Genomic DNA, 143,255 nt, shown 5'->3' with positions numbered 1-143,255 from the left:
TATTTAAGATGAGGTTGAGAAAGAGTGAGGTGGGCAGTTCCGGCTTTGGTTAATTCAGACACTCGATGGTGCCATCAAGGACCCAGGCTCTCAGTTTTTTCTTTCTGCCATCCTCAGGGAGTTGGCTTTGGTCCTCGGGCATGTCCCTTCATGCCTGCAAGATCACTGCTGCAGCTCCAAGTTGTAAGCAGTGTCCTGCGCACTGCTCAGCGGGCTCAGAGCACTCTAGGCATAGTCCAGAGGAGGGAAGCAAGAAATCTCTTTTTGGTGTAGCTTTTTATGAGCAACAGACAGCTTTTCCAGAAGCCCTGGCAAAGTCTCAGCATTCTTGTCAGATCTACATCACGGGGCCCCTCCTTACCCACCACTGGCGGGTCGGCTCAGACTAAGTACTTTCTGCTCCCTGGGCTGGAGAGGGGCCCACACTGCCCTGTGCAACCTGATGCCCCCATTACCCATCCCTCTGCTGTCAAAGAAGGAGCAGAGGGATGGGTAATGGGTATGCAACCTCTGGGGTCAGCCTTTGGCCTCAAAGTGCCCTGATGAGGCAGGGTCTGTGACTGTGCTCATTTCATAGATGCCAAAAGTTGCTTAGAGAAGCCCAAAGTCACAGTCACAGACAGTCCAGAAGCAACTCTTGATCTTTGACTAGATTTCCTGCTCTCTCCTGACTGCATAGAGCCTCTCTGGGGCGGGGACAGGGGCAAGAAGCAAGGTCCCCACTCTGTTACTCAGGGGCAGGACTCACAAAACAGAGAGGGTTACATAAGAAAGGAGAAGAAACTACTACTGTTTTAATGAAACTATGCCTGCCCTCCTTTGCACCCATGCCCCGCCCATCACAAGCATATCCCACCCTCCTTGTACCCGTCGCCTGCCGTCCTGGTAGCTGTGCCTCACCCACCTTGGCTCCATGCCCCACCTGCCCTCCCTGGAATCCTTCCCTGCTCTGGCTGCAGCAAACAGGACAGTGTAAACTATCCACTGATACATTAACATCTGACCAAGCAGTCATTAACAGAGTCACAATCAGTTTTTCTAGAATGATTGCTACTGCACAAGGACTTAATGGAATCGCATGGTCATTTTTCATTTCATAAAAGATGGGAGGTAGCAAATGGAAGGAAAAAGCACCTTCCACCAGCACAGGGCCGCTCCAGTCACCCCTCCTGTGGTGATGGGAGTGCATGGTATTCTAACTGGTTAACCACCCAGCAAAATAGAGACTGAGGCTTATTAGGCAAAGGAAGCATGATGAATATTTTATTTCAACAGTGGAAATTGGGAGAAGAGGGGAGGCAGGGAGAGTCTTGCAGCAACAGCTGGATAAGGTTGGTCAGGAGGGGCTAGGTTCTGGTATTTGGGCAAGGGGAGGGGGCAGTGAGGACCCCAGCATGTAGGGAGAGCAGAGTTAGGGAGCTATAAACAACAGGAATTGTACTCTCAACTTACAGCAATAATGGGGTTTCCTTTATTGAAGCGTCCCAGATGGTAAGACATAAAGCAAGTAGGGAACAGCACACTATTTCTGTGCCCTCAGGGAAACCCCCTCAAGGGGCGCTTTCCTCCCCAGAAGGGAGTCTGGCCTGGCTGGGGTGGCCCCTTTCTCAGGGGGAGGAGGGACAGCTGGGCCTGCAGAGAGCTGGGGTGCCGGTGGGGGACACACCGGCTGTGACTAGCCAGTCTCCGGCCAGCCAGTCTCCCGTCCTTGCAGCCTGGAGGAAAGCCATGACTCTGAGGCCCTACAGAGAGCAGCCCTCAGCAGCAGCTTGTGGAGGCTGATTCTGGACACTGAGTTTCCTCACAGGTGGCCGAAGGAGCCCATTTCTCAAGGGCTCAGAGAGGCTGTCAGCAAGTCCCCGGGGAAAGGGAAGCTGGTCTGGTCAGCTCCGGCTAACACTGTTAACTCTCCAAGTAGCCCCAACCCCCCGCTGAGGACCTGGTATTCTTTCTAGGCCTCAGGGAGCTGGAATCATTCACCAGAGTTGTGGGAGAAGGAGCTGGAATTTAAATCCGGAGCAGTCTGACTCCAGCTCCAGGGCTCTGGGGCCTCTCTTAACCTCAGTCTGTATATTTATCATCAGGCAGAAGCTATGTTGCTTAGGTCAGGAAAGTTGGAGGCCTCAATATCCCCTCACAGCTACTACCTCCAAAGAGGCCTTTTGATCCCTTGGGGAAGAGCAAGGGGGTGATGAGGACCTTGGGAGAGGGGGTTGCAGAGAGGAAAGAAGAGGCAGAAAGGAGGCCAGGGTCTGAGGATGTTCTGTTGGCCCTCTTCACACCTCAGGCTGGGCGAGCATTGTTGTGCGTGGGTGCTGAGGAGGTGGAGGCTGGAGAGTGGTATCCCCAGTCTGCTTTAATTCTTACCACCTGGCACACATACGCAGTCGGAGCGGTAGTTGCCCTAGTCCACACACTGTTATCCCATCACCTCTTGGGCAATTGCCCAGTCGGTGCTCCTCAGGAAACTGTGAGGCTGGGGAGCGCCCCACCACCCTCTCTGACGTGAAGTGGAGGGCTCAGGGCTGCAAGCCGGGAGCCCTGGTCCCATCCTTCTGTCCGTGGGGAGAAAATAGTTCTCTCTGGCAGGATAGTCTACGGCTCCTAGTGCAGATTCGCGAGTCAAGAACCCGAGTTTGAACCTGAATTCTACCATTTACGAGCTGTGTCACCTTGTTCACCTCTCCGAACCTTTGTTTTTTCATCTGTAAAATGAGACTGATAATATTTCTCACTTCAAAGGGAAGTTGTAAGGATTAAACAAGATCATTGACTCAACAGCTACGTTTATTGAGTCCCTGCGATGTATCAGACACGTTGCCCAAAGCTTTGGGTGGAGCGCTGAGCAAGCAGACAGGGAGCTTGTGATGTGGTGTGTGAGTGGACAAGGTGTAAAATAAAACAAAATATGATGGAAAAAAATGGCTTAATAATAGTTCTTACCATCCACCTTTGAGTGGTGGCTGTGCTTAGTTAATATTAATTTATTAAACCATTGCTATGTATCAGTATTTATTATTTACTTATGGACTACTATGAGAGTTAAATGATATTTGATACACAAATACATAATATAATCATATATATATGTATAATTTCCATTAACCCTCAGAAAAACTTTATGTAGTAGGTATTTTTCCCCATTTCTCAAGTAAGAAAACTAAGGCTCGAAGAGGCCGTGTGACTTGCCCAAGGTCACACAACATGTAAAGGGTTGAACGGGGACCTCAGCCCATGTCATTATGCCCAGAGCCTGTGTTCTTATCTGTAGGGCCACTACCTCCTCTTAGCTCAGAGGCCATGGCGTATGTGAAAGGGCTCTCTGCAAAATACACAGCCCTGAACAAGTGTCAGGGATTATCGTAGCTCTGTTTCCTATATCACATCTGGTCCCTTGAACATCAGGCAGATGAGCCCAGGATGGGAGCCAGGGAGACAAGCCCCATGGGGATTCCAGAGGAGGAATTATCTTCTCTTGCCAGGTGGGGACACTTGACGCACAGAGGCAGCATCCTCCTGGTGGGTGCTTCTTTGGGATGTCGTGGAGCCACTCAGCCCCAGAGGGAAACTAGCCCCAGAGAGCTCATATTCCCCCAGGACGGCCTTTAACTGGCCACTCCATCATGTCCAGGTCAGTGCCACCCTCGAGAATTGTCTAAGCCCTGGATCTGCCCTTGGGGAGGAGGCGTGGGCTTTAGTGACAGACACACCTGGTTTTGAATCCTCGCTCAGTGTTTCCCAGCTGTGTGCCCTCAGGCAAGCCATCTAACCTCTCTGAGACTCAGCTTCCTCTTCTGCAAAGGTGAAGGGAAAGTCCTGTAGATGGTAGGAAATAAAGAAAAGTGACTCTGGTGGGCGGGTGCCACCAGACAGAAGTAGTGCCTTGTCATTGTCTATGTGGTGTGCATGCTTGAAGGAAGGAGGGAAGGCACTGAATTCAGCCAATTAGGAGAATTTATCATAAAAATTTAATTCTTCAATAAAATAGTGCAAAGTGAAACAGATGAAGCATTTTTTTACACGATAAATTAATGATCTATAGTTGTAGCCATAATAATAGTAATAGCGACCAATTATAGAATACAGAAGGTCAAATCTGGGTCAGGAGCTGCACACACGGTGCCCAGCTCCCCGCTCTGAGATGCAACTTGCCACATTTTGCAGCCAGGAGGCGGGTTCAGCGAGGTCAGTGGCTCGCCCACCATCCCACAGACACCATGTAACCAAGCTACAGCTTATCACTCCCATGTCCTTTTCTCTCCAACATGCAGGCCTGTTCAAATACACTTAGAGCAAAATGTAAAGAAAAAGATACAGAGAACAAGAACTATCACTCATTTTCTTTAACTCTCTCCAGTCCCGGTTTACACGGAATTTGATCTTTCCTCTACAGATCTGTTTCCTCGCACCAGTTCTGCATCCAGTCCAGGAAAGGCTTGTGAGCCCAGTGTACCCTCTGGCCCCTCCCGCAGCCCCTGGAGAAGGGTAACAAGAGCCCCTGCAAGTTCTTCTCCCACATTTTGGTATAACCTGAAATCAACAGCACAGGCTTCATGTCTTCCTCTCCAGACAGTCCCTGTCCTCAGACAGTTCTGCCCTCAGAGAACCCTTCAGAAACTCTCCACTTTCCTATCGTCCTCATGACTCCTCTACAGGGTTCAAAATAGACAAGACACTTCAGTCTGGGGGTATCTGAGTTCATGGATACTGGAGCCAGGCTCCCAGGTTCAATTTCCGAGCTGGTACTTACTGTGTGGCCTTGGGAGAGTTACCCTACCTCTCTGTGCTTTTGCTTCCTTATCTATAAAATAAAGTTGATAATAATAGCACCTACCTTCTAGAATTTTTCTGGGATTAAACAAATGCAAAGTACTTGGAATGATACTTAGCACTTAGTTAGTGCTTAATAGTCTCTAATTATTTTCTATACCTTAAATGTTTATTTTTTGCCCTTTGGCATAATAGTTCCCTCCCCATAATAAAGGTGAGGGACTAGATAGATACATTTTTACAAAGCTAGGCTCTTTAAAAGCATCAGGTTGTATAAGTGCCCAGTAAATCCCAGGATTTCTGAGCACCCAAATCACTTTTTCACTTGGTTGATTTATAATACTTTCTCTTTTTTTTAAACCTTAATTCAATTAGAAGCAAATTATATTTTGATTGCCCTCGACAATGTGGTTCTTAAAGAAAACAAAACTTGTTTTTTTTCTATATATATTTAAATGGACAGAACCATTTTACAAGTCACCCAATCATTGGCCCCTAGCAACAGTCTCCCAGGTTTGCCCTTCTGTGTGGTACCCGCATTCTCCTAGACCCTGGTGCTCCCATGTCCTGAATTTAGCTAACCCCCAATCCTATTTATTTTCCTTTAAAGACCCCTCATCCCAGGCCTCATTCTTGGTTCCTGTCCAGGCTTCCCCTCACTCTCGAACTGTGACAACCCCTTCCTGGCCTCCCTCTTCCCAAACGACCCCACATAATAAGACTTTCCTTTCTGGGGAGCAGTTCTCCCTGTAGAAACCTTGGAGGCCCCTCTGCCTGCCCCACCACATTTTTGACCCTCTAAGGCCTTCTTTGTGCCACATCCTCCTTCTGGGCAGTTTTTCTTGCTTCTTCAGCTTAGCAGGAAACTCCTGGAGGTGGCACTGTGTTTTAGATGCTGCGGGGACCTTCCAGCTCCCCTGATGTCTAACACAGGGTGATGCACAGACACTTCCGGTTGATCAATGTGTGAGTGGATCTGGGCTTCCAAATCCAGTTCAGCTAGCTCTGTTTTTAGTTTGAGAAATATTCTTGGGCCTGATGTGCCAGTCTGACTAACTAGGTGTGGTACAAAATGTCTGGAGCTAATTACTTTAACCATTATTAATAGATCTACACTAATCACCTCCTCACATCTAGGCAAGATTTACAGACCAGAGGACCAAGGAGAGGGAGGAGTGAAGGGCCCTGCCCCGGGCCACAGGTGAGTGGATTGTCAGGATGAGGCTAGAGCCTTAGGCAGGGCCTGTCCCCAGAAGCAGGGAGCGGGGTGGAGAGGAGGCAGCATTCGAGCTACAGGGCTGGCACAGATGCCAAGTGGTTCTGCCTGGGTAGCTGGAGCTACTGTCTCGCCTCTCTCCTCCCCCTCTCCCAGAATGCAATCTCCCGAAACCTCTTATTAAAAGTATTCTGGAGGTGATAAAAGTGTCACCAAAGATTTGCTCATTTTCTAAACTGTCATTTAAACAAAATTTATGATTGGGGAAATATAGGCAGCGGTGGAGGGAAGGTGGGCAGGGAGAGAGGGAAGATGATTTAAAATCAGTCCCTCAATAAATTAAAGATGTTGGCTCACAAGATGGGGCTTGGAGAGGGACAGTGCTAGAAGGTCATTGCTTGCTCCATGCCAGCGGGCCGGGTCCTCACAGGCCGTCACACGCCCTGTCGTCTCTTCATCCCTACCTGTGTTGCCACCCCACTCCTAACCCCTAACCCATCCACACAGCCAAACCTCCTTCCCTGCAGGCCTGACATACCCCTCAGCCCCCTCCTGGAGCCCCTGCAATGCCCCTCGCCATGGCTCCACTGCCTGAACGTTAACTAGAACCCAAACCTAGTTAGGTGACTGTTTCTGTCCCCCACTGGACCATAAGGTCTCTGAAGGCAGGAGTCCTGCCGCTAACTTTGCTTCCATGGGGTTGGGGGAGTGATCTAAAATTTCCTTAGAACCAGGACATGTCAACTGAGAAAGGGAACACAGACCCAAGGAGTTCAAGTCCTCATTATACACAGTAGGAGCCTGAGGCTGAGGGGAGATGGTACTCACACCGGGTCACACAGGGGAGCCACCAGAACCCTTAGCTCTGGCTTCCAGCTCAGGGGTCCAGCAAACTGCACAAGAGCTTGGACTCTGCTTACAGTCCATTTGAGTCCAACGGTGGCTTCTTCACTAGCTGTGTGACCTTGAACAAGTCACTGACCCCTGTGTCCCAGACTCCTGCCTGAGTTGTTGTGTCGGCTGTGACAATGTAAGTGCTTTGCTCAGTGGTATTGTCATTTATTTTCACCACCGTCATTGTCATCATCATGACAGGAGAAAGGGCAGTGCAGATCAAAGCTGTCAGGGCTTCTGCCTTTTGTTTTGGCCCACGTCACCTTCTCTACAATGATCTCAGCATCCATTACATGCGTTAGGATTGGGGGACATGGAGACAAGTATGTCTCCAGCCTTCAGGATGCTTCAGCTGTGGCAGGAAACCTTGTTTCGAATGTGAAGGTCACTGGGGCTGCTCACAGATGCCCCGGCCCTCACTCCTTCTGGGCAGCTGGCAGGCTTGCAATGTCCCACCCACTGGAAGTTAAGTGGCCATGCGTCTTGCTTTAGCCATGAAGAAATAGCCCAGAAGGAGGCCTCTGGGGAAAGGAAGAGGGTGTGCCTGGCAGGGGTGGGAGCGAGGGTGTGGGGCACTCAGCAGGTGCTGACCCACTGAGAAAGGGAAGTGAGAGAGTAGGTCGGGAGCAAGGTTGCAGGCTGGGCCCTTGGGGATGGGTTCTCAGGTCTGAGCCAGGCCAGCAAGGTGCAATAACCCAGTTGCCTTCTCTATCCCCGCAACACAGGTGCTCAGCTCTAGTCCTGAGTGAAGCTCAGGAACAGGGGCTGCGGCAGGGGGTAGCCTGGTTCCCAGGAGCCAGGTTCCGGGACTGAGTGTGTGCAGACCAGCTCAGGGAGCTTGGCAAGCAGCCTGCCTGGGCCTCTGCTGCCTTCGGTCCACAGGCACAAGGTGTCCTCTGTTGCACTCTCCGAGCTGAGGACCCAGTGCTGGCATTCATGGGAGGGAATCTGGAAAGAGTAGCAATCACGATATGAACAAAAGTAGCACATTTTAGAACATGGTGGACCCTCTCTGTGCACAGGCTGTGAGGCCTGGGTGGGGAGGGGGAGAAGATGAACAAGAAGAGGATTGTACATCTAGATGGAGAGATGGGAACTGAGAATTTATGTGCACGGCATTTGGAAGGCAAATACTATGTCAATGAACATGGCCCAACATGGAGGGCAAAAGAAGTCGAGATAAGGCTATCATCAAAAAATACACAAATAAGTGTTGGTGAGCATGTGGAAAAAAGGGAACCCTCATGCACTGTTGATGGGATTGTAAATTGTATAGCTACAATGGAAAACAGTATGGCGATTCCTCAGAAAATTAAAAGTAAAACTATCATATGATCCAACAATCCCACTGCTGGGTATTTACCTAAAGACAATGAAAACACTAAGGTGAAAAGATATATGCTCCCCCATGTCCATGGCAGCATTATTTACAATGGCCAAGATATGGAAGCAACCTTGGTGTCCGTCGATAGATGAATGGATAAAGAAGGTGTGGTATGTATACACAACGAAATACTACTCAGCAATAAAAAGGAGTGAAATCTTGCCATTTGTGACAACATGGGTGGATCTAGAGGGTTTTATGCTAAATGAAATAAGTCAGACAGTAAAATATAAATACTGTACGATTTCACTTATTTGAAGAATCTAAAAAAAAAAACAAATAAAAAATAAAACAGAAAGAGATCCATAGATATAGAGAAGAGCTGATGATTACCATAGGGAAGGAAGATGGGAGAGAAGGAGGGGAAAGATGAAAAATTCCAGAGAAATCTCTAGGGCCCATAGTCCAGGTGGGCTTCTTGGAGGAGGAGTCTGGGCTGGGCTTTGAAGTCACAGTGTGTACAGGTGAAAGGGAGAAAGGAAGGCCCAGTGTCAGCTAGGGGCCTAGGAACATGGAGGATGGTGGGGGCCATGCCCGCTGCTGGCCCAAGCAGGCCCTGTGGGTGGGGAGAGCCTTCTGCTTCTCAGGCATCTGAGGAACCAAAACTGTGAGGTTCTCCCAGACCAGGGGAGCCCCTTCCAGACCAGGTATAGGGTTTTCAGCCTCTGCAGAAGAAATCATTTTTCTCTAAAGATCACATCTGTGGAAGAGGGAGCAGCCAGCCTGGCAGGCTCTGCCTTTCATCTAGCTTCCATTTGGAGGAAAAGGAGGGCAGGCCAAGAGCCCAGCTGCCAGGCCAGAGGGCAACAGCTCCGAAGGGAAAGTCCTGCCTGAGCGCCACAGGCTGACACTTCCACCATCAGTGGGGTCCCAGCCCTCTCAGGGTTCCATCTTCATGCCTCGCTGCCTCACCTCAGGCCTATGGCTCTCCCTTTGTTTTGTTTTCTGTTCTCTCTCTCTCTCTCTCTCTCTCTCTCTCTCTCTTTCTGTTTCTCTCTTTGTGTGATTATTTGCCTTGCTCTTTCTTTCTCTGTACCTTGCTTTCTCTCTCTCCCTCCCTCTTTCTGGGCCCCCCGCCCTGCTTGGTGAGTCTGATTGCCCATTTGTCTGTCTGTCTGTCCCATAGCTCTACCTGACAGATGGGAGAGGTCCCTGAGGCCAACAGCCCCTACCCCTCTGCCTGCCGGGAGCCGGCTCCTTTGCTTTAACCTGGGGTTTTCTGCCTTCGGTTTCCTTGCCCTCCTCTGTCTTTGATCTTTCTCTCTATGAAATCCTATGTTCTTAGAGACCTCTGGACTTCAGATGTTCTCATTCTTCCTGGGCCAGGGGATCTGGTGGGGTCACCCCTTGGAAATCACGGGGCAATAATCCTTCACGAGTTTGGGCTGTAGCTGAGGCCTCCGCCACACTAAGTAAGAGTCATCTCATAGTCCTGCAATCCTGGCACACAGAGGGTACAGCGTGGCACAGGGGACAGAGTGATGCAGGGAGGCAAGGTGGCACAGGGGACAGACCTTCCTGAGTCTACTCCAACTCTGCCATTGCTACCTGAGTACCTTCGGGTCATAACTGAGTTTCTATTTTCTCTCCTGGAGTCTTCATTTTCTCCTCTCTTGGGGATAATACTGGGAATGTGAATTTTAAGCAATAATACGTGTAAATGCTCAAAACCATTTGGTTTCCTCTGCCTCCCTCTTCCCGCCCTAAGATTTCATTACAGGCCAGGATCATAGGGTGTCCCCATCACAATGACAGGACCTCACTCGTTACCCTGCTAAACAGAGGAGCAAATGGGGTTCAAGGGCGGTTACTGACACACAGCTGTCATTCCCACACTCCCATCCTGTGGTGCTGACCACAGGGCTGTTCCCACAGCAGCCCAGGGCTCCCAGCAATCCAGATTCATCCAGGGAGGCATCAGGCAGGGCAGGCCCAGCAGAATGTAAACAACTCGAACAAAACAACAATAATGATAAAGCAATCAACCCCTATAGTGCCTTAGAGTCTGTAAAGTCTTTCCCCAGACACTCCTAAGTTTGCTTCTCACGAGACCCCCTGAGGTGGGAAAGTCACAGAGGAGGAGCCAGCCCCACTCAGGTGACCTAATGGGTTAGGACCAGAGCTGGGACCCAGCCCAGATCTTTTGAACTCCCAGACCTACCACTGGCTGTGCACCCACGGGGCCCAAGCACAGCACTCAAAGAATGGGACTCAGCTGGTGGCTCTGGGACCCGGGAATCTGAGTGTCAGAAATCTCGGGGATTTCTGGTGCAGGTGAACCCCCAAGTCTGAGGAACACCCTCCCTAGTGCTGCACGGAAAGTGTGCGTCTTACTTGGCCCTCTCCCACATGTAGCAGGAGAGGCTCAATGCACTGTTCCTCACCCTGCCCCTTCCCGGGGCAATTTAGGGTCACGGGTTTATCAGACAAAGTAGAGACCAGCTGGGCCTGGGGTTGTGGATGCTGTACCTGATGCCGGGTCGCCCCCAGTAATTCACCCTATGGGGTTCCTTGCTGTGCGAGGAAATGAATTGAGCAGGTCACTCGTTCTCAACCCAGGCTTCACATTGGAGTCATCTGGGGGTCTTTAGAAAATAGGGTGCTGGAGCTGGCCCTCAGAGACTGCAATGATTCGTCTAGGGTGTGGTCTAGCCACACGGGATTTTTAGAAGCTCCCCAGAGTATTCTCATGCGCAACCAGGTCTGAGAACCACTGAACCAGGCCACTGGGGTGAGTTCTGTGATGTCAGACTGTGACTAGGCATAGAGCGGCTGTGGCACAAGAAGCGTGGTCTGTGTGTGTGCGTGTGAGTCTGTGTGTATCTGTGTGAGTGTGTGTGCTGGTGTATGTCTGTCTCTCTGTGTGTAAATCTGTGTGTATGTGTGTCTGTGTGTTTATGTGCATCTTTGTGCATCTGTGTATCAGTGTGTGTGTGTGTGTGTATCTATGTATGTCTCTGCGTGTCAATGTGTATCCATGTATATGTCTGTTTGTCAGTGTGTGGGGGTCTGCCTGTGTGTCCGTATCCATGTGTCTGTTGTCCATTTGTGTTATGTCTGTGTTTTGCGTGTCTAGGTCTGTGTGTGTGGAGAGACCAAAGGACAGCTCGTGGTGGGGTGGTGGGGCTTTAGAAGTGAGGAAGGCCCCCCGGGGGTCCAAGTTCTTTTGCTTTACAGTTGGGACCCAGACAGAGTAAGTGACTTGTCCAGGTCAGAAAGCCCAGGTCTCCACAACACCACATCAAGACCTAAGGGAGGAGGCATGAAAAAGAAACTGAAGCTGGTTTGTTCGCTGAAACAAACTTGTGCTTTGCTTCTTTACCTGCTGCAGAATGCTGGGCCCAACCCAATTCAGCCTTTTTGCTGGTGGGCCAGCCTTCCTGAGCTCCCTGAAGCTGGTCCCCGACCAGTGAATGCTGCTTTCCACTGCCTTTGCCAGGCAGGACTCCAGGCCAGCATGGGACTCTCCTCGGTATTCCGTTTCGGGCAGGGTTCCAGCATGAGGAAGGGCCAAGCACAGCCCCCTCACCTCCCGAGCAACCCTCCAGCATCTTGGGGCTGAGGTTTTATATCCAGAGCTTGCCTCACAGTCACGGGGAGAATGGCACTGGGGAGTTGAAAGTAGTCCGGGGCGGGGCGGGGGCCTGAGGGCTCTGCCTCTACCAGTTGAGTGATTCAGGGTACAAGGAAGCCCGGTTTCCTTATTGCAAATGAGCCGACCATAACTGCCTAGCTACCTACACAGGTTGGCTGCAGGAGCAGACACGGAACGTAGGCGAAGGTCCTCAGCAAATGATGGTGTCCCCACACAGGCCACAGGTTATTCCCAGGCATGATCTGAGGAATGCCAGCTACCGTCTCTCCCCAAACGTCTTCTCCACCCACCTGTTGATACTTGCCATCCCTGCCGTTAGACCTAGCCTTCCGGGTTAAGCATATTCAGAAGGTTCTGCTAACTTACAACCGGGAAAGAGGACGGGGGCAGTGATGCACCCCCAGGCCCCCCTCCACACCAGTGTCAGGAGGTGACACAAGACAGGAGGGAGAAGGCTTCTGGAGGACAGGAACTGGAGGCCTCAGGAGCAAAGGCCACAGGAGGGGGCAGGAGGAGTCAGATGCTGTCCCGAGTGCCCTGGGAACCTGGGAGTGACCCGTAGGGAAAGGACTCTCGGGAGCCACCAGGGACCCAGTGAGTCCATGGCCGACTTGACCTATTGCAGTCTACCCAGCGGAAAAGACCCAGGATTTGGGCCTGACAGATTATTGCAAGTGTGTGACATACTTCTTCACCTCTTTGAATGTTATGTTGTCATTAATAAAATGGAGACGAACAATTCCATTTTGGAATCATTGAAGGATTAAAATGGTATATGTAAAAGCAGACCAGTTATTTTTACTATTTACAGTTTTCCTGAGGCCTTCGCATAGGCAGACGATACACCTTTTCCCGCATGGCTCGGCGTTCACTCCCTCCTTGCCGTATTATCTCCCTCCAGCAGCCTCGCTTCACTCCGTTACCAGGCACGATTCCGAGCACATCCAAGCTGGAAGAAACCTTAAAATACACTGGGTCCGACCACTTGTTTACTGCCAAGGAATGACGCCTTCACCTGTGTCATAACTTCCCAGATGAGTTCCTGTGTCTGACAGGTCTTCACCAGCCCTACGGCATCCACAGAACAAGTGCCATTCCCTTTAGTGGAGGACAGTGAGGCCGAGAGAAGCCAAATGCCTTGCGCAGGGCCACATGGCAAGTCTGAGGCCACGCTGGGACTCCAACCCCCTTTTGCAGGTTCTTGGCTGCCAAGCCTTGTGCCCCGTGTTCTTGGTGCGGCTGGGGGCCTTTGATGCTAGGAGAGGGGTGGCTAGTGTTCCTGAGACTTCTCTGCCTATCCAAAAGCATCCAGATATGACCCTTTACACACCGTGGTCCCGGTTCTGACAAGACGTAGGCAATACTCCTCCTTCTCCCCCTAGACCCGGCCTAATGTGTGACTCTGCATTCAGTTATGGCTGCATTCCCGCTGCGCCCTTCACAGTGCCAGGCACAGCTTGGATGGCACAAGAAGGTGACACACAGTGCTGGTTGTTTGCTCAACATTCATTCAGATTTTTGTGCTCAGATATTGACATGCCCAGCCCCAAGTGACAAATGTGATTGGTCTAAATCAGCCATGGTAACTTTCTTCCTCTGCTGGTGACCAAATGACCCAGTTTCAAGCAAAACGAGGGGAGGGGGATTCCACTTGGAACTTCTGAGAAGAATTTCCTTCCCTGAATAGAGAGGCACACGAGAAAAGAGCCCTCTGGCTCTTCCTCTCTCCCCTCAACCTTCCTTCCTGCTGACAGTACTCTTGGGTGAATGAATATATGATGCCTAGAACCAGGCAACTGTCCTGTGACCATGAGGCAACACCTGCTGAGGATGGTGGAACAGGACGATAGAGAGAACCTGGACCCTTGCTGACACTGTTGAGTTGATGCACAATCCTTGGAACCACTCATCTTGTCAAGTAAGATCATACATGTATGTATTGGTTATAGCATCATCTGATATTTTGTTACTTGCAGCCAAGATCATCCTAACTTATAAAAAGTAATAATAATAATAATAATAATAATAGGTTCTACTTTATAAAATAGAAGCTCTAACATCTGCTTTATATGCAGATACTCCTTGACTTACGATGGGGTTACTTCCTGATAAACCCATTGTAAGTCACAAGTTAAAAATGCATTTAATCAGCATACCCTACCAAATATCATCTCTTAGCCTAGCCTACCTTCAACAACCCAGAACACTTACATTAGCCTACAGTTGGGCAATTATCTTGAGTTTCATCTTTTATCTTGAGTAATTGCCTTCCTCTCCTTCTCATCAGAAGCAGAAGACACAGATGGGTGTTTTGCAGACATAATGGAATGCAAAAACACAAAACACAATATCCAAAAAGTGCTGGCAATGCAGTACACTACAGAGTATCAGTTGTTTACCCTTGTGATTGTGTGGCTGACTGGGAGCACGTCGCATCATGCGGGAGGATCATACCGATATCGCTAGCCCAAGAAAGGCACAAAATTTCAAATTCTAAATACAATTTCCACTGAACTGGTATCGCTTTCACACAATCATGAAGTTGAAAAATCTTAAGTCAAACCATCTATAAGTCAGGGACCATCTCTGCAAGAAAGCTGAAGCTTAGCGAGGATACTGAATGTGCCACTTTATACACCCACCCCTAGGAAGTAGAGAAAACGGGGTTCAGACCCAGGTCCGTCTGACCCACACAGCCCTCCCTCAGAGAGAGCTGGGCTCCACTGAAAGGACATCAGAGAAAGAGGTGATCGTCCTCTCTCTCTCTTAGATCCGTCTCTAAATTCCCCCATTTCTAAGTATTCAGTGAGTGCCCATGTTGAAATGTATCCTGTCAGATGGATAATGTGTTTTGGAATTGAAAAAAGTAGAGATAATGAGACAGGGCCCATGTAGGCCGAAACCAGTCCTGTCCTTCAGAAGCTTGTGCTGGCTTTAACAACCCAGGATGATCACCTCGGAAGCAATGAACGACACTAGAAAGAACACATCTTCTGCTCCTTCTGGTGTGGGTCTTTAAAGCTCAGTTCAAGAGTCCCTTCTTCCGGGAAACCTGTGCTGACTGTCCCAAGCAGATCTGGGCAGCCCAGCATATGTTTGCCCACTTCCTACCACGAGGGATTTTTTTTTTTAAGCTAATTATATGCACATGTAACCCTCCACCAAACTGAGTGTGAGCGCCCGGAGGGTCAGGCTGTTTTTTACATCAGGCGTTCCCTGATGCCCAGCACAGTTCTGAGAGCCAAGTGGGAGCTGAGGAAAAGCTTGCTGGTTTGACGTGACATCATTCAGTGCCAAGCACACACTATGTAAGGACAGCTCCCCCAGGTCAGTTTCAGCCCCTTTGTCACACACACCCAGCACTCAGTATAAATCCTTGTCCATCAAAAGGATCTTCTTCACCCAAATCCTGGTATGGTTACAGGGCACGCCGTGAAGTGCAGTGGTCATGTGAACCATAGGGGGACTCACAACATCAAACGGTCATCAAAACAGACCGCCTAGAGGAGTCAGGACTTGACCTTGCCTGACAGTATGGCTGAGAGGGAGGGTGGGAGAGAGGATCCCTTGGAGGGGGGGGGCGGGGCCCAGCGTGAAGAAGGGCACTGAGGTGGCCCCATACATGCAGGCACAAGGGTCAGTCAGGGCTGGCTTCGGAGAGCCAGCAGGCACCACAGAAATGTCAGCTTTCTTCCCTGCTCTGGCCAGGTGATAGCACCTTGACCCAGCCCTGAAGAATGTCCTAGGAGCTGGTGAGGCCCTTTGCCTCCAGCCATACTCTTCCCTGGAACATAACGGCTTGGGGTTTGGATTCCTTCAGCAAGCTTCTGGGGGCAGCCCTAAAGCGGCTCCTCCTCGCGGGTATTTTTAGTCACATTTAATTTGGCAGCACAGAGCATTTTTGATTTCACAATGATTAGTTAGAGCCTGTGTGTGCACTGTTTTTCTTCTTCCCGCCTGCCTGTCTCCCCCAAGGGGCCTGGGTGTTGTTTTGACTTTTATGTGCTACAATAAAAACTTTCATTGTAGCAAAATGTTTGCTCGTCAAAATTAGCTTGGTTAATTCCAAAGAATTGTTTCATCTTGGCTCCACAGGCACCAGGGATCTTTTTTACAAGGCGAATTGGCCACCAGCCAGCTATCTCCAGGACAATTCCTCTGTAGTGCTCTTCCCCCTGGAATTTACCTTAAAGAGGAAAGACCTGCCTTCACTTCCCATCGGCCCCTCTGAACGTGCCGCATGGTTCACGTGCTCAGCTCCAGGGAGGGCAGAGCCAGAGCAGGCTGGCAGTGCGGGTTTGGTGTGTTGATTTTAGAGTCCCAGACATGAAAGAAAGCCCCACACAGACAAACACTCACAATCCAGGAGTGTATGCACACCCACACCCAGACATGCTAGGCTCAAACCCACACCCAGAGATGTTACCCTGCCAGGCACACGTCGACACAGACTCACAAATGTACAGACACACCGGGCACAGATGCCGCAGAGAAGCAAGCTCATCCAGGAGCACAGAGGAAGAAAGAGATGCAAAGTTACACGCAGACCCCACTCAGCCCGGTCCCAATGGGGAACACCTGAGCCGCCCTCCTGAACACCTGCCGGGGGCAGCAGGCAGGCAGAGCTGCAGAGACCCCCTGCATCAGCGGGAGAGGTACAGGTGCTACCTCAACACGGTGCCCCCCCCCCATTATCCTGGGGTCGAAGCGCAAATGCCCTCATTGCACTGGAGGAGACTGACCTATTCCCTCAAGGAACCCAAAGCTCCTGAGCCCAGAACCCAAGCAATGCTGAGCCATTCCACAGCGCTCCCATCCTGCCTCGCCTCTCTCCACACTGAGACCTGTTAGCCAAGGAAGTGGCGGAAGCCCACAGAAGCCTGCGGCGGGTCAGCAGACCATTGTTAGGGGGGATTATTTGTCCAAATTGTCTAGGAGGCCCGTGAGAGACAGTGAGGGGGGCTGCATGCAGCCTTAGCTAGAGCATGGGAGCCAGGAACACGGGGCAGGAAGGGGGTTCTAGAGGACGCTCTGCTTGGGCTGGCCCTGGGACAGAGTCTCAGAGCTGGCTTCAAACCTTCTAGGTTACTAAATAACACACTCCCCTCCTACGCATCCCTTCCAACAGCCCCTTCTTCCTCTCTCCTCTCTCTACACTGAATGGGTTTTTAGACAAACAGTTTGGGGGAAAAGCCAAAGTTAATATTATCTGAACACCCCGTGTGCCAGGCCCTGTGCCTGGCATTTCATATGCTTGAGACCATTTACTCCTCCAACCATCATGCGAGTTCCTTATCTTTATTCCCATTTTGCAGATAGTAAAGGTAATAATAACAGTGCATGGTGTGGACCCCTGAAGAGTTGCTATCTCTCTCCTGCATCTGATGGATGGACAATGAGTTTCAGAGAGGTTCGGAAACTTGCCCAAGGCCACACAGCTGGCACTGAGGGAGCAGGATCTGACTTCAGGACTGGCTCCAAAGCCAGTTTTTGGACAGGTGTTTGGAAACTGATGCCCTGGAAACAAGGTGGCGTGGTCAGGGTCTTGGAGGGCAAGCTCTGGACGCAGCACTGGTGGCAGGTTGCGGGGCAGAGCCGTAGCGCTGCAGAGCGGCTTAGGCTGAGAGCCTGACGTGGGAACACCGCAGCCGCAGGGACAGAGACGGATGAGAGTGGCACCGAGTTGGTAAGTCAGCTGACCTGTGTCTACACGGCTGAGACCCAAAGGGGCCAGTATGAGGACAATGCCACTGCAGAGTTCCTAATATTTCTCTGTGACTCCACTACCAGCCCGCACCCCGCTCTCCACTCTCCCCATCAAATTCTCTCCAGCACCACGTCATAAAGGGAAATTGGCAGCCAGCCCATTTATTCTTTCTGTAAATTTCCATCAGGTGCCCACCCTGTCCTAGGCCCTGGGGCTACAGCAGAGAACCAAGAAGAGCTCCTACCCACCAGCACTCGTAGGAGAGACAGACAACAATGGACTAAACCACAGCAGCCCATGACAATAAAGCTGACAAAGAAGAAACACAAAGCCCATGGGGTGATGGGAGGTTGGGAGAGAGCGAGCCATCCTATATGGAGGGCCCAAGGGGGCAGAGGCAAGAGGGCTGTGAGCGGTGAGCCCAGTGGGTATCTGGGAAGGGCAAGTCCGGGCTGGGCACTCAGAGCTGACAAAGGCTCCAAGGCTGGAGTGGGCTCGACAGCTTTAGGTAGTCGGCATGGTGGGGCTGAGTGAGCAGAGAAGGGTTGGGGAAATGAGGCTGGAGAAACAGCCAGAGGCCAGAGCTCGTAGGGCTTCATGGGACATGGTGGGGACTCTGAGTTCAGTCTTCATCGGTAAGCACCAGGGAGCACTGGGCAGAAGGTTAGCAGCATCCTGCAGAGAATGTGGCCTGCTCTCCGGCTGCTGGTGCTCTTCAACTGAGAGTTGCTGTGCCCAGAACTTTTGATTCTCTGGCTTAGAGACAGCCCTCCTTCTCAGTCCCCGTTAGGGAAAGGGCTTTTCAGAAGCTGCTGGAAAACTCTTCCTACACTGCTGAGTGCCTGCCAGCCAGGGCTGAGGACCTGGACAAGGGCCCAGCCCCAGTCGGATGCGGGGGTGGGGGCAGGGAGGAAGAGCAAGATCTGGATGGAATCCTATGGCTTCCCTGGCCCAGCTGTGTGGGCTTAAGGAAATTGCTTGCCCTCTCTGAGCCCCATATTTTTTCATTGTCAAATAGATGTTCCACCACAGAGACATGAGGATCAAATGAGCACCAGAAATCAAAGAACATTATAAAATTAAGAATTCTGCACATCCGGATGTTTTTACTTAAAACTGTTTCTCCCCGGTGGGGGGACGATGGGGCGTTAACTGATGCAAAGGGGAAGAAGAAGGCTTCTCTGGGAGGGGCTTGTGCCTCCCTTGTCCCCGCCCTCCTCCAGAGTCCTTCATCCTGAACGACTAAGAGGCTTCCTTGAGACTTTGAGGCCCAGCCCACTGGTGCCCAATTTCTCACCCAAGATTTCTGCTCATGTTCAGATCAGAGCTGCAGCCTAAAGAACAAACCAGGTGTGCTGTCCAAGCGACACCTGGAAGGGACCCAAGGAGCCCAGACCCCACCTGTGGCCAGGATTCAGAGACAAGAGGATCTGCAGTGGCTGACAGGACTCGTTGGGGTCCTTCCCGCCCCTACAGCAGCTCATGCCTCTACCCCGCATCCCAACTTCAACTTCTGTCAGTCTCCCGCTCTGAGTTCGTTAATTACTTTCCATAAAGTTGAATAATTTTTAAAATTGATGTTGCTAATTCGCCTCATTTTTAGATCTTAAGGATTCGTATCTATGCATAAATGGATAAAATATGAGAAAATATGAAGAGAATGGCTGATGAAATTACTGATCTGGGTCATCAAGGAATTCTAAGGACCTTAAATTTATTACCTTCCAGTGAGACGAAAAGACTGCCGGTGAGTCAGGGTATAGGAATGGTCACACCTGGGGACACAGAACTGGGCCCACAGAGCAGGCCTCTGCTTTCGAAGGAGAGCTTTCGGGGGTGGGCAGGGGCCTTCCAGGCTCTGGTGCCCCCCACCTGATACCTGGCAGCCTCCTGCCTGCACCCGGCCCTGCCCGAGCTTCTTGCTGCATCATGGCTCCGCCAGCCTTTCCTATAAGCCCTGAATGCTGAGAGGTGCCACAAGGGCAGGGTGAAGGCACAGCCGCACAAATACACTAAGCTCTCCCTGGGCCTCGTCCGTAAAGTGAGCATCAGCTGCTGCCCTCGTAGGGCTGCTGAGAGGAGTCGAGGCTGATATGTAAAACCCCCGGCCAGGGTGAGTCCTCACCTTCTTATCCCCGCCCAGCCTGTGTCCCTGGACTACACTGGGTACACAAGATGAATGACACACTGTTCCTACGCCCACGGAGGTTACTCTCCCCCTCTGAAAACTGACCTTCTGGGTTCTGGTAGCTGGGACAGAACAAGACTATATTATGGAGGAGGGAACCATGACCGAGGGAGGCTGGGATGCCCAATCCATGGAGGATTCAGGTCTCTTTACTCACTGCCAGTCTTTCAGGGCCCTGGGGAGGATTCTCAGAGGTCTGGAGACCGGGAGGGCCCCCTCCATGTTTTCTCTTCATTGTCAGGATATACCAGACAGTATGCCAAGTGCTTGTGTATGTGTTAATTCATTTAATCCTCCCAATAACTCTATGATATGAATATTGTTTCTCTCTACAGGTTAGGAAGTTGAAGCACAGAGAGGTTAAGTAACTTGTGCAAGGTCACGCGGCCAATCGGTGACAGAGCCAGAATGGACATGGCAGTCACGTCCTGGGGCTGCATTCAATCACCACGGTAATGACTTCTCCGATTGGTTTGCACAGGTCATCACAAAGTGTCCATGTTAGGAACCCTCCTGACAAGCTTGTTGCCCTATTTTACGTTTGAGAAGTTAAACCACTAAAATAATAATCATTGTATTCATTGATTAGTTAGTAGGAGCCAGGAACTGTTCTAAGCCCTTTCCATGTTTTAAATAACTTACTCCTCACACTGTTATGACCCCTATTTTACACAGGGGGAAACGGAGGCACTGGGAGGCTAAGAACCGTACCCAAGGTCCCCCAGAGGATAATTGGCAAAGATGCCATTTGAAGCCAGGTGGTGTGGCTATAGAGTCTGCATTATAACCACTCCATTATGCTGCCTGCAAGTGTGGAAAGTTAGTAATTAAAGAGCTGAGGCTCAAAGCCAGGTCTGCAGTCATCTGTGCCTGAGCCATGGCCACTTCCCTGCTCTGCCCCATCTATGGTGCCCTTTCCAGGTCGAGGTTCTAAGTAGAACCCCAGGCCTCTGACTCACTCACCGCCTGCCAAAGCAGGGGCCATTCTTTCTGGGCCCTCCCTCCTCCAAAAAGGCCAGAGCGAAGCCCCGTTGTCCTCCAGGGCTTCTTTATCTGCCTTGCTCACCTGGGCTTGAGCTGTCCCAGAGCTCACCTGCCCTCCAAGCCTTCTCGGCAGATATGAGCCCCTGCCAGACCCCTGACTAGCCAACTCTCTGGCCGTGGAGCTGTCTACCCTTCATTCTGGGGAACTTCTACACCTTTTTCATGGGTGTTCATGGTGCAGTCAGGGCTTTCTTTCTTGGGCTAGATTGACACCTTGCCTTCCTGAAATCAGGGGCTGTGTCTGCAGGGGCCCAGTTCCCCTTCTCTTCTGAAGCTTCTAGGCCACTTTTCCCCAGACTCATGCCCACTTCCCTTCACCCTCGTTTCTCCCCAAGAGTCTCCATCATGGTGTCCCGAGCTCCCCACCCTATTGATTGAGGCTGTTGGTGGCATCAGGCTGACCAGACAAGGCTGTGTAGGATGGCAGGTGTCGCAGATGTCTCTTGGACCTGGTCCTACACAGCTGGGCCCCGGTCGACTTAACCCAAAGTGGCACAGTGGCTAAGCTGAGCACTGCTGGCCCAGGGCATCTGGCAGGTCCAGCTGAGATGAGCCTCCTAGCATCCTCCAGAGGCAGCACAGAGAAGGGTCAGAGAAGTCTCATGCTTAGACTCACACTCAAATCCCTAGGAGTTATGCACTGCCCTTTGTGGGCATCTCTTTATAAAAGAAAAGACTTCTAGGTGAGCATCCTCTCTTACACAGCATCATGGACCCCTGGGTAGGAGGGAGGCATAGGGCTGAGAGCCAGACGAGGCACAGAAGAAGAGCTGAGCTCAGGCCTAGAAGACAAACCTCACCAACAACATGGGTGGCCGGGGCCAGCTTAGGGTGGCCACACACCTTAGCACAGCATGTGGCAGTTCACAAAGCACATTTTTACATAATCTTTTTCTCAAGCTTTAGTGTATTTAGATCCATTTCACAGATGAGGAAACTGAGGACCAGAGAGATTGATTCCTATTAAGGGCAGGTCCAGGGGTAGACCCAGCTCTGTCTAAGCCCAGTGCTCTGCCCCTTGCACTGCCACCTGTACCACTACGGAGAAGCGGTGGTCAGTAGCCCAATCCATTAGGCCTTTGCATTCCCATGCGGGAAAAAGCGAAGGGGGCTCAATGACCCTAGGCCAGCAACCACTTGGCTAAGTCACAAGTAGTTGGGATTCTCTAGATACAGTGAAAAGCCTTCATTTCTGGGAGAAATTCCTGGTGCCAAAAGGGGAGATGAGTCTCCTGGGGGTGGGGACTAAGGGAAGACAGGCTAGGCTTCGACAGAGTGGAACGTCCTCTCAACCCTGGAGAAGGCAGCAGAGCCCCCAGAGGGGAGACCCCAGGCTGGGATGGAAGAGGTGATTGGTCAAGCTCTTTGACTGCACGGATCTGTGTGGGCCTCACTTCAAAGCATCTTCTGTGTTATCGTCAGTGGCTCCCATGAGCTGCTCTCATTGTGGGAGTGTCTTAGTCTCCAGGAGCTCTCTACAGCTCGGGGAGCCCTCCCCTTCATCTCAAAGGACTTGCTAGCAAGTTCTAGATGGACAAGTTCAGCAGCAGGCGGTGGGCCTGGAGAGGGAGGCCACCAGTGTTGCTGTGTACTCGTGGGTGGGGGTGTGCTTGCAAACGTGATCCCTGGGGAGAGCACAGATGTCAAGAGATCCCTGAAGTGTGCCAAGGAGCCGAGCCTGTGGCTGCTTCTGGAGGACAGGGCCCGGGTGTGTCTCACTCATCTTCCGCTGCCCTTCACACTGCATCATCACCGCCAACACCTAGCTGTGTGGCCCTGGGCAAGTTCCTCACCTGTCTGAACTTCAGATTCCTCTTCCGTTAAACAAAGCCGGTACTGAGGTTGTGGGAAGCATTTGAGGAAGCAGTGAAAGGACCTGGTATGCTCTCTGTGCTGACATCCCTTGTGCCCACAGAGCATCTGGAAGCATGGGAGTTGGCACCTGGGGTCCTCCTGGCTCACCAGCCATCAGGGGAAGAAGGAACTTTTTGATCCTAGAAACTGGAACCGTCATCAAAAGAGAAGGTTAAAGGAGCTGGAAAACCTGAAACCTGGGGAATGTTGTTTACTGAGAACACTTCACGAAAGTAATCATTGTTTTCTCCGAGAAGCAGTTCCCCAAAGGGCACTTGAAATACCTCACCAAGGAGTACTCTGAGAGGAACAATCAGTGCGACTCTCTTTGAGGGCTGGCTGCCTCAGACAAGGAGACTCACAGAGCTGGAAAGGTGAGGGTGTGTCCGAGGCCAAGGATGGGGCCAACGCCTCTCACAGAGCTCAGCTCTAAAACCCAGGGCTTAAGGCACTGGAGAATACATTTGTGAATGGATTTTAATATGATGGTGGAGAAAGGGACCATACTCTGTCACGAAAGAAAAGAAATGGCATGGACGCATAGTGCTTAGTATATAAAAAGTCTTGACAGAGGAAAGCTATAATAACAGTTATTACTTACATATTATAAGCATTATTTACTTATAAATATAAATAATATACTAATAAAGTTGTCACGCTATAAAAAATGAATGATGCTACCTGGAAAGAAACAATCAAGTGACCCCCCCCCCCCAAATTCATCATTTTGGAGAAGCTCAGAGGAAATTTGGCAAGGTGAGACTTGCCAAGGTTATGCAGAAACTCAAGGATGGAGCTGGAATGAGCTCCCAGCTCCTGGTCTCTAGGGTCTGGTCCATCAGCCCCCTCACTCTCGCACTGCCCTGACAGGGGGACCAGCAGCCCTCAGCCTGGCCTCTGCCCCCTCTGTGCGGGGGTGACTGCTGCTGGTCTCACCGATTGCTCCCTCTGTCCTCACTCAGGGAGGTCCACCCACATCAGCTCAGCGCTGAGCCGAGAGAGACCAGAGCCACGCCAGCTCTCACTCACTCTGCTGGGAGGGACCCTGAGACCACTGAAATCAGCAGAACACCCCTGGGATGCCTCCCTTTACCCTTCGTTTACACATGGTGGGCAGCAACTTACCTAGGGCCTCCAATGCAAGAGAGGCAGCAGCCAGCAGGTTGATGTGAATCTGGGAGGGTCCTTGGTCCCAAGAGATCCCGCAGGGGGCTTGGGGACTGCGTTTCCCCAGAAAGGCCTGGCCCAGCACTCACTTTCCCTGGATGAACACTATCAATTAGGAAAGAGAAAAAGAAAATTAAAGTTCTGGAGCCAGTTTTGCTTTCTCTTGTGCACCAGGGGACTAGGGAAAGTATAGATAGAGAAAGGGGTTAAGATCTATTCGTTACATCCGCATACTTAGCCGGAGCATACAGACTCACACACTGGGCTTGAAACAGGGCAGCCCCCTTACCCGCTGCTTGAGCTTGGGAGGTCTTTCCAGATCCCTGTGCCTCAGTTGCCTCTTCTATACAACTGGGCCATTGAGTGCTACCTGCTGGAGCTGCTGGCACTGTTGGTGACAAAGTACTTAGCGCAGACGTCAGCCACGGTGATGGGTGAGGGGAGGAGTGTGCGTGTGGCAACAGCTATAACAATTTTCCTGGCGAAAAGTTGAAAAATGTTCACCAAAATGTGAGGTGGGGACAGTTATCATTGAAAGGCAGGATTTCAGCCACTCCGACTTCATTTCTTTTTTCCCTCTTCTTTTGGCTTATCTGCGTTTTCCAAATAGTCCACCACGTTCCTGAATTCATTGTCATTTCAAAATGATAACAAAGTGAAGGAGAAACCAACGCCTGCTGTGGCGGGTGGTGGCCTTGGTACTGGAGACCACAGCCCAGGGTTTGCCAGGGGGCTGGGGTGGGGGGGACATGCCCCCTCCCCCGGCGGTGAGGACCCCCAGCCCCCAGCCTGGAGGAGTGGCTGCGCCTTGCTTGCTTTGGTTGTGCCTGGCTCAGACAATACGAACACACAATCATTCATTATAACTCAATTACAGTGATTAAAGCGGGTGGCACGCAGAGGCAGGAGGGAGTGTTGCCAGCAAAATTTACACTCCGTGTCATCAGCAAGAGATAACAGCAGCTGATGGGGCCGCGCACCTCCCCTGCCATCTGCTCGGCGTGGGGGCCGCCCGAGGGGTCGGCTAGTGGAGGACCGTGCAACAGAGAGCTGCTGCGACGGGCCGGCTGCCCGGGCTGGGACCGCGAGGGCCCGGTGCGGGCTGAGGAGGTGTGCCTGTACCCCTCCCTGCAGATGTGGTGGCCCAGAAACCCAAAATCTGGAAGGGGATGTGGGGAGCTGACGGTGCTGCTGGTCTGGGGGAGGCAGAGAGCGGGACTCCGAGGCTGAGTTTTCATCCCCGTGTTCCGGATGAGAAAACTGAGGCATAGACGCAGGAGGCTCACACGCAGTAATCCTGCGGCAGGCCTAACCTCACACCTGCTCTGGCTCTCCTGGGGACATGCCGAGAGAGAGGCTGAGGAGTCGAGGGCCACTCGGGACTGCCCACATGACGGGCTGGGCTGGGCTGGGGCCGAAACCCTGTGGGGCCCAGAATGAGTCCAGAGGGGTGACAGCAGGGCCCATAGGGACAATGAGAAGGATACTAGGCACCGAGCAGGACTTCTGGGGGGCGAAGGGGCAGCAGATGATTATTGATCAGCAGGCGGCAGATCCGGACATGGTGGGCTCTGGCAGGGTGACCAAGAGGGACTAAGGGGAAGAGACAGAGGCAGAAGCCTAAGCTACCATGAGGCAGAGGGGTGATGCAGAGGGAGCTGCCTGTGTGTCTCACCAGAACACAAGGCCTCCAGCTTTGTCAGCCACAAGAAACAGGATACCTGTATGTAGGACCAGCTGATGTGTTGCGCGCCATCTGGAAGAGCCTCCCTTCTGAGCTCCTGCTGATTGGTGGTGGTGGCGGGTTGGGGGGGATGGAGTGGGCGTGGGAGGTGAAGGAGGGGCTTAGGTCTCTCTTCGACTGGTTTTTCTGTTACTCGTGTACCCAGCACATCTTTCTGGCCGTGCCAGGCTCTGAAGCCACAGTCACTATGACAGCGCTCATGCTGCTTATTCCCGCCCCCGCCCACCCTGCCCCTGCCTCCCAAAGCTCTGCCCATAGCCACAGCTAGAGCTTGTTTCCTAATGCCCAAATCCTATCCTCGTGCCCTTCACTAAACTGCCAGTGGCTCCTTGGTTGGCCTAGGACATATCTGACCCCTCAGGTGTTCTCCTTCGAGCCTCATCTCTCACCTTCTTGTCAGGGCATTTGCACATGCCTTTCCACAGACCGAAACGCTGGCCCTCCTCCTTTGGCCCGCCCCATGCCCCTCTGCCTTTAGAGCCCAGCTTAGGCAGCCCTCCTCCAGGAAGCCATCCCGACCTTGTGCCGGGGCGGGGGGGCACCCATTCTGTGGGCTCCCATACTCTCATGCTAGTGCCCTTGGAGCACTGGCCATGAAATATTGGAGTCCTCTGGGGACAGGTCTGTTACCCAACTCTAACCTTGGTATAACTTGGGGGGAAGGGCTGAGCCCTGTTCATCCCTGAAGTCTCAGGGCTAGCTGATGGACGCTAGGCAGGTGGCCCAGACAGGAGCTGACAGAACGGCTGTCTCATGAGGACCACCCTAGGAGAACACAGAACCAGGCCCACAGGTGGGGGGCAGAGAGAAGTCCTTGGAGTGAAGGGATCAGAGCTACCTGCCCAGCCCAGGCCTTTCCCACACGCATGGGGCCCTCCATCCAGGCCCGGCAGGCCCCCACGTGCTCCTCCCCTCTGGCTTCCAGGTAGATGGGGCGGGGCTGACGGCCCAGAGTGGGCCTCGGTGCAGACTGCTGAGGTTACAGAGGGGAGATGGGGCTGCTGCCTTCTCTCTTCTGCACTTCACATGTCAGGCCACCTAGAGACTGGGCTGTAACCACTGGGGACACCTGGAGACATGGCATAGGAACACAGTCCAGGCAGGACCACACCACCCTGTACCTGAGAAGCACGGTCCCTGGAATTCCCCAAGAAGAACTGAAAGAGGAAGCTGAGGAGAGGTGTTGGAGGCCTGGGACAGGGTGGGGGAGTCTGTGATGCAAAAATCACTCAGAGTCAACCTGGGGTTTTAGTTTCAATCTTGACTCATGGTTGTGCAAGGTTACTCACACATTCATTCTGCCAGAGGAGCTGGGGACACAGAGGGACCGTGGCTGACAGAGGCCCTGCCTTTATGGAACTTCCATTCCAAGTCACTTGTGCTCTCTGGGCCTCCATCTATAATGGGGGTATTGGACTCAGTCTGGTTTCCCAAAGTGTGGTATGAAGGACGAATTTTTAAGTAAGGCGAAGACACATTGAAAACCTTGGGCCCACGAAGCGGGAAAGTTATCCCCGTTCCACTGCTCAATCGCTCTGATTAGGTCTAGGAGCGAGTTTCATTTGGGTGCAATGGGTCCTCAGCGCCTCTCAAACACTGCCTCATCGCCCCCCCCCCCCTTTTTTTTTAACAAAGATGGAGTAAGGAAGACTCCAGGCACTGCCCGTTCGATTTGTTTTCACTATAGTTACTAGCATAGCGTTTTTGTTTTTGTTTTTTAAGGTGAGTGATATTTATTTAGGATAGTAATATAAAGTTTCCTTTTTATAGACTTATATTTAGGCTTAAAAAGTTAATTTATTTAAAGAAAAACGATTAGGTAACTCACAGGTGGTGGGGATTAGTCAAGCAGGGCAACTATCATTAGCTGAGAGTTTGCAAATGACTGTAATTCTTTGATCTTTGGGTCCAGGAGCTGCTGCTTGGCAAGGGTGGCTCTGCTTGTGCTGGGGGTCAGGACTCATAGGCCTGACAGCTGTGGCTCCAGGAACTGGGTCAGCAGGGCCAGAGGAGGGTGCCCCACCCTGATAAAAAGGTGATGGGTAGTAAACCGGTAGAGTCTTGAGTAATGCCAGTGCTTGGGGCTCCCCAGGGGCAAAGGAGTGTGTCCCCAGACAAGCTTGAATGCAAATTACTTTCGTTGACAAACAAGCTGATCTACAGAGTGCACGCAAGGCAGTTGGCAGCAGTTTCCAAACAGTGCTCTGGGCACAGGAGTGACCTCTCTGTGTTTTTAAAAGTGACTCAGGCCTGTGGGCTCCCTCATTCCTCCTGTCCTCCCTCACTCTGCCTGCCTGTCGTTCTGTAGCCCCCGCGGGGGAAATGTGTGGGGTCACCCACCGAGTAGTCCTCAGCCCCAGCTCAAGGGATCTGCAGAACCTTCAGTCATCCAAGAGCAAACCTGCTCAGCACTACAGAAGGGCAGGCAACTCAGGGATTATTAGTGTGTCTAAAAAGCCTTTCTGTCTCTCAACCTGCAACTCCTACTCATCCTTAAACACCCAGGACAAATGTGATTTCTGCAAAGCCTTCACGGATACCTCCCCTTCCAACCCTTCTAAGAGGTGCCCTATCTGCTCAGGACCCACACAGCATGCTGTCTAGACCACTATTTATTAATAACAGTGTTTTATAATTGTTCTAATTGTTTAAGTTTGTTTTCCCACTAATGAGTGCATTGCTTGAGGGCATAGACGATTCATCTCCCTATTCTATGTCCCGAGCCTCCAACACTGGGTATGCACTGTCTGTAGCTATTGAATTGATGGGTAGGTGGATGGGTGGATAGACTTGGCTTAAAGTTCTCAGCTGGTTTTTAGATTCCATTCACTTTACTTCTCTATTTAAGGAGAAAAAACTTTTCACTGAAAGCACCATGCTTTTAGGCATTCAGTAAAGATTTACTAAGCACTTATCACGTGTCAGGTACTCTGTAAGGGAACAGAAATTCGGAGGCAACCACATTTGCTCTCTGCCCCCAGGAAGTTTCACAGTCAGGTTGGAGAATGAGGCAAGCAGCAAAAGGATAACAAGGGACAGATTTGACTTTCACTGTCACTTAGAGGTGAACCACTCAGAATTTAATCTCCTTTGAAAGGAAATTCAGATATGACAATGAGTTTAAGTAAAAACCCTGAATTTGCGTTAGAAGTATCAATAGATTTCATGATGTATTTTATCTTTAACAAATATGAACACACACATTTTTTTAGCTCTGTTACTAAAAGGATTGAAAAACAATGACCAGTCCATTAGCATCAAGCATGCCTAGCCCTCAGATTATGGTCTCTAAATACCCACTAAAAAGGACTAGGGCTCCTTGGAGAAATGGCTGACTCCAGATCTAGGACCAAAAATGAACAAGATGAGCCAGGAACTTTGTCTTAGATCAGAAAGCAGTGAAGCTATCAAAGACTACCAGAAGTCATATCCTAAAGACTCAGGTTTCCTAAAAGAGGATGATTTGAGAAACAATAACAATAACTCCTCTTGACTAAAACATATCAAATATGTTTAAATCCACAAGTTCATAGTACTTAAAAATTAGGTTTTGAGGATACTAAGGAACTAACATTACTTTGAAAACTAGCAATTAAAGTAAATGAATCAAACATTATCTTTTTGAAAAGATAACTAATGGTTCATGAGAGGTGGGTTCTCCTTATAGCAGTATTGAAGCAAATAGATGAAGGAGTGACAGATTAATAAATCACGATGTCTTAGCCCCTAAGAAATTCATGAATCTCGACAATGATCCTCAGTGACTACTAACATACAAAATGAGAAACATCTAGATGGCATGTACTTCCTAATGATCAATGAAGTATTCTTGCCCCTATCTCTCAATGAATAATGAATCTAATCAAGCTCCGAGATCTAACTACAATTTAGCAATCAGCAAAATTCAGACTGTTAGGAGCTTTAAGGACAAATAATTGTGTTTGTTCGAGAAATAAGTGTGTGGGGAGTGAGGAAGAGAGAGAGAGATTGAGAGAGAGAGAGAGAGAGAGAGAGAGAGAGAGAGAGAGAGAGAGAGAGAGAGAGAGAGAGAGAGAGAGAGAGAGAGAGAGAGAGAGAGAGATTAAGAGAGAGAGAAAAAAATGAGGTATGAAGGAGGAATCTAAAAGACATACCAATTATAGTTGGTTTGTATGATGAAGCCTATTTGGATCTTAATTCAACCAAACAAATTTTTAGAAAAATTATACAACAATTGAAGAAGCCAAAATACAGATTAGGTATTTGATGACATTGGATATTACTATTAAATTTTTAGGTTTGTTATTAGCATTATGGTTATATTTTTTAAATTTTTTAAAATTATTTTTCAATTACAGTTGACATACAATATTATATTAGTTTCAGATGTGCTACATAGTGATTAGACACTTTTATGTATCTTACAAAGAGACCACCCCAATAAGTCTAGTACCCACCCGAAACCGTAAATAGTTATTACAATGTTATTGACTATATTCCCTTTGCTGTATATTTTTAAAATAGATTTTACCTTTTGGAGATATTGAAATATTTACTAATTAAGGTATGAGAGTCCAGTGGTGGTGGTCAGGTGGAAGTAGGTAGAGTGTAGATAGGACAACATTAGTCCTGAGTTGCTAACTGTTGAAGCTGGATGACTTGGAGATTTACTATAATGTTCTATTTTGTATTTGTTTGGCATATGTTATAATGAAAAGCTAAACAAATTTAATCAATGTTTTCACTGCATGAGACAGCTGCCTATGGACACCAACAAAATTATTAGAATCAGAAAATATCTAGGCTGGAGAGGTCCCGAAGATTGCTCACCTAGCCTTCAAGAATCCCTCCACAGATGTGAAGAGCAAGGACCGAAGGGGTCCAGAGACGCAGCTAAGATGACATGGTGAGCTCGGGGCTCTGACTCTGTGCCATTGGGCATGTGCGCCCCCACCCCAGCCCTGTCCCCTGCCATGCCCAAAGCTCCCTTTCTGCTCACCAGAAACCACGGTTTTTTTATTGAGTCCCGATTTTTCTGGCTTGCTTTCTTTATTTAATCTTCAATTATGAAATAGTTCAAACATGTAGAAAAGAACAGGAAGTAATATGACACCACTAAAGCCACCACACAGATTTTTAAAATGTGAATGTTTTAAAATTTCCTTCAGACTTTTTGAAGGTAATACAATGTGATAGGTATAGCCGAACTGCCACCTGAGCCTCGTTTCCCTTCCTTCCCTCCCCACAGATAACCATTATCCTGGTGGCATGGTGTGTTATTTCCACTCATGTTTTTATATTTTGATATATCTACACTCAAATTTAGAATTGTTTTGTATGGATTTACATTTGACATAAACAGCATCATATCATATATTTCCTTTTGCAACTTGCTCTTTTCACACACATTGTATTTTTGAGATTTATCCAAGTTGATACATAAAGATCTAGCTCATGCATTTTAATGCCTATATACAATTTCATTATATGAAAATGCATAGATTTTTCTTTATTCATTCCCTCATAATGGACAGGTTATTTCCAGTTATTGTTGCTACTTCAAGCAATGGGGCAATGAAAATCTCTTTGTATACTTGTGTAAAAGTTTCTCTAGGGTATGTACCTGGAAGTAGAATTACCACGTCATGGGGCTATGTTGCTTCTGCTTGACCATTACCGAAAGCTCCACCAAGTGAGAGACCCCATTATGCTCCCACAAGCGGTGTTTGACATTCTAGTCATTCTCCATCTTCATGAAAGCTTCATATTCTTAAACTCAAAAACTTGCCAATCCAATAGGAATGAGTTGGACTGCTTCGTTTTGTTTGTTTTTTAATTTACATTTCCCTGATAACTAGCGAGGTGGAGCATTTCACGTCTAACGGCCATTCCTCTCTCTCCTGTGAATCACCTGTTTCTGTTCTCTACCCATTTTTCTGTTTGCTGTCATGTACCGATTTGGAAGAATTCATCACTTATTTCAGGTGCCAATTCTTTGTCAGTTATAAGCACCACATTCATATTTTTCATGTTTTGTAGCTTTATGGCATTTCTAGCTGTACAGGTGTTTTAAATTTTAATATAGTTGAATTCATCTTAATTTTTTCATTATAGATTTGTTTTCTGTGTTGTGTTCAATAATCATTCCCCCCCTCAGACTACTAAGGTTGTTCTTCAATATTCTATCTGAAAAGTTTAACGACTTGAATCTCACTAGAATTCATTTTTGAGTATTACATGCATAGAGATCCATTTTCCCACCCCCATAGAAATGGCCTATCACTCTAAAACTGTTTGCTGAATAATGCTTTTATTCACTGATGCATAATGCCAACTAGGTCATAGTCAGATTCTCATCTACATGGAGGCTTATTTATGGATTCCACTCTGTTCTATTGGTCGTCTTGTCTACACGTGCACCAAGAGCACGCTTTCCTGCTGACTCCAGTTTTATAACAAGTTTTGATACTTGTAGGACGAATCCTCCTTTCTTATTCTTCAAAATTATATTTGTTATTCTTAGTTCTTTACTCTTAAGATAAATTTTAATATTAGCTTATCAAATTACATAGACAACGTCTTATTTGTTATAGATGCATTATAGATTGCTGGGAAGGGCAGTCTTTTAAATGAAATGGAATTTTCTCATCAATGAATATGGTATAGCTTATGACCTACATAGGTCTTTTAAAAATTATTTCCTTCAATATAACCTTATCTTTTTCTACATAAAATTCTTGCGTAAGTTTACTTAGATGCATTTAGAGGTAGTTTTGCTGCTGTCATAAATGCATTTTTTCCCTTATATTACATTTTCTAATTGGTTACTGCTTATGAATAGGAGTGCTTTTGATTAATGAATGTTGATCTTAAATCCAGAAACTAAACTTTTTTGTTTTGATTGTACATTTTCTATGTATACAGTCATATCATCTGCAAATAATTACAACTTTCTTTCATTTCAATCACTGCACCTTGTTTATGAATTCTTTTATTTTGTCCTTATTGCTTTAGCTAGAGCCTCTAGCACTATGTCGAAAAGAAGCAATGATAATGAGTATTCTTATTTTTTTGCCGACTTTAAACAGTGCTTCTAAAATTTAACCTTGACCTATTATTAGGTTAATGGTTTGGTTTAGTTAACCATTTTCAGATTTTTTTCTTTTATTCCTAGTTCGATACTTTAAGAAAAGTCATGAATAAGTTTTAAATTTTGTAAAGTGCCTTATCTGCTTCTTTTGATTGGGGTCGTAAAACTAACTCATTCAGGTGTGCCGAAAAATAATTTGTGCTCTTCAATAGCTGGTTAGAAGGTTCTATATCTTGAGCTTGTGAATCATGTTGTTCAGATTTTCTATATCCTTATAAATTTCTCTCAGCTCAATCTACCCATTGCTGTTAGTGGTATGTTAAGATCTCCCATTCCTCCTTATAAACCTGTCAATTTTTGTTTTAAGTAGTTTTTACGTACTATTCTGAGCTTGAGAGCTCCTTACACTGCTTTTAAAGTTTTTTATTCATGACATTAAAGGGTTCCCTTTCTTTTAAGGCCTGCTAGAGAAATTGTTTTAATTTTTTCCAGCATGTCTATCTGTTCACGTGGTTGGTTACAGGGAATCCTTATTAGCTTGCTGTTTCATTTGCCAGAATTAGAGATGCTAGACCTGCTTTTTTCAAGTCTTGTAACCTACTGTCAGCAAACACTTGCTCTTTCATTTGTGATATCCAGGAGACAAGGCTATGGCCCTATTCCACTCTTTCATCTGGCCTCAGCAGTCCAAGAGGTACCAAGGGCCCACTCCTGAGCCATCAGCCCTGCCCTGTGATCTGCTCAGAGTCAGGGTCAGGGTGAGTACATGGTGCTGTCTGGGCATTGACAGAGGTTCCCTAATGGACATGAGAAAGGCCTAGGATGGTCAAGAGGCACATCTGTCCCTTGACTTTCCCTCCTACGCTCTTCATTTCTAGATCACTGATCTCTTCCTCCACCTGTGAGACCAGTTCTTTCCAAACTTCTGAGCCAGTCTTAATGATGCAGCCAGTCCACCATCCATTTATCCATCCATCCGTCCATCCAGCAGCAATGTCATACAAACACTACAAGCTGTATGACCTTGGGCAACTTGAACTTTAATTTCCTCATCTATAAAATGAGCATAATAATAGAATTAACCTCATAGGGCAGTTATGAATATGGAATTAGACAATGTTTATGAAGCACTGATACATACTAAGTATCACTGATTCATTCAACTAACATTTCCTGAGTACCTACTATGACTAAATCCTGGAGATACGAGACACAGTCACTGCTCTCGCAGCTCACTGGCTGAGGGACATCAGGAGAGAGGATGCTATCATTAAACTAACAGTCACGACACACCATGCTTAGCATGTGCTAGAGATAGCTGGCAGAGGATGCTCCGAGAGCACAAAGGAGACACACTCAAATCTGACTAGAGGACTGAAGGGTCAGGGAAGTCTCCCTAAAAGAGGTGACAACGGAAGCTGAGACCTGATGAATGAATAGGGGTTCAAAGAAGGATGCAGGGGATTCCTGGCTGAAAGAGAAGCATATGCAAAACCTAAAATCAGAGAGCATCGCTTTGCAGGGCATTGGAGGTGTGCGTGACTAGTGTGTACAGTGAAATGAGAGGAAGTGAGGGTTAACTCTAGAGGAGCAGGCCCAGGCCTGGGGATGAGCTAAGGGGTTTAGACACTGCTGTCTGAGGGCCCGTGAGGGCTTCAAGCAGAGGAGTGATGAGGGCAGATGTGCCATTTATGAAGGCATGCGTGGGTGTAGTGGGAACTTAGAATGGGTGTTATCACTCAGAGAAGGCACTGACCATGTTCAACGACCCAGTGCACAAATCCCCAGGTCTTCAAAAGTCAATTGTGTTGGGGACTTGGAGCCCTGGTGGTCGTCACAGGTATTCTCTTGGCCCACCAGCTCCATATCCTCCCCATCCCTCTGCCCTTCCCAGCTCTGGCTGGAGCCCTTGGCCTCTGCCCAGGTTCCTCCTTCTGGATTTCCCCCAGCTGCTCAGCCCAGAATCCTAGTCTGGCTCCTGCACCAGAAGAGACTGGCCAGGGAGAGGCAGTAGGAACTGGGGCTTAAGTAAGCTGGTTTGGAGCTAGAGCAGGGGAGGAGCAAGAATCACACAGGGTGGAGGGAGGGGAGGGATACAGGGTAGAGTTCTTGCCTTTCACCCAGGCCTTAGCACATGCTGTTCCTTCTCCCCAGAACACTTTCTCCCGCCTCCCTTTGGCTCAACAGCTGTCTATTGTTCAGGTCTTGGTTTAGCTCATGCCTTCCAGGAACCCTTGCTCAGACTCTCCCCACCCAGGCTAATGTCTCAGCTATGTGCTGGGACTTCCTCCGGTTTGTGCCATCACATAGCTCATGGAGTGGGAACTGCAGGTTGATGTGACTCTTCCTCCCAGATAGCGGAGAGCTCTGTGCTAGTAGGCACCGTGTCTCATTGATCTCTGCATCCCAGCACCTAGACCCATGCCTGGCATGTTAGATTTTCACTGTATAAATGTTGGCTGGCTGACTGGATAGGATGGCTAGATAGATGGGTGGGTGGATGGATACATGAGCGGGTGATGAATGGATGAGTGGATGGAAGCATGAATGGATGGATGGATGAATAGATAGGTGGGTAGAAGCATGGGCAAGATTGGTAGGTGAGTTCTAGGATGTTCTTGAGGCAGGAGGCTGGTTTCCATGATGTTTCATGACATCTCCCTTTCATGAACTTCCTTACCAGTTCTGTCGGAGAAAGGGCAGGAGCCTCATGCTCTGGATTCTAATCTTCCAAACACCATGCGGCCCTGCCCACAAGGAGCTCCCTCCTTGCCCCGCCTCCACCCACACTTCCTGCCCAGAATATGCTCGTTTACACGAGGGGGAGTCGTGAGTTGTAATCTCAGCTCAGGCTGAATGACAGACGTAACTACCTTTCTGGGTCTTAATTGTCCCATTTATAAAATCAGCGGCTCAGTATAGGTATTTCTTCAAATACAAAAGAACCAATTTTTGTATAATGTTCAAAAATGCTTAATGGGTACTGGAATAGAGTACATTTCATATTATCACACATGAAATGGTACCTAACTATGCAAATAAAAAAAGGTTCATCAGGTTTGTTTGCTATACATCAAAAATGCTCATTTTAAAATATTGTGTTCTTTGGGAAAAAATTACACTCCATCATCATGGGATATTGGATGGCTAGTCCATAACATTTAGCGTTCTCATTAAGGACCCTTCTAGTTCCATTATCCACAGCTCTGTATCCTCATACCCTCCCATAAACCCCACAAGTTAGGACAGTCACTGTCTATGCTGGGGCAGGGGAACAGAAATGGGCAGTGACAAACAGACTGGAAGAGGTGGCCTGGTCAGCTGTTGCTAGGAATGACCTGGACACTTGTACATTATCCAACATGAACTAAAACCATGAAAGCTGCCTTCTGACAGCCATGCTCTCCATTTGTTTAATCAGATCTCCTTAGAGCAATTCAGCAAGAGCGCTGAAATGAAAACACTGCAGAAGTCATTTCCCCTCTGCCCAAGAACTAGAATGATCATGTCGAGGTAGTGGAAGATCATCATTCACTAGGATTGCCCAGGGCCCATGAAGTCTTGTGCACTGCCCTCCAGGGAAACTAGTCTAGCTGGGCAGAGACAAGTGCAAAAGGTGAGGAGTGAATGCTGATTGGTATGAGCCTGGATTTTTGTAGGAGAGGAACAATTTAGAAGGGAGTAACTTAGAAAAAGGCCAGACAATGGTAGCAAGGCCTTCTGCCACCTTGTTGGGGGGAGGGGAGCACAATGGGGAAGGATTAAAGATGGGAGTGGATTGTTTACCTCACTCGCTGGAAGAGAACCCAACTTTGCACAAGCTTGTAGTGCAAAGGAATCACACCATTGTTAAAATGCGTATTTGTTGCTGCAGGACTGAATAGGGTCTGAGACTCTTCTCTCTAATAAGCTGAATGGAAAGTGCTGAGTGGAGGCGGCCACGGGATGAGGAGGTAGCACAGTGTAAGAGTCAGCACGGAGAGGCACCGTGAGCTCGCGTGAAGTGGCAGTGAGGAGACAGGAGTTGAGGCACTAGCAATTGTAGCTGAAGGGTGTGTCCCCAATACCATGAAGGGATCCCTCCCCCATGTTTTCCCTCCCCACCCTTAACTATGAGTTTCTATGGTGGGGACCTGAGTCTTAGTCACCTCCCCGTCCTTGACCATACCCAGGAAATCCTGGTAGAATGGCCTTTCAGGGACTGCCCCCTTCTCAGAAAAGGGAGTAACACTGGCCTTCTCTTGGTAGGTCAATATTCAAGGATAGAGGTTTTCCATTTCCACCCAGAGACCTGCAAGCTCCAACTCCAATCCTATCCTATCTTGGCACCAGTGGGCAATCCCCAGGCAAGTGCTGGGTGCGCATAAAATTTTCTGGCCAGAGCTTCCCATCTGGCCCTCTAGCCCTCTGTTGCAATGTGTGGACATGAACAAATGAGAAAAGTGTGGTCCAAATGGGGGCCATTTTACTAAAACATCAAGTCAACAGACAGCTGCGAGCTAAATGGCAGCCTCAGGTCAGCATCCCTCCCACCTGCCCAAAGTGTCTCCCTCCACGAGGAGGACATACCCTTTCCAGCTAGCGGTATGGCTCCTGTGTATGCAGTCCGGCTATGATTTTCAGGCTTACAATTAAGACTGCTTTATTTCAATTGTCACTCCTTTTTTAAATACATTAAATTCCCTGTGTGTGAAATGACAGCAGGTAATTGTGTTATGATTACTTTGACAAAATAAAGAATTGGAAACCTTGTTAGTACCCAGTTCTAGGAGACTTCTCTAATGGCATGAAGTCCAAGAGCCTGAGAGGTGGCCAGCCCTGTCCTGCCTTCTTGGGGGCACTGACCTGGTCCTCCTTATACTGCCCCTTCTGCAAATCCCTCCCGAAGCCGTCAAAACACACCGTTGTGACCTAGGAATTGAGGGTCTCCCCTCCCCTTGATAACTTCTAAATTTGTTAAGCTTTAAAAAAATGATGCAGGTTTTCAGGGTCCAGATGTTCACAGATACTTCACAATTTCAATTGTTCATTTCCTTTTCTCCCAAAAAGTTTGGCATTGACAGATGTCCAGGACTTTGGTATTAACCTGCAGTCCTCCCCACAGGGGACTTGGTCCAGCCCATCTGCCCTGAGGAACTCCCAGCTCCCACCCCCCACTTGCTAGGGTTTAGACTGGGAGGCACAAAAACACTGCCCTTCACTGAAATGAGCTCAGGTTTACAATGACAAGAGGAGGGGAAATTAAATTAAAACACGACAATCAAACCAACCTTTAAATAGTAACTTTTAAAAATATAAAAACAGCTCATTACAATGACTTTTCATTTTCTTTTTTCTTCAGGAATCAACTTTCTTCTACCCTCGCCCTCCCTTGTGGCTACAGCCTTAACAAGAGTGGCAGATAACATCTGAGACAGAGACAGAGACAGAGACAGAGAGAGGGTGGGAGCAGGGTGTGTGTGTGTGTGGGGGGGGGTGGTTGGGGCGGGGAGAATTTAGCCAGCCTCTCCTTCAACCACAAAAGGTCCAGGGTGCCTGGCCAGTCTCCGTGGCCTCCACATCACATCGGGGGGGCTGGGCTACTGGTCCAGGAGCAAATCACCGAAGATGGGCAGTTTTCACCAGAGCCCTCCTTTTTTTTTTTTTTTTACAAGACAGAATCAAACATTATAAAATAAGCCATAAAAATGCAGTATAAAAATTATCTTCCATATGCTACATCCATGGAGAGCCCACCACCAGAACTCACAGCGACCTTTAGCTTTTCTTTAAAAGAAGAAAAAAGACCAAAAGGAAAAAAAAAAAAAATCCAAATACCTCAGAACATTTTGGTACCAAAAAGTGGTACCTGCAAGAGACAATATTCTACTTGTAACCTGTTTGGGCTCAAGAGACTGAAAGCCGCACGAAGTCACCACAGTGTGCCAGGATTGGTGCCCCACCCCCCAACCCCCAGTCCCCTCCGCCCCCGCTGCCCTGCCAGGTTCGAGTGGGGTAAGATAACCCTTTCAAGCTCAACCTTGCAGGTTAAATACACTTTCCTCTCTGCGGAGAGAGGAAGGGGTCACAGGCAGGAAAGGGGAGAAGGCATTTTATAAAAGGACGTCGGTTCTAATTCTTTTTATTCAAATTAAAAAAAAAAAAAGCACCCACATCAGTTGCTATTTTTCTCTGGTAGCTCCCTGAGCTGAGTTGCTATGCTGTCCTCTAACTTTCTGTCCTTTTTAGGATGTGTCTGCAGATTAAGAAGGGCCGGAGAGAGAGTTCCTCTGAACTCAACTTCTCAATACTAATAACCAAGTGTGCACCAAAGAGAACAAGGCCAGGAGGGGAGAGAGACTGAGTGAGCGAGAGTCGGACCCCTGAGAGAGGGAGATAAGAGGGCAAAAGACAGAGGGCAGGAGGCCAGAGAAAAATCTGACCATCTCTACTGCCCTCAGCCCTGGATGGCCCCTGACCCAAGCACTGTCTGTCTGTCCATCAGGCTGTGTGGTGTCGCTCTTCGCCTGCCTGAGACAATTCCCAAGTCCTCACAGAAGCACACTCATCCCAGGGGGAGCTAATGGTCAGTCTGGTTACCAGCTGCAGCTCCCTTCCTCCACCCCAGGATTTCTCTTCCCATTCCTCCCCTTCTCCATTTTGCTTCCTCTTCCCAGATGGGAACTTCTGTTTTTTTTTTTTTAAAAAAAAAAAAAAAAAAAAAGCCACCACCACAAGTGGATTACAAATACAGCAGGCGAAATACACGGCTAGCGTTTCTGGTGGGAAGGGGCCTCCTCCCCCGCTGACTAGTCCGAGATAGGAGTCTGTTATTTACATTTTTCACAAATCTTGTGCGCTGCACAAGTGGGAAAATGAGATTCCCCCCTCCCCAGCACAGACATGTGGTCCACTCCAATGTCCCCGACCCAGGGGACAGGTCAAAGGAAAGGGGAAGGAAAGACAGAGATTCACGAGGGTATCTGTGGAGAGTGGGAGCCACAAGCCTCCAAATAAATCTATTTGTAGCATCTGCCAGGCTGGTGCAGGGGAAGAGGAGAAGAGAAATCCATCGGAGTCTGTGAGACACATCAATCTGTGCCCGGAGTCGAGATGTGAGTCGAGGCGCCCTTCCAGCCTGCCACAGCGCAGCCCCGGGATGCTCGGCTGCTCGCCGGGCTCGCCGTCCTCGGGGCCCCTCGCCGGGGTCTCCCTGTCACAGCCGAGTCTTTCTCCCAGAGTTTGACAGCCCTGATAGAGTCCTTGTTTAGTAGATGACCTCATAAACCGTGGCCTTCTTGTCACCAGAGCCTGTTACAATATATTTGTCATCCGCCGAAATGTCACAACTCAAGACAGACGAGGATTCCTTAGACTGGAGGAGAGACAGGAAAATGTGGGGAAGAAAAAGACAGGAATCACTTTCTGGGCACTCCACACTTCAATGCTCTGAACTGAATTGCCCTCCCCCCTGGAGCTCAGACCTGGAGCACACGCAGCTGCACACAGCTTGGCTTTCAAACGCAGCCCAGAGAATTGCTTTTAAGTTGGAGATGCTCTGTCTACCTACTTTTCCACAAGGAAGAGCACATTCACAGGCTCCACTGTGATCTTTAAAGTAACTTGTAAGGATCAAAACAAAACACCTTAGTGTGAGCTTCTCTTCTGACTTTACCAACAGGAAGAAGCATTTCTTGGCTGAAAGCAGGAGTCAGCAGGCCAGATCCTGAGCCTGGTGAGCTAAGGAAAGGATATGCACCCAAGTTTTAAAGTCTGAAGTGCCACTAGAGACTCTAAAAGTTACGAGTGTGATGCAGCAGATGCCAGACACTTCAGGCACGGATACAGAAAGTGGCTTGTTGGCTATGAGAGTTGCGGGCATGATTGTGTGTGTGTGTCTGTATGACAGAAAGAGTGCATGCAATATGACAGACCTTAGATCATGAAAAATCACAAAAAGCTCTTTCCTCTCTCCCATCTCTTTCTTGGACGCCTTTTCTCCTGGCTTACCTCTCTCCTTACATTGACGTGTTGAGATGAAATACAAACTTATTTGAATATCAGGTAACGCTGCTTTGGAAAAAGCTGCTGATTGCTCCACTACCCAGCATACTTCCCATGAGCACTCAGCATACTCGCTACAGCCAAGAGCATGCTTTTATTCCGCTTTGCTCTAGAAATCCTACAAAAGCCTCTGTCTAAAAGCCCTAACCCTGAGGGGTCAGATGCCATTAGCGGCAGAGTGTATCCCACCGATGTGCCCAAGTCCTGGCTTCTGAGAAACTAACTTCAAATCCCCGTCATGCAGGGACTGGAAGGGGCCAGGGCTGGAAGGTCCTGCGTTGCCTCCCGCTCTCCCCACCCCCTTCACCACGGCCAGGCCCTGACTCCAGGCAGAACCAGGAGGGGCACTCGGATGGTGACTGGTACCTGGAATATGCTGGCTCCATATGGTGTCCTCCAGGCGTTGAGAAGGTTATCTTTCCCAGTGCTCACAAACCACTTGCCTGCAAGTAGAAGGCAAAGCATTGAGTTGGGGCCTGCTACCCTCTAAACCTGGCTGGCTGCCATGGAAACAGTATGAACCGCTAACCAGTGCTTAGCCTCTCTGCTCAACTCTGCACCAAGAGGCATTTAGTAAGTGATATACATAACAGAGACACCCAGAGAATGCCTTTCTCTGCAATTAAGGGGGGTGGTGGGCGGGGTGGAGACAGAAAAAGATAAGATTTGCAGGATTTGCCTTAGCAACTACACATCTCTGAAAGGTTCTTTTAAAGCCACTAAGGTCGAATGACCCTTCTTATTTCTACTGGAAGAAGGTAGTACTGGAAATGGCACTGCCCTGAGACTAAAGACCTGGCTGCAGATGGCAGCCAGTGCGCGGCCTTATTCCGCAAAGGCTCTGCCTGCGTTAGGGAACTATGCTCCCCACAGCCATGCAGTGGGCACCGTGCTAGTCCTGGGACACAAGACAGACCCACTGGGGTCAGGAAGGGTGAGATGCGAACCAGGCTGCATGGCTAGTCAGTGGAGGGGCAGGCACTCCAATTCAGTGCTCTGGGCTGTCCATGCCTGCCGTTTTAACTGCCTGGAGGAATCGTCTGGGAAAACTGCTGGAGAGATTGCCTGCAGGGCCAGGAAACACTATTTCTTTGCCCCAGGCCAGCAGGGAACAGCCCCAGCCTGCTGTCAGGATTGCTCACAATTCCCTGTGACAGTATCTGCATCTGAAGGATGAAGATGGGGGACACCTTCGGGGTCAGGAGGCCTGGCTCGTGTCAGGGTCCACTCCTGCTGTATGCTTTGGGCCCTTCATTTGAACAGAGGGCAGGCCAGATGCCCGGGCTCCCACTCCCCCCGCTCACCGCAGTAGGCGAACTTGAGGGAGAGCACGCAGCTCTCGTGTAAGTGCAGCTGGTATTTGTCGGGTTTGGTGTGGTGCAGCACCTCCACGTTGCTGCTCTCCATGCCCACGGCCAGCCACTCCCCAGTGGGGCAGTAACCCAGCGAGAAGATCTGAGGGAGAAGTGGGAGAGTCGAGGTCAGCCTCCTCTAACCTCCGGGGACCCTGAGGGCATGAGGTCCCACCACTCCCTCTCCATCACTTCCCACCTACTATCTGCAAAGCCAAGCTCCGCCCATCCCCCCCACAGCCCGATAGTCCAGGGGTATGGGATGTCGCTTTTCATCCTCATTTTGTAGGTGAGGAGGTTGAGGCTCAGAGAAACCTCTGACTCTAGAAAGTATGCCAGGATTCAAACTCAGAGGTGGCACAGATATTTAACTTTCAAAGTTACTCTCTGTCTCTCTGACTTTTGCCTTTCCTTAAGCAAAAAAGTAAATCAAGAAGGCATTAAACATTAAGTATGTAAGACTAAAATATTGAAATGAGTAATAAAAATAACAAAAAACTGCAATACCTAGCATTCAGAGAATGCTTCCTATGAGCCAGGCTTATGGCTGAAGCTTTTAGAGGGACTGTTTTTAGGTATTCACACCAGACCTAGGAGGTAGTTACTATTATTCCCATTCCGGGAATAAGAAAACTCAGGCTAAAGTGATCAACAATAGAGGAGCTAGGAATCAAATCTGAGCAGCTGGGTCAAGTGCGTCCAAGACCAAGGCCTTGTTGGTTCTATTTCCTTGCCACATACTCCAGGAAGCCTTCCCAGATAGCTCAGATTGGTCTCAGGTCCATCTGCAATGACCACCTGTGAGGGCCTCTTCGTCCCCTGACTGGGCCCACTGGGCTCCTGGGAGAGAAGGAAACTCGCTCTCTGGAGGAGGGGGGTCTTATCTGCTCACCTGGGAGGTGAAGTCATGCTGCTGCAGCTGACGGCCCTCCCGCAGGTCCCAGGAGCGAACGGTGTTGTCCAGGCCCCCAGTCCACAGCTTGGTACCATCGTGGGAGATGTCTATACAGCTGGCTCCGTCTGTGTGGCCCTGGAACTGCCTATGGAGGCCAAGCAAGGAGGAGAGGTGAGCCCAGGGAAACCACTGACTGCTGAGCTGGCAGCCTCTAAGCAGAAGAGGAAAAGGCCCAGAAGGGTGTGCACCATGCACCCACAGTCCTTGGAGCAGAGCCAAGCCTGGCCCCTCTCCCACTCTACTCAAAGTTCTTGCCCAGAGGTGGCCGCATAACAGGAGGATCTCTCTAGAACTAGGACACTGCGTGCCTCCTCAACGTGCATTCTTAATCCCTCTCTGTACCCTGCATGACTAAGGGCTTAGGCCATACACAAGCCAAACGGTACTATGGTGAACAAAGAGGACCAATGTGTACCGAAAGCTGACACTGGGTCAGCCCTGCCGCAGCCGCACTGTGTCTCACTCTAAGGAAGGTGCTGCACCTGTACCGTGCCCGTCTCACATAGGGTAAACTGAGACAGACACAGGGTTCGGTGACTTGCACGAGGTCCCTCCTGTGGTCTCACCTGACAAGCGTCTGGTTGTGCAGGTCCCACACAGCTATGTTCCCGTCGCTGCAGCAGGAAAAGCAGACTTTGGCGTCAGGGCTGATAGCCAGGGCATAGCAGGCGGGGGCAGAGGACGTCAGCTCAGCCTTGATGCGGGGTGTGGGAGAGGCCAGGTCCCAGATGGTGAGTGTGCTGGCCTCACCGCCCACAATGAGTGTGCGCCCGTCAGGGAGCAGTTTGCAGGAGCGGATGTAGTTGTCCCTATTCTAGAGGAAGAAAGGGCATTGTTGAGTGCTGTCCACCTCCCTTCCCAGGGGGGTCCGGTCCAGCGACCCTGAGCACCATCGCCATCCCTGCTCACATCCTGCCCTTATTCTTGGCAGTTGCCAGGTCATCCCTATTGCGCATTCACAACCCTTCAATCTTTCATGCATTTCTTCACAAAACCCAGGAGGTGAGTATCATCTTCACTTAAAACAGTAACACTGGGGCTCAGAGAGGTTAGTCAGCTTGCCTAGAGTCACCCAGCCAATACAGACAGGGCTGGCCCAAGCCAGGTCGACAAGGCTCTTCCCATGGCAGGGTACGCCGCGCTCCCATGCCAGCTAGAGGAGGTGCCATAGCTTTGGGATCCTCACCAGGCAGTCCAGCTGGGAAATGGGGCTCTTGCTGCCTGGCTGGCTGATGTCCCAGATCTTCACGCAGCCCTTGCCACCTGTGTAGACGTGCCGCGTAGGGTTGCTGATGGTCACGGCACACACCACCTCTCCGTGGCTGAGTGTGTTGATCTGCCGGGCATGCCTTGGGATGCCGGGGCCTGCCAGGGCGTCGTGGGGGAAGGGCACGGGCTGCATCTGCCCATCAGCACTCACATGGAAAGAATATGCTCTGAAAGGGTGAGAACCATCACGTCTGCTGCCCCCAGTCCTCTCCCAGTTCCCACATGTCCTGCCCAGTTCCACCGGCACCACCTAGACTGTCCTCCTTAACTGCAGCTGCCTTGCAAATCTTAGGGAACCTGGTAACCTCAACCTCTTTGGCCAGGCTCTACCAGGGTGGGGACTGTCTAATATTCCAGCCTTGACTTCTGCTCCTGCTTATATATCCTTGCTCTAAACCAAGTCACCAGCCCCAGCTGTGCCTTGGAGTGCCCTCTCCCACCCTCTACAGCATCCTTAACACTCCAACCCTGGCAAGGACCCAGCAGATTGCCAACTCCGCCTTCAGAAGCCAGGGGTATTGGTGGGATTGGCTTGTACACCCAAATGAATTGCTGAGTACACATCAGAGCCAGGGGGTGAGCCGACGTGGACTGCCTACCGTTTCAGGCCACTACGGGCGACAGCTGGAGGCATTTCGAGTAGGGAGAACCCAAAGGAGCCCCAACATCCGAAATGTTTTTCTCCCCCAGTGCCCAGTGACTATACCCTCAAAACCTTCTCAGGTCCCCTTTTAGAGGGAGCCCTGAGCTGATCAGGTGTGTGGCCAGGAGGCCATTTCCTATGGTTGTAGCTGGGCCTATAAGAACTTCTAAAGGGCAGATACATTCTCAAAGGGAGGTCCACCATGCAGGGGACGGGGGGTGGGTTATGTGATCTCCTCTCCCCTCCTCAAGAAGCATGCAGTGAGTATGGCCAGAGCTTACGGTTTTCCGCCGGGAATGGAGGCAAGGCTTGAGGGCAGGCCTGTGGCTCGCATGGGGGGGTGAGGGTCAAAACCAACCTGTAAGGCACGATGAAACCAGCCCTTAGCGAGGATACACATATATCCCCCCACCCTGGCTGCCTTCTCCTCCTCCTCCTGGGTCCTGCCTGCATAGCACGGCTTCTTTGGAACCTGGGAGGCAGCCAAGCAGAGCAGAACCCACTGTTTCAGAGGAAACACAGGCCCAGGAGGGCTGACTACATTGCCCAGGACAGTGGAAGCTGATGGGGTTACAGTCCAGACTTCCCAAGTCTAACCAGTATCCTCCACCCCTCACCCTCCATTCTCCTTACTCCACGAGGCAGAGCTGGCCCCCATCCCACTTCGGTCCCTCGCCCCAGTGTCCCAGTGGACCTGTCATGTGGAGAGGAGACCTGCCTAGGTACAGGAGTTAAAGAGAGAGACTTTCTGAGAAAGGAGCCCTCTGCCTACCAACCCAATCAGAACTGCTCGTCAACACTACCAGACCATTCTCAGCATAATGCAAAGCCCCATTTGCCAAACTCCTGCTCCGTGGAAGTCACCTGACCCACCTGGAGATCCCATACCCGAGGAGCCCAGAAAGACAGGGATCAGCCCCACTTCCCAGATGAAAAGGGGCAGCCAGGGAGGCTGCACTATGTGAATTCACATGGCAACCAATGGAGACAGGGCTGGGACCCAGGTCTACTGATCCCCAACGGTGTCATTTTCTTGTTTCTAATGAACACTCTTCCACTAAAAGCCTGGTCGTGAGACCCTGAGGTCCCCTTTGGCGTGTAGGAAGTGTCCCCCTAACCCTCACCAGCTCCCACCCCTTGCCAGTCCCCCCAAAAAGGAGCCAAAAAGTCTACGTACAGCTCCAAAGCTCACCATTGGCGACCGGCCATAGGCGGCGGCGGCGGCGGCGGCGGCGGCGCTCATCTGGGGCGGGATGTTGTGCAGGCTGGCGTAGGCGCTGGGGCTGCTGAGCGAGCCGTTCATCTCGTGGTGGCTCATCATGGCAAAGGGCGCCGCGTAGGAGCTGGTGATGGAGATGGGCGTGCGCAGGGCCGAGGCTGCAAGAAGGCGGGCATCAGTGGGCCCCACTCTCCTTTCATGAGGGAGCCCAGACCACCGGGCCTCCCCTGCCCCCCCCCCCCGCCCCGCAGCAATCTCTCCTGCGTTCTGCAGCTGCCTGCTCCAGCAGTCCTCTCACACTGAACCCCCCTAACTGGGATCCTCTTCACAGCCCAAGCCCAAAGAAATAAGTTGTTCAGAACCTGACAGAACTAGCGATAGAGGCAGGAACACACTGTAGGTGTCCTGACCTGTCTGAAGCTCCCTCCACACGCCTAGCCCAGCAGTGGCCCCGGTAAGCCCTGACATGAATGTTGAAACACCGGGCGTCCATCTCCCTCCCTCTCAAACCTGACCATGAAGTGCCCCAAAGGCAGGCCTGGGGTAAGTCCCAGCTCCAAAACGCTCCCTGGTGCTCTGCCCCACCTGAGCAGCTCCAGCCCTGGCCTGGGTAGACCCCTCCCTTCCAGCACAGGTGCCCAGCCCTGTTGTGCCTACCCATTATACCTATCGGGTCCATGCCCGGAGGTTTGCCCGGCATCGACCGAAGCCCTGGGGTCGTGCTGGTGCCTGGAGTTGGAGCATCATTCCTCGGAGTTGGTGTGTTGGACTTGAGCCCAGGAGTGGAGGATTTGTCATTCTGAAAGGGGAAGGTGCAGAGACCAAGGGAAGACATGAAGATTCCTTTCTCCCCAGAACTGAGCACTTGGCGCTGGCCATGACACCTCACGCTGGTTGCCACATGAAGCATAGGCTAGCCCCAGCTCGTTTTCAATCTTCTGCCCAATGGTCCCCCAATTCTTGCCCAGCCTTGTTTGGCAGGGACTATAGTAGACTGCTCCCATTTTATATGTGGCAACCAAGGGCTAGAAACATTAACTAGCTAGCGCCCAGCCAGTGAGTGGTAAAGCCAGCATTTGAACCTTAGCCAAACCCCAACCCGTGTCCTTTCTACCCCACCCATCTGCCTTCCAGTTAGTATCGGCCCACCGCCGGTTCTTTTTCCAGAACCTTTTCCTTCCACCTCCACCCTCCCCAGCCCTCGGCCAGCCTCTGCAGTGCCAGGGGCAGACCCCACATACATGACCAAGGTCTTTGGTCTTGGAGGAAGGTGTGCTGCTGGAGGAGGCCACCGAGGCAGGGCTGGTAGGGGCGTCCTTTTTCAGGCCACGGGCCTTGTCCAGCCCATTTTCGGGAGGGGAGCGTGACGGGCTAACGTGGGGAGTTGCTGGGTCCTGAAAACACAAGTGATGCAGAGATGTGCTCAAAGCAACAACCAGCCTAGAGTCTTTCCTGCTCTGGGATGGGAAGGAAGTGGGCATGGGTGACAGGGAAAGAAGCTTGGCTAAATGAGCCTGGGACCCCAAAGAGGGGGCAGCTAGTTCCTAATGATCTAGTCTGACCCCTTCACTCCCAAAATGGGGAGACTGAGGCCTGGGTGGGGATGGGGTGACCGGCCCAAGACACAAGTTCAAATCTGGGCAGCTGGGCCTTTTGGCCTCAGGTAGATCCACTCTAGCTTGTCTTTCCCTGCTGACGCTGATCCCAGGGGCTCACAATCTCCACCTCCACACCCTGAGTGGTGGGCAAAACACAACTGACCTGGAGGACCACAGGGAACAGGATCTGGCCCTACCCTGGGATATCTGGGAGTCTGTCTCTCTGGAGAACTGTCCTAGGAACCCCTCGGTGCCCATGCATACCCAGCCGCCAAGCACAACAGCTCCCACCCAGTGGAAAAACTCTCTCAAACCCCCTCAAACCGAGAGCTGCCCTGCAACCTGTGCCAGGTCTCACCTCGTTAGAAACATCCACCACTAGATCGTCACTCTTGTCACCGTCACTGTCCTGCAACCAAGAAAGAAGCCTGTAAGAGGCCACACACCGCCACCCTACACTGAGCACAGACCACCCCACCACCCTGCTTCCACCATCCATGATCTGAACCTACGCCAAACCCCAAGGTCTATGCTATCTTCTCTCTACCCCACCTAAGCCGGCCCTCCTCCTCCACTGCTCCCCAACCCAGCCCCATGGCTCTAGGGTTACTCTGCTCCCACATCCACTGGCAGCCTCATCTGCCATATTACATTTCTAAGCCCCTTTAACTTGTCTCTCCAGAGTCAGGCACCTCCTTCCAGTGAGTTTTGTACCTGCCACCATTTACAAGGAAGTGAAATAGTCTCACTTCACCATTTATACACTCCATGTGGGAGGGGAGATTAGCCTCATTGCCCAGAAATGCAGCTGAGGCTTCAGCTGTGCAACATGTCCAAAGCCACAGAACCGCCAAGTAGCCGAAAGGGGCTTGGCTCAAGACCACTGGATCCCAGCACAGCATCGCCCTTCCCTGTCCCAGTTCTCACCCCTACACAGCCTGCAGAGCAGACACGATGGCCACGCTGTAGGGTCAAAGCGTGGAGCACCACAGATGGTCTCCTGGAGCACACTGGACATTCTGGGAGTGCCTTGATGGCAGCCCAGGTTTGCTGGCCTGTCCATGGAAGGCACCAACGATTCACCCCAGACACCCCCTCCTCAGTGGTGCCACTTTTCCTGCCTTTACCTACATATCTCTGACTCACCAACAACTCAGGTTCTGAAGGTTTTCCCATACCCTAGCCTGCCCAACACAAACCCCAGCGGGACCCGCCATGCCCTCAGACATACATATCGGCTCAGGCTGTCCTTCTCCTCGGCCTTCCGCTTCTTGGCTTCCATGCTGTAGTCTGCAGAGCCCCGGTGCTTCTCACTGGCCCGGAGGCTTTCCGAGGGTGACACTGAGTTATTCTGGAAACAAGAAGATTCAGTATGAACATTCCGTGCACACAGCCATACCCGACCGTGATGACTCCAGAGGTCAGAGAGGTGTCCTGAGTGTCCTGTAGGATATGGCTCCTTTGATGCTTCACCAAGGAAGCCTTCCCAACGACTCGCTAGACTAGGTGCCTCAGGGAGAAGCCCTGGGAGCATCACAATTCTGTTTTGTGGAAAAGCTGCTGCACTAAGTAATTAACTTGCAATAAGCTACCTGCCTTCTGGCTTATGAGACTGTATGCTCCATGAGGGCGAGGGCCACATCTGTCATACTTCTGTCTCCTTCACCCCCATTTCGTGCCTGTCACACATATGTGATTCAAGAAAGAGTAAGCAGAATTTGCACTGAGTCTTGAAAGATGAATCTGAGTGGACAAACTGGGGCCACGTACAATACTTCATCTGCTGACCCCGAAAGGAGCAGAGGGCAGGAGGCGGGGGCACTGACAGGGAAGGAGAACAGCAGGTTGCCATAGGCCTTTTAAGTGAAGGTGACAACTTGGCATTTTGTGTGAACGCCTGACTACTCCACTGTGTGGCCTCTAGAAACTTTAGAGAAATACTGGGGTTATAAAGAGATAGAAAATGCAGTTATGAAGCACTTCCCTCTAAAAATGAGAAAAGACGTAAGTAAAGGCAGGGACAATCCTCCCTGTTCCTCTGTCATGATGGGAAAGAGGCTGGGAAGTGTGCCCAAAGCCCCCAGCAGGAGGCAACATAAAGGAAACCCAAGTTACTCAGGCCTGGGAATGCCTGATGAGCTCTCCCTTCAACTGTAATGCAAGTAAGGACGAGAACAGTTTGGAGCTTGAGGCCTGGGGAGAGGAAAGGCAGGCCAACAGCTGAGACAGCAGAAGTCTCGAAGGTGGCATGGGAAGGACGCTGTCCTGAAGGTGAGAACGCCGCCCGTAGAGGAGGACACCCGTGGAACTGAGGTGGCATCAGTGGCTGGGAATGGCACTACGTGGCTGTCAGCACTGGGCTGGGGAGCAGGGAGGGACAGCTGCCAGCTGACCTCTGTGCCCAGAGGATAAAGTCAGAACAAATGCCCCTCTAGGGAGCTGTTGAGGTTTACCCCTAAGAGCCAAAGCCTAACCTTCCCTCACTCCCTCCCCACTCGCCCCTGTTCTGAGCACCTGTCCCTGTATTGGACCTGGGGGGACAGCAGGCTGGAGCATCGGGCATCGCCCTGCTGCCTCCAGGAGCTTCCCGGTCTAGCCGGAAGGAAGGGAAAGTCCAGGCCATCGACGCCCCCATATGGTGCAGGGGCACATGATGCGGCAATCCGGGAATGCAGAGGGGCGTCTGTTCACAGGAGGGCATCAAAAGGCAGGTGGGATGAGCCCGCACCTCCCGTCTCCTCGCTCTCCTGGGGGGCTCGCATTTGGGGCGAACAGCGCGGGAACCAGCAGCAGAACTTAATTTCCTTTGCTAAGCTGGTTTCTGGGCAGCCCTTCCCTGCCAAGTTTCTGCCTGAAGCAAATTAAAATGGCAGAGTTATCAAGCCTTGAAGAAAAAAATGGAGGTTATAATGGAACTGCAGCTCAACCTTCCCCACAGCCGAGCGAGAGCGGCGGCGATGCACACACAGCCGCAATTCAATTAGCTGCTGCAAGCGCCGGCAGAAAAATCACCGTCATTTCATTTCCTTTCCTCCGACGGTGGCCACCCCGTGCTAAGCAGAACTGCTTCCAGCCCCTGTCCTCTCAGGCGGGCGGGGAGGAGGGGCTGTGCGGCTGCTCGTGTTTCTCCTTGCGACCCAGAGCAGGGCTCAGAGAACAGCAAGCTCTTTCTTCTCATGCAGTCAGGCTGAAAACCCTCGCTGCTACCAGAGAGTCATGTCAGGCATTTAGCGGCATCGATCCAGCCCGCCTCTGGCTGGCAGGCAGCCAAAAAACTAAGTATTTTTTATTGCTTCGGCTAGGCAAGGAAATATGAATGAAGCTACCTCTAATTGGACTCCAGACTAACCCCTCTGGGACAGCTTCCAGCCCACCCAGCCGTCCCTCCTCCCACCCCGACATGGCCCTGTCCTTCCGGCCGTGGGCCACATCTGTTGACAACCTGGTTTCTAAAGGGCTGATTACTTCAGTCTACACCCCCTCCAACACCATCGCCACATGTGCGCAGCCTCACTGCCTCTCCCAAGCTGCCCACCCAGACCCCGGATGGCGCGCTGACTCATTCCCACTGGACTCTCTCGGATCCTGAGCCTGCCTTCTGCTCTGTGAGTCAGGTGTGCACGGATGTCAGCGAGTGTCACAGAGTGAAGAGCTCAGCTCCTGGGGGTTCCCTGTGGGTGTCTTTTAGCAGAAAGCTCTCTTAAACTAGGGCACAAAGCCAAGAGCAAATAGCAATGACGATGAGGACGATATGAAAACAGGGAGGGCGCTGGGCTTCTAACGCCCATTCTGCTCTGCAGCAGGTCTGTTAACCAGGTCACCTCACGGATCTTGGGTCCTGTTCCGAGGGGGTCTTCCTAACTAAGCTGAGAAGCTGGCTGGGCAGGAAGATGCCTGTGTTAAAGACACTGAGGCTGAGAGAGGCCAAGAGAGATACCCAATGTCTCATGAAGCTGGGACCAGACCCTAAGCTGTGAGGCAACCATTCTAGCCCTCCTCCTATCGAGGCGAACTACCTGTCCAAAAAACGCTACCGTTTGAGGATCAACATCAAAGCCATCAACATGGATTTTCAGTTTCAGTTGTTCCTTTCTTGTGTACCCAGCCACACCTGGGCCCAAACGTGGACCTAGATTTCTGAGCACGTAGGCAAGTCGAGAGGGGAGCATTGCTGCTAATGGGAGATAGGGCTGGGAAGGGAAGGTGGGTCGGGATAGACGAGCTGAAGCTGCTGTCTGGATGGTTAGTTAGCTGCCTGACCTTCCAAGTCCTACTTAACACAAGGTAATAACCAAAGCCATCCTAACAGATTAGATGGCCCCAGATACAAGGACGGTGATGAGGAATAAAATAGCTCTGCTAATCGCTGGAGGATTTTTTTTTATCCAGACTCCACTGCGCTGATTCAGAAGGCTTATTCACTTGAAACAGAACCTCTGAGCCTCAGTGTGATCACAAAGATTTACAACAAATCTCAGAGCTGGCAGACACACAGGCAGTCTGGCCTTAATGCTTGCTTGTTAGCACTTTCTTAAACCGAGTCAAAGCACAGAACAGGAAGAAACCTCAGGCATATGGAGGAAATGAGGAGGGTGCAGGATCAGGTAAGGGGGAAGCACCCTCGCCCAGCATGTGAGACCCCTGGGTTCAGCCCAGAGACTCCACAGAGGCCCTATAAGGACCCAGTGCTGGCCAGCTGACCACTCCAGTTAATCACCTCTCCTATCAAAAGGAGTTACAGCTCACTTAGCCCAAGCTCTTCATTTGACAAATGACAGACCTAAAGCCTTGAGAGATGAAGGCTTCCCCAATTGAAGGTCACTCAACAGGTGACAACAACTCCTATTTCATGATAACACCCCCGCCCCACCAAAAAACCACATGGTCCCCTCTCCTCTTAATGCCCTAATAAACACACTCCAGGGGCTCCAGAGTGCCAACACTTACCGCACTGGATTCTCTCTCTTCGGGAAATGAAGACCAGGACAGGAGGAGGGTCAGGCCCCCAAGACAAAAAGAGAAAAAAGAAAAAAAAAAAAAAAAGATCAGTCTCATCCTTCTGGCTTTTATGCTTTGCCAGTTCACAGGTTTTCAAACGGGCAGCAGACCTGGCTTCACTGCGAGTCAGCCAAGGCAGGGCACTCAGTGACATTTCTCAGTTTGAAAAAGTAACTTCCCCATTTCCAATGCTTCCCCTGGCTACCAGCCCTGGGTAGGGCGGCCTGTGGCCTGGCTCTCTTAGACATGCGAAGAAGGGTACCAAGACTCCTGGTCAGCAGTTTTTAAGCCACAAGCTTGGGAAGGATCATGCAATGCAAAATATACACAGAGTCTTGTTTAAAATAAAAATATGTGGGAGTGGTACATGTTGTTTAATTAACACCATTCTTTATTTCTTTGCTAAGAAGCCCTTGAACGCTGAAGCCACTGATTCTTTGCCTAGCCAGGCACTAGCGTCCTGAACCTCCTCCTGCCTGCTGTGAGGCCATCTTCCTCTGCAGAGAGGACCATCCCACTTGCAGGGACAGCAATTTAAATCTCTGGTTCCCACAACCTGCTACCACTCTGTGGCCCTGACCGAGGCAGGATGGCGATACTCAAGGCCCCTAGTGCCCAAGAACGTGGTGCCCACGGGGCTCAGAAGGTGCTGGCCATGTGCTCTAGTAAATTTCTAAGGGCAAATCAAATCACACTGTATACCTTAAATTTACATGATATTATATGTCAACTATATCTCAATAAAAGCTGGGGGAAAAAATACCTAAAGGTAGACCACATAGGTGGCAGTTTTGAAAAGGGTCTGCCAGGAAGCCAGGCCCTTCCCTTTCCCAACTGAACTGAGCCCTACTGATGGTCTGCTCGGTGCAGCTTCCTGGGTCTTCACAGTAAGGGCTGGGGGAAGAACAGGGGCAAGTTCTCATTCCAAATCTTTCCGATCACCTCCCTGCAGCAGTGTGATTGCCAGCTCGACTTATAGACAGTCAGCTAACAAGTCTTTACGGAAGCTCTGACTGTGTAACTTTCCCAAGGCACCTGCGCTGGTGAGACGCGTATGCTAAGTTAAACACCTAAAAATGTGGCCCCTGTCCTCGAAGGACTAATGATCTTGATGAGGACAAAACAAAGCGGTAAATAGGATATAAGAGGACAGTACAAAAACATCAGAGATTAGAGGGGAGGCATGGGGGATGAGGCTCTAGTTTCCTTGTACCAGGAATTCCAAATCGTTTGCTAACTCCTGATCGTAGGGTGACAGACAGCATTTTCTGGGTCCACCTATACAGGACCCTTGCCTCCAACCCAGCCCTGCCCTTTTCCCCCAGTCCCAGCTCCAGGCCGCACCTCTGTGGTCCAGCTCATGGTGGTTCTTCTCGTCCTTCACTGTCAGGTGGGCCTGGCTGCCCAGGGCACCAAGCGCCAGCAGCCCCGAGCTGCTCCCCGTCACTGGGGGGATCCCTGGAGGCTGGAGGCCTGATGGGTGGGGTGGCAACTGGACCGGGGGGCCGTGCGTGGCGTGGGAGAGGTGCTGCGCCTGGAGCTGCTGTTGCTGCAATGAAGTCGGTGGTGAGCACGGCTGAGCGGGAGAGGGCAGGGGAGGCCACAGGCCATCCCTCCTGCTCCTTCATGTGGCAGCAAGGGGAACACCCCTCAAACCTTTGTTCCCAGCTCAATCCACATGCTATCTTGCTGAAGGAAGTCTGTTAATGGACCGCAATTTAGAGACAAGATTTATGTCTTCAAACGTTCCACCCATCCCCCCCACCCAATCCAGGATAGAATTTCTTCATGTATGTTTAAAAGCCCAAGATAAATAAAGCATGCATTTAAAAACCACACAGTCATTAGGGCTCCCTTCTCAGTGGAGGGGATCCATTTCTCAGTTCCTAGCAGTCCACATTTGCTTATGCTTACATGCCTTCATCATTAGCAGCCGGTATCCCCCACCCAGAGCCCATATCCTAGGGAAGGCTCCCAAATGCCAAGAAACTGCAGAGTGGAGGCTTTGGAACCAGACAGAGCAGGATTCAAACCCCCACTCTGGTAGTAGTCCCCAACCTTTTTGGCACCAGAGATCGGTGCTTCTAAGAGAATCTAATGCCTGATGATCTGAGGTGGAGCTGAGGCGGTGATGCTAGCACTGGGGAGAGGCTGCAAATACAGATGAAGCTTCACTCACCAGCTCAATGCTCACCTCCTATTGTGCGGCCCAGTTCCTAATGGGCCACATACCAATACCAGTCCAAGGCTCGGGTGTTGGGGATCCCTGCATTAAGTGATCTCGTAACAGTAACTAATATTTACCAGTGGGCTTACAGTAGCCTTCCTCTCTGTTCTAAAATCTTGACCAGACCATGCTCAATTTTGTCTTTAATACCAATGATAACAGTCCTCAATGAAGGATTCTGCTCCCCTGCTCCAGATGCCATACCCCGTCCAAGCACTGGCCTCAGGGTCCTCCCTTACCCACACCCAAGGGATTGGTTTGGGCAGTCCTCGGTTTCTCTTCAGCACCACAACTAAATGCCCTTTATATCATTCCTAAGATTGTGCCAAATACTTCATAGGGATATCAAAACATTTCACAGGAGTGGTTGGGACCTTGGATATGCTAATATCCACTTGTGCACATATCTTTCTTCTCAATCAGCACAAGAGAAGGGAATGACACGAATGAATACCTGGGCACTTTCTGAATATTATTTATGACCCTTGCAACCACCTGGTGAAGGAAAGGTTGTGATCACTTGGGGGGGATGGAGGAGCAGCCAGTAACTAGCCAAGTCCCATCATTAGTAAGTGGGATCTGGACTCAAATCTGTGCACCTCATCTATAGAATGTTCTTAAGGAGACCTCCAATGCAAAAAGACCCCCAATGCATGGGCTGGGGTGGGGGTGGGAACAACAGAGAGCAATAGTCTGACAAGCTTGCCCGTCAATGTGAACTGTGACTTTCTGGACACTGCTGACAGATGGCAGAACACAGTGAAGGCCCACAGTTCTGGTTGAAGGTGATGCTTCAAAAGCTAGTAAGTGTTTGAGGTCAGGGGTTAGAGACTCTGCTCTCCCCCAGCCCATGCCAACATGGCCCATCTCAAAGTAAATGGCAACTGCAGCCCCCACTGCACTCCTGGATCAGAGGGCTCACTTCCTAGCTCTGAGTTAAAGGCTGGGACTTGCGGTCAAACTTAGGATGTCTATTGCCAAACAGTTTACAGAAGCAGCTGGTGGACTAGTCCCAGTGCAGCCTGACCCCAGAGCTACCCACACAGATGCTCACGCAGGAACAAGGACCAGCGGCCCCATTGCCAGAGTCACGAGAGCCCAGTGTAGAGACCCAACCCAAACCACCCAACCAGATTCAGGCTTTTCTGAGAAGGGAGATTACAGCTGAGCTAGTCCATCTTTCCTTTCTAAAAAAAAACGTAATTTTTATATCTTATTACAAAAATAACACACGCTCACTGTCAAAAAATATTAAAGAGGAGAGATTAAAAATTTCTTCTAAAACATTACGCTTCAATCCCACTCCCTAGAAGATCCCACTGTCCATCTGCCTAGATTTTCCTTTCTGGAAATCTATGAATTCTAAATGTATACAAATGGGCTCCTGTTAAACTTACTGCTATAAAACTGGATTTTAATTTGGGTGTTTTGAACAAGTCAACGTGTCCTTTTTAATGGCTACGTTGTATTCCTCGGTGTGGCTGAGCCAGCCAACTCTATGTACATATCCAGTTTCACAATGAGTCTCCATCGGAGGGCCCTTGGCTTTAGACCAGTTGCTGGTAGGTCCTTTAATTTTGCCAGTGTTAACTATTTGGTAAAGTCTCAGAGAGCAAGAATGGGTGTATTTAACCCGCTCTTTACAGTGTATGGCCAATAAGATCACTGGTGGGAGAAGAGAAAGAGGAAGGGAGGATGGCTTCATAGAAGTAGCTTTGCTGCCTAGGAACAAAACTAACTCCTCCGTTAACAATTCTGTTTCTAGAGAAAGAGAAGGTGTGTACCTATGGAAAGACTCACTTGACTAATCCCACACACACTGATTCTTACCTTACCAGCTAATGTTGGCCCTCTGACCCTGCCTTCTAGGCTCACCCTTCCCCAATTCAAATGCCACCTCTTCTGGAAGCCTCCCATTATCCTGGTCAGAACAGATTTCTCCCTTCTAAGAGTTCTAACAGCTCGGACTCTGGAACCAGACAGACGACGGTGGACATCGACATCTCCTGTATCAGCTGAGGTCTTAGATGAGTCAGCAGACCTGCCTGGGCCTCAGTTTCCTCATCTGCAAAATGGGGATCAGAATGCAACCCATCTCTTTGGGTTGTGCAAAGATCACGTTACTACATGTAGAGGCAAAGTAGATGCTGAATTAACATTAGCAAAAACTATGGCTACACTGCAAATATAACTATTTCTTTCATCCTCATCCAGTGCTCGGCAAATCGTGACTTCTAGTAAGACAGGGACCTTGTTTTACCCATCCCAGCACCTCGAATGGTGACCAACATGTTTGCTCAGGGCACTTTTGCTGGGTCAAGTGAAAATGTTGGAAAAGATATACACGGAGAGGTTGGAAAGTGAGTCAGAAGAGTGGCTCTGTCCAAGTGCCATCTGCTCAGATCCATGCCCCCTCTCTAAGGCCCACTTAGATACAGATGAAAGTAACTGGGATGAGGAACACCAGGGGGCTTCCTGCTTCCCCCAAATGTGAAGCAGTGAACCAGCATCGGAAACCTGGAAAACAGCAGCCTTCAAACTTGTTGCGCTTCCAAGACTAGGAGGGTGGCTTCTGTCATAGCCTGTCAAGGAGGAGTTTGCAGCAGAAGAAAGGAGACTTTCGTGTACTTCTCATCTTTGAGTATAAGAGAATCTCCTGCAGAGCCAGGAAATCCCCAAGGCCTCCTCTGGGTGGTCTGAAGGCACAGGCAGGAGTGGCCCAGGAAGCTCCAAGAAGCAGAGATACAAGAGCCGGCCTTGTCCGCTGGGGCAGGGACAGACGCCAGGGCTGACTGGGCAGGGGTCTGCTAACAACAGACAGTGAAACAAAGTTTTCTCCTCAGTAGGGTCAGGTGGAGTCAGCTGGCAATAATCCACCTGCGACACATACCTAACTTTAGAGGACAACGTGCTCAAATACAGTGACATCTGAGTGTGGGAGGGTGACTATGTTTTCGACTGGGGAAAAACGAAATCAAGTCTACAGTACAAAGAGGGGCCTAGGCAGACTGCCTCCAGTTTCTATTATTCCTTCCAATATCAGGACTTCTCCATCCATAATCCCAAAGGAAGTCAACCATCTTCCCTTCACCTCCAACCCCAAAACAGGAGCTAGGAGTCTGGACTCAAGCCCACCCATGAGTGCTCTTTTCCTTCCTTTAACATTTCATGCCAGAACACAAGCATGTTCAAGATCATGTCCTGTGGGGAATTTGTGTATCCCCATCCTCCACACACAGGCCAAGTGCCTGCACCCTGGGCTCAAGAAGGTATGGCCACTTACAGGCGAGGCTGACAGGAAGACCCTGCTTGCAGAGTATGTGTAATTAGATTGTGCACATCATGCTCTTTGCCTTTGCGAGCAGATTTAATGCTTCACTTCTCAGGTTCACGATTTGGGTTAAACTTAGTGAAGTTGTCTAAGCATTTCCAGAGCCAAGACCCACCAAGGATGCCCACCAAAGGAAGCACAGAGTCCTCGCTGCATAAAATGTACACTGCCTGCACTCCGAGGAGAGGGAGAGCAGCCCCGGGCCTCTGCTCGTGCCTTCTGCTTCTCATGGCTGGTGAGCTCTCAGCGCCACAGTGAATCGAGCTCTAATGCTATATAATAGCCTTTAGAGATCACAATCACTTTTCTGATCCCTAGTTCAGAGATGGAGTCAGGCTCAGGTAGGCTAAGGGACTCTGGTAAGCCAACAGCAACCAGAGCCAGAATTCAAACCCAGCATTACTCCTCTCCACCACAGCTGCCTGGCTGAAAAATAAAAACAAATGCACTCTTAACGCACACTCTCTCCTCTATCCTTCTCCCTCACGTAAAATTTAATCAACTGAATCCAGCTCATCAACTTCCTGGAGTGAATGCAAGAACTTAGGTATGGCTTCAAAATACTCTGCAGTTTGTGACAAGACAGATACAATCTTCCTATTCCTCCTCCTCAACCCCTGCTTAGAAAAAAAAAAAATCAAGTCAATACTTTATAACAGCATTCCACTAATAATTTCCATGGGAATGAAACCAAATTGTCAATGCGCAAGCAGAGTGAGAGTCCCTCCGCCCGCGAAATCCAATGACCTGAAGCTACCATGGAGCAATGTAAAAAAGGGCTTGGAAATGAGTGACATGATGTCTGTCAGCTCACAGGGCCTCTAATGTGCCTGGCAATGCCTTCTGCAAGGGATAAGATTTGCCCACTGATACTCAGGAATCTTGATCCTCTAAAGATCCCCCAATAATCTGGATCCAAGAATAAAGGGCATGCAACAGTATGCGGTCTGCAGTAGCTAGGTCCTACCAGGCCCCAGCTAGCAGAGAGATCTATGGGCCTGTCTTCCTTAGATGGACACTTGAATTCCCTGTGGCCCCACAGAAGAGTGAGTAGGGCTGGGCCAGCAAGCTTGGGCTCCCTCCTTCTGCCCCTCTGTCTCCTCTTCTCTCACGCTAACCTGACATTGAACCCTGGCCTTTCTTACCAGGAGGGGAGGCCCTGGAAATACCTTAATCCATGTAGTAAGTGTGCCACCGCTAGCTACAGGAATGCCCACGTCAGACACCTCTAACTTATCTTTCCTCTCTCTCTCTCAGCTAAGCCGAGACATGGCTGCAGAATCCTTCAACTCCGCACCCAAGAGAGTCCAAAACGACTGACTAAAGCAGGCACATCATATGAAACCTGCCTAGCCCTTCTCCATCTTTTCACAAATGAGGAAACAGAGGTCTGGAGGAATGGAGCAACTTGCTCAAACCCTCCTAACTCCCAGACCAAGGGGCTGGGCTACTTCTCCTTCCCGGAAGGGCCAATCTAACAGCATTGTGGGGGTGACCACCAGTTGCTACTAAAAGCCTCCTGGGCCCTTCTCTTCACTGCTCTTTACTGCTGAAGACAAGACTCTTGCCCTTTTGCCACCAGCCCGAGGCCCTCCTGGCCCTCTGCCATCCTCCTCTGCTTCACTTTCCGGAGTCAGCTCAGCTGCAAGCTCGCTCTCCCTTCTCCTCGCTGGGGAGATGAGCCGCCTCCTCGCTGGAGTGCAGTCAAGCCTGGATCCCAGTGCAGCATGCCTCAGCTGTCCGTAATTCCTGCCTTGTGAGGCTCTGTCAGGCGCAGCGATTAGATGGCTGCCTGCTTAATGACAGGGCGACGGCTGCATTCACTCAGAGCTGGAGAAGCAATTACCTTGAAAATGGGGGTCACAGGCCCCACTCGTTGGCTTTAATTGAATTCCAATATCTGCCTCGGGCTGCCTTGACCTAACTTGTAGCTTCCTAAATACTACTTAAAGGAAGTGGAGCTAATCCAAGCAGCGCGTCTTCCCCAATTTCACTCTTTTCTTAGAACTTAAAAAATTTTTCATAAGAAGATTTTAATTCTGAAGAGGGAGACAGAAAGGGAGAGAGGACCCCACTGTGGCACTGCCGGGAGGGGAGGGCTTGTCCTGGAAAAAGAGATAGAACGAACAAGCTGGAAGAGGAGACGATCCAGAGGACAGAACTGCCAATGCACCTCCCACCCCTGCGGCCCCCTTCTACCACTGCCAGCAGAGCCACTGAACCAGGAAATAAATGGTCCCCGAGGCAGGGGACACAGGCCCCACATCATGGCTAGAACGGCACGTGGCCATCCACAAGAGTTCCCCTCTTCGTAAAACGAGAGCATGCTGGATAGAGCAGTGGTTCTCCATCAGAGGCCATTTTGCCCTCCACACTTGGCAACGTCTGGAGACACTGTTGGGTATCAACTGTGTGTGCAGGTTGCTACCGGCATCCAGTGGGTAGAGGCCAGGGCTGCTACTGCAACACCCTACAATGTATACAGGATGGTCCCTGCCTCCCAAAAAGCACCTGGCCCCAAATTTCCCTAGTGTGGAGGTTGAAGCACACTGGGCTAGATGATCCCAAGGAGACTTCAAACTTTACAATATTATGATTTCCCCCTGAGGGTGCTGCCTCCTAGCTCAATGGCTAAAAATGCTGACCACTTGCTCACCATCTCCCTTCCAGAGCCCCCTCTGATCCTCCCGCACAGCAGGTGAGGGTCTGCTTCTCCCAAAATGTGGCCAGGGTCAGCCTACCACTTCATGCTCTCCCCTAGCAGCATTTACCAGCCGCCATGGGGCTTAGACCAGGACAGAACCATGTAACCATCACGGACCCCAACGGTATGACAGAGGGTCAGGATCTACCAACAGAACTCTTGTCACTCCGACCTACTCCGACCCAAGCCTGTCAGCATTCCTGGCCCAGAGCGTTGAGCTGGTCCACTCCCTCCTTTTATAGATGCAGAAATGCAAAAGGACAAGACAGGCCTGCCCAAGGTTTCACGGGGAGATTCATAACTAGAGCATAGGTCTCCAGGTTTCTACCCTAGAATGAACAGCCAAGAATCATCATCTAGCCTACAGTTCCACCTTGAAATAATGACCTCACATGAAAAAAAAAAAAAAAAAGAGGAATAAAGACTAATCAGGACCCCAGAATGTTAGGGCTGAAAAGACCTCAGCCAATTAGTCTGCTGTTTCTAAGCCTGATGATCTTTCAGAATGAGCTGGAAAGCTCCAGAAAAACAGACTCCTAGTCCAACCCCCAGACCTACGGGAAAGAACTCTGGGGAAGTCTCCTGGAATCTATATTGTTCGAAAGCCCCCTTGGGGACCATGACCCAGCTGCCAACGGACAGGAAGCAGTGAGCTCACCCATCTCCTTCAATTTATCATTTTAGGAGAAAAGGTGAACAAGTGTAAGACCCTTGCTCAAAGTCACACCGAAAAGCAGTTTTTCCTCAGGTGCTTTTCTTAAACATCCTTAGTTTCAACCAAAGTAGCAAACAAGAGAAAGATGCTATTTGAATCCAAGAGATGAACTGAAGATGTGAGCCAGGTAGGGGCACTAAAGGGAAGTGATCCACTTCCTCTTTTCACTGGGGGGTCCAAACTAGAAGTGAGCCTCGCAAAGCACTCTCGGATATCTTTTCCTGTTCCATCGACCTAGAAAGTCAGGAAGACCTGTCTAGATGTTCCAGCTGGAATTCACAAGGGCACATAAGGAATACTCAGCCAGGCAGCTCAGTGTATGGGACAGCAAGGCCCAAACCCAAATTCCACAGCACATTTTACATCAACAGTACAGCAGAGACAGTTCTGACCCCAGCTGACCAAAGAAGGGCAGACCTTTGCCAGGGAGGAGACACAGGGCAGACAGGCCCTGGGAGGCATGAGGACCCACATCAGTCAGCCTGGCCTTCAAGGTGATCTCAGAGCCCACTCTCCTCAACGGTGGTAGCACCAAAAGCTGGGGGGAGGATAGGGCTGATGAGTTTAGAGGTAGATTTGAGACATGTCTGGCACTCCTTTAATTTGGGGGTAGGAGGCAATTGGGGACCCAATGGGGAGAGAGCCCCAAATGGATACAAGCCCATGAAATGCTTGGGAAGCTAGAGCCCTGGGGTCGCCATTCTTTGAGGCCAGCTAAGGTCAGAGTCGATCTCTGGTTATGGTAAATGAGAGGAATAAAAGGGCTATACACACGGTGAGAGGCAGATTGGGGAGTCCACGTACCCCGATGATGGCGTTCAGCTCCGTCATGGTGACCTGCTTGGCACGTTCCACAGCCTGTGCCACCTGCTGCTGGTGCTGGAGGGAACAGGGCATGGGTTAGCTGTGGCCGCCTCCCGCACCACTAGGACAGGCAGTCAGCGAGTCCCAAAAGAAGGCAGAGGAGGCCCACTACACTGGCACCACACACAGGTGGGGATGGAGACAGGGCATTTTTACGTTCTTCTTTAAACACTTCCAATGGGCATGTATTACCTCTGTAATCAAAACTTCCTATAAATTGTTTCAAGTTAAAATATTAATGAGCCAAAAGATGGATATTAGTCAACTTTCTCCCTTTTACCGCATCTACAAAAAAAACTTCCTTCCGTGCTGGATATCAGATGACATTAGTGAATGATTATTAATGTTCTAAATGTAGTAACAGTATTACAGTCACGCAGGAGCCTGTCCACGTTTTTAGGAGATGCAGCTCGAGTGTGAGTGGTGAGCTGTCAGGATGTCTCCAGCTTACGAACGGTTCAGAAGAAAAGTATATGTATCTAAATATACTCAAATCTACACCTAAATAGAGAAAAAAACAAATAAAACGTATGTATAGGTAGAAAAAGAAAGGGAAGTGGCAAAGTGAACCCCAATGTAAACAATGGACTTTGGATGATGGCGTGTCCCTGTAGCTTTGTCAGCTACAACAGATGCACCACTCTGGCGGGGAACGCGATGAGAAACCTCTGTACTTTCCATGAGCAATTTTGCTGTGAGCCTAAAACAACTCTAAAAAAATTTTTTTTTTAAATTATTTTTTGGTGCATTCATTCACTTCAGCCCTGAGGTAGCACCGGCTTCATATGCAGCTCTCTCCTACTGGGCTGCGAGCTCTGAGGACACCACAATATTGTTTTCACGTGATTTCAATCATTTATTTAATGGTCATGACTCCGACTCAGGCCCAGGACTCCAGGAGAGAACTAAGACAGTCCCAGCCACTGAGGGGTGTGGAGGGCAAGGCCTCTCCAGCTGGAGTGAGCTGGAAACGGGCCTCTCAGGCGGCCCACCTGTCTGCCCTGCACCACGAAGTCTCCTTGAATTTGTTTCCCTCATACTGCCTACTACTAGCCCAGCCCCTGCGCCTCAGGTGGGGGTCCCTCAGAAAGTGCCTTAGAAGGTGATGTGATTGGCTGGTCACGCCTCTGGCAAGTACACTCTGTCCTGTGGGGTGGGGTCCCCTTTGGGCATTGGTTCCCCTCACAGGGTCTGGCCCTTGGTTTCTGTGCTCCTAGACATTTACAGGGGTAGAAGCTAGGGTACCGGGAAGCAGAGGCTGGGAATTCTGGGTTGGTTGGGGCAAAGGGAGGGGCAGCACAGAGGTACCTACTGCCCATTGCTACCCTGGTCACAGGCCAGAACCCTCCTTTCTGGTCTCAAGCAGTGGCAGAGAACCAGTTCTACTAGAAAAATGAGCAAACTATACCTCTGGTGTGGCTCCCTGTCCCTGAATCAGCTGCAGAAGGCTCTGTAAATCCCCAGCTTGTCAATTTCAACTTCAAGTAGGTATGAACAAACAGGCTGGGGCTCTGGTGAGACCTAGTCAGCCAGTAGGCTGCTTTGGAAAGAAAAGGAGAATGCAGTAAAAGAAGATCTTACCTCTTGTGAGAGGAAAGGCATGATCTGTGCTAAAATTGTGTTCAGTCTCTTCGCAATCTCTGTCTGCAAAAGAAAAGAGAACTCATGAAGCTCAGGCAAACAAAGGAAGTCTCCAAAACGTCAAACAAGGGCAAGTGCAAACTCCCCCAAGCCACATATTCTCATGCGGGCTCCATCTTTCCTCCCTCAGGCAGCCAGGAATCCCCGCAAAATCTGCAGCACCAAGAAACCTCTTCCAACTCACCCTTAACCAGGCTGCCTACATTTTGGGGAGCTCCAAACTCTTATCAGAGGTGGTCTACCTGTTTGGGTTAGAACATAGTTTGCCCCCTCTGCATGAGAGCCCCAATTAAAAATAAAGCGAAACAAAACAAGAACAACCCCTGCAGCGCACACCTATTCCGAGCGGGAGACTTATTAGAGACTTACTGTGGTGAGGAAGAGACTGCTACTCCCAGTAGCCCCAATGACAACAGCAAGGCAGGCTTTCAGACAAATTGGAAGGTGATGGGAAGCCCCAGGCAGCAGGGGCCAAAGGGTCTCCTGGGGCCAGCCTCATACAAGGTGATATGTAGCTTACAGGGTCTCCCGCACCCCCATTTTTCACTGCTGCCTCTCCTATATATGTGCTGCCCAGCCTGAAATCTCACTGTTAACAGATCGTTTAGGATAAAGCATTACCTTTCCTAAGAAGCTGCTCAGGAAGTAACTCTTTAGATCCCTAAGCCTTTAGATCACAGAGAGGCAGATCAATTCTCTGCCCCACTCCCTAACACTCCAGAAAAGATCACATTTAGAAAAACATCAACTGTTTGCGCCACTTATGCCCTCTGTGAACCTTAGATCAAGTGGTTAAAAGAGAGTGATACTAAATGGTTAACTAAGCCCAGACAGGAAGGCCTAGACCCACTATTAGACAAGCCTCAGAATTGCTTTTCTTATCTCATTCTAAATCCTGAAGCCGCCAGGACTGAGGTCCCAGAGCTGGCTTCAAAGCTCTCATCAGCACATGGCAATCTTTCAGAGACAAAACCATGACAACAGCCTTTAAAAATCTGTGATCATCTGCATGTCAAATGATTCTAGATGAGAAACCTTTGTGCATTTAAAAAACAATGCTGTCTGCTTACAAACAGACCCTGGACCTCAAGACCTCCAGAGAATTCCTGAGGCCAGCAACCCCACCTCCCTCCAACATAGGCACTAAGGAGGACTCCTCTGGTTTGTGGAGAGACAGGCAATCAACGAGGAATTGGGAAGGTTTTTCCAGCCACAGCAGCAGGCTCCAACACAGGAAGCCTGTCCACAGCATCGAGGATTCCTCGGTGGGGATCAGGAGCCACTGTCCTCTCCTGGAACACTCCGAGTTCTCAGGAACAGGCCAGGGCACTAAGGGTAAAACAGGTTTTTTTGTGAAGCACCACGCCTTGTATCCCAGAGCTGCTGAGTGTCAATAATGGTGCCCACTTCCAAACTGCCTGGGACGTGGAGGAGCATCACCCCTGTTGAGGTCCGCAGGACACACAATCACATCTGCACATTTGGGGTACACTCTAACAAGGACATCTACATCAGGGTTCCTCAGCTTCAGTTGACACTTGGGGTACTTGTTGTGTGGGGATGTTCTGTGCATTGTAGGGTTTTTAGCAGCACCCCTGGCCTCCACCCACCAGACGCCTGTCATTTATATTGCCAGGAACCTGAGAAGATTACTAAATAATTATTATAGAAATTATTACTCTAAGTAAGTGGAAAGAGTATACTTCAACTAGGGTTCTTTCTCATTTCTGTTCATGTTTTTCTTCTCCCAAATCGATTAATACGGGGAAGAAGAATAAAGTATAAAAGTCAGGGTTTATATGGCAGGAGTTCCAGAAACAATCAGCTAGTATACATCTCAATCCAAACCTGCACAGAGCAAAATGGACAGTCAACTGTAACATATTTATGTGCCCCACCCCCAAAATCAAAAGATATGTTAAAAACAAACAGAAATTAAATAAACCAGAGGCCACTGCTGAGGAAGCTCACTGGTCCAAGGCCTCTTACCTCAAATAACTAGCATAGCAATGCCTGGCACACAGTAGGTGCTGAATAAATGCTTAACCAGAAGAATCTTGCCAGTCCCTCTGCATTTATTTTTCAAGACTTTACAGTGCCAAGCGTGTCCCCCGGCCATGGATCTGGGCCTGCCCCAGTGTTGGCACCTGTGGGAGTGGCCATGGGGGATGGAATGTTGACATACAGCTGAAAGACAGGGTGGGCAGTAGCCAAGCCCTTCACCAACTGAATGAGGTGGTGCGGTCAACCACAAGTCGGTCAACCACAAGTCGACTTGGTGGGGCTCTGGCTGCGGGCCCCTCCCCATCGCCAGGAAGGCAGGCAGCAGGCTCTGAACCTTCCCGGAGGTCACTCTGGCCTACTCAGCAACTACAACCCTCCCAATCTCTGGGCTGGGTGGTTATGAAAGGGTTCCCAGCTGTTGCCTACTTCCTCTAGCAGATAGGTCAAGTGTCAAGGTCTTGGTAGTTACAGGAAAAAGTAGCTGACCTTCCCCTTCCCCACACATACCCTTTAAGCAAACATGCAGCCACAAGCTTCCCCTAGGTAGGATCTTCCCGCACGGCTTGGTCCGGAGCCCAGTATCCTCTCATTATGAGGAAAAGGGATCTGCCAGGATTTCATGTAGCCTTGTCCAGTTCAAGGCTTGGCATCCAGGCCACTAACTAACTGACCATGGAAGGGTCATTCAAAGCAAGTTCCCCCTCAACCACCCCCTTCACCCCTCTGAAAGCAGTTTTGCCTTCTTCATCTGTCTTCAACACCACAAATATCAACTAAGGGCCATGGGAACAGCCCCACACAGATATGGAATGTTCTGGAGGCATTCGGACTCTCTCCTGGAGCTTGAGCTCAATGAAGAGAGGCCTCGCCGTGTGGCAATTTAGGACTTTGGTACAGTACTAGACAGGGCTGTGCAGGGCTGAGGGGTGGGAGGAGGAGAGAGGATGGTCTTACATTTGGAGGGCTTTTATAAAAAAAGTTTCCTGTCCTTGGGTCTGAGGTTCTTTTCTTGGCGATGAGGTGTGTGTGTGGGGGGGGGGGGAGTTGGAAAAGTGTGCAAACTCCATCTCTCTCGGCTGTAACTGTGCCTTGCCCATCTCTACACAGGCCACCCAACCCTGAGAACAGGCTCGGTACACTCCGGTAAATCAAAGAATGAACAGGAAAACTGTTCACTAAGTGGTTTTTTTCATGTTTATCTTTTTGAGGGTGGTTATTGCAGGAGGGGAAGCTCCTGGAAATAGAAAGTTGGCGGGACAGAACCACTCTTACCAACAACAATGATAATAATGGCTAACATCCGCTGACCCAGCTGCTGTTCCAAGCATTTTATACATGTGAGCTGACAATAACCCTATAGGGAAGGTGCTTATTAAAATCTTCATTTTTCAGATGGGGAAACTGACGCTCAGCAATTAAGCAACTTCACTAAATGACTTCCTACCAAGAAGCCAAATTTCCACACTTTAAAGAGCTCACGGAACTATTTTTGAAAGAAAATCTACCGCTGGGGTTAATAATCGACAGCATTTGATTAGAACAGCTATTAAAATAGCACTTTATCCAACTCAAATAAGCTCTAAACATCAGTTCCAAGAAAAGAAGAAAAAAATCAAGATGTGTGATTTTAACAATCAGGACAGGTTGCAAACCACAAACTGGAACCAGATCATAGGCTGGAAAACTCCTTTTGGCAACGCAGAGCACTCCTTTATCAATACGGCAGCGGTGGCTCTGGGGCCGGCCTCCATCCTTCTCTCCATCTTAGACCTGCAAAACCACCGCCTTTGAACCAGAGAGGAGGGGTGCCCGGAGGCAGGAAGACTGCTTCCTTTGGAGAAAGGTGTTTGGGGAGCCTGACGCTGCCTTTGAAAGTTTCTTTTCAAGTGGGGTTCAAAGGAGGCGGCTTTGCTGGTGGAAAAACATCGTTGCTCAGAAGGAACTAATCTACTAGACACAGACAGAGAAGCACTTCAGAGAAACGTGCACCGAGATCCTGTGAAATTCAGAGTCTGCGCTCCCAACTGGGCGCTGGGAGTAACATCTGCCCTAGGTCTCTGTCGAGATTGTTAGGCAAATAAATGATGGGAAACAAGATAGTGGGGGGCAAGTGTAATTTCCCAAAGAGCAATCTGCTCAATGCGCGTTAGGAGCTCCCATTTGTATCATCATCTCCTCGTTAAAGCAGGACCTCTAAACATCTTGCTATAAACTGAGGGTACTTGAGCATTCTAAAAGTATACTTCTCTAACACGTTAGCATTCACTTTGCTGTGGCTTCCCATCCCCGGGCCTTTGACCCAGGATACTGAATGAAGGGAGATGAAATCTGGCATGTGGGCCTTACCTTAGCAACCTCTTGGCCCTGGCCTCAGCGCCCAGCCAGACATTAGCCTTTTTTGTTTTTAATTTATCTGACTGCTCATGGTACAGCTGACAGCCACTTCCACGAGATAGTCTCTCTTCACTATTTTGATTCTATACTGCCCAGGCGGCAGTATCTGTTGGCTCTTAAGAATACATGCTTTGTTTTAACCTCAGCAAAATAAAAACAAGAAGAGGGAGAAACTTGCCACTTTAAAGAGCATGTTATGACCCAGAGCCACGGACATGACCTGGCTTCTACCCCCAGCTCTGCCTCCACCTAGCTATGTAGCTTTGGGGAAATCACTTTCCTCTGCTGGGCTTCAATTTTGTTGTCTGCAAAATGGAGGGACAAAGTGGATAACTTGTAAGAACCAGGAACCACTACTTAAGAGTTTAGAATACTAAACATTCCTGAATTGCTCTGTGACATATTATTTCCTCCATAAAGTTCAGTAAAAATAGAGCATGGCATGAGTCTGAAGGATGAGGAGGGGAAAAGCAAGCCATCTTGAGACATGGATGGATGCTGGGCTAGGCTGGGCCTGGCTAGAGTTGGCTGGGGCTCAGTCCCCAGGACCAGTCTCTCCAGAGAACAAACCATTCAAATGTGTCCATCAGCCGAACTGCACACAACTGTCACAGAGCAGTGATAGCTGTACAGCCAAGCACTTCCTGTCTGGGTTTCTCTAATTCACAAGGAAAGACTGCTTGTGAGCTGGAGACAGTGAGGCAAGGGCTCCTCGAGACGCATCATTTAGTGGGAAATAACAGCAATTTCCATGTCTGTGAGATTGCCAGCTGATTTCACCTCCACAACAAAGACTTCTTCCTGGGACAATCAGGGCAGTGTGTTGGGAATCTGGAGACTCATTTGTGGCTATGTGTGAAAAAAATGAGATGAGGAAAAGATACCTGCCTATGTGAAGCATGAGTTACACTCCCAAGTCGTGTGGAAATGGTGGTTTTCAACTCAGCTCTTTGTCTGGCCTCAGGTTACTCCTCTTGAAGGATGTGTGTCTGGGGTAGGGACTCAGTACCCTCGGGGGTTCTTCAGTTTTAATCAGGTTTTCCCTGGTTTTCTGACTCAAGTCTTAGGGTGTTCAAAATGAGTCTGCTTCATCTTGAATCAAAATCACAGAGACATGGGGTGGGCTGGGGGGGCTGTGCAAAAGAAGGAGGTCCCAACGGCTGGGTGCCGCAATCACCCAGCAATCAAATATTAGAAGATTCCGGAACAATGTGCCTGGGCAACTTTAACTTAAATATCCCATTGCGTTTCCAAGGAAATTCTAAACTGATAGGCCCACGATGATTGGACTGACTACAAGACGACAATCCTTGCCAGGCAGTATCTCCTCGGGCCAAGCTGAAATAAAGCAAGCGGGTGTTTTATTGCCAGAGGGGAAGGAAATCCAGGGACAAGGAAGGGGAGACATACAGCAAAAGCCAGTATGGGGTTCTCAGGTCTCCCTCCATCTGAGATGCAGGCTTTAGAGGAAAGCAGCACCACAGTGTCTTTAAGAAGGGGGCAATAAATGATCCACTTAGTAGCCAAAGGAGATGATGACCCCTACTCCTGGAGGGTTTGGGGAGGTTTCTATCACAGATCACTCAACGATAGGTGAGCCTCCTTAAAGGCCCTTTTAGCACTGACATATTGATCAAATTATATATAACTACAACACCATTAAATATTTATGCTTCCGAAGAAGCCTCCTGAATTCTTTATGCTGGGAGGGCTTGATACAAGAAACGGCCCAGCCCTGGCGTGACCCTGAGGGTCTGTCTCCCATGGGAGGGAGTGGGACACTGGCTGGGGCTGGCCCGTGACAGACACTCTGTGCACAGCCTCCGGGACCTTCATACAGGATCAGGACGGCAGTGAGGCTACAACACTCTTACCCAGGCAGGGCAGAAGAAAGGGAAGGGAGTCATGGTGCTGAGTTAATAACATGACCCTTTCCATGTCTTCCCTGAAAAGAATTGTCTTCCCTTTCTCTCTCCGCCAGAAATCTGAGGTATTTTCTGTCAGGGGTCTACGGGGTACGGGAACTGGGAATGGTGAGGCTGAGTGAGGAAAGGTGGAGGTGAGGGAAGAGGGATAGAGAAAGATTCTAGGCCACTGACCCTGGAAAGAGCTGGCAATGCAAAATCTAGACACCTGCATTCCGGTCCCAGATATGTCTTGCTCTGCACTTTTAATTACATGAAGGAGGCAGATCTGGTTCCAACATAATCATCCCCAAAATGAATTAAGTGCTCTGTGCAAACTGAGTGTCCCATCCTCAGGAGCATTCAATGACAACCCAATGGAAACAAGGGGCTAGATGCCCATCCACGGGAGGCACCTGGGCCTAGATGTCAGCCAAGTCCCTCCCTGGCTGTAAGGCTCTAAGACTTTTTTCTGAGTCTCTCAGTTTCCATCTACCAGGCTTCCTGTTAACAAGATCCAGTAATCTTTAAATATTTGTTCACTTTAATTTCTAGGTTCCCAAACACATTAAACTCTGCTTGCCTCCCACCCCCACTCCAGGAGATCACCCTCAAAGAGCATGCTTGTGTAGACAGAACAGAGAAAGCCTTTTCAGATTATACCTTCCCCCGACATTGCCCATTCATCCCAGCCATCCCCCACCCCTCCTTCTCCTCCCTCTCCTCAGATAACCCCCGTCCCCTCCCCCACCTTCCCAGACTCCATTGGCCAATTCCTGCCAGGAGGAAAAATTCTCAATTCATCCTTGGAGTTGCCATGGCAACCCCCCCACCTAATCCCCTTTGGAACATTATGCAAATCTTTCCTTGCCCCTCAACAGTCCGTAAAAGTCACATCACCCTTGCAGAGGAAGCTCCTTCAATTTTGGGGGTCTCCCCATGAGGGCAGTGCTACAAATAAAACCATGGCCAAGACTTTTATAGGACAGGAGCTCTCTGGGAAATGGGTGGCAGGGAAGGAAAAATAAGGTGTAGGGGGAGAGGACAGCCCCATCCAACCCACCACCGAGCTCACATCCAAAGAGTATGTCCCTCCCTTAGATTAAAGGAGTCTCTCCCCAGACAAGAATGGCAGGAGCAGTGGCATTTCATAAGCCATAAAAATCAAAATTGGCTATTGAGAAATTTGTTTATATGATGGACTCCTTCTCAAACCCACCTCCTCCTACCAAACCACCATCCCATTTAACACCTCTTTTACAGAGGAGGAAAATGAATCCTAAAGAGGGCAAGGAGTTGCCCTAGGTCACAGAGCAAGGCAATCTCCCCGCTCTAGACCCAGACTACTACCCCAACATCAAGACTTCTCAATGAGGAGTGGTTTTGCTCCCCAGGGAACACATGGCATTGTTAGGAGACATTTTTTGGGTGCCACAGCTGAAGCGAAGCTACTGACAACTGAGGGTAGAGGCCAGGGATGCTGACAAGCATTGGAGGATGCACATGACAGCATCACCACAAAGAATTATCTGGCCTCAAATGTCAATACACATCACCAACACTCATGTTTTACTGAATTCTTATACTGACGTTTTAAAGGTTTTGTCTGGGGACTTCCCAGCACCGAAACAAAGCCCTGGCAGGTGGGTCTGGAGGTGGGTACATTATGAGACAATGCCTTGATTTGGCTATGGATAAACATTGGTTCACAGTGAACTGGTTTCTAGTTCTGCACCTGTCCCTGGTTCACCATGAGACCATGAAAAGTCACCTGATCCCTTTAAACATCGGTGTTCCTGTTGGGCGGTGCCAACAGTGCCTACAATGCAGGCTGGCCACTGCAGGCTGGCATGTGGCGCCAATAATTAACAACTGAGAAAGGGCTCTGGGAAGTCTTACAACATCCACAATCCAAAAGATCTTGTTGTCATTCTATGAGGCCTTGATAACTTTTGGGACTCTGTCCCATGTGAAAGTACCTTGTTGAGGTCTTCTTACATGTAAGGTAGTTATCATGCTAAGTAGTTGATATGCATTGTCTCATAATCCTCGTAACACTCCCTGTAACTGCACAGGTCAATATTTGAAGCCATAGGCCATACATGGCTAGCTAACATTAATTAAAATTTAATTTCAACTCAGTTCCTCTGTCACAGTAATCACATTTCGAGTGTTCAACAAACAGCTCATGTGGCTGGTGGCTACAATACTGGGCAATAAGATATATATTTTCATTACTCCAGAAAGTTCTAGAAACCAGCACTGGTCTAATAGGTAGGGGTTACTATCATCCCCATTACAAACTGAAGTTCAGAGGTCAGTCTGCCCAAGTCACAGAGTCTGACCTAAAACTCAAACCCAAGTCCATCCAACTGCAAAAGCTGTCTCTTAGCCACCAAGACACACCGCCTCCCAGCTCCTGATGCTCTGCAACTAAATCCCTAGGATCCTCCTTTAGGAACCAGTTGACTTCTGATGGAGAAACCGAATCCACTGGCACAAAGGTGCCAGTAAAAATGGGTTTATCAGGAGGCCAGGGGAATGCCCAATGTTCCTGCAGCATCATGAGCGTTTCAGAAAGGGGCCTGTCAGGTCAAGGGGATGGTGAGGGAAAGACAGAGGTTCCTTAAAAAGTAGGGTTGGGAACCAATTGAAAGAGAAGCTCAAAAAGGCTAAGGGGAGTATCTAGACAGCCCCTCCTAAAAAGTTCTTGCAGGCTGGGCTCCTTTGGTGCCACACGCAACTATCAGGTGACATGGAGCATCGAGACAACAGTGGGAGGACCCCAGCAGGGGCAGGGCAGCTCTCAGGGGGCCCCAATTTCTCACGAAGATCCCCATTTCTCAGGGATGAAGTATCAAGTCCTAAGGAAAGACAGTGGGAGACAGGGCAGCGCCGTCAGCCTTGGTTCCTCCAGCCTTTCCCGAGGACTCCTGCTCTTAGGCGAAGCAAGAACAGGACCGCCGCTTCTCCAAGGGTGAGGAAGCCCAGAGGAAAGGCACCCACTGACCGGTCGGTCCTGGCTGGCTAACTGCCTCCATCTGCCCAATCTCACCCTCACTCTATGGCCACCAGGCCATTTAGTCCCTCACTCTAGGGCATCACCCGCAACTTCTCCAGGGCCCACTGAGTCTGCCCTATGTCTTCTCGGACAAGAAGTCCGACAGTTCCTGTGCCCCACCACCATCCTAGAATTGACCTTTACGCCTCGTCCACTAGTCTACACTGAACTGCCTTGCTCTTCTCCAACAGAAATCACACCGGCTCACAAAGCATTCCCGACAGGACTATCAGTTTCAGATTCACGGTCAGGACAGACCTGTTGAGGGCTCTCCTTAGGGAAGCATTTGGGGAGTGGGCGGAAGGCCTCCTCCTCCAACCCTTCAACTGCACACTGGCTGGGTGGTACAGGAGTCTACAACCAAAGCCTTCTAGGCCAACCAGAAAGTAAGAGTGCCCTCCCCCAGCCATAAGTTGCTCTTGGTGTTCCCAGTATTCTTTTGGGTAATAAGATATACCCAAATGTATATCTCATTGCCCAGTATGGTGGAAAGAATTCTTCCCTGCATTTGAGGGAAGACATAGCCTTCCACTGCAAACGAAAAAGGAACTTCTCCCATTGGGCTAGTAGTTTTCATCCAGAATTTTAAAAAAAGGAAAACAGTTGAAGAGCTGTGAACAATGGTTATCAAAGATTTAAAATGGCCATAAGGCCATAACACTTTGAACTCCATGCCTAAATAGACACCCAAGGCATGATGAGTATAGTTTACTAATCTACCTCCAAGCCATTGACCCTCACCTTCCTGCTACTCAGGTTCCTTGGTGTAATCCAACCTCAGCATGTTTTACCTATCTTTCCCCATTCCTATTCCTCCATATCTCTCCTTAATCACCTCTCCTCCTAGCTATCTTTTTCTTCACCCCCCACTTTCTTCCCCTCTCACACTTAAAACTGTCCATTATATGAGGTGGAAAAAAATGCTTAAACTACATTAATGACACTTTAAAATAAAGGCTTATGACACATTTATTTCTACAATCACAACTTTTACAGCTGACAGGCCTCTCTCAGAAACACAAGAAAGCCTTCTTTCCTTCCCACAAAGTCCATAATGCTATACAGGGTCAGGGAAAACCCCAAATTGGAACGTAACCCTACCCTAGTTCCCTGCAAAATGCCTGCTATGCATCCAAGTGTGGGCTAAGGCACATGTAAGACTCAGGGGCTTCCGTGAATATAAAACAGTCCTGTCCCCCAGGGAACTCACAGCCCTGTCAATCCATACTCCGCTTCTCACCCTGCTCCCACCAGCCCAAACTTAAGAACACAACCCCCGTAGTGTCCTGGAAGCATGCAGGTAAGCTTCAAACCCCAGACCTTTCACACCATGCTGATGCTTTCATCCTAATGTTTGCTTGTCCTGGAACCAAATGCCTAACATTTTTGGTTTCTAAGATGAAAATGTCTAATCTGCTTTGTAAATAAGTGTTTCAGAAACACAGCTATATTACTATAATCTATAATATTTAGAAGAGCAAAATTTATAAATTCTTTATCCTCAATAAAGGTCTTCTCCTGGAATTATTCAGCTGTGGTGGTTGTGGTGGTGATGGCAGCTACCCCAGGACCCCTGACCCCCATTTCTATCATTCACACAGTAAGTAAACAAAAGACCACCTCAGACACACGAGCCAAGTCCATCCATGCTCGTAGCCTTTGCCAAGAACAGCCCACCTCGGAGAGAAGAAATGGTCAGAGCCCAGACTCCAGACCCAGAAGGACTTGCCTGGCCTCTCAGCCCCACTACTGGTCTTTCCCAGTGTTGGTAACATGGCTCTTTCTTTACCTTTCAAAGGATGCAACTGGTAAAGGGAAGCTTTGGTGGGTGAAGGGAACCTCTTTCCAAAAGGTTGTTGTATCTTTAAAGTAATGAAGCTGGCTGGGATAAAAGGGAGGGAGGAATTTGTTCTCAGGCAAAATCTTCAGGGCTGAGTAAATGGGACCCTTGGGTAACCCCCAAGCCTGGATAAGCCACCACTTGAGAATATAAATCCCTGTCACACCCACCCTCACATTTCCAGAAAGACCTCTTCACAAGAACAGCCTCCTGGAATCTGATCTGAAAGGAGCTTAGAGGTCCCTGATCAGAATCTTCAACAGGAGGGCCCCTCCCCTACAGCCCCCACAAAGGTGGCCTCTGCGAAACATTCAGTGACAGCTAGGACGCCTGCCTGTCTCATCCTCATGCTGACTGTGCAACTTCCTTAGCAAACAAAAGAACTCGAAATCAATGTTGGTGAGAATTTTGACTCCCTCTTTACTACCTCCTGAGAAATGCCAGGTCCTAACCACCCAGGGGGGAGGCACTGACCCCTGGAGTTTGCTGTCTGAAATGAAGGATGCCTTAAAGCAACAAACCCAGGGATTCAATCATCTTTACATGTGTGAAGGTAGGAAACTTCCCTTTCTCTTCTCAAAGTTTCTCTCAACTTGAGGGGGAACATTTACTTTGAAAGGCAGGAGAAAGAAAGGAAACAGCCAAGAGAGAAAAGCAAAGAAAGAAAGGAAGAAAGCATCTTGGCTATGAGTCTCAGAGAGCATTTGTTGAAAACAAGATATTGTCCCTTTAAGCATATAAAAACAAGGCCCTTGAGCATGCAGTTCTCACTCTGGTACACAATTATGGGTGCTTTCAGCTGTCTAGCACTACTTCAAGTGCGCTCTTAAACCAGACTGTCAATGGCATGTTGAAAGCTATTTTGCTGGCTGCTATCATTAATAGCAAAGTGGAGAGCTGGGCTGATGAGAATTAAATATGGGGGAGGGGCAGGTCACAACCCGTCATTACAGAATTACCAATATGAGAAAGGAGACGATGCCATATTAGGAAATAAAGTTCAAACCAGCTTATTACAGTGGGGGACACGGGCGTGTTCCCCTACCCCTACCCAGGCAGATGGACTCGGGCCAGCCCTAGAGAGCCAGACGAGGACAAAGGAGCCACAGAGTCAGGAGTGTGAGAGCAGAGACGCCCTGGAGATCATTTTCCTGCAAAATGTCACCACCTCACCTCAGTCCCCAAGTGGAGCCCCACTCAGCATCATTCCTAAGACTTGTGAACTTGTGGCTTCCGGAACACACTCACTGCCTTTCCACAAGCTGTTGCCACCCCCTGGAGGAGCCTCCTATGCCGGCTTCTGTCTGATAAACCCCCACCCTCCCTCTAAGACACAGCTCATGTAACAGTCCTTGGGTGCCATCTTCTCCTACCCGGCTCCCCTTTCCCAAGAAGAATAAGCCATTCTGTTCTGTCCTGGGTGCTCTTCCTGTGTAACTCGGTCGTATTAGCACTTACCTCACTGCATTGCAATGACTTATTTAGATGCCTGACTCCCCAGCAGAGGGGTGTCTCATTCACCAGCCCCAGCCCACACCCAGCAAGCACATCTCAGGCCCCTAATCACCGTTTTGGGAATGAAGCCAACTCCCTCATTTGACTGATGAAGAAACTAGATGCTGAGCCGTAGGAGGAGGAGGAAGCCTGCAGAGCCAGAGGCCAGGCCACAATTAAAACCTCCACTTCCTACTCACAGAGCTCAGGCAATGAGAATTCCACCCTCTGAGTAAAGAGAGGGAAAAAAAACCAAAACACGAAGTGTTTACTGAGCACCTACTATGTGCTAACTGCACACACACACACACACGAGACCACAGCGGAGGGCTTTCCTCCATACCTATAAAAATGAAGTAATGAAGTGTGAGAAAAGACTTCACCCATGCCAGATCATAGGGAAAAACCCACTGAGGTTTGGTCTTGCTCAGCTTTTTGCTCCTGGTGTCCCAGGATTTTGCATAGCAAATGGAACAAAAAAACATTTTCCTGCGCAATAAGAAAAAGGGAATTCATTCCTTGACTGACTCACTCCCATGACGAGATGTAAATGAAGGGTCTCGGACATAGACTATACCCTTCCTATACAAGGTGAGGTAGAAGGAATCCAGAGAGAGAAAGAAGAACTTTATGCCCTTGGAAACTCCTGGGCCAGAGTCCACGAAAGAGTCTTAAATTAGGAGCCAGGTTCCCACTCAGGCACAGCTAGCTTCCTTGATGAGTAAACTGAGGACTAGGGAACATTTGCCCATCTCCCGGTCATTTCAGCGATCAATGTATGAGAAGGAAAAGACCCAGAGAAGCACCACACCCAGTACACTATACAACACCATCGGCAACAAAGACTGGGGGTCAGAGAAGGCTGAGTGAGGGCAGTCTTGAAGGATAGGAGGGCTTCCTCTTGAGTGGGCAGGTCAGGGTGAAGGAAGCTTCAAGCTCAGCTGACCCTAAAGCTGAGTGAGGCAGGGACCCAGTACAGCAAGAAGAACTGTGTGACCAGAGGAGAATATTCCAGGGAAAGAAGAGTGGCAAGGCAGGAAAAGCCAGGTAGAAACCAGGGTGCAAAGGGGTTCTTAGATGCCAGGATTGTGGCTAAAAAATTATACTCAAGATTTCTTCTTAGCTCAACGCAGATACCACACAAACAGTCACAACCCTAGTGTAAGGATCCGAGTCCCCTTCAACTTTAAGAGTGGTGCCACCTTCCTCCCACCAAGATAGACTCAACTCCTGGGCAGGGTCATCGTAACCTCACCACTTGCTAGCTCCCTCTGGCCACCCACACCTTAACGATGGCCACAGAACCTCAAGCTGAGTACTACAGATCTTTTCAACCCAAGCCCTTCATTACTCAGGTGAGGGGACCCCAAGAAGGGAAATGACAAATGGAGATTTCCCATCTCTCTCGCAGCCCAGTGTTCATGCCCACCCTCACAGCTTTCTACAACCCCCAGTAAAAAGTTCACAGGTTTTACCACTTTACTTCACCTGGGAACCTTACCTCTGGGATTGCTGGTTATGCATTCTTGTATTATTATGCACCTTAAATCATTAATTGTGCAAATAGCTGGCAATTCAGAAGAAGACCATGGGCAAAGAGGGTTCAGCTGATATGGTTTATACAACCTGAAGTGGGGTACTTTGGACTTTGGTGTAGCCAGGTTTGTAGCCTCAGCCTCGTGAGATAACAACACAGAAAGAAGCAATAGTAATTAAAGACACAGAGTGCTACTAGACCTGGGATTGGAAGGAAAGGCTGCAGTAGCAGCTCTACTGCTAACGAGGGATTGGATGACTCTGCACCCATCGGGGTCCCCCTTCGGAACCTCAATTTCCTCATCTGTAACTTGAAAGGTGTGGATGAGAAAGGAAACTTAGAGGAAGGGTTGCTTAGTTTCCAGACACCATGCAGTGTTGGCATGAGGCTGCCCCCAAATCAAAAAGCCTCCAGACCTCTTCCAAACCCTCAGTGCTCACTGGAGGAAGGTGAAAAGCGGCCTGAACCAGTGTCTCCCAGTGTCAGGGCCTCAAGCCCAAGGCACTGCAGCTGCTCAGGCACGCTTGTTCCTAAGTGGCTTTGTGATTTGTGGCTGACATTGCAAAGCCTCTGCAGGAACAAGATGGGAACTGATGAGCTGGTCGGCCATCATCGGCTCCTTGGCCTTGCTGAATCACCCTTGACATTCTGCCTGGGAGCAAGGGCTTGGAGGAGGTGAGTGACCTCTTGAAGTCTTGGGCCAGGCCCATGATTCTGTAATCTTTGCTTTACCATAATTAGGGAGGGAGGTAGAGGAGTAGGAGGAGAAACCATTTATTACTTCTCTGGGGTTTGACAGCTTGGGAAAAAAATGAGAGGGAGACTGAGAAACAGGCCAGAGAGGAGCCAGCCAGTGTAATCTCTCAATAAAATAAAAATGGGCCGAATGCTGTCAGTACTCAGGCCCATTTGGCAGAACCTGTGGTTTCCAACTAATAGGCATTTCCCATGGTGGTGGTGGTAAGAGTGTGTGGTACATGTGAGAGCAGGCTGAGGACCGCCACACTTCCCGAGGTGCTACTTCTAGAGAGTATCTATTATATAAAAAAGTACAGACAATCCCCACCCCCACCCTGAGCTTAGAGATGAAGAATCCAGCCTGTTTGTTCCAGGCAGATGTAATCACACGAACAGTCAAGTCTAGAGGGCAGGACACTGCATGAATAATTCAGGCACTCCAGTCACTTGATTGTGTGTGCAGATAAAACACCAGTCAACCGCTAAACAGGTCAGCTGATAAACTTGTTTGCTCAGGCCTAACCACCATCCGCCAAATGCACCCAAGACCCACACTACAATTAGTGGCTGGGTTTTCTTCTGCAGAAAGCTGGCAAGCGGGAGTGGCCAGCCCCATTAGGTCAGGATTGCACTTCTCAGCCCGAGGTTTCTTCACCTCCTTGCCTCTTTGTTCCTACATAGCCACAGGGCGATTTCACCCAACTCAGAGATTGCCATAAACCCTGCAAAGGCACAGCATGCTGGGAAGCAAATGGAAACTGAAGCTAAAAGGCAAAGGGAAGGCAAGCAGGGTGAAGCACCCAGGTTGGAATCCAGAGGCCCAGATTTGAGTCCCAGCTCTGCCCTCTTGGTACCTCTGAAGCCTCTGTTTCCTCGCCTATAAAAAAGGGACAGAGAATCCATTTATATGCCTCTGACAGCTGAGAGGATTACAAGAGCCAATGTAGCCAAACCTCAGGCATTCTCTCCCTGAGAACCCTGTTTGGGGAATGGCCAGAAGCCCCAGATGCACACAGCTGCTCTTTATGCAAACCCCACCACCAAATGCGTTAAGGTGGTTAACTCTTCATGAGTTCAGTGTCCTCGGAACTCTGGGAACAGCTTTGTTCTGCCAGCCAAGGTAGATTCTTGTGCCAAAGAACCATCCACTCACAGACACAGGGAAGAACATCACCCATTCAGACCTCAACATGCAACGACATATTATACCTTAATTATGAAGCTCTCGGAATAACTGCTGCTATAAATTTTAAACCTGGGTGCAATTACCCTCTTTAAACACACCCAAGATACTAAACGCTAAGGGAAAAAAAAGGGGGGAGGTGGAGAAAGGGAGGAGACAGCACCTTGCGTAACACTACTCCATGGTCCTTAACACCTAGGACCCCAGTTTCATTTCGTGTATTCTTAGTGCACAAGACAGACCAAGTCTGTTCCACCTGAAGTTGGACAAAACCATTCTTCCAAGGACAAACAGATTTACATACAAAGTGCTATCTGTTTATGATTTCTGTGGGTCAAGAAAAAATCTGGTGGCCTTCATGTGCCTTCCTAAAGAGTTAATCCTGTGGGAAGCCACAAGCTGGCTTCTCAATTGCTCAGTAAACTCAGGCCCCTTTCTGGCTGCCCTTCACCCAAAACTGGGGCTCCCTCCAAGAAGGGAAAGGAAACTACAGATTCACAGGCTCTGTACAAGCCACTGGAGCAGACAGGAATCTATGAGCATTCCAGAGGTCACCTGCCCTTCTCACCTGCCCTGGGTCCTGCCCTCTGAAAGAGTAAAATTGAAACCTTGTAAATGACTGTTAATTTACAGCAGAAAATTCATTCAAGTCACGGTCACCAAAGGCTAGCATGAGTCAACAGCCTTCTGAGATTTCAAGAACACCGATTGTTAAAAGAACAACAGGCCTGTGCCATTTATATGCCATTTATGCGTGCCAACTCTAATCACTGGCCAAGCCAAATTATAGGCAGCCTCTCCTCAGAACACAAATACACAAACAGGCCTCTCCCACAACCCAGCCTAGCACCCGAGAACTACTTACTGATATGCGCCCAGATAAAGGGTATTTGTATTTGCTAGGTTTGAGGGATACTGTTATTAGAAGAGTGACACCATGAGGTAGTTTACATATCCATCAAGTAATACCACACTAGCTAAACTGGTTTGACTTCAGGATTTCAAAGGTAAGCTCAACTTTCAGCCATCTAAAGTCCTGGCCAGGCTGACCCTGGGCAAGTTACTTCACCTCTCCTGTTCACCTTCCTTCTCTGTAAAATGGGAATGTAGCTGCCTTCAAATTAAAAAAGAGATGAGAACGCTCCCTCATAAATGCAAAGCATTAGAGTTCTATTTCATTCCAGCATTACATTTTTGAGCAGTTAGTAGCTTGTTCCCTTAAGTTTTGACAGCTCCGCTTGGCTTTTAAGACTCTTGAAGTTTAATCTTATCAAGGCAGAACATCACATTTTTGTGTGTACACACGCACACACCCTGTTGCATTTCCTCTTGAGAATTTTATATTAAAATAGATAAAAGTAGCCAGCCACCTCTGAGTTTCAGAAGTTCTAAAGCAGATCCTAAAGGTACAACTTTTCCTTTGCTCCTTTATCTTCTACCAAAATCCGAGACCACAACAAATATTACAAACTTGAATACTGAATGCTCGACATCCAAAAAATTAGCAAAGCCTCAGACCCTGCATTTAAAGGACAGGATCTTTTTATTCTTTAAGAAGTAGGAGGAACAGAAGAACTAGGCTCATTTTCAAATAGGAGAGGCCATAAGGAACCACGTGTTATACAAGTTCTTAAAAGTAAGATACGTTTTTTTAATGAGAAAAGCACTTACCTGCTTGTGCATTTCAATGTTCAAGCCATAGGACATTTCATAGTACTAAAAGTGAAAAGAACTGCCATTAACAGACCACACAGAAATCTCTCTGTTTTTCTATACCAGCTTTTGGGAAGGTTTTAGTCAAATCATACTTTTATGATACATTTGCTAGAAATTTAAATCAAACCCCAAAGCCAACAATACAGGGTTTAAAGAGCTGATGAGTGAGTGCTGTTATCAAAAGAATATTATACATACAGTAGTCAGCGGAGCCGGGCTCTCCCTCCCATAAGCACTGAATTTGCCATATACCCTGTTTATACAAGGTTCGGGTTCAACAGGGAATCATGTGTACACTGGGACCCTCTTGTCCTCTGAGAGTTATTTAGCAATGTGTCGAAGGCCTCTTATGTGGAAAGCAGTGCAGGGAGCCACTTAAGTGCCTTCCAATGCTCTCACAGATGGAAGAGGTAAACTCCCTGGAACAGATGCTGGGAAAAAGAGAGACTGGGCACCTACTGCCCCAAGGCTGACTAGATTCTCAGGTGGGGAATCTCTGAGAGGGCAATGAAGGCTTTAAAAGACTCCTCCACTCTCAAAAATGCCTGGGGAAGGAAAAGCATAGAGGGTAAGGCTTATTATGGCCCACTCTGGCTGGATCCCAGGACCAGGAAGTTTCCAAACACTCCCTGGAGGGCTCCAAGGGAGATTTTTATCCAATCCTGATGTGGGCTAATCCAGTCCTGTCCTACTCGCCAAGATAGGGCAACAAGCCTTCTGGGAAACCTTCAGAACACAAACTAAGGGGACACAAAGGTAGCACAGAAGTGCCAGGCTGGGGTTTGGGTTTCACTTGCTGCTCTTCCTCTCACCCACCCTCCTCCAAGTGGCCAGCTGAAGGGGGCTGAGAAGGCTCGGAGGACACACTCAGATTCCACCGGCTCCCAGGGCTGCCCTGCGGCAGGCTCTGGGGGAAATCTGGCTCCAGTCGCCCCAGCCCCGCACCGCGCCGCGCCCCGGCGGGGTCGCCACCCGCCCCTCGCCGCCTCTCACCATCACATAATGGCGCTGCATCTCCGTCTTCTCGTTCGCCAGTTTGTCGTACTCCACTTTGAGGCTGCGAGGGCAGGAGGAGCCAACTCAGGCCTGGGGCCTGCACAGCCTCCCCCCTTGGCCCCAACCCGAAGGCCTCTGAGAGCCACTTTTCCACTTCCCTAACACCCCTCAAGGTACCCCATTACCTCGCAGCCTCGGGGCGGAGGGGGAGTAAGACAACTAGAAAACTTCCCGCGGCCAACTAAGGATACTGATACGGACCGCAAGGGGACGGGACCCCCAGAACCCAGATTGAACCCGCTTACGACTCCAACCCCCGCGCCCGGGGGCGGGGGTGGAGCCCGCGGACCCAACGGGGAGCCAGGAGGCTGCGGGCAGCGAAGGGTTAAGGCGCCGCGCTCAGAAAGGGGAAACAAAAGGCGGAGGCCCGGCTGCCCGGCCGCCCCGGGGTCGGGAGCCCCTCTGTCCACGCAGGGGTTGGCAAAAGCCGCGGGGGGAAGGCTTCCTCCCCGCCAGCCCTGGGGCGGCCCCCAACGGCCTTACCTGTGATATTGAGCTTGCAGGAACTGGAATTCGTCTTTGATCCTGTCACAAGACTCAGCCACCGTGAATTTAAATCCAGGCTGCCCGGGTTGATGGGGAGCCTGGAGCCCGCGGGGACGAGACAGGGAAGGGGCGGGGGCGTCAGACAGGACTCTTAGCGGCCCGCGCCCCTCTGGGGCTGCCCCTGGCCTCCTCTCGCCCCTGCTCCACCGGAGAAACCACCCTCACAGCCCAGAACCTTCCTAGCAAGTTACTCAGGTCCCAGATGGGACGGGGGATGGGGGCGTCCCAATCCCTTTCAATTGGCCGCGGGTTTTCACGGAGATCCCATTCCCAAGTAAGATGGGGGCGGGGGAGACACAAAGCAAGAGTTGGGAGACTTAGGCGAGGGGGCGGGAGGCAGCGTGAAAACAAACAGGCCCCCGGGAACACAGGCAGGCCCCCCATGCCACTCAGGCGGAATGAACCTCCTCTCTCAACGGCGCCCCCCCATCCCCATCCCCTTTGTGTGAGCGCGCACGCGCGCGCGCGTACACACACACACACACACACACACACACACACACACTCTCCCTAAAGGTAGCAACAAGCAAAATGGAGGTGCCAGATAAACTGCCTCGTTCACCCTGCCACGACAGATGCTTAAATAAACCGAGTTGCAATTACTCACCGGATGTCTGCCTTGCGGATACATGGCAGGGAGGGGTCGTGATTCCGAGAGCGTGGAAGAGCCGAGAGCCCGGGCCGGGGAGGTGCGGGGGAGGGGGGAGCCAAGCCCGTGCGGGGGGCGGCCGGCAAACCGAGAGCTCGTCCCCGGCCCCCCCAGCCCGCTCTCACAGCGAAATCCCAGAGTCGGGCGCCCTCCGCAAGCGGAGACAAAGAGCCGCGGAGCGGGCGGCAAAGTCGTCAGCGGGCGCGGAGGCCGAGCGGCGGGTGCGGGCTTTGTGCGCCTAGGGCTCGGCGGGCTGCAGCCGGCCGCCTTCCCTTGGCTGCGTGGAGCACGTCAGAGCCGGGGACTGCGCGGACATCGTCGTCTCCGCCGCGGGTCCGGCGCGGGGGTCCCGAGGCCCAGGCCCCTTCTTGGGCAAGCGCAGGCCCCCTCCGATCACTCAGGTGGGAGGGGGACGCGCCGGGGAAGCCCCAGCATCCGTGGCGTGCAGTCCGTGCCCAGAGGCGGCTGTCGGCGAGAAGAGGAAGGGGACTGACTGCGAGGTGGCGGCTTGGGGCCGCAGGAGCGCCGGAGGGTGAGGGCGGGAGCCCGGCGCGGGCGCTTCGACGCCCCCCCTCGGAGAGGAGAGCCTGCTGTTCCGTCTGCTGCTGCTGCTGCTGCCGCCGCCACGGCCAGCTCGTCTCAGGGCCGAGGAGGAAACTCCGGTTCAGTGGGTGCAAATCAGCCACCCTGGCATCCTAACTCCAGTGGGCACGGGAAGCCTCCGCAAAGGGGTTGTCGCTGCTCCCAGCTTGAGCGCTGTTTCCTCAAGGAGGAGCGCCCGCAGCCGCCACCCGCCGCCTCGGAGCGCGCAGACAGGAGAGCGCCGGCGGGGAGACGCAGCCCGAGACCCGGGAGCTGTGCGGCTTCCTTCTTTCCCCTCGGCCGGCTCTCCGCTCTGCGTCCCGACAAATCCCTCAAACACACACCCAGAGCGCGCGCGCACACACACGCGCACACACACACACACTCACTCACACACACACACAGACACGCACACCAGAAAAGTGCCCCGGACCTGCGGATACCACACACAGACAGACGAGGGGGACGAACACGAGGTCTGAACTGCCGCGAGAGCAGTTCCAAATAGGGACTGAAAAGTAACAAAATAATGTGGCAGCTTCGCCTGGAGCTGGCCAATGGGAGCGCTGGGCCCCCACGTGGGGCGGCCGGACTCGGCTTACGACTGGGCGCCGCCGGGCGCGACGTCACAATGCCCTCTTGTGTCTAAAACTATGCATGAAAAGTAGCAATCAGGCCCTACCCGCTGGTGACTTTCGCATGGGAGTGAAAAACAGCGCTCAGATCAGGAATTAACCGAAAGACATATAATAAATAGATATATATTATAGTCCTAGGCTGCTAGAGTTTTTTTACACCCCCCCTTTTTTCCCACGACCTGCTAGCAAATAATTATTTTGCGGGAGGGGGAAAGAGAAGACAGGAATAACAACAAAAGGGAAAAAAAAGCTGTATAGTCCTCAAAACCTGTGGCTGTTAGTAATGTATCAGTTTATTCTGCAGTGGCGGCGAACTATTTCTCCCTCTAATCTCATTAGGTCTGCAAAGCAGCCCAATTAGATACTATAAAACAAACAGAATCACTTTGTCACTTTAATGTTTTCACTTCACAAGATTTAAGACGGAGAAAATGGTCGCTCTCAAAGTTGCCTACCACCTTAAAAAATTTGTTCGGAGCTGAAGGTGTCCCTTTCTTTACTGTTTCTCCTGCGCATCCCCGACACCCTACGGCCCCCAGCTTCCTCTTCGTTCGTCCTTCTTTTCGGAAAGCCAAATAAACACGTCTTTGATGTGCAGCGGCTGCCTGGGAAGAGAAGTCTGGGGAACTCTTCCTTGGCAGGCAGCGCAAATGGAAGGGCCCGACTGCCCGCGGACAGCCGGCTCAGTTCACGCTGTCCCCACTCGGGATTCCTTCCCGGCGGGGCAACGACGCCCTGGTTGCAGTTCCTCACTGCGCATGGGGTTTGGGGAGCGGAGTGGGAAATGGGGTGGCAGCCCTGCCTTGCGGTGGCCTGGGAGCTCCGAGTTCCGAGCCAGTTTACTCAGCCTGCTCGCGGGTGTCACAGCGTCCGCGAAGCCTGAGGAGGGGCGCGCATGCGAGCCTGTGGGTGTCACAGCCGCTACCCTCGACGGCCGGGGAGGCACAGCCGCTCGCCCACCTCCGCGTACAGCTCCGGGACTCCCCGAGCGGTCGCGCAGACCACTAGACTCCGGGGCCCAGTTTGCCCGAAAACCGACAGCCTCGCTCTCCGGCGCTCGGGGTTACGCCAGAGAGGGCAGGCAGGCCACGGGGAAGCGGCCCCCGAGTGGATCCGAGGCCGGAGAGGCCGCACCCCAGGCCCTACGGGCGCCTCCGGGTGGGCGGACCCAGGTGGCCTCTGGGTCCTTCTCCAGCATCTGCGCGAGCCCGCAAGCACCCTGGGCCGATGGCGGGCACGCGCGAGCCGCCCGCGCGCCCCTGGATCTATATTTTCCCCTCATTAGGAGCTGGAGTTCGCTTGTGCATCTTAATGAGGAGCTGCGAGCGGGCGCTCGGAGGCCGCTGCGCAGGGAGTTACACGTGAGCGCCCGCCTTGGAGCTGAACCTCTCCGCGCTTGCTCTGGCCGGCCGCTCCGAACCACGCTCCTCTCTTCATTTATTTATTTTCCTAAATAAAAACATAAATCGTGTGCGGTGCGCACCAAGGGGAGGGTAGGGAGAAGCCCCGCTCGACAGATGCGAGCATCTGGCCGCAGCACTCATTAGACAAAATGGCTCCTCTTTGGAGCTTCCTTTTTCCCCCTCCCCCTTCTCTGCCCTCCCACTTACGTCACGGGTGGGCGCACCCGCTTCCTACCCGCCCCGCCCCTTTCTCGCTCTTGCCCCCACGTGGGAGCCGCCAACCCCGCCCCCGAGCAAGGCTCAAAAGCCAATCAGAAACCGCTGAATGGCCTCTCCATCACTGATTGGTGAAGCTACGGGGAGCTGTCAGTCCGCGGGTAGAGCTGTCAGTCAAAACCACGCGGGGTGGGGGAGCGCTGACAAATGCCGAGGCTTCTGAGCCTCCCGCTTGCAAATAGTGCTTGGAATGGCTGCTTAATTAGCTTTGAATGGCTTTTCCTTCCAGCTCAAACAATCTGTCACTACCATGTGGTATAAAGGAGCCATGCATAAAAAAGTAAGCAGAGGCTAAATATCAATTTGATTTTGTGTATCAAAGGAATATTTTATTTTTCTCCCTAGTAATGAAACGTATCAATTTAAATAATAAAGGTAAAAAAACACACACAAACCAAAAAGAAAAGAAAAAAAAAAAAGAAAAACACCCAAACTCCACGGTTCCCCGACTCCTGCGCACGCCTGAAACAGGTAATTTCTACGGCCCATGAACAAGCAGGAAGCCTGAAAATCGCCCCCCATCCCTTGAACTTGCATTAAATATTTTGTTGTCTAGAAGTCTAGAAGGAGTGATGGGGGAGGGGTGGCCAGTAGAAGTGGAGTGGGGGCAGGGAGGGGGGCAGACATTAAAGAGAGCTCTTTGAAGCCGCTAATCAAAGTGGAGGGGGTTTTAAGACCCCCATAAACTGGGTATCCCACAGCAGGTCTCGATTTGGGAGCTGAGAAGAGAGGGGGAGAGTAGGTGTGCGTCTCTCCCGGATTTATTAAGCACAATGCCTTCAAGATGCCGGGACTCGGCGCCTCGTCGGGCTACTCTCTCTCTGTCTCACTCGGGACTGGCTCCCTCTGTCTCACTCGCTACGGGCTCCGACGGCGCCCGCCTGCAGTCGGCCGACGAGCCTTGGCCCGTAGGCCGGATCTACGTGGACTGCGGATGGAAGAGCACAGCAGCTCTGTCTCGGGATCAGGCCTCGCTCCTACCCCGACGTCCGCGCTCCTGGTGACCCCACGAGCCAGGACGCGCCTACAGAGCAGACTCCCGTCGAGTTCATCTGTGAGACCAGCGCCGGCCCAGGCACCTTAGAGGAGCCTGACACGGCGTATGATGGATTGGCCTCGCAGTCAAGAATGCGTACTCCTTTAGGGTGCTTATTACGTGCAAGGCAGGGCACTGCTACCCAGGAGAGAACTCTCTTTATCCTCATCTCCCTCCCCAGGGAGGAAGCCTGGCTGGTAGCCCCATTTTATAAAGTAAAAAAGAGAGACGGAGAAAGCTCAGTAATTTGTCCCAAGCTGGGGAGAGGTGTTCAGATTCGAATCTAGGGCAGCCGACTGGACAGCCGACCTCAGCGCCCCCTCTGCTTGCGCGAACTGGATCCGTGCAAGCATTTGCTGAAGGAAGGGCATTCATTCACTCATATTTATTCACTCATTCATATACTATCAGCTCTTTCTGTAGTGTCAAAGGCCCCAGCTCGCCCGCCGCTCGCTCCCAGTCACTCCGCACCCAGTGTCACTCCTAGTTCTCCCAGGCTGCTTGAGCCAGGAGCAGAAGGATTGAGGAGGTAAGTAATTAGACCAGCACCCCTTTAAGCTCACCGCACCTCTACCCCCACCTCCATGCCACCCCACATGTCAGAAAAAAGGGGGGGGAGGAGAAAAATAAATTTATTTTATGCTCTAGGAGAGAAGAAAATAAAAAAACATGTATACAACACCCTGTCCAAAGCGCTTGACAATTATTTTTAAAGAAGGAGGGGAGTGGAGAGAAAGAGTTCAAACGTCTCTGTCTCCAGTTCTAATTGGAAACGTTTCAACTGTTTATGTTACAAGAAGTGTCAGGGTCATTTGCTACCGGAGAGCTGACTTTTCATTGGCTGCTTAATTGAGTACCTCGGAGTCCACCCCACGTGGGAGAGGAATTCCTGGCACAATAAAAAAAAAAAAAAAAAGTCACCAGGGTGAGACAGAAAGCCTGGCCTGGATTTCCAGAGCAAGGCTCCCAGCCCTTCATTTGGGGTGCAGGGCGGTTGACGAGCAACTATTTGTTTGCCAGCTCCAAGAGCTGCTCCTCTGGTTATTTAAAAATCACTGTCAAACACTTTAGAAAGAGTGGTAATAAATGTTTTGTTAATTTTTTTCCTTTCTCAGGAATTAGAGGGTCTGGCTCAGGTCAGCCACCAGGCTGTGGCCTTCTATTTGAGGAATCCATCCCAGTGCCTTGGGTAGGATTGTATCCCTTTCCCTGCAGCCTCCACTGGCTTTGGTTTTCTGGAGGCTTCTGATACGGACTGCCCAAAGAGAGTAGTAATCTTCCTTGCCCACCTCCCTTCGGTTGACTCTGTAAGACTCTTCTGATTATTGGCTTTTGGCTCTATTGCTAGGGCAATTCTGTGTCCCCAACTTCACCTCCACCACCCACTGGTCATCCCGGGCCTTCCTCCACAAGCAAGCACCTAGCCATAGAGTGACAGGAAAGGAAATTTTTATTTATTTAACCAACTCTTACATAGTGCTCACTCTGGGCCAGACACTGTTCTAAGCCCTTGACACATGTTAACACTTAATCCTCTCACAATGAAGTAGGTGCTATCAGTATCACCCCTATTTTACAGAGGGAGCAATTGACATGCAGCGTTACAATGATTTGCCCAAGGTCACCTCAGTGGCTAATGGACTTGAACCCAGGGCTCTAGAATCTTTAACACCACAAGCTTGGCTTTCTTGGAAATGCAGATCAGGGTTTCAGGACAGACCACAGGACACTAGGGACATGGGGGGGGGGATGTAAGTTTCAGAGAGAGTCCCTATAGAGCTTCTCCTGGAGCCACCTCATTTTAGGGAAGGAAACTGAACTCTGAGGAGTCAAGGGAACTTCCAGGGTCCCTCAACCTCTCTTCCAATTCTCTGGCTGGTCTAAGCTATGTGACCTTCTGGTACTTCTTTAATCTTGCTAAGTCTCCATTTCCTCATCTGTAAAGTAGAGATTCCAATCCAGTCCACCTCAGAGAATTGTTCTGAGTTTCGATAGAGATAATGCATATATTGTACTTAGTACAGAAACTGGCACATTAAGTGATCAATAACAGTTAGCTATGGTGGCTATGATGATGACATGGAACCAACCAGTGATTCAGCTCCTCACACATTTTCTGGGTGCTTGCAGAGAGAGGAAGGTCTAATGTCCTAGTCCTTTCGGGGCAATAAACCAGGCAGTAGTCCCAATCTTATTCTACATATTCATAGCTAAACCCATCTGGGAATGCTCAGCTCCCCTCCCCTGAGCTCTCACCCCACTCTTCTCTGGTCCTCAAGCCTTCCTCTACCTTGCTGGAATTCCCATTTTTTACCATTTTTTATCCTCAGACGACCTTGGACATCTCTATTGCTCGAGGACCCCTGAGGTGAGTAGGGTATAGGGAGAAAAGAATGGGGGAACAATTCAAGGAATATCCCTGTGGGTATGGGGGGGTGGAAGACTGAGGCAGAGGCAGAGAAATCAGACTGGGACAGCGGTGGAGCCCATAGCATTTCTGAGCACAAAGCCACAACAATGAAGTATATGAGTATAAAGTAGTCTGGCTCTGAGAGAGAATAGGAATGGTGAAGTGGGGTTCTCAGAGGATTTCCTGGAAGGGCAGCAGAGCTTGAGCTCAGGCCAGAATGATGGACAAAAGTCACAGCGGAAAGAGGGGCCAGGGTGAGCAAATACTTCTAACGGAAACCTTTCCCTCCTGTGTTTGCCATCTGAAAGGCATTTTTGGTCCTTGGGGAAAGGAGCTAAGGGCTTGCTTCCCTTACCCTCATTTCCATTTCAAGCTCCAATTAAATCTGTTTCTGAAGCCTCCTAAGTTCAGGAAAGAAGGGTCCACTCATCAGTACCATGTGGCAGCCCCAGCCTGGACATCAGGAGGCCTGAAGATCTGCAAGAAACTCTCAAAGTCTTGGTTTCCACGTCTGTAAAATAGAAATACTGGTACCTGATTGCTTATCTGGCAAGAATTTACAGAAAGCTACTCTATGTTAGATCCCTTTGGGGGTACCAACATCTAAGGGAAGCCCTTGCTTTTAGGACATACACAAGGCCAGACAGTTCCTCATTCTAACCTGCGTATAGGCCGTAAGCTAAACAGAATGTAGGGAAGTAGTATTGGGTAGAAGGGTGGGGTTTGACAATCAGGGTTTGTTGAAGGCGGCTCTTGGTATGGCCAAGTAGAGAAGGGGAAAAGTTCTAGGTAAGGTCAATGTGCCCAGCCAGGACACTTTGGGGAACGCTAGGGATGGTTGGGTGTGCTTGGTAGCCCAACTTCCGGAAAGATAAAGAAGCCGGGCAATGATTTACAATGACCCTCTGGTGTCCGACTGGGACTTTGTGGGGGACAGGTATGCAGAGGAAGCAAGGAATGTGTTTGTTCACCTGTCTTTAGCAGAAGCATAAGACTGGAAACATTCTCTCAACACACCATCTAAAGTCAAGCCGAACTGCACGCAGTGGTTCCTGAGGTGCACTTTGCTGACCTCTATTGACTGATGGCACAGGTTTCCATGCCTCATGTCCAACCAGGTAAATATTTATCGAAGTGTTTGGGCACCCTAATTAAGAGATTTGTGCCTTTTCTTTCTTTCCTTTTTAAGGATTCAAAGCAGAGGCTTAGGAGATTAAGAAATATTTTGCTGGTATTAACGCATCCAATTTCACAAGGGTGAGGCTCATGTTACAAGATTGATCCAGGCCAGTGGAGGGGAGGGCTCTGGGTCAACCTGGATGAGTAAGGCAGGACTCTCGCCAAGCACATCTGGCCTTTCCTGGTGGGTGGGGGGAGGAGAGAGGAAAGGGTATATGCCTGACAGCTTTAATTTTCACTTCCAAATCTGCTCTCAACTTTCTATCTTTTCAGTAAATGAATTGATAAATCTGTGTTTGTCACATGCATGCAATAATAGTGAAGAGTTTGTTTATTCAATGTGTTCACATACATGGAAGTTTCTCAACTGGAAGTGACTTTGCTCCCAAAGGGACATTGGACAATATCTGGAGACATATTTGTCACAACCCAGGGTAGGGGTGCTACTGGTAGTTAGAAGGTATGCCAGATATGCCTGTAAACATCCTACAGTGCACAAAATAGCCCCCGCAACAAATTATCTGGTCCCAAATACTAATGGCACTGAGGCTGAGAAACCCTGACATACTCTAACTCATCTAATCTGAACGAGTAGGTTAGTTCTTTATGTCCTTAGTTGCAGATTATCAAACTGAGACATAAGAAGGAAAATATCACGTACAGGCAGGGAAGAAGTGATTGTTAACTCAGACCCTCTATCTCCAAACTCTAGCAGGTCTTCGGACCCCTTTTATTTTCTTTCCTCTATTCTCAATGCTCCCTCTACTAAAAGTAATTAAAACCAACTGGCTCTGGGATTCTATTTTGTATAGAATTTAAGCCAATTTAAAGCTTGCCCTTAAATTAGCAATTAATGTAGTCATTCAAATGAAGTCTCACTATGAAGAGTTGGCTCTAGATGAGGTCCTGAGATCCCTTGGTAGCTCCTACAAGTGGTGACAGCAAGCCTGGGCCCCTTAGGCATCTGTATTATGCTGGAAAATAGGAAAGTAGCTGTTGGCCCAGCTCTGAAAGGTGTCAAGGCGGACAAGGTTGTGTGCAGTCTGGGGGCGAGGAGAGGGGTGGCCCGGGAATGGTGCATACTTTGCCTTCCTTGGGGGTGCCCTTCCTGGAATTGAGGTTCTGCAGGAGGGAATCTGGGACACCTAGAGAAGTGTGAGCTAGGGCAACAGGCAGAAAGAAGAGGGGAATGGGGCAGAAAAAGAGGAAGGGGGCTTCAGTTGCAAGAAAGGAGGAAGTAAGGAAGATAGACCATTTCAGATTTTAATGTTGGAATAAAATTCTAACAAGAGACTCATTTTGAAACTCTGGAGGTCCACTAGTCCACTGCAAAACATCTACAAAGCTAAGCAAGGTACAAATAAAACCAGCACCACCTTACTTTTGAGTTTTCAGCTTAAAGCACTGTCATATCTATGGACTTACAGGCCAGACACACATGTAGCGCAGGGAAAATTATCCTCATTTAATAGATTAATAACTAAGGACCAAAGGGAATTATGCCCACCAACACACAAGTTGACAAAGGTGAGTTCCGCCATAATTGGGCTTCTGGCATTGAAATGAATTATTTCCATAAACCAGTCAGGTTTTTAAATGGTGGTCTAAGGAAGTCCTAGGATCTGCAGAAGTTGATAAAACTGGAAGATGGTGAAATTGAGAGAGTGGCTGCAGGAATTCCCTCCCCCACTTCGACTGAAACAACTCCAATTTTTATCTATTTTATAGATTAGGTTCTACTAAATATTTTTGGAGAGAGAAAGGAAGAGGTTCTGGGGCTGAAATATGAGTTCTAGAATCACAAAACTACACAGTACTTGTCCAGACATTCCTAGCTGTGACTACAGAATTTTCTTTTGCTTAGAGAGAAAGGCTGCAGAAGTTTCACACCCTGGGAGGGGTCCCGATGATGCCTTAGAGGAGAAGACCTTGTGTTGTCTTCATGCCTAGACAGTTCTTTCACTCTAACTCAGCCTCCCATTTGCTTCGGTGAAATGACCTAAGAGGAAAGGGAGACAGACTCAGAGAGGCTAAGGGCCTAAATCGTACTCCCGAAGCATGTGAGATGGCCAGGCAGCCCGGAAGAGGGAACTGCAGATTATGCTGGGCCATTTCCCTCCCTGCTCCCTGTCTCCTGCCTTTTTATAGAAAAGAAAAGAAATCCAGAAGAAATCTGCTCAAGTTATACAGTTTGTGCATGATAGACCTGGGATTACGCATCAGCCCTGTCCAGCTGCAGAGTTGGTGCCCATAACCATTTTACTACCCTACCCAATACCACCTGCCTCATCAACCTACCATTCTTTCATATCTGGTAGGTCACAGTATATAATAACTCTCTGGGCTAAACAGGGCCGGGCACTTTTTGATACATCATCTAATATATTGCTTAGGCCCCGTGACACTCATCATCCATTCCAGCCTCCTTACTGGGCCGGGCACCTTCCTGCACTGAAGAGGCTAAAGGAGTCACACTTTTAGACTCCTTCACTGCTAGGCTCTGAATGAAAATATGGTTCTACAATTAGATACTTCCAAGCAGGACTGGAAAACAGCGGTATGGCAGAGGTCATCTTTGGCTACCCCAGTTGTTTCTGACTGATGACACATTAACGGAGACGATGAGTTTTATGCACCATGCTCCAGTGTCTAGTCAGTAGCTTCATAAATGTCAAGGGAAAGTTGTGGTGGGCTGATGCAGCTTTCTAAGCTCTGAATCTTAGCGACAGCAGGTATGCTTGAAGCTAGAGGTTCTAGAGCTGGCCATCTATTCAATCCCCATCTTCCTGACTGTACTAGAAGAGGCAGCTCTCCCCACAAGACTTCTGGGAGAAAATAGGGAAAAGCTTCATGGCATTGGATATGACACCAAAAGCACATGTGAAAAAGCAAAAATAGACAAATGGAATTACATCAAACTTAAAAACTTCTATGCATGAAAGGAAACAATCGACAGATTGAAAAGGCAACATAGGGACAGGGACAATATCAGCAAATCGCATATCTGATAATGGGCTAATATCCGGAACATATGAAGAACTCCTACAACTCGACAACAAAAAACAAATAACCCAATCAATAAATAGACAAAGGATTTGAATAGACATTTCTCCCAATAAGATATACAAGTAGCCAACACACATATGAAAAGATGCTCAACATCATTAGAGAAACGAGATCAAACTATAATGAGATATCACCTCAACTCCATTAGGACACCCACTTTTTAAAAAATACAGAAAATAACATGTTGATGATAATGCATGTGCACTGTTGGTAGGAATGTAAAATAGTGGAAAATAGTATGGAGGTTCCTCAAAAAATTAAAAATAGAACTACCATAATTTCCAGCATTATACTTCTGAGTATATACCCCCAAACATTGAAAACAGGATCTCGAGGAGATATTTGCAAACGTATGTTCATTGCAGCATTATTCACCATCATCAAGAAGCGGAACCAACTTAAGTGTCCATCTACAGATAAATGGATAAATAAAAGATGGTTTATACATACAATGGAATATTACTCAGTGTTAAGAAAGAAGGAACTCCTGTCACATGCTACAGTGTGGATAAACCTTGAGGACATTATGCTAAGGGAAATAATCCAATCACAAGAAGATGCACTGTATGGTTCTACTCATGTGAGGTACCCAGAGTAGTCAAGCTCATAGAAACAGAAAGCAGAATAGTGGCTGCCGCTGCTGCAGGGAGGGCGAAATGGGCAGCTGCTGTTCCATGGATTCCAGGTTTCAGTTTTGCAAGATGAAAAATTCTGGAGGTCGGTTGCACAACAATGTGAACGTAGTTAACACCACTGATCTGCACACTGAAAAACGGTTAAGATGAAAAAAAAAATAGTTAAGATGGTAAATTTTATGTTATCTTTTTTTTTTTTTTTAACCACAATTAAAAAAAAAAAAAAAAAGAGGCAGCTCCTCTGGCAGGTGTCTTGCGGAGTCATACACAGGGTTCCTGGAGGCCCAGCCCCTAGCCCTCTCCCCTAGCCCTTCCAGTGGAGTCTCAGATGCAGATTTTCTCTCCTGAATGTTGTCCGTGTCACATAGCAAGTCTGGCTTCTGGTCCCTGCACCTGAGTCCTGACTGGTATATCCTTGCTTCTTCCAGCAAACCTCCTGACAGTGGCAATCTCTGCCTGACTTGGACTTTTGGGGTGTTTTGTTTTTCCTTGTTGTTTACCTGATTCACAAGAACAGTGATTGAAAATAACAGTGACTCATGGCCATCAAGTCTGAGCATAAACAAAAGAATCTGTTCAACCTAGCCAGGGGCACACTCTACTATTCAGAGCTCAAGTGCTGTTGGTAGAGCGGTGAGTTGAATCTTGACTCTCCTGTTTTTTGTTTTGCTTTGCTTTGTTTTGTTTTGTTCCAGGACCTTGGACAACACACTTGTTTTGCTAAGCCTCAGTTTCCTCATCTGTAAAATGGGGATATTAATAGTGCTTTCCTGATAGGGTGATTGTGAGAATTAAGCAGGATAACCCCGGCTGACAGCAAGCTATCAATAACTGTTAGTGATTCTGAATGAATGAGGGCACATCAACCACTTCGTCTCAGTGTGTTCAGACCCGTCAACCTCTTTATCTACATCCAAACTTACAGCCTTTTCTACTAGAGCCAGATTCTCTGCTCCCGGAACTTAAATATATCTCACATTTGTGGAAGACATGGAAAAAAGAGAAGCTGAGGATTCAAAGGCCCAGATACTAGAGGTCAGTGTTAATTAGAGGGCGCTTGGAGTTCATAAAACAAGAGAATGCAAGGGGAGGGGGTGGGTCTTCAGTGGGTAGATAATGCGCGTGTGGAAGTAGGTGGCATGAGGTTGAAGACTTGCTCAATCAGAGCTGAGAGCCTGACGTAAAGGCAGCCCCTGCCCATCTGCCTGCAGCCTCTTACCCTACAGAGGCCTAACCCAGAGAGACATTGGGAACCAGAGCTAGGCTACCCCCACAAGTGGCAATGCAAGGATCATCTTTTAGCCAATGACGAGCATGTCCTCTCCAACCCAGTTAACTGCAGCCTCATAACTCCTAAGACAAGAAGGAGGCCAGACCTAGACAGAGGAAGACCAAAGACCCTACAACTATGACTAGGAGTCTGAGCTTAAGAAGGTCTTTAAGAAGACCTGTCTTATGCTGTTAATTGGGATCTACAGAATTGAAGGCAGAAGAGGATTTAGTCATCCATGCACAGAGGGAACTGTGATCACGACCCTCATCCCAGATGTTAAGTCAACAGGCTTGATATGGGAAAGGGCTCCCCAAGGAGCTGGGGGAAATTGAAAGAGCAGATAACTTAGACCTGGATGGTTGATGGCTTTGAAGGCAGGATAAGTGACCTGACCTTTACTGGGGGGCGAGGGGGCGGGGCAAGGATGCTAAAATCACTGACAATTGACTACTAAACTCCGCTATTTATACAACTGTCTCATCAAACTGTATAACACTGGATCATGGTTGCTGTTCTGGGCCGCTGCCCAGACTCCCCTCAGGACCAAAGTGCCCGTGCTGTAGCTGAAGGGAATATTGGAGACTGACAGTATTGAGCCGACTCCACCTCCTGGAACCGCCCTCAGCAAAGGAGAGCCACCTTCCTCAGTGTCACACCTACTCCAGGAAAGCCAGAATCCAATGACATGTGGAACTGGGGAGTATAAAGACCCAGAGCTCTAGCCTGAGTTTGGGGCAGCTCTGAAAGGCAAGCCCAGCTCCAGAGCTCCCTCCACCCTGGGGTTGGGGTTGAGCCCTTCATGTGACAGCATCACAGCCCTACTTTTCTCACTGCTCTAGTCTGCTGCCTTGGCTCCTTGGCAGGTTCTGACACCGAGAGCACTCCTCAATGAACCCTCTTCATGTGAACATTCTACACCCTATGGTCATCACATGGAGCAAATAAAAATACAGGACAAAAAAAAAATACACAACACCCATTTAAATTTGAATTTTGATTAAAGAATGAATACATTTTTGAGTGTAAGTATGTCCCAAATATTACATGGGACATATATTAAAAACAAAAATCCTTTGTTGTTTACCTGAAATTCAAATTTAACTAGGTGTCCTACATTTTATCTAGGAACCCTGCTTCCATCTCAGAGTCCATTTCTTTGGGGAATCTGACCTATAAGAAACCCCATGAAATGGTAATATCCTTGCCTTGTTTTAGAAACAAAATAGCCTCAAAGAAGGCACAGTCCTCTAAGTGACCCTGGTTATTAGGTTAGATGTGAAACAACAAAAGCAGTGTATTCAGGAGCTGGAACAACTGGATCCGGGTGGGGGTGCAGAAACCCCAGCCATTTTCAAAGCCCCACCTCTAACTGAGCCCACAGCTCTGAAGAAGAGGGTTCCTGTCCGGGTTTTCCAGCTAGCCTTCCCAGGGCAGGGCTGAACAACCCCAGGGAAGAACATTTTAATCAGCCACCTTGTCTAGGCCTCCCTTGGCCTTTGCTTTCATTGTCAGAGTCTGTGTCAATAGCTGGAAATCCAGGCAGCAGCACAAGTAGACATTTCACTCCTTCCCAAGCAGAAATCTCACAAAGGGCAGGGCTCCCCTCTTTACAAGGAAAACAAACAGGTCTCTAGGCTCCCAGGAGCTGGGGGTGGGCTGGGATGGAAGGATGCTTGGCGGTGGTGGGGGTGGAGGGGTGAGGGGGTGGGCAGCCAGCTGGCTAAGCCTGGCCCAGGCTCCCACTCTCACTAGCTTCCCACTTCCATCTGCCTTTCCCCATGCACATCCGGACTGTGGGGAATCCCGGCAGGCTTCCCTTCTCTGAAGAGTGGAGCTGGCTCGAGCCTCCATATTGCTCAGCTGGGCCATAGGATTTTACTCCATCCTTCAGAGCCAGTGTGTCCTTTAAGGCAAATCTGGTTCTGCCATTCTCCTGCTCCAAACCCCGCCATTGCTCCCTGTGGCCATTTGTGGTGTACTCGCACACCTTTGCCTTTGCCTGTGTGTTCCCAACCTGGAAGACTCTTTCTTCTCTCTTTGAGCTAATGGAATCCCACACACTCTTTAAGTCCTTTTCTTCTAGGAATCTTTCACTGTGTCCCCATGTCAGAATGAGTCATCTGCCCTCTGGGCTTTTTCAGAGTTCTTACTGGTGTCTGATACCCTCCTCCCAGGGTGTCTTGCCCTGTGGTTAGCTGGGCATGTGAGAGTCTCCAGTCTCCACCTCTGGGCTATGAGCATGCACCTGACCTTCGTGCAGTGTTTTTCAGTTTATAAAGTAGCTTTTACATCTCCCTTATAGCTCTCTTGGATAGATAACCCTGTCCCCATTTTTAAAATAAAGCAATAGAGGCCTGGACGGTTTACTGGTGTGTCCATGGTCAGGTAGCTACAGAACAGGTAATTGCAGAACAGGACTCAACTACTCAGATCTTCTTAGTCAAATGCCAATGCTATTCCACCAAAGGCTGAACTTACCATCTTATATACAAACAACACCTAGCTCAGTGGATAGGCACATAGTAGGAGTTTATTAAATGCAGCGAAACAGAGATTTTGCAAAAATTTGAAGATGTCTAATGGCTTTCAGTAATGCTGAGAGGAACCCCTTTCTCTTCCTACCCTCCAGTTCTGCTTCCTTTTTAACTGGAATGCCTGACCTGGTGACTAGAAGGTCAGCTTCTGGGGAGTGCAATAGGAAGCTACCATCATTGTGCCATTGATGGCAACACACAGCGGAACTGGGATTTGAGCTCATGCAGTCAGGGGAAGGGGATGTATGAGGTGCTTTCCACTTCTGGGGTGGCCCCTGCATCATCAGCCTACCTGGGAAAGAAGCAGACTTGGAATCTCCCACCTTCAGTGCTGTCCTTAAGGATGCGGCCTAGGTGAGGGCTTCCACCCCAAATCCCTCGTAAACAAGTTTCCTCAGGGAGTCATGATGGCTCCACCTTCCAAGTATACCCCAAATCCCACCTCTTCCTTCGCTGCCACCAGCAGGTCCCAGCCACCATACGTCTCTGCTGGATGATAGTAGCAGCCCCCAAGCAGGCTTTTGTTTCTACCCTTCCACCCTTCCGCATATTCTGCTCTTAACAGAGAAGTCAAGATGATCAGGTCACTCTGTTGCCCAAACCCCAGCCTGGCTCTTCATTTCTCTCCGAGAAAAGCACAGGTCCTTACAGTGGCCCACCAGGCAGGCCCTCCATGAGCTGGCACCATCATCCCTCAGCCTCACTCACTCTGCTGACTTGCTCCGCTGTAACAGACTCACGCCCGCCTCTGGCTCTTCGCTCTGCTGCTCTCTCTACCTACAAGGTTCTGTCCTCAGAAATCTGCTCTCCTAAACTTCTCTCCTTCAAATTGTTGCTAAGAACCCCACCTTCTCAGTAAGGCCTACCTTGGCTACCCTATTTAATACTGAAGTCAGCCCCATGCTTCTCCCTTAACTTTCGACCTCCTTCCATGCTCTACTTTTTCTTTCTGCAGTAGGACTGTTGCCTCCTAACAGACCATTCATAAAGCTCCCTTGTTTTGATTGTCAGTCTCCTGCCCTGGAATGTCAAGTCCATGAAGCCAGGGACTCTGCCTTGCTCTCTACTGTAAGCTTAAAACAGTACCTTGTATGTGGTATGTACTCAATACATATTTGTGGATTGAATAGAATCTGTAAATGTGGATGAGAATAGTCCCTATGTAATCGGGCTGTGCCTGAATTAAATCAGTCTCTTAAGAACACTTAGCCTCGTATCTGGCATGTGGTAAGTGCTCAGCGAATGTTCTTATAAGGATATGGTAAAATGAATGGTTTAGAAAGATAAAAGGTACAAAGGGCATTTCTGGTGAAAGGGGGAAAGAGTCCACCTCCCCTCCTCTTTTCTGTTGCTGGGGCCCTGGGACCCTTTTTGTGAGTGGGACCTCAGCTGACAGAGACCTGGCCTTCTCTCCCAGAGCTGCCTTCACAGCCCCTGTCTTCTCTGGGTGGGCAGGAGGCTGATCCTATAGGGAACCCTAGAATAGCCTAAGTTGAAGGAACTCAGGTCAGCTAGTCTATGCCCTAGGTTTGTTTCATATGGGAACACCCAGGTCTCGTGTGGGAGAGGGATTAGATTAAGGGCAGAGAGAACAAGTCTGATGCAGAGTCTGGATCCCTCTCACTATACTTTCAGCAACAGTACATTTGTAATCCCAAAGCAGGAGTCAGTATGTGGCAAAGGACTTTTTAAAAAACTAGTTTGTGAAATGTTTTAACGTGGACAGCCTTGCACAAGAATTTTCAATCTTCAGTTGGTTGTATTTACAGCAAATTACCTTTGCTGCAAAGAATAAAATGATAGGGAATTTAAAGTGTCCTGGAAAATCTGAGCCGTATGATTGTGTATTTTCATTTCAGTACACATTTATTGAGGACTTATTATGTGTAAATCTTGGAGAGAAGAAGTACAAGATATATTCTTTGCCTTCCAAGGGTTCTCCAGGTGGGGTTAGGAAAGGATCAAGGAATTGTGTAAAATAGCGCCACGATGACCCAGTAATTATTTTTCTCGGTATTGCTCAAAATGAGTTGAAAGCTGACCCCCACAAAAACCTACACATGAATGTTTACATGGTCATCCCCCCTTATCTGTGGGTGATGTATTTCAAGGCCACAAGTAGATGCCCGAAACCACGGGTAATACTGAACCCTATATAGACTATGTTTTTTCCTTTACATACATACCTCTGATAAAGTTTAGTTTATAAATTAGGCACAGTAAAAGATTAACAGTAACAACTAAGATGTACAATTATAACAATACATTAGAATAAAAGTTATATGAATGTGGTCCCTCTTGAAATATTATTGTACTGTACTCACCCTTCTTCTTGTGATGATATGAGATGATACAATGTCTGCACGATGAGATGAAGTGAGGTGAATAACATAGGCATTGTGATGTAGCGTTAGTCTACCATAAGGGTCATTTGAACACAAGCACTGTGATACTGCTACGGTCAATCTGATAACTGAGATGGCTACTAAGTGACTAACAGGAGGGTAGCATATATGCTGGACAAAAGGATGATTCACATCCAAGGGGGGATGGAGCGGTGCACTGCAAGATTTTATCATGCTCTTCAGAACAGCGTGCAATTTAAAACTTATAAATTGTTTATTTCTGGAATTTTCCATTTAGTATTTTTGGACTGAAGTTGACTGTGTGTAACTGAAACTGCAGGAGATGAAACCATGGATAAGGGGGGACTAATGTAACAACTTTATTCATAATTATCCAAACTTGGAAATAACTAAGATGTCCTTCAGTAAGTAAACAAATAAACAAACGGTGGCATTTTCACACAGCGGAATATTACTCAGCGATAAAAAGGAATGAACTGTCAAGCCATGAAAAGATATAGAGGAAACTTAAATGCATGTTGTTGAATGAAAGTAGCCAATCTGAAAAGGTACACTCTATATGATTCCACCTGTATAATCTTCTGGAAAAGGCAAAATTATGGAGACAATGAAAGGTCAGTGCTTGACAGAAGTTAGCGGGGAAGGGAGGGATGAATTGATGGAGCAAAGAAGATTTTTAGGACAGCAACACTCTTCTGTATGATTATATAATGGTGAATACATGTCATCATTATACATTTATCCAAACTCATGGAATGTTTAACTCCAAGAGTGAATGAACCTAATGTAAATTATGGACTTTAGTTAATAATGTATCAATATAGGCTCCTCGATAGTAAAAATGTACTATGCTAATGTAAGATGTTAATAATAGGGGAAACCAGAGAGAGGGGAATGAGGAGGTACATGGAAACTCTGTGTACTCTCCGCTCGATGTCTCTGTAAAGCTAAAACTACTGGGGGGAAAAGTCTGTAAAAAATTAGAGAGCACAATGAGGTGTGATCATGGAGAAATGCTATGAAGTAATTTGGGGTAGGGAGAGAGGGGAGGTTTAGGAAGATTGGAATTAGTGATGGGATCAAGGCCCTTGCATGTGAAGTTAGTGTTTCAAAGGCTGCCTCTGCCACTAAGTGGCCTGAGCCAAGTTATTTAACATCTCTTAAGCCGCAGTCTACGTCTTTGCAAAATGGGGCTAGTGGTGCCTACTATAGAGTTTTTATGAGGTTTAAATAAAATATGAATGAAGCACTTGGTGTAGCCCTTAATGAGAGATGGTTATCCCCCTCATGCCGTTTGAGGAGAGGAGCCATCTCTACCCCTTCTGAGCTTGGGTGGAGTTGGTGGGTGAGGGAGGAAGGGAGAGGTGTGCCAGGCAGAGAAACAATGTGGACAGAGTGGTGGAAGCTCAAGAAACAGCAGACACAGGTGGTCTGGCTCAACAGAGAAGGGCTTGTGGAAAGTGGGGGGAGCGAAGCTACAGAGGCAGAAGAGATAGGATGCTGGTGTTCTGGGGATTTCGGGAGTCCTCCTGAGGACCGATGGGAGCCATAGGATGGCCATCACTAGAGGGGGGCATGATCGTGCTGGCAGTTTAGAATGATCCCTTTAGTAGCTGCAGAATGATGGGTAGAGGAAGGGTAGGTGACAGCGGCAATCCAGCCCAGAGAGGATTTTTCTGGGGCCACTTGAAATAGTGGGAAGAGTTAGACTGTGGGGTCTGGGAGCACAGGGTAGAAATCTTTGGAAAGCGGCCTGTCAAAGGTCATACACCAACTTGTGTGACTTTGGGTAAGTCACTTAACCTCTCAAAGTTCTTCTTTAAGGATACTTATCTCCTAGGGTGATCCTCAAGGTGAAAAAACATGATAAAAATTAAGAGGGTCTGGGAGTGGGAGAGACATGAACTGCACTTAAGCCTCCAACTGGGGAAGGTAAAAGACGAAAACCACAGTCTAAAATTGCTTGGTTTTGAACAAGGACACTGGGGTTTGAATACTGGCTCCACTATGTACTAGTGTGCAGTCTGGGTCTAGCCACTTCATTTCTTTGAGCCTCCTCTTTAGCATCTCTAACAGTATCTATCCCACAGGGTTCTGTGGTAGGGTGACCCGAGATGATTCCTGAGCGCCCAGGACACAGCAAGTTACAAGGGTGGGAATGGTTGTCACTGTTGTCATTGTCATTATTATCTTTAGAGAAAGAGAATCAAGAATATTTTTCTTTTATTTTGATCTTTGTTATCAACATGCTGTATACATAGTTAGTAATTGTTTTAATAATGAAAAAAATTAACTTATCAAGAGACTGAGAAGACAGGCCGCAGACTGGGAGAAAATGTTTGCAAAAGACATATCTGATAAAGGAATGATATCCAAAATATATAAAGAATTCTTAAAACTCAACAATAAGAAAATGAACAACCCAATTAGAAATGGATGAAAGATCTGAACAGAAGACTCACCAAAGAAGACATAGAGATGGCATGTAAGCATATAAAAAGACGCCCTGCATCATATGTCATTGAGGAAATGTAAAAATAAACAACAGTGAGAGACCACTACACCTGTTAGAATGGCCAAAGTCCAAAACACTGACAACACCAGATGCCAGTGAAGATGTGGAGCAACAGGAACTCATTCATTGCTGGTGGGAATGCAACCGGTTCAGCCAAACCAAACATACTCTTAGCGTATAATCCAGCAATTGCACTTCATGGTATTTACCCAAAGGAATTTAAAACTTATGTCTATACAAAAACCTGCACATGGATGTTTATAGCAGCTTTATTCATAATTGCCAAAAGTTGGAAGCAACCAAGATGTCTTTCAGTAGGAGAATGGATCAATAGACTGTGGTACACCCAGACAATGGAATATTCTTCAGTATTAAAAGGAAATGAGTTATATAGATAGGAAAAGACATGGAGGAAACTTTAATGTGTATTACTAAGTGAAAGACACCAATGTGAAAAGACTATGTACTGTATGATTCCAACTACATGACACTCTGGAAAAGACGAAACTATGGCGACAGTAAAAAGATCAGTAGTTGCCAGGAGTTGAACAGGTGGAACACAGAAGGTTTTTAGGGCAGGTTTAGACTGGGAAGATTAGGGGGTCTCAGTTGCAGGGTACCAAGTCCAGGGTGAAGGGTGTGGGGTGGGGAAGAGAAGGCACCCTGTCTTCAAGGTTCCTCTACTCAGTCCTGCCCTTTCCAATCCCTGTCTTCCTTCCTGGGAGTGGCTGATCCTCCAGGGTGCCTGGTGCCAGGGTGGCTCTCTACCTACCTGTCATCACTTGGTCCTCCTCTGCCTTGTTCTAGCCTTCTCTAAAATGGGAATGGAGAGAAGTCCCATGGTCCAAGCACTCTCAGGACCAGGTCTGTGGAAGGGCACACGTGGTAGTGTCTGTCCCTTACCTTTGCACCACCACTGCTAGCCTGGCTGCTCAGCTGGACCTCAGGGAGAAAGCCTGGTGCACCAACAGCTGGTATGTGATTCGGATCCTCCCACTGAGGAGAGGCAGAGGCACTTCCAGGGGCATCTCAGTCACGGTTACAGAGTGCCCACCCCCTTCACCAAACAAAAAGTCTGCAACTGCCCCTGCGAGGATCTAACTAATTAATTCTCTCCTCGTTACTTAGCACCAGGAACTCTGAGCCAGGATGTAACCTGGCAGAGCTCTGAGGGGAATGGGAAGATGAAATAGAGACCTATGGTCACAACCTACACATGCTGCTTCCTGGCTAGAGCCCACAGCCCCTCCAAGTCCAGCAACTTCCTTGGGTACCCCTGGCTTGGCTCCCGTCCCTTCAACCAGCCAAGTGCCTGCCTGCCTCAGGCCTCAGGCCTCATACACCAGTGATGGACTGCAGCCAGCACCCATGGGCTTGCGATTGCCCATGTCAGTGACATCCTGCCACAGCAAATGTATTTACATCATGGAAATTGGCAAACACTGCCAAACAGCTACCTCTCTGCCCCTCGGAGCTAGTTATTAAAAATTTACCTTCACACTACTGTACATGCTGTTCCTTTTGCCAGGAACACGCTTCCCTCCCCCTTTATACCTCAGTTCTTAGTGCAAATGGGTTTCTTCAGAGAGGCCTTCTCTGCTTCCTTGGCCTGACCACACCTGCAGTTACAGGCTCATTTCTCTTGTCTCTCCTCGGAGTGTGGGACACACAGTGGATGTGGGGGGTTCATGGTACTAGCTAGGTCATGACAGCTGGGAAAATGGAAGGAGTGATGTCATCCTTGGGGAATCTGCGTGTAGCACTGCCTCTGTCTGCTCTGGGTAGGAATGATGTCATCTTCCTGCACCCCTCTTCACAGGAATAGATGATTTTCATTTTTTTTTGCCTTGACAGCCTTAAATTGTTGCCTGTCTCACCAATGGGAGGTTCTTCTCAAGCCTCTAAGCCTGGCTTTTTGTTTTTAGCAAAGCAACTCTAGTTCTTACCTCTGCGAGCCTCCGCTGCCTTTCTAAGCCCTCTCCTTCTCTAGCAGCAACCTTCCCTTCCTTCCTTAGGGCCTCCACACTGTCCTCAGTTTCCCTCTCCTCTTCTGCTTACAAATCTTGCTGCCAGGCTTCGACCTACAGTTAATCTTTTCCACCTTACCGCAAACTGGCAGTGAGGCAGCACATAGCAATGAAAAGGCACTGGCTTCCTCTCACCTTTCATCTACCAGGGCTCAGCCCGGATCTCCTCAGAGATGTCTTCTCGGAACAACCAGCCCATTAGTTTTGATCATAAGACTATATTTTCTTCAGAGCCCCGGTCACAAATGGCTGGCTCGTTATCTGTCTACCAGAATGTTAGCTCTAGGAGGGCATGGAACATGTCAGTCTTCTGTATTTTCATATCCCTGGTGCTTGGCCTGTTGTTGCTCAATACACATTTCTTGATTGTACAAATGATTCCTAACCCAGGCTCAGATCTGTGCTCCCCTCAGTCCAGCTGGATTACTGAGTCAGCGCCTTTGCTCTTCGTGCCCCAGCATTCTCATCTATAGATGGGGAGAATCGTACCCACCTTTCTGGATTCAAGCTTGTTTTAAGGATCAGATGTGATGCTAATTAGGCGTTCTGTATACCTGCAATGTGCTGTTGGGGTGTTAGGGTTTAGTCACAGCGGCTGTCCAAACGACGTCTCTCCTCCCTGTCTCCCTTTCCTGTGGAGTGGAGGAATTAAAGTAATTCCAGGTGGCAACAAAGAGATGAAGAAAATAATAACTAACCATAATACTACTAATAATTAACCATACTACTACTAATAAACAAGTAAACAATAATAATAGCTAAATAACTGAGTACTTACTCTATGTCAGATACTGTCCTCAGCTCTTTATAGTAATTAACTCATATAAACTTAAAACTACCTTATAAGGTAAGTCCTATCACTATTTCTATTTTACAGATGAGGAAACTGAGGCACAGAGAGATTAAGTGATTTGTCCAAATAGTGGAGATGGGATCAAGTTTTAATTTTTAATGAGACTTTTCTGAAATCTCTATAATCTAATAACTTTACCAGTTGAATTTCATGACCGTTTATTGGATTGCTAACACCAAGGGTTTGTGCAAGTGTGACTTTGCCCCTGTGGCAAGCATTGTGGGTCCACCACTGTCCGGTCAACAATAGGTATTGGTCACTGCCCCTGTGCTGCCCCTGAGCTCCATGATGCTGGGCATACAGTGTCCACCTTCAAGGGACTTCCATGAGTGGGGGCGGAGTGGGGCCATGCAAGTCAATTTCTGGGGCAAACCACCCGGTGAGGGTCGGACCTGTATACAGTCAGGAACCAAGTCAGTACAGAGCCAGGACCAGAATTCAGGGCTCCCCACTCCCAGCCCAGATCCTTCAAGTGTACCAACTACCTCAGGGCCCTCAGACTCTGGATTCCCCAGGCGAGGGACCCCTCAGGGGAGGCCTGATTCTTCCTTCCTCCAGAGTCTCAGCGTGCAACAGCCAGTGATGAAAAATGCCTCCCAGCCTGAGGCCGACCCAGATCACCGGCTTTTAGCCTAAGACTGCTGGGGTCTGCTGGGGTCTGCGCTCTGGGGGAGTTAGCGGAGTGCCCTCCTGCCCTCCACCCTGGCCCTTGCCTGCTTCCCTTTATCATCTTGTTAAAAGATTTTTACTCTCCATTTGGAACCTGGAATTTCATTATTCTGTGTGTGAAACTTAGGGATAATAGGCTGCCAGTTGAAGGCTGCTTTTCATCTTCAAAGCCCTTGGCAGACGGTTAATTAGCCCTCTCTCTCCTGTCCCTCTGCTCCTTCCATGCTTTAAGTGTTCTTGGGGCTGGAGAGAACCCCAAAGGAGACTAAAGGACTTCCCCAAGGGGTGTGGGGCTGAGCAAAAGTCTGAGGAAGAAAAGAAGGAGTCTTGAATTCTGGAATCTTCTCCCAATGGGTTCTAAGCTCTCAGACTCCTCCCCGCTGTTAGCACCACAGCGTACTAAGGTTCAGGAAGGGGACAGAGACCTCCTGCAGGAGTGTGGCTTCTAGAAGCTTTAGAGCCAGACAGTCCTAAGTTGGAATCTCAGCCTCCACCAATTACATGGCCTTGGCTCACTGAGCCTCTAAGCCTCTGTTTTTTTTTCTCTGTAAAATGAGGATAATAGTAAAGCTCTCTTCAGGTTGTTGGAGATTGAGTAAGTAAGTATCTGGTATGAGAGGTACTCACTAGGAATGAATGAATGAATGAACGAATGAATGAATGACTATGATATTGGTGGGTTGGAATGGGGGAATATTAGAGGGTACAGAGAGACAAGTTGGGGCCCAGATGGGAGGATGGAGCTCCTTTTCTTCCTTTGCCCTTCTTTGTTCTTACCCCCACAACTGGGCCTCTGCCCAGAGGACAACCAGTTTCCATGGCATTGCACGGCTGCCTAAAGAGGGAGTTGATTTTGTCTTCCTTTATAGGCACTTGACACTCACTAGCAAATGGTGACGTGATCTAATTTCTGACCACAGAGAGCCAAAGGATTGCCAAGGATAGATGCTCCCACCTGCTTGGCCTCCATAACCCTCTGCTATGAGGGCCGAACCAGACAACTGATGCTGCAGCCCAGGCTTCGGGGTCTCCCAGACCTGGGCTCAAATAGCTGTTGTATTCAGCTGGACTAACACTCAAGCTAACATGAGGAAATCATCTTCACCTCTCAGGGTGGTTTTGTGAGGGTCCATGGGCCGTATGTGGGTACAAGCAGCTCAGTGTTGGGATAAGTGATAGCCAAAGTCATCAGTCACAGTGTGGGGACCTAGGGCATGAAGCGTGAGGTGCATCAACAGGTGGTGCCACGTGGGACATGGAGTGAGGCTGCTTCTGGCCAACTGCACCATCCTCTCTCTAGACTGGCATGACACCAGAGAGGAGAGCTAAGAAATGTGTGAAGTCTTTAAAAACCATTCCTTCACATTTTGATACCCTCTAAATTTTAGTCCGAAGCCCCTCTTTGTATCTGTTGCTCAAAATGCTTAAGGCTCTTATGGAAGTTACTTAATGACAGGTTACTTAATGCTTCATGTCCTCTCTCTAAACCCATCAAAAATAAGGATGCTGTTCGGGATGTGTCTGGACCTCCAGTGGCTGGCACACTGCAGGGACCCAGTTAACGCTTGTTGGCAATAGTGTAAAGGATGAAGTTTTAAGCACGAGAGTTCAAAAGGCCATCATCTCATGAGGAATCAGGAGCACTGATTCTGCTTCCTGTCTGGGGTCAGGAAGTAAAGAAATATTGAAAGAGAGAACCAGGAGAGACACCCACAGAAGAAGTTGGTGCAACCTGGCTGATGCTTTCACTTTTGCCCAGCCCTCTTGAGTGGGGGGAGGAATGCAGAGGGGCAGCCAGACAGGTAGACTATGACTGGAAAACCGTGTCCCTCTCTGATTCAGAATCTCCTCTGGCTTTTCAGTGCCCATGCCAAGAGTCCCTGGTCTGGCGGCTGTGATAGTAATTACATGGGTAAGCCATAGGTTCTTTCCATTTCTTCAGAAGTTTTGATAAGTGTAAATGGTACCTTTTGCCATGACACATCACATTTACTCAGTGGCTCAATAAAGGTCATTACTTGACCTTTATTGAGCACTATTGTATTCCAGAGTTCTGGCCCCTGCGGGTTGGATGTGGAGTCCTCCCAGATACTCACAGCCTCCTGAGGGAGATGGGCAGGCAAACGGAGCATGCCCACACAGTGTGGTCAGAGCTCAGCACGTAACCTAGATCTGGGGTCAGGCAACATTGTCTGGGGGAAGCATTGAAGGTGAGCCCAGAGAAGCCAGAAGATATAGAGGTGGGGAAGAACGAGAATCTTCTACACAGAGAAACAGCCTACTCAGAAGTCTGGAGGGGGTAATATGCCGGTCTGGAGAAGCAGAGGTAGTTGGCAAGGCCTGGCGGAGAGGCCAGGGGCCAGGAGGCCATCGATTTTGCATGCTGGATTTTACTCTGAGGGCAATGGGGAGCCATTGAATTGTCTGGAGCACCAGAGTGACATGTTCAGAACAATTTCTTTTTCCTTTTGGCCGGAAGAATCTCAACTGAGCCAAACTGGTTATACTGTGGGAAAAAATGGATTACTGTTTAATAGGTGGGATGTATTCAGTAGAGATAGCTTGCTAAAGGAAGGAATCCTTAGAGAAAACTGAACAAAAGTTCTTTGGTGGTAATAATTTTGGTAGTCTCAGGCCAGCAACGTCAAGTCTGACTATACCCCACTGCAGCTGGCTTTGTCCCAACTACTTTAGACAGATCCTTGCTCCAGTTGAGACGTGTGCAGTTGTGCCTATGACTTGGCTCTGTTGTCACCCTTACTGTTAGTACCACAGCCTCCTCCTCACTTCTCCCCACTACTCCATCTCTCCAAAAACCGAGTCCTGCCACTTCTAGGAAGCCTGTCCTGGCATCAGCCAGTCCCTGGGACTAGTTCGCTTTTTCCACTTGGAAGGATTGCAGTAGGACTTTCTCAGACATTGTGTGCTAGAGTTAGCTGCGCCTGAGCCTAAATCTCCATGACTAGGCAAATAGCAATCTGAGGGCAGGGGCGATGCCTTGGTCCTTCTTGGATCCCTTAGTCATCTAGCTCTGTGCCTGGTGGGCACATGTCCACATTAAAATGTCTGTTCTGTGGAATCATGTTTTATTATGTTCACCCTAAAGTTGCCCAGAAATGTTGTAGAGTAAGTGCAGGACCCTCTAAATTTCTGCAGATTCATATTCTTCAGTCCCTAGTGGCCCTGGTTGCCCCTTTCAGAGACTCATTGACTTGCTCAGGTGCAGTTAGCCACCCTTGCTGGACTCCGAATGCCCTTCGTGCCTATCTCTATTATGCTCCTTATTATATTGGGTCAAAGTCATTTTTAATAAGTGCCCACTCTCCCTACCTTCTCTCCCTTTCACCCAGGCCAGTGCTGAGTGCACGGTAGAAAATCGATAAGTATTTGTTGAATGAAGAAAAAAATGCCCTGGCAAAAGTACAAGAGCACTCTGCGGGCGTATTAAATGGGAACACAATTACCAATTGAATTTATTTCCTTCAAAAGAACCATATATCCTGGAAGCTCCGTTCCAGACACCCAGATGGCAAGACTTGGGAGAATTCAGAGTTATTCCTATTGAAATCATTTCCTCCAGAAGGTCCAGAGTTCAAAAGGGAGGTATTTGCCACAAACAATTGGGCCAGTGTGAGAGGATGTCAGTGGAACGTTTCCAAGGCCTCGGTGGGCCTGTGAGCAGTTACCAATGCAAATATAAGAGAAAGACATTGCCTGGGGCAACTGTGGTCACCCGGAAATGGAGCCTTCAGCAATGAGAAGAAACCAGGTCAGCCACTACATGGGCAGTGGAGAGGCCGTTGAACCTGGAGCCAGGAGGCCTAGGTTCTCAGCTGGGATCTCGGTTTCAGATTAAGGTTTCTGATAATCTAACCCTAACCTTGTTTCCCAGTGACAGTTTCCAAGCCAAGAATTAGATGCAGGGTATGCCAAAAGACTTTTTCTGATTTGTGAATTGTTGCTGTTCCCTCAGGCTTCTGAACGTAGCCGTTTTCTCATTCTTTGAGGTGACACCCCTATTGAACGTAGGACTACCCCTAAAAAACTCTACTCCTGTCAAGTTCGTCTTAGTCCTCCACATGTGCATTCTACTTTCCAGCTCATCCTGCGCTCATGCCTTCCTCCTTTCGGAGGGTCGTCTCTTGAGTTTGCAATCTCCCTCAAAACTGGGTTCTACTGTTACTGTTCTTTGAAGCCTTTCTCTGATCCTTACAATTTATATGGATTCAGAGAGAGAAAGAGGACTGGTTGTGGCTACAGAGGGTTATGCTGGAACGTTCATCCAATAATCTTGCACAATCAGTAGTTGACACTGACCGAGCACTTAGCAAGCGCCAGGCACTGTGCTGAGCTCTCTACAAGCGCGGTCACTCTTCACTCTCATAACAACCCTATGAGGGAGATAACTCATAAAATTTTTAAAATATCTATTTATGATAGTCATTAGCGTTGTCACCGTATATTTCTGCTTCTCTTTCTGAGTACCAAGTAGACTTTTTCTTCCTGAGCCCTTATGGTTGAGTGGGTACATGTGAACAGTATTGACCAGGGACTTGTGAAAGGAAGTACTGTGATATTCCACGTTGAAGAACATTTCATTTTCCCTCCAACATGGTGACAGGCCAGCAATGTTTGGATGGTGACAGCTTCATCAGCCTGACTATTTAAAGAAAAACTCTGTTTATTTACTTTTCACCCATCTCCTACCCCCTCCCCTTTAGCAACCATCAATTTGTTCTCTATATCTATGGGTCCGTTTCTGGTTTGTACTGTTTATTCATTTGTTTTGTTTTGTTTTGTTTTGTTTTTAGATCCTACTTATTTCACTTTAGCATATTGCTCTCTAGGCCCATCCATGTTGATGCAAGTGGCAAGATTTTATTCTTTTCCTTTTTTAAATTGTTGAGTAATATTCATCAGCCTACTTTTTGTTGAGTGAGTACAATGAGAAGATACTCAGGCTGCTCCATGATGAACATGTAGGATGAGCAAAAAATAAATTTTAATTGTTTTAAGCCACTGAGATTTTAGACTTGCTTGGCATTGCCACATAATGTCACCTATGCTGACCAATACAGCTTTTTACAGATGAAGAAATCAAAATTGCATGGGGAGCCATGGATGAGCCAGGAGAAGAGGTAGCTGGAGCCCTCATGGTGCCCAGTGCCCTGACTAACTGATTGTGAAAGGCCTTGAGAGCCAGACAAACAGTTAGATCTTTATGCTGTTATCTGGAGTACAAGGGAAGGCTTTGAAAACAGAGGAGCAGCACAGTCATGCTTAGGCTCCCGAAGAATCATTCTGGCAGCTGCTCTTAGATGAGATGTCACTCTCTATTGAACCATCTGGGAGGATTAGCCCTGAACCCCACTGAAAGCCAAACTCCCAGCAACTGTAGATATGTGCAGAGTGCCTGTGCTTCTGTAGCACCCAGAGTAAAACATTTGGGCCCCCACAGAACAGAGAGGCTAGCTGGAAGAGGAAACCCCGGAAGAACCTTCTCCCCACCCAGGGAGGCCTGTTGGCTCCGTTGTCTTTTTAAATGACCATAAAACAGCGCGGAATTGGATGCTAACTAACAAGGTTAAAAGATCCTTAAAAACAAATGATGCCATTTCTCCCTCCTCCCCAACTCATTGCTGAATAAAAATGCGTCACTTCAGTAGGCATTTTATTGGTAATTACAGAGTTACTTTATTTGCATATTACAGAGCTGCAAGTGGCCCTGGTGAACATACTTAATGTCTTTGAGCATCGTAGAAGGAATCGCTCATTCCAGAGAGAGAGAATTCAGTAATTATTTCCTTAAAACTGGAATTTGCTAATAACTCTGCAGCAGATCACTTTGTGCTCCCCAATACAGCAATTAAATAATAAGCAATTAAGTGTCCAAGTGACTTAGGCATAGGACCTATCCCAAATAAGGCCTCTGCTTCCTTTTCTTTGAAAGGGGAACAGAGTTAAAAATAACCCTTTGACTTCTGAACCACAAGGGAGCACTGATTCCTCTCGGAGCCAGTTAGAGAGGCCTGGTGCCAAATGTCATCTCCTCACCTTCACAGTGGTATGTGGGAACTCAGGGAGAGGGCTGGGGCACAGTCTGCAGCAAGGAGAAGCTGGCACCCCTCCCAGTAGCTGGGATCATGGGGCAGAGGTTAAGCGTGGGGATTCTGAAATCAAACTGACTGTGTTCGTAAATTGGACCTAGTGCTTACCATCAGGTGTCTTGGATGAATGATTCACCCTCCTAAGGTTTCAGTTTTCTCATCTTCTTTTGGTGGTGGTGATGATCAAATGACATGTGGAACAGAACAGTGCAAACTCAGGACACAGGAAGTTCTCAGTAACTGTGTGTTGCATTGTCTGTCCCAGAGCCCGGGTCTCTGCCAGCTGTGTGAGAGGAACTGGGTTTTCTCTGCCTGTACTGATGAGCTGGGGAAAGGGGGGTGGGGTGGCGCTTACCCTCTTGGAGTCAGTTTGCCCGGATGGAATCCTGGCCCCCTACGTGCGCACACCAGTAGCTGTGTGACTTTGGGGTGCTCCCATACTCTCTGAAAGCCTGGGGCTTCTCACCTGTAAACTGAGGAGAGCGATACCCATTGGAGTGGCAAGGGCGCCGGGGTGTCCTGTGTTTAACCACATGTTTTAGTTTAGCTTCCTGCCAGGCGAATTAAAAAAAAAAAAAAAATCAAGTGAACACAGAGCTGTCCTTAAAAAGGATCATTACAATTTCAGACTTGTTCTGTCTTAATTTCTGATTGATACATAATCAGCAGTGGCTTGGAGCACTTCAGCATTTGGTCTCTTCCTCTGTTAAGTATTTAATGATCTGAAAACAAACACTAAGGAAGATGCTACCCACAGAGGCCCTGGATCTTTGTGTGACCCAAGGGATATTTCTGCGATGGGGCTGAGTTTACCCTCTATCTCACCTGTCTGCAAGATCTGCTCAGGTGTGGTGTTCTGCTTAATAATGTAAAATGCTATTCCGTGGAGAGAGAGTACAGGAATGTATATTTTAGGAGATTAATCTTCCCACCTAAACATCAGGCCTGACTCTGCCACCAAATAGGTTTATGGGGAATATTTAATGGCCTTCGAAGTAGTAATAGTAAGTCAAATAGCAAAGAGGTCCAGCCCTAGCACGGGACTTGACACTGAGGTCTGTAAATGTTAGTTTCCATTATCCAGCCTGGCAGTGCCTGACATTACACCTAGGAAGTTTTTCTTTTTAGCTGACGGCAGTGGTCCAGGTTCACATCCCTTTCCAGCCTTAGTCGCTGAGAGGTTCTCACTGTCGTTGGTCATATACATTTCAGCAGGTGTTTGTGAGATCAGCTTCACAGCCTTCTTGCATCTCAGGACTGGAAGGAAGAAGAGTGGCCAGGTTCTAATGCGAGGAGAGGCAAACACTGAAAATGCCGCCTTTCCACTACCTACTGGGGCCTTTAGCCCCTGTGGGCTGAGGTGACGTGGGGGAAGAGGAAACTGCCCTGTGGGTCCATAGTGGCGATTTTAAAAGGTCGCTCTCTCTCTGACCAGTTTTCAGTGCATGGAGACAAGTCTGACCCATGTTTCTGCCAACTTCATAGGCTGGTGCTGGCAGCAGGCCGGACAGCTCTAAATACCAAAGCGCCCTCTGGAATCGGGCTGTGTTGCCTCGTGGATGCTCCCCCTGTGGACGAGTTCTGCATTCCACTGCCACACAGAAGACGAATTCCATGTTCAAGTGCTAGCTCTCTGTCAGCTTCCCAAGTAAGCTCTTGGGGTCAGAATCTTACCATGCCCAATAATGCCTGGTCCTCAGGCTTCCACCCTCCCTCCTGTGACCTGGCTTTTGGGTTATAATTTGATCACCTGCTCCTGAACCCAGTCCAGTTTATTAATGCCGCCCCTAAAAATGGGATCAATCTTTATTTTTCCTGTGCAGATGCTTCAAATGGATCTACGTGAAAGCCATCTGGAACTGACAGCTGAGCTCATCCACCATTGCTCAAGGGTTTGCAAAGAGAGAGGATTGCTGACCAAAGCTAAATGTGGTGAGTGACCAAGAGGAAAGATTTGGAGAGGACTGGGCAGGGGTTCATCAGAGGCACTTCTAAGAGCCTGGCTCTCTGCTCCTTGACCATTTCCCAGAGGGTCCAGCAGGGGCTTATAGCAGGGGCTCCAGGGAAATGCCAAAATGGCCAGAGGATAAGAGTTATAAATCCAAATGGGAATGTCTTTAGAGCAATAAAATAACATGGATCCGAGAACTCCCCTTGTGGAATGACCATGGCTGACTGAGAAGCTGACACTTTCCTACTCACCTGCCAAAGCTAAACTGCCTCTCAACCCAGCCTAGCCCTTCTTCAGGGCTCCCAACATTGTTGGCACACCCATGTGACAACCTGGGCTGTGAGAGTCTCTCATTTCTGACTTAATATGTCATCCACACCTTCATGCTCATTTAGCTCTTTACCCTTGGGGCCTCTGCAGTGAGATGGGGTACTCAGGGGCCGAGGCCACGCTTATAGTCTCTGTGGCTCCTCCAGGCCCATGCAGAGCAGGGGCCAGCCAGTGTTTGTGGGCTGCTGTGGGCTGCTGCAGACAGCAGGCGTTGGAGGCAGAAAAGCTGCTATAACGGATGAACAGCAAAGGCCCTAGGCGCGGAGGGCACAGAAGACACTTTTTCAGCCTGGAGATTAGGTGCTCTCGGGAGGCGGCGTGTCCTGGAATGGAAGAGGTATGGGTTAAAACTCTAACCTCGGACCGTGGCCACACCTAACTAAAGGCAGTGGTAAATGTTTAAAAATTGGGATTGATTTGCACCCTGGCTGGTAGCATTTTCTCACATCTATGGTATCCATCTTCTGACTGGGGTCAATTTCAAGATACCAATGGCAAGCCCCTGAGCACAGAGCTGGGAAGAAATGCATGTGAATGGCCCTCAGAAGCCAGTGGAAGCTGGCTCTCGCACACTTAGTGCCAGCTCTTCTCACCTCCTCACAGTACTTGACCCCTGGGCTTTCCTGGGCTTCCAGTGTCGTGAGGGTCTCCTGGTCCTCCTTCTGTAGGCTGTCCCACCGCCACCCCGCAGAGCAGCGGCTCTCATTCCGGACTGTGCATCAGACTCCCTTAAGAAGTGTTGGAAACTCCAGGTGCCCAAGTTGTCCCCCAGAACAATTAAATCAGCATCTCTGGATGTGCAGCCTGGGCATCAGTAGTTTTTGAAGCTCCCCAGGTAATTCCAAAGCGCGGCCAAGTTTGAGAACTATTGTTTTAGAAAATACTGATGCTAGTTCCCACTTCCACTTGGTCGAACCAGGCTCTTCTTGGCTCTTTTGTCTGACTGCCAAGCTCTCCAGATGGAGCCCATGTGTAGCCACCACTGAGACTCACCATCACAAAGGCCCCTGGGCTTTGTATTCGCGCCTTCCCTCCAAATGCACACCATTCTCTTCCAGGTGACCTTATCTTTTGTAATGCTCTCTTCTCCCATTTCAATTTTCAGCCCTGATCTCTGTTTTGAATGCTTCCTGCCTTGCCATACCTACCTGGAGCGCCCTAGCCTCAGCTTTCCTCCACCACCACCTAACTCAGAGCCTCCGTTCATTCCGTCTTCTCTGTTTAAGCCCCTAGAACTTGAGATGTGGTACTCCTGCTGTCCTCAGCCCCAACCTCTGCCTCGCCTTCTGCCTGTCCTGGATGTATCTGGGGAAGCCTGGAGTCTGTGACTCCTTTATTCCCACTCAGGCAACCCCAACAGTTCTGACTGGGCTTTTAGGAAGTTGCTCTCTGAGCTCCTCCTCCTGAACCACTGGAAGTGTGGTCTTCCTAAACCTCTTCCCTCCTCCACCTCCTGCCTTGGCTCCCCTTGGCTCCCCTTTGCTGACAGCAAATATACATACAAGCCTTTCAGGTCTGTCCTCATTGCGGGCATCTCTCTTGCTTCATGATTTCATGTCGATGACATCCCTGAATGTCGATTACATCACCGAGGCATTCAATGTGCCCTTAAAATGTCTAGCGCTGTCCCGCCTTTGTTCCTGTTGGCCATCAGCCTTCCTTCCTTCTCTACCTGGGGACACCATTTATCTTGCAAAGTCCCAGCTCAAACGTCACCTTTTCCACAAAGACTCCTTGGTCCCCTCCGCAGAATGAATCACTCACCTTGGTGGAGCCCTGAGCCATGTTGTGAGTGGTGCTCTCATGCCCTGCCCCCGTCCTTGGATGACTTCAATTTCTATTTCTGCTACTTTCTCTATATCACCTCAATAGCGTCCCAGTATTTAACAAAGCACCCAGTAGAATATTGTGATAGGAATTTATTTATTTAATTAACTAAATTAATTAATGATTAATCAGTTGGTGTTACAGGTCAGGTCCCTCCTGATTTGTGTGTTGAGGTCCTCAGCATCTCAGAATATAACTTATTGGAGACAGGGCCTTCATTGAGATAATTAAGTTAAAATAAGGTCATTAGGGTGAGTCTTAACACTATATGACTACTGTCGTTATAAAAAGGTGACATTTGGACACAGACATGGACACGAGGACAGTGCTTTGTTAAGATGAAGCCAAAAATCGGTGATGCTCCTATAAGCCAAGGAACACAAAAGGTTGCCAGCAAATTCTCAGAAGCTAGAGGCAGGATAGTAACAGATTCTCTCTCGCAGCCCTCGGGAGGTACCAACCCTGCTGACACCTTGATCTCAAACTTCTAGACTCCAAAACCAAGATGACGAATTTCTGTTTAGAGCCACTCATTTTGCAGTACTTTGTTACAGCAGCCCTGGAAAACTCATACCACACAGAACTAGTGTCTCCTAGAACTATGATCCCAAACTTACAAAAACCAGGACCCATTCAAGGATCATCTTGTTCTACAAATCTTTATGACATGCTTACTATTGGCAAGGCACTGTTGTAGGTCCTGGAGATATGGCAATAAACAAAATGGACAAAGTCCCTTCTCTCCTCGAGCTTCTTTTCCAGTGAGGAGGAAGACAGGCATTAGATAAACAAATAAGTAACTATCTAATGACAATTGCAATGGCTCTTGGGACACGCACCCTTTTCCCATTCTCTTTTCTTTATTTGGGTCATGAAGACTCACTGATAAATGTTGCATCTCTGGGTTTTGCTTATGACAATCAAAGCAACTTTTGTTTTCTTCTCTCACCTCTCTGGTTAGAAATGGGCTAACAAAACAAATGAAACGAATCCTTTATTTTGATTCTTTTAAAAATCAACCATTCAAAATATTGACATGGAACCATGTGCTCTGCAGAATGTGTGTTGACAGTGATTCTCTCACCGGGTCAGGATGTAGTTACTGGATGTGGGACAAGAGGGTACTTGCCGTTTCATGAGGAAATGGTTTACATGGCCCCAAGGAGCCAAGGCAACATGAGAGAGGCTGTGGTGCGAAACCAAAAGTCTTCCCATGAAACCAGGAGCTCTTCCGCAAGAAGAGGCGTAACCAAGGCCCAGCTGCCTGAGCAGCCAGGGCAGTGAGGGTGTACTTCAAATCCAAGCCTCTGGATAATTTTTTTTTGTTAGGGGGGAGGGTTGAGGGGGTTGGGGAGAATCACAAAGACTCTAATTCGAGAATCTGTAAAATTGTAACACCTCATTTAGCCAGTGTCATTAGGGAGTGAGGAGTTCCACATAAGTGAGTTTTCCAGATAATTGAACTTTATTCCCCTAAGAGCCAAGGCTTAAAAGAAATTAACCGCTTTGACAGCAAGCTCTCTAATGTGTTCGTCTGCTTTCAGAGACTGGGTACCCAGATGGCGATTTAGCTCCTTCTCGGCAACTCTGATGGTTAGGAGCCTCCACGTCTGTTTCTGGGTTGGGCTTGGTTGCAATTGCTTCAGGGCTGGGTTCTCGGCCCTGGCTGCATATTAGAATCATCTGGACAGCTTAAAAAGTCCCGGTGCCCAGGTCCAAACTCAGGCCATTTTTTCAGAATCTCTGGGAGGTGGAGCCAGGCATGAGTGTTTATTAAACTCCCCAGATGATTCCAATGTGTAAACAAGTGTGAGAACTACTGTTCTGGGATGTGTTGAGCTTCCTCAGATAATAAAAAATAACACGAAACACAATAAGCATGATACAAGTGACTTCTCCAAAGTCAGGTGCTCAGCTGGTGACTCATATTCCTCATGTCCTTTAAATCCTGTGGGTGGTCTTCGATCTGATTTTCAGATGGGGAAACTAGCCTCAGAGTAGCAGAAACTTCCCCACTCTCACTGAGCTAACTGGCAGAGTCAAAATGCTCATCTCTGTCTTGTCCAAAGCCCTCCTTTGTAAGATGGTCCTCACCTGCTCTGCATTTGGAGCACTTTTATCCACCTTGCTTTAGTTGGGCACCCCCTTATTCACAGCTGGTTTACAGGAACAGCTTCTCTCTGTCTTTGCCACACCATTCTGAACCTGAGCTTCTAATTTTCCCCTGGGCTGGGAATCCAGGTCTTGTAGCTTGTTGGGACAATGTATAAACTAAGAGTAAACAGGCTTCCAGTGGAGACCTGAAAAAAGGGTCCTTTCTGTGAAAAATACATGTGAGCTCTAGGACATAAGCTTTGGAAATCTGTCTTCATTGTGAAGGGCTCATGAAATGGTGTATAAATAAATCCATTCACTGCTCTGCCTTTTGTCTGCTTCTTGAGGGATCCCCCAGGCACTGGGCGCTCTCAGGGTGCTTAGTCAGTATTTGCTGCTGTCTCTTCAGCGGAGAGCCCCTGGCTGGGCACACCAGATGGAAGGGGAGATGGAGGCCCTTCTTTGGTCAGCTCCTGCCTCTGTCCTTGTGTACCCAGTCTCCTTTCTTTTCTGCCAAACTGGGCTTCTCGCCAGCCTCTATCCCAAACATCTCACCTTGATGCTCTTGTGCCAACTTCTTCCATGTTCTCCTCTCTGCCAGCCGTGACCCTACTTCCTTTCAGTAAACATTTCCCAGAGCCTCTGCATATAAGGGAGGTCACTGCTCCTGTCATAGGAACTCTCGTCAGGGTCCTGGCCCTTGGGAAAGAAGCCCAATCTGCTCTGGCATCAGTTTTTTTGTCCATAAAATGGAGATAGCACCACTTCTCTCAAAAAGTTTAAAATAAACGAGGCCTTTGAAATATCTAGCCCAATGTCCACCCAAGAAATGGTGGCTCATCCTCCTATGGGACCAGCTCAAACCTTTGGTGTCTCCAACAAGTCTTCCCTGACTCCCTCTCCAGCCCCTTGAGCTCTGCCCCAGGCTATTGGGCTAGTTGGCTTCTTTTTAGAGCTACACAGTTCAAATCAACATCCGTTCTTCTCAAACTGGCTCTTGGCAGAAGGAGTTTACATATTCCTGTGGGTGGAGAGGTGGGTGTGGGTGATAGGAGTGGAGGAGAGAAGACTGCCTGGGAGAAGCGCTGGGCCCAGCACTTCTGCAGACAGCACATCGGAGGCTCAGTTTTCCCTGCAACTCTTGGTCCAAGCCTTCAAGCCTTTGGTCTGAATCCGTCCCTGCGTGCGGCTTGCCTTACTGCCGCCTCAGAGTGTGTCTGTGTGCCTTTGTCTGCCCTCCCCAGGAAAAATGTGGATTCTTCCACATCCATCAGGCCCAGCCGAAGATGTAGGGGGCTGTTGCATTCTTCCACTGTGGCCTGATTCTGTAACCACATAGAGCCTCCAGCCTCTCTGAACACAAGCCTTGTGAGACCTGAGCTTGTATGGGCTTCCGAATGCAAACAAGCGGTGAAGTATTTCAAAACCTGGTATTTCACCAGAAACAGCCCTTCAGAGGGGCCCAAAATACACAGCCCAGTGTTTGCACTTAGAGTGGGAGGCCCAGCCCAGGGCCCAGCAGCCAGGTTTTCCCTATGTCAACAAGGGAAAGGAAAACAGCTTGGCTGTGTCTGGGGAGACCTGACAAGGGGTTTTCCAACTGGGCTGGAGAAGGGAGGGCAGGGAAGGCGGATGCCAGCTCCTTTGGGTGCTTCCTGCAAACAGTGTGGAGACCCTGGGGCTTTCTTGTGAACTCAGGGAAGAACCTCACAGGGAATTCCCCAATAATAATAATAGTTCCCGGTTACTGCGTGTGATGTGCTAAGCTCTTTCCATGGTTTATCCCCTATAATCCAGATGAGCTCTGTACCATCATTGTCCCCATTTTGTAGGTTAGAAAACTGAGGCTTAGGGAAGATTAGCTCACACACTGATCAATGGTGGAGCTGAATTTAGTGCGAATGGATCCGATGTGTTCCTATCAGTAAGTAAAGTTTGTCCTCCCTCCCTACTTCCCTCCCTCCCTTCCCCTATCTCTCCCTCAAGGTCGCTGAGCCATCCATGGTCCAGGCACTGAAGATACTGGAAGACTACAATACAGCCTCACAGAGCTGCCATTCGAAAGGAGGGCCGCCCTGTGGACCTGCGATGGCCACGCGAGAGCATGCGGGCTCCCGCAGAGGTTTATTCAAAGTGTCATGGGAGTGGGGAAAGGAAGCGCTCACCTTCGGAGGGCCACATCTGGAAGAACAGCCAGCTGAGCTAAGTCCCGAGTCAGGAGCCAGCATTTGCCAGGCAGACAGGAGGGTACTGGAGGCCCTGTGGCCAGCCAAACTCCCCACAGGCGCTGTGTTCCTGGTGACAGCAGGCCGGGTATGGGGGCGGAGGTGGTGAGAACCACCACTCGCACTGAGGTCTGGGAGAGGAGAATAGGGTGGGGCTCGGCCTTGGTGGAAATCACAGGACTTGAAGGAGCCCAGAGCATGACATGAACTGTGTTGTGAACATCAAATAAAGTAACGCGCATAGAAATGTTGTTTAGGCAATAAGGTATGGTAAAAAGTTGAATCACCTCTGGTTCAAGGACCTCAGGCACTATTTAACCCAATTGTCTCATATTTCAGAAGAGGAAACAGAAGTTCAGAGTGGCTGTGACTTGTCCAAGGTTCTCTCGGAACAACTGAGAGTAGTTCAGAAGGGAGGCAGTCTCTTCCCTTTAACCACTGCTATGATTCATTTTGTCATTAAAAAAAAAAATTAACCACCACTCAGCTGACCCTTGGAATGAACATCTCTTTGCCTTCAAAAGAAAGGAAGACGAAGGAAAAAAAAAACTCCAAGCCTCAGTAACCACAGAGCAGTGCTTCTCAGGAAAAACCGCTGCCCACTGCCACTAGAACAGCACGACAGAAACTGACCTCGTTGTCAGCCATCAGAAAAAAGCGTGGCCTGTTCTGACGGCTCTGTGGCCAATGTCTCGCTGTCACCAAGCTCCTCCAAATCGCTGGGGGGAGGTCGTTTTGATATTTGATTAGCCACAGAGAGTAACTTGTGAGTGCTTGAGCGAGCCAGCTCCAAAGCCATCACAGCGTTGAGTGCTTTAGCCTGTTAGAGATGCCGCCTATCAGGGAAAGAATGGTGGGCAGGTCTCCAAGAGGGAAGATAAGTGGGCTGTTGGGAGAAATTAATATGAAGAAAGGAAGTGGTGAATGAAATCAAATGAAAACTGGGCCCTATGATATCCATGACTCATAAATTTCATTGATACCCGGGATGTGAGATCCCCGTTCTCCCTTGAGTTAGTAAACTGCTTGTCCTCAGGGTGACCTTTCCAGAAGATTCATAGGTGAGGGTGAACCGAGAGGAGAGGAGGGGCGGGGGCTGGAAAGCCTGTGTAACTTTTAGGCATAAAGCCCCATCTCTTCCACAAGGGGCGTTCTATGAAGATGAGCCCTGAGAGAAGGGTGTCTGCCTAGCACAAGGTTCAGAGGAGAAAGATGAAGGTATAGGGGTGTAAGCTGGTGATGATGGTGGGGTGGGAAGGGGCGTGAGAGAGACGCAGAACAGGAGGCAAAACCAAATCCTAATTTTTTAGTAAGTTTGCTCAGACTAACCTACTGTAAGCTATTCATTGCCAAGAGTTCCCTTTATTATTTTTAACCACTATGAACCCCCTGATGTGAAAGACTATATCCACCAAATAAATTCATTTCCCCACCTTATTATTTTTATTCTAAAATCAGAAATCTCTCTAAGCTCCTGCTCAGAGAATCTGACCCCGCTGCCTGCTGAACCAAACTGGACTCCCTCACACAGCTATGTTGAAAATGAGAACATCGTCTCTAGTTGTCCCCAAGACCAGGGAAGGCCACTGGAGCTGCAGGGGGTCCACACACGGCTGTCCTGCCCCTACTTGGTGCCTTCTCCCAGGGTCAGTCAAGTTTACTGGGCTGCATGCAACAGGCTAACTGGGCTAACTTAAACAAAGACTGGAACTTGAAGGAAGAAGAGTATGTACGGTTGGAAATAAGGATGAAAACAGCCGGAAATAACTGACAGGAAGCAAGGTGGCCCCAGAGCTCATTGGGAGCAGCCAGCCCTTCTCGGCTCCCTGGCTGCCACTGCTGGTCGGCTGAATGAACTCCAACCCTGCCTCCTTCCTTGCTTCTGCTCAGGATTTAGTCCCAGGAGAGAGCCTCATTGGTCAGGTGTCCATTCTCTGGCCGAACCAGGGCAGCGAGAGGAAGTTTCCAGCAAAAGGGCCTCCAAGGAGGCTCCACCCCCTTCCCAAGGAAACACAGACCTCATACGTTTACTGTTTACCGTAAACTGGGACTGTATGCCGTGAGGGGAGGTACTCCCTCAAAGGAAATTGGGAGCACTTGGGGGAGAGGAATAGATGCTGAAGTCCCCCAAAATCAATTATTTTGGTTGTAAGTGACAGAAACCAAGTCAAGCTAGCGTTATCAGAAAAAAGTGGCTTTCTCCTAAGGAAACCATGAAGAATTCAAGACCTTAGGGAGGGCCATCCAAGCACTCAGCCTGTCTCTTTGCCGGTCTTTCTATTTGAGACTATGTGGTTTCTGGAGTTGGCTTCCCCTGCTTGTCTGGGTCTCTCTCTGTCTGTCTCTGTCCCTCTCTCTCTGTCTCTGTCTCTGTCTCTCTCTGTCTGTCTCTGTCTCTTTCTCTGTGTCTCTCTGTCTCTGTCTGTCTGTCTGTCTCTCTCCCCCTAGACTGACTGTCTGCCCTTCATGCCCACAGCTCCACATTTACATTCCCGTTATTCAAGAAAGCAGTCCAGCTGTCTGGCTTCCTCTGTCTCAATTAACAAATTTCCCAGAGGGAACAGGGTTGGCTCTCTTTGGGTCAGGCAATCACCCTTGCTATAGTAACTTCCTAAGAAAAGGTGCAACGGGAGGTTAATTTGTTGCATGTCTGAATATATTTATTCCACCCTGAATATATTTATTCCACCGTCACACTTGATTTACAATTGGGCTGAGTAGAGAATTCTGTGTTGGAAATAATGTTCCTCTCTGCATTTTGCAGACACGTTTCCATTGTCTTGCACTTTCTCAAGTTCCGGTTGAGTTCTGACACCACGTGGAAGCTGCGGAGGGTGGGGAGGGGCCTGGAGTGCAACTGCTCAGGATGCAGACTTTCAACCTCTGAGCTGCCTTCGGTTCTGCACCAAACCACGGACTTTCACACACTTGGAACCTGTGACCCCTGAGCCTCTCAGGAATTCTTTAAAACAAATCAATTTGTTTCTCATTGGTCTCCCTTCTGCAAGTGTTTAACTTTGTAGCTTTCTCCATTCTGCTGAGTCATTATTGCTTATGATGGCTTTCCAGAATCCAGGTATCTGTTGAAATTTCTTATCTTCTAATGTGACAGACCACTTTGGAGTTGGAATTTTATGTCTCCCCCTTTACTGTCAAGTTAATGAGATGTCGAGAGCGAGGGAAGGTCAAGGTATGTTTAATTCACCATGTATAACTGGATTAGAATCTTGATATTTTCCTACTGTTAAAACAAAAGTATTTCCCCATGTCCCAGGCTTTCTGGACTTCTTTTGTAATTGACGTATAATATTTTATATTCCATCAAGAAGATGTGGGATGGTTTACTTAACCGATCTCTTATTGCTGGATGTTTAATTTGCTTTAATTTTTCACATTATGAGTACCTTTGTGCATATGGCTCCCTCTGTACTTTGAACTGTTTCCTTAGGATCCATTCCAAAGGATACAAATCCTTTAAAAATCCCGGTCAGTTTTGCCAAACTGCTCCAGAATGTTTGTACCAGTTTTCCCTGTGGGCAAGAGAAAGAGGATGGCTGTTGAAACCTCCTGGCTGGCCTTCTGTGGCTGTGCACATCTTGTTGAAACTCCAGTTCTCCCGCAGGCCTCCCCAACACTGAGTTCCGGTGAATCTGTGGAAGCTGACAAAGGCGTTCATTCTTGCTAAGAAATGTCCCCATGCCTGTCTCAACCAGTTGAAAAAAAAACAATGCTGGTGAAGGAAGAAAGGAATGTAGATTCCTTTATTTTCTTCCTTAGTCCTACCTCCGTATGTGTAAGGGAGGGTGGAATGAGAGTAGTATAAGGAGAAGAAACATAATTTTTAAAAAGTTATTTGACAAAAATAACATGAGTTAAATGATGGAAGGTCAATAACTGCGAACAAGAGAATCTTACTACTTCGTTTCATTTCTCTTAGAACAAAAGCATTTTGTAGGCCAGTAGGGGCATTGTCTGAAAAATGCTTGTAAAGACTAGTAGAACTTCTGCGATGGAGGAACCAGCTAGGCCCTTAATTCAGGGCCCCATTTTACAGATGAGGAGACAGAGCCCAGAGAGGGAAAGGGGCTGGTGTATGGCCAGAGAGCAAGGCCTGAAACAGAGCCCTGGGGCTCCCCAGACCAAGATGCTCCCTTCTGGATTTGGCATGCCTTAATCATGGCTGGCATTTATCAGTATCTTTTCTGTGACAAATAGGATCTCGGTGGGACACATGGTAGGCCGTGGGCTTTTCTCCAGCACAGCACTCTGGAGGAACCACGGCAGTAGTAGTCAAATCAATATTGTACTTTGCAGGGAGCCCGTTGGCGGCCGGGCATGGGGTGAATTGTGGCTGTTGATTCGTGGCTGTCTAGGGCCTTCCAGTGGGGAGGGTAGCCTTCTGAAAGGCTGACTAAGCAGCAGAATGGGAAATGTTGATGCTGGGGTCCTCAAAGAGGCTAGCAACCCTCAAGACTTGCTGTGCAGAGTCTGAGTGCCACACTTATCCCTCCCCCAACACAGAGCCTTCTTTTGGCCCTTACACTGGGGTTTTCCAGACTTCTGACTGGGTCTGACCAAGTATATCTAGTGCGATCAGGTTGGAATTGGGTATTATTCTATGAAAACAGGACCGGTGATGATTGTCCTTTATTCCCCGAACCTGGGGCCTTCTAGAGGACCCTCTGTGCTTCCCTCTGAAGCCTAACTAAGCTGACAGGTTCCAGTGGCAACTGCCAGGAGGCCTCTTTGGCTCCTCTACTGGCTGATGTGCCTGATCTGGGCATGTCAACGTCCCTGACCCCGGCTGCCTCATCAATAGAATGGAAGTTGTTAGGGTGAACATATGAAATTGCTGATATCCCACCATTTTTGGCCTACAAAACCAACGAACTTCGTATGGCAAACTCTACTAATAGTATCTAACTTACAGCACTTTGAGGATTAAAATGAAATCATTCACGTACAATGCTTAGCACATCCCTACAATGTAATAACTACTAATGTCGGTGCTTATTTTCTACACGCAGGGCCTGGACAAAGAAGAAGCACGCTAACGTATATTAAGCATTTACTATGTGCTAGGTACTTTATATGTTACATCATTTCATCCTCTCAGCCATTGTAGGGAGGGTCGCCATAATTAGCTCCCTCTTACGGATGAGGAAACTGAGGCACAGGGAGGTCAAATAAACTGTCTCAAATAGCACAGCTAGCTGGCGGCTGAGCTGGGATGGCAGCCCAGGTCTAACTCTGAGGACCAGGTGTGTTCGCTGCAGCTCTGGGCCACTTTCTGAGTCTTACTGAGGAAGTCTTTAGTGTTGGGGAGTTAACAGTCTTTCCGCAAATTTCAAATTAGCAAAGTAAAAAGTTCATCACGCATTACTGCCAATGAATTAAGTCTCATGCATAAAATATCAATCATCACATCACTCCATGTAAGAGGAACTTTTGTCTCCAGTTCGCAGATAAGAAAACTGAATTTCAGAGAGTCTATAGGACTTGCCTAAAGTCACACAGCAGGAAGAAGAGCAACTGAGACCCACCTCCGAGGTCGCTGGACTCCAAAGCTCTTCTTTCTCTATGCTGGGTGAGAACCATGGCTTCCATGTCCTGCAGAAGGGCCACAGCCTGGTCAGTTGCTGGAGTGTTCTCATCCCTGGGCCGAGGTGGCCTTTGCCCCATTCTCCCTGTCCTGGCTGCACTTCAGCCTCCTGTGCTGTTCAGGGCTCAGATTTGTGGGAAACCATCACTTCACTAGGATCACCGTAAACCACGGCCTCCCAGCAGGAGCGCGCCTTCTCCCAGCACAGGCACGCTGGAGCTCTGGGGGAGGCCGAGGGCTCTCCTGGCTCAAAATAGCTCTGTGTTATTAGCTGCATTTAATTGAAGGTGTTTCGAGGGCAGCCTCCACCGGGCCCAAACCAAATGGAAAATGACACACTGTCAAATTAATGTCCCCAGACCATGATAAATGGCCGGGGTGGTGAGTAATGCTTCCATTTCTTGTTTCAAAGGAGAAAGATGCAGCCAGGCTCTGTGCGTCTGTCCCTGCTCTATGGGGAAAGGTCAGGGGCGTCCTCCAGATAAATAGTGTTCCTCCCTGGCCCGCCCACCCGAGATGGGCTTCTCTGGCTTCTGCTGAGCTGTGCTTTCTCTCCCTTCCTGTCTCTGGAGGCTGGTGAGATTGCCAAACGGCTTGCAACCCTCCAAGCCAATGTCCAGGGAGGAAAGGAGCAGGAGATAAGACTAATCCGTCACCATCCGCCTGTCCTTTATACCTTCCCGAGTATTTGAGACCAGCTCCTGACCTCCAAGTGCCTCCCTGCTCCCCCGCCATGTCCTTGGTGTCTGTCAGCCCTGCAGATTCTTTAAACTCACCCTGCATTCCCAATCTCTTGTGCCACGTAGGACTCCATTGCTAAGTGCCTGCTCTGTGCCAGGCCAGGAAGAAGCAAGAGTCGGTCCCTTCCCGTAAGGATGCAGACAGTCCCCGACAGCCAGAGCTGGTCTGGCACCCCAGCCAGGCTGCAGTGGTCTTCTGTTCAACATAAACAATTTCCCAGAACATAAACATCAGACAAGGCCACAAGCAAGACAAAAACAAGACCACTCTGTAATCGTGTCTGAATGCTGACAAAAACAAGAACACTGTCCAAACCACAAAAATCACCAAACAGCCTCCTATTTTGCTAATATCAGCGACTACTACCTCGTTAGCAACTCAGCTTTGCTCCCTCTCCGCTTCCCTCCTTTGAGATAAGATTCATTAAGGCAGTCTCAAAATTATTCCCACCCCCATTTCCTGGAAGCATTCAATGCAAGACAAAGCTCTGCTTCCTTGAATCCTCCCCTAAATCATCTTTCCCTAGCTGCAAATCTAGAACCCATTTCTAGCACTCTCTCTCGCTGAGGTGCCCCACTGTCCCGCATGATGTGAGTGCTCCTTTGTTAACAACAGGTGATACACACACCTTTGTTCAAATACAGGTGTGTTCCCCGCGGTCTTTGACTGGGTGACATTGGCCCCGCCAACCTTGGACACAGGGCAGAGTTACAGAAGAGTTAAATTGCCCCACAAATAATCTGTTATAAGCACCAGAGTGCTGGGACCGTTCGTGGGGAGCCTTTACAGAGGGGGTGGTATGAACTGGTTGTTGAAGGAGAAAAGCGAGCCAGTGAGGCAAAGGTTAAAGAGTGACAGGAGCGTTCATGTGACAGGACCCTGAGCAAAGGCCCAGAGAGGTGAATCTTTGCCTGGGGGAAATGCAGCATTTCCATTCTCCTCTCATCGCCTCTCAACTCAGAGGAAGTTCTGCTTATCCTTCAAGGCTCAATGCACAAGTCACCTCCTCTGAGTAGTTCTCCTAGGCTGCCTTGAAGTCACTTCATCATTCTGGGCTTCAGTTTCCCTGTAGTAAAATAAGAAGATTAGACTAAATCAGTGCTTTTCAAACTTTTTTTTTTTTTTTAAAGGAATACAATCCTTTGCTCAGAGATGATCTTACACAGAAGCCTAACCAATAAAAAGGATAAAAGATATAAGTGGAGCTGTTGTGGTTGGAATGGGGTCTGAGCTCCTGCCCCTCAGCCTTTTGGCAACTCCTAGGGGGCTCCTGGAGACTCCTAGGGCTTCCTCAGTGCCAGCTGGAAAGGCATGAAAGGGGAGGGCATCTGTGGCCCCCTCCAACCCTTTAATTCAGTCTCCCCCACTCTCCTGGAAGCTTCCCAAGTACAGGAACCGTGTCCTAATTAACTCCCCTTCTCCATGCCCTCCCTCCATGCACATGGCGGATGCTAAGCAGATGCTGTTTGAGTCCACGTGGTCCTCACATCGGCCCTGCCAGATTCTTGCTCTCTCCTTCTTCTGCGGGGATGATGAGGATCCCAAGGAAGCTCAGGTTAGGCAGGGGTACTGCCTCAGGTCATGCAGGCTGTGAAAAGCCAGCCAAAGATCCCCTGATCTCTCCCCTTGGTCCAGCACTTTCCCCACTGTGTGGGGATCTGAGGCACAAGGCACGCTCTGTCTGTCCGTCTGTCTGCCTCCATGGGCTCAGGTTCCTTTCTTCCCCCATGACAGCCTGAGACAATATTGAGGGCACACAATGGTTCTTCAGCTCCTTTATTGCCAACTCCCCTGCTGCCTCGAATAGACCATCAGTCCCTGATGATACATCGCAGAAAATTGGTTGTCAGGCCAATAAATGTATCCGATTGGATTTTTGACATCCAGGCGAACCCATTTGTAAGGCATTTGATTAAAGTGCTAAAAGGCAGCACAGCAATAGTGGAGCAGAGCTGCCCTCAGTCTGGCCTAAATAGGGTGCTGTCTTCCCTCTAGGTGAGATGCTCCCTCCTTCCCCATCTGCTCCTTTCCTCCTTTCCTATTTTCATCCTTCACTGCTCTGCAAGTGCAGCACTTAATCAGGGCTCCGGGTGATGGGAGGGACAGCCTGGCCAAGCGGGAGAGGGATTGCCTTCCCTTGGCTGCCTGCCTCAGAGGCTTAGGTCCCCAGGAGCTGGCCTAGGTTCCTGGCTGAGCTCCGTCTGCACTCGCCCTTCCTCGGGGGCTGTCGGTGGTCATCAGTCACCAAGTCTCAGTCATTGCCCTTCCTGGGTGTTAGGGAGTGGAAAGAGACCCCAATGGATGGGCTGGTTCACATCTCTGCTCAGCCCTTCCTGGGCTTTGTGACCCTGGTAAGCAAGTTCATATCCACAAGCCTCTTTTCTGTTCTGTGAAATGGGAATAATAAACGCAGACACTGTTCCATCACACATTTCCATAGCTTGAGTTGGAAATGGCATGGCTGATTAATTAGAGAACAGGATACATATTACTGGACTGCTACTGATGATGACGTAATCACAGTGGGACACCACATCCCGCATGTGGGAAACATGCCATTCCATTATTTTTAGCTTGGAATCACAAACTACAAGGTTGAGTGTAAGACATTGTAATTATTGGAATCATCACAGAGAAAATAACTTTATCGTGAGTCCGTTTTTATTTTCATTCTGTGATCTCTCCTTTTCCTATGGCAGAAGTTTCTTCTGCAATGTTTTGACCGCATGATGTTTCTTAGGAACCCAGTCGTCCCATCGTAGTGGTAATTGAGCAGATGAAATGGGATGGAAGATGGAATGCAACATGCACGTCGTTTGCCCAGAATGGATGTTCGACGAGTCTTTTTTCCCTCTCTCCCTCCCTCTCTCTTATACTCGTTTCTCTCCAGCCTCAGAGCCACCACCTTTGTGCAATTTTCATAACCTTTCTAGGATCTGAACAACCTTCCAACTAATCTTTTTGCCTTGTTCTCTTGCCCTTTTCTCTTTGCTCCCAAGTCCATCTTACATGTGGCCATTGCATTGATTTTCCTGATAACACTGTCCAGAATCCTTCTGCAGGGAACCAGCAACTAGCTCATAGTAAGTGATCAACAATTTCAGGTCCTTTAATCTTCAGCTTGTTCTTCTCAGGCATTGTTTCTTAGAAATATCCTCTTTAACATCTTTCCTCTTAAAACCTGCATCAATTTTCCTGAAATTTAGCCCAAGATTCTCACTCCCAAGCTATGAGACTGGTTCCTGGGTTCCTAGAACACCTGCTTCCAGACTTACAGCCCAAAGCTAAGCCCCCTACACAAACCTCCTCTCTGTTGTCTGCAAATACCTGGAATGCTTTCTTGCATACACCACTGTCCCTTGATTTCCATCCCTCCAGGGCACACTCTGTTATTCTTGTTATGTGCACGGTTTCTCAGTCTGCAGCTCCCTGAGTACTACCTTCCTTCCCCTGCTCTGTCCCTTTCAGAACCAGGCCGCAGTACTCGCTCAACTACCTGACTGGCCAAGAGTTCTCCCCTAATAGTCTGGAGCGAGAAGGGCCTTATGTACTCAGTGACATATTTTCAAGACCCCAGATCTGAAGACATGTTTGGCATAGGCTCTGATGAAGATTAACATGCCTTAAACTGGGACAGATTGCCAAACCTGGACTCTGGAGCCTGTGCTTGAGCTGGGAAGAGAAGATGGTGCCCTGGAGTGTGTTTGAGCTGCACTGGGAGGTTCCACCATGTGTCCTGCTGCTGTGCCTGGGTCCCTCTGTTGGGCCTCCACCTGGTTCACTTCCCCATGCCCTCCCTATCCCTGCGTGTAAAAGGAAGTGGTTTGATTGCCCTAAGTCCCCTTCAGGCTTGGTCATTCCAGTCGATGGAGTTGAATTAGCTGGCTCATTTGTCTCTGAGCTGCAAGAAAAGCTTGCAGGCAGCTGTTGCCTCCCCAGAGCTGGAAACATCTTTGAGAAAAGCCTCTTTTCCTCCTGGGAGTGAGCATGTCTGCCCTTAGCCTTCTACCTCAGAGTGGGCATAGCAGGCAGGCAGGAAGCAGGCTGCACCTCACTTGGGCTCTCTGTTTAGCTTGGCTGAGTAGCCAGAAGCATCTCAAATGCCAGGAGACAGTGAGTGTTGAGCCTCAACCCTGAGCCCCTAAGATGTTGCTATAGTGGGTTGAATGGTGCCCCCCCACTCTAAAGAGCTGTCCATGCCCCAATTTCCGGAACATGGGAATGTTACCTTATATGGGAAAATGGTCTTTGCAGATGTTATTAGGTTAAGGATCTTGAGATGAAGAGATCCTCCCGAATTATCCAATGACAAGTATCCTCACAAAAGACACACAGGATATCTGACAGAGAGGAGGAGGCGATGTGACCAGGAGGCAGAAATTGGAGTGATGCAGTCACATGTCGGGGAGCACCTGGAAGCAGAGACTGGAGTGATGCAGCTGCAAGTCAGGGAACGCCTGAGGCCACCGGGAGCTAGACGAGGCAATGACCTCTCCCCTATAGTCCCTAGAGGAACCACAGCCCTGCCGACAACTCGATGCTGGACTTCTTGCCTCCAGAAATTGTGAGAGAATAAATTATGTTGCTTTAAGCACCCCAGCTTGTGGTAATCTGTTAGAGTAGCCACAGGACACTAATGCACCTGTCTTCCGCAGCCGCCTGCTCCATCGGCCTCTCCACATAGCCGTCTTTGCAGGCTGACTCGAAGGGCTGTTTGTCTAGAAGCTGTCAGGGCTCCTACTACTCAACCAGCAGCCTTCTCGGGGGAGGGAAGTGGGGCGCTTTTGATTCAGGCCACCCTCCCTGTCGAAGCAGCACCTTATGCAGGCAGAAGGAGCCACTCATTCCTGCCTTTGTCGCCGTGCAACACACAGAAAGTTCCATCCTTTCTCTGAGCTTTACTTTTCTCACCTGCAAAATGAACAGAGTTAGATGACTGTTACCTGCCTCAAGGTCAATATAAAATGAGGGATAATCATGTTGAACTAGAGTGGGTTTCTGAGACCCTTCAAGCCCTTGGCATTCCTGCAATAAGAAGGCACTCGATAGGGACAAGAAAGGAAATATTACTGCAGATGTAATAGGGGTCCTAAACCACATGATCTCAAAGCCCTGGGCAAGTGAGCGCTAATCCTTCTAGCCCTTATTTTCCTTATCTGCAAAATGGAAATAATAGCACTTAATGCCCAGGGTCATTATAAGAATTAAATAGAAGAAAAGAGATACAGCTTAGAGCACAGAGGTCTGAGGGTACTAAGTGGCCCAGTGATTAATTCCAAGGGGATTTCCAGAGCCTAGTGCCTAGTATATATATAGTGGGTACTTAATGCTCATTACCCAGAGTGAGAGCCACAGGCCAGGGCTAACTTGCTCAGAAGTCTCCAAGGCTCAAGGAGGGTCAAGCCTGAAGTTCGCAAGGGGGAACGAAAGAGGAGATGTGGCCAGAGGCTCATCTAGAAATTGGGAGGGGGACATAGGGAGTGGGAAGAGGACTGGGTTTTGCATTAGGCAGTCCTGGGTTTAAACACTAGCTTTGCCATTCGCAAGCTGTGTGACCCTGAGCAAGTTACTTAACCTCTTTTGAGTGTCAGTTTTCTTCTACTCTGTAAAATGAGAATGAATAATGTCCTCCTTTCAGGTGAACTGGGAGGATTACGAGAGAGGATATGAGTAAGGCAGCTGGTGCAGAGAAGCCATTCAATATGCAAAACTAACGTCCTGTCTGCCTTCCTGCCTCCTTGTCTACAAAACTGAGACTAAGGGGACGTTGGCAGATTGCAGGAACCAGGGAAGACTCCCTGGAGGAGGTGGCTTTGCCCAGGTTCTGTTGAGGCCAGGAGAGACTGAGTATTGGATCTCAAAGCTCCTCTCCTTCTTCAGAGGGCATCTCCATGTCACTGTGAAGTGGGACAGACGGCTACCCCATCAGGTTGCCTCTAAAAATAACCTCTCATCTTGCTCCCAGTGTTGGCACACGCTTCAGGCTTCCTCCTGGCACTGCCCCTGCCCTGGCAGAGTTCTGCTTATGGCTCTGTCTCAGCACAGGGCCTCTGCAGGGGAAGACCAGCAGAGACCTGGGGAAGGCAGGGGCGCTTTTGAGGGCACAGGTGGAGGTGGGATCTGGAGCAAGCCCCAGGGTCCTCTGCTAATTTAATCTTAATCTTACACCTAGGTGTCAGGAAGGATTGAAGGAGGAGGCTCTTGGGTGGCCAGGTGGTCTGGTAGGAGTCCATAAGTAACTTTTGATCTCTGTCTACACAGATCCCTTGGTCTGGCCTAGCAGAGGCAGGTCTGCAGGGAAGAGGTGGGCATGCACTGTCCTCTGACATTTACAAGTGCTTCCCCACCCGTGACCTCCCCCGGCCCTTGATATTCCCCAGCCACCTGCGGGAGGAGGGCTGTGCCTTAAAATATCTTGCTAATCCCCTAGTCGGCAAGGTGCCCAGCAAGGAGTAAGTGCTCAGAGAAGACACGCCAAATGGGTGGATGAACACGGACTTTGCGCTTGGATAGAGCTGGTTCAAGTTCAGGCCCAAATCTAACCAACCTTGGGCATTTAGGCAAATGATTTACCTCTTTCTCCTCATTTAAAAAATGAACATAGTCCATGTCTCCACTTCTGGGTGAGCCCCTTTCACCCTTGTTTCCACTCAGGCTTGTTTGGAAGACTGCAAGGGGGCAAATAGGCTGAGCAATCCTAAAGGAACCCCAGACTCAGAGTGGGTCCCCTAACTGTTAGCTGGCCCCTCCTCCACGCCAGCACACTAAATGGCTGAAGGGCTTGTTAACTTCATTCTGAGGATTAAGTGACTTGTCACCCAGCCATGGAGCGGGGAACTGACATTGAGCCCTGAGTCTCCTGACCTCAAGTACTGTGTCTTCCCATTTCTCAGTGAGGAAGAGGAAACTTGAGAAAGAGGGAAGGGCAAGGAAGGTGCTGGGTGTGTGTGTGTGGGGGGGGGGAGGGTGAGGAAGTGAGAGAGGAGAAGGGGATGAGAGAGAGTGAGCGGAAGGTCTCCAGCTGCAGGCTTGACCAGAGAGGCACAGATTTCATCAATGGCCCTCACTGGTCAGGATGTAACCAGACTCTAATCAGCATTCTACGGGCCTCGAGACTGGCAGTGGGTGGGACAGGAAGTGGGGAAGCTGGATGGGCCAGCACCATCTCCATGCCTTTGGGGAGGGAGGGTGCATCTGGGGTGGGAAGCAGCAGCTACAGGGCTGGGCAGGGGATGGAGGGGGATCAGCCCTAGTGAGGTCCCGGCCAGACTGAAAGCCACGCTCAGACCAGTGCTGCCCCGCTCAGCCCCTCTTTCTGGAGAGTGAGATGTTGTCCTGGCCCTCTATATCACCCGGAACATGGTACTTGAAAGTGCTGGCTCAGGGACCAAAGGGAGCTGGGCTCAAAGCCGCACAACAGTCACTCGTTAAATGGGGAAAGTCACCTAGGCCCTTTGGGCATCAGTTGCCCCATCTGAAGTTTGAAAAATACAGTGGGGCTTGGGACTCCTGAGAGCTCTCTTTTGGGGTCAATGTGAATGGGAAGCGAGACAGTTCACAAAAGGCATTTAGCCCAGTGAGGGCATGTAGTGAGGATTACCAATAATGACGGTGATGACAGTGTGATGGTCGCAAGAATTATATGAGACATGAACACCAGAGCGTGTAGCGGTGCTCAACTTATTAATTTAGTAAATCCTTATTGAAGACCACAGAGTAAGCCATGTGTGGAGCCAGCAGAGGTCCTTGCCCTCCTGGAGTAGCCTCCCAGGCAGCCTCCTGGGGCCAGTGGGCTGTGAGTGGGTCTTGCGGGCTCCTTCTCAGCATCTGCCCCAGCCCTGCAAGCTCTGAGGCATAGCCGTGCTCTGCAGGCTGAGTGTGGATCACTGATGAGGGCATAGGAAACATCCAAGGAGGGAAAGGAAAAAATGAAGCCAGTAATTAGCTGCTAAGGACGCTGGGAACATCTCTCCCCAGGTCCTCCCGGGGCTCGGCTGATGAGGAACGAGCCTTGGGGGCCTAGCCCGGCTCACTCTCTCCTTTCATTAGCGCAGTTTCCACTGGGCTGTTTCCACACCGGAGTTTCCGTGCTGGGCTCCTAGCTCCCCTCAGGGATGCCAGGTGCGGTGGTGGACATGGTGAGTCTGAGGTCAGAGCATGTGGATTGGGCGCGTCGCTCAGTTTCTTAGGGCACCTGTTGCCCTATTTCTGACAGCGGGGTAACATGCATCCCATGTGGGGTTGTTGTGTCACTTAAAGGGGAAATGTTTGTATTGTACCAGGCACATGCTGGGTGTTCAGCAGATCTGAGGTTTCATTTCCCCCCTGCCTAGTGCTCAGCCCACTGAAAAAAAGAAGAGGGAGGGGCACCCTCATGGAGATCGAAGGAAAGGGGAGGCTGGATGACCAGGAACAAACAACCAAGGACAGGGAAAGATGGAGAGGGAGAGAACCTAAGAGCCGACACAATCCCTGTTTCCGAGATGCTCCTTGAGGCTCTGCTAGCTTGCTGGAATCTGGCCTACCCTCCTTCCTGTGGGTTCCGGTTACAGGAGGCCTTGGAGAGGGGCTGGCCCTGCCCCATCACTCCCCCTACCCCCACCCGAAGGAAGACTGGATAACTGAATCCCAGAGGGTCCACCTCTGCCCCACCCTAAAGGCTGGGGAATGGGCCCACGGAGGAACCCCAGCCCTGTATCAACACCAGGATGAAAAGCCTGGTGGGCTTGAGAAATGAGATCTGGACCAGGAATTAGGAGGCTGACTGAGGGCCTGGGTTTCGTCATCTGGGAATATAGAACCAGGAGCATCTACCTCCAGGGCCACCATACAAGTTTGCATGTTATATAAGTCTAGAGGGGATTCCCCAGATGTCCCTTTGGGGCTTCTGGCTCAATCTCTCTTTCTGAGGGACTGAGGAGGTAAAAGGCAGGATTCCTGCCATAGTCCTTAGAAACCCTCCCTGGGCAGGTGATACTGACTGCCTGTGATCCTGGGAATTTCCTTTTTTTAGGCAGAACATAAGAGAAGACTCTGAGCCAGGCACTTTTCTAGACATTTTATATATTTCTAGTAACTCATTGATTTAATCATCACAACAACCCAATATGGTAACTGTACTATTATAATCATCCCCATTTTACAGAGGGAGAAAGTAAGGCACAGAGAGATGAAACGACTTGCTCTAGGTCACACAGCTAGTAAAGGATAATGCTGGGTTTTGAAGCCAAGCTCCATACTCTGTTGCCTCTCACGAAGTACACCAACAGTATGCAGTGTGGCTCTGTTGGTCATAGTGAGTCCAGGTTCAAGGAGTAGGAGAAACAGATTCTACCTCTTGAAGGGAGGAGCTTCAAAGACTTTATGGACAGTTAATTTGTCACATGATGCCTGAGTTCGCTGTTGAAAACTTATTAGTTGTGAACTTGGTCTTTTTTACTTTGTCTGAACCTCGATATCCTCCCCTAAAAAATAGGACATTAGGAATGCCCTTTCATCAGGTATTATGATGACTAAGTGAGAAAATGCCATACGGTGCTTTGCACAGTGCCTGACACTTAAATGCCTACTGTTATAATTAACAGACTGCTCTTGCTTGCTTATGAACTCAAGGCAGGAAAGGACTTGGAGGAAACTCCGAGAGGCCTAGTGCCCTGCACAAGTGAGCTGACAGCAGAGTCTTGACAATTATCCAAGTCTCCTAACACAAAACCTCACAACACACACACACACACACACACACACACACACACACACACACACACACACACCCCAAGATCACACCAGCTGCTACTCTTAGATTAAAGCAGAAAAGACAAATATTCTAGTCTGGGGACCGCAAATCGCTTTCTCACACTTGCTGGTTGGGATTGATTGGCTGCCTGAGTCCTGCACTGAAAAAGATTGTGAGGGCTGGTCCCAGCTCAGTGGCTGGGAAAGTCAGGGTCATCAGCGGTGTTTGACCTGAAAGCAGGAAGCGCAGTGGGCCGCACGTGCTGTTTATTTCCTACCCCTGTTCTAGGTAGCTTTGACCTCACCTGCCACAGCACAAAGCACCAAGTGAGCTGTGCTGTGGGCCTTTCATTTCACAGAGGAGGACACAAGATCCAAAGCGGTCAGGAGACTGGCCCAAGGTCACACAGCAGGACCACCTCTTGTCAGTGACTTTCTCATGTTTTCATTCTTCCCAAATCCTTGGGGAGTCTGGATAGGTTTATGTCCAGCTCCTGCTGCCAGAGTTTTCAGTCTCCAACCAGGAGAGGTGGAGACCCAGAGCTTCCTGTTCTAGTTCAGGCCTCAGGGGTCCCACCAGACACAAGGCAGGCAGCATGGGGGAAAGGCTTCTCTGGTCTTTGTTTGGATTCAGATAAGGGCATTTTCAAGTTTCTTGAAATCACAGTGGAGGCTAGCCAATTCTATTTTCACCCGAGGATCAATCATCTCTTTCCCTGGTCTTATGCACACGTCAGCTGCACGAACTCAGCTGGGCAGGCGCACGATTAGGAGTGAAGGAGGGGTGATTATTTAGGCACTTGGGGCCGGCAGGTTTGGAGCTCCCTTTCTGAGGCAAAGACATGACACAAATCTTCCCACTGCCCGGCCAACTCCTCCTCTGTATCTGCCGGGAGTGACACTCAGACAACGTCTGCACGCAAGGCCCAACCATTAAGGAATTCATTAATCAGAGTCCTGTTTACAGCTCTCTGGCAAGTGATCATAATTTACTGGCTCAAGCCAGACCCCGGGCCTTCCTGCAAACTGCTGTGGTAAAAATATCAGCTGGGGCCTGGGCCAGGCTGGGAGGTGTGTGTGCAATTCATGCTGACTTGCGAAATGGAGGCGCAGTGTAGGTCGCAGGCATCAGGGAAGGCTGGAAGGCAGCCTGTCACTGGCTCGAGGTGTCACCTTGGACAAGTCACTTCTCTGTCATCTTACATCTGTGCTGTGAGGGGTTTGGAGTAGTTGGATGACAACATCTGTCAGCCTACAGACTTGTCCTGTGTGGGCTGCATAGGATCAGCCTGTATTGTATTAAAAGGAAAAGAAAAGAAAAGAAAAGAAAAGAAAAGAAAAGAAAAGAAAAGAAAAGAAAAGAGAAAAAAGAAAAGGAAAAGAAAAAAGAAAAGGAATTCATTGGCAACATTTATAAACTGCAGATTTCATGTGAAATCTAGATTCCTAGTGTAATACTGGGCATGTACTTCTGCATGGCATTGGTGGCCTGCAGCTGAGTGGCCCCTGGCATCATCACCTGGGTCTGTGATCTTGGCTTTGCCCAGGCTAGTACCAATCCCTGCTACTAGACATGGGCCTAGGGCCTCCACGTAAGGCTGTGCATGTTGTTCACTGCACAAAGTATCCAGCTGTGGTGCCAAATGGGAGGTGACTTCCTACCATCTGCCCATCATGCCACGGACTCTGGTGTGGGGCTCTGTTTGGCCTGAGAAGGGGCACTTTTTTATAATTCTCACAAAGGCATTGTTGGGTCCAGTGATGGGTCTGCCTGGGTCCACAGAACTCCTGTGGTTTTCATTCTGCAGAGACCGAGGGTAGGGCTTCCTCAGAGGTAGGACCCCAGTAGGGCACAGGTTGTCAGTCAGGGCAGCTACCGTGAGAACGTGGGGAAGCCCCTCCCCCTCTCTGATCCACAGATTCTACTTTCAAAAAATGAGAGGGTTTATGAGATGATCTCGAAGGCCCTCTGGCTATAGGAGAATATGATGCAGAGAAAGGAGAAAGCTGTGGACTCTGCCAGGGGTGCTGGAGGGGTGAACTGGACCGTGCCTCTTACTGCTGGAGAAAAGGTTGAAGAAGTCAGCAGGAGGAAGGGATGGGGATACAGCGCAGTCTGGGCACGGTCTCCTGTCCCCAGATTCATCTTCTGGTGCCCTATAAGGCAAACTCTGGGTCACAGAGGAGGCCCTGGGACTGTAGCTACCTCTCTGTACCTAGACATGAGGTCACACAGTAAGTCCATGGCAGAGGTGGGGCTAGAACCTTGGTCCTGCTTGGCTTTTGGACAATTACACTGGTATTTCTATCAAGTGCTTTACATTCAGACAGTCTAGCCTGGTCCCTACTGGACACAAAATACCCGGTCCCTACCTCATCAAGGGTGTGGATGAAATGGGAGAGGCCCTGAGGAGGTGAATCCTGGAAAATGGGCTGGGAAGAGGGGAGGCATTCAGGTTGGAAGTTGACAGCAGCTTAGGCAACCAGCATTGTGTAGGGGGAGCCCACTGGTTCCTTTCGCCTCCCCAGTTTTCTTTCTGTGTGCTCAGAACGTTTTCAATCATCCCTTCCCTGTTGGTCAGGCTCTGACTGTTCTCACTGCTACTCCCCTTGTTCTGCCTTTGACATTCTCGAGACCAGGGGTCAGCAATCTACATCCTGTAGGCCAAATCCAACTAACTGCCTATTTTTGTAAAATTTTACTGGAACACAGTCACATTCATTTGTGTACGTATTGTCTACGGCTGCTTTGTACTACAGCAGCAGAATCAAGTGGTTGTGATAGAGAGACTACAAGTATGGCCCTTAATGCCAAAAGAATTTAATATCTGGCCTTTCACAGAAAAAGTTTTCCAACCCCTGCCCTAGACCCACCAGAGGTCATTTAATTGGAGTCCTGATAAAATTATCAGCCTGTTTTTCTTATTTTACAAATGAAGGAAATGAGACACAGAGAGGTTAAGCAACTTGCCCAAGGTCACACAGCTAATGAGAGAGACAATGGCTGAACCCAGAGAGAACTTAATTCCGGAGTCAGTGTTCCCTTCCTGAGGAAGGCCACTCTTCCAAGGCAGTGGGACTCCCAAACACAAACCAATGCCCAGAACACAGGCCAGAATGTGGACATCTTATGGCCTCTGCCTTGGGCACTTTCTTCCAAAGCCACTTTCCTTTCTAAAATATAATGGGCTAGATATTTTTGGCTAGCTGTGAGAAGAGGCCTTATGTAAGAGAATCTGTGTGTAATTCTCTCTTTTTTTATACCTTAAAAGTGGCACCATGAGCTGGTACTGTCTGCTTGGATTATTTGGAATGTGGTCATTTATTTGCATGTGACAGCACTGATGTTTGCCATTGTGATGACCAAGCTGAGAAAGGTTCCTCCAGCGACTGACTGCCCAGGGCATGATATTGCAAGAGAATATTTAACCAACTTAGGAGAATGAATGAGATACAAGCGCATCTGAAACTCGTATTTGTACAATTGGCCCTCAGTGTAGAGCCTTGTAGAATATTGTTTCTTTCATGTTGATTGATCAACTGATTTTATTAAATGGGTCCTGAAGGAACATCACTTAGGCAAACTCATTTAAAATGTGTACATACCTAATGATTCTGAAAATTTGATATAAAATGAACTTTTACATAACACTATGCAACCATTTTACCATGAATCAATTTTTCTTCAGAATACCTTACAGTTCATGTGAAATAGATCCATGTAATGGATTGTCGTGAGCTGTTTTATATACACATATTTTAGTACTCTCATGAATGCCGGGGTTCCTTCGTTTTAAACAATGTAGAAACATGTTTAAAGGAAGAAAATGCCCTCAAGAGCGGTTAATACTGCTACACTAAGCTGACCTTTAAAGTTGTCACCACATACCTGAATAGATGCTGCACTTTTTCCAGGAAGTTACTCCTGATTCTGATGACGAAAGGCACACCTGTAATTCAGCACCGATGGGGAAACACAGCTCTATCTGGAACACTCAGTTTACTTGCTGAACCAAACAGGTTTCTGGCATTGACAATAGATTTAATTACTGTCAAATAGCAAGTCAAATACCATTCAGGCATAGATTTGAAAGATAAGAACAAAATTGTAACTCGATAAATTCTCTTTAGGCATCCTGGAATCTTCTGGAAAAATCTGACTTTCTGCACAGTTGGTTGCTCTCCAGTTTATCCAGAACTTACTCCTATGTTATTTCAGGATCCCGGCACTAAACAGGTGTGGTAGACATTACCATCCCCACTGGACAGCTGAAGAAACTGAGGCCTAGAGAGTCAGATGACTGCACAGCAGAGCTGTGTCAGCCAGCTCAGCCACTCCTCAGCTCTGTGCTCTTTGGATGTGCTGCCTCTTTAGTGGAAAGTAAAACAATTATACTTCTTTTCACTTTGACTGCAGTTGTCTTTAATCTTGAGGGCTCCTTCCTATAGGTTCTAAGGAATGAGTCTTAAAAGTGTAGTACATGGGCCATGAGCCACATAGTCTCTTTTTAGGGGCCAGGGGCCGGGAAGAGCCCTCCTTGGGAAGGCATCAGAGGGGACAAGGAAAGATGCTCAGCTGGAGCCGAGTGAGACTGCTGTTCCAAATCCCAACTCTGCCACTGGCTAACCAGGTAACCTTGGGGGTTATCGATATCTTCATGCCTCGATTTCCTTGCCAACAGAATGAATATATTGATGCTTACCCCATCACTCTTTTGGGGGCTTGTGACTTTTGGAAGGTTGAAATGATAAAATATATATAAGGCTCCTGCCACTTAAGAAACCACTCAGAAATGGTGATTTTTATTGTCTAGGCCAGTTCATTTGCTCCTCTGCCTGGAGATTAGAATCACATATCTAGTCTTTCACTG

General features: G+C 49.1%; 1 protein-coding gene across 10 annotated transcripts; it reads right to left on the bottom strand.

Annotated features, from left to right (window-relative positions):
• Positions 1 to 37,899: 37,899 nt before the first annotated feature.
• On the bottom strand, positions 37,900 to 85,414 carry TLE3 (TLE family member 3, transcriptional corepressor). 10 transcript variants are annotated; one of them, XM_016126910.2, is made up of 20 exons: positions 84,272 to 85,414; positions 83,602 to 83,702; positions 83,056 to 83,119; positions 82,018 to 82,062; positions 64,132 to 64,194; positions 62,461 to 62,565; positions 54,054 to 54,258; positions 52,659 to 52,675; positions 48,943 to 49,062; positions 48,070 to 48,120; positions 47,355 to 47,507; positions 46,771 to 46,912; positions 46,072 to 46,271; positions 45,176 to 45,252; positions 44,169 to 44,418; positions 43,549 to 43,796; positions 42,920 to 43,067; positions 41,980 to 42,130; positions 41,042 to 41,118; positions 37,900 to 39,986 (listed from the first exon to the last, which is right to left on the bottom strand). In XM_016126910.2, the coding sequence occupies exons 1-20, from the start codon at positions 84,293 to 84,295 to the stop codon at positions 39,879 to 39,881; spliced, it is 2,349 nt and encodes a 782-aa protein (XP_015982396.1). In that variant the 5' UTR covers positions 84,296 to 85,414; the 3' UTR covers positions 37,900 to 39,878. The 10 variants fall into 10 exon arrangements, with proteins under 10 accessions (XP_015982396.1, XP_015982398.1, XP_015982397.1 ...); XM_016126912.2 differs by having other exon boundaries at positions 46,087 to 46,271; XM_016126911.2 differs by having other exon boundaries at positions 46,780 to 46,912.
• Positions 85,415 to 143,255: the final 57,841 nt, after the last annotated feature.

This window comes from Rousettus aegyptiacus, unplaced genomic scaffold (assembly GCF_014176215.1).
Source record: "Rousettus aegyptiacus isolate mRouAeg1 unplaced genomic scaffold, mRouAeg1.p scaffold_m13_p_3, whole genome shotgun sequence".
Classification (NCBI taxonomy): Eukaryota; Metazoa; Chordata; class Mammalia; order Chiroptera; family Pteropodidae; genus Rousettus; species Rousettus aegyptiacus.
This window is presented reverse-complemented; position numbering and strand designations above follow the sequence as displayed.

Bases quoted from the DNA above. Each gene is read 5' to 3' on its own strand.
- TLE3 (XM_016126910.2), bottom strand. From the start codon at position 84,295: ATGTATCCGCAAGGCAGACATCCG. The intron at 47,508-48,069 runs GTGAGACCTGGC...TTGTGTTTTCAG, and splicing joins TGGTGGATGTTTCTAACGAG to GACCCAGCAACTCCCCACGT. The intron at 45,253-46,071 runs GTACGTAGACTT...CGTGCCTTACAG, and splicing joins CAATGGTGAGCTTTGGAGCT to GTTGGTTTTGACCCTCACCC.